Raw genomic sequence first — 144,179 nt, 5'->3', positions numbered from 1 at the left:
AGCTGAGAAATAATCATATTACACACAGTTGTTTTCCCGGATGCAGTACCTCCAGCAACACCTGAACAGATGCATTTTCAGCATCAGGAAATTGAAAATCTACAAACAAAAATACTACAGAGTTGTAGCAAGTAGTAGAATGCATAATAGTATATACGATGAAGAAGAAACGTAGACATACCAATTACAAATGGCTGCTGAGGAGGGTCTGGAGCTGATATCAAGCCATTTGACTGGACAGGCAAGTGATTTTTGATGTTGTTATTAAGTGTAGATAGGATTTCAGAATCCATGCTTCAGTTACAATCCTATTCCAGATGAAGATGTGATAAGAAAATAAATACAAATGATATTGCTCAACACTTTCAGACGCAATGATAATTAATAGATAGATCTTGAAAATGAAACTTGAGGTTGTTGCTCTGTTTCTGTTATGTTTCCCCCATCACTTTTTTGACAACGTGTTATGCGGAAAGAAACGAAATGCGCGGGAACACACGCACGTGTGGCGCCATTAAACGGACACCAAATCATCATTTCTCTGTAGCTCCACTTGGAATCTCTTCATGAAAACACGTAATCAAATAGCCACATTGTTAGTGTTCAAATAAATCTTTTTATATAAAATTACAATCATTAACTTATTAAAATAAAAAATACATTTAACATTACCATCTCTGGCATAAAGATTAAGTTTTTTTTTTAATTTATCTACATAGCTCTTACTTCAGACACTTACTTTCTTCTTTCCTTTTATTTTACCTCCACTCATTGATTGAATTCAATTTCGTTTCATTAGTGTTTGAATCTAACCTTCTTTTCTCACCATGCTTTTCATTGGAGTTTTCTCTCCCATCAACCTCACTTTTCTTTTTCAATTTGATTTGATTTGATCATCAGACACTTGTTTGGATTCTAGGTTTTACCATCTTTTATAATAGCATACATATTTCCAAACCTGTCAAACATTGCCTCCCTATCAAACTACCAAGGACAACCCAATAATTGTTAGTATATATATCTTGTAGCCAGTTGTTTGTTTACATGTGGCATTGACTTTGTTCATGTAAATATATATAATATTAATAAAGACTTATTTATCTTTAATTTTTATTAAATATTTGATTAATGAATCTAGGGTAAAGTTAAAGTTCTTAGGACAAAAATATTTTATAAAGAAAATTAAAGTTGTTATAATTATGAGATTCTTGTTGCATCAAATCATTGTTTTTAAATGCTCATCGTCTCTATTAAAACTAGATATTAAATAGAGTTATTGAGACTGGTACATATTATGTTTTTTTTTATTTATGAAAATAAGCAATTGTTCTCATAAGCTAGGGTATAAAGGATGCCTAAAGCTAATATGTAGATGTTTATCGGATGACATGTACACTGAACCGACCCGTATGAGAATTTCATATGAAAATATCACCTGTTTTTATGAAAAGGCTCACGTGACGATTGTGTAAGTGATCCTTAGACTTGAGATCACAAATATATCTTATATAGAGAGTGTTATGTTTTAATCATGTTACACGTTGTTCTAATCAATAGTAACAAATAGGTAGATATTGGGTATAATATGAACAATATGAAGGTATTTAAGTAATCAAAAGAGGATTACTTAAATAGTATTGATTGTCAATCTTTACGCAATGTGGGATAAAATTTAAAAAGAGTTTCAAATCTTATTTAAATAATCAATGACTATGGTGTTGAGAATAAACATTATTTGACAAAGTAAACATACTCTATATTATATCCAAATCAAAATATTATTGATGAATGGATAATAATTAAACAGAGAAACCAATCACTCAAAGGTTAAGTCAAACCACTTATGACTTTCATAATATTTGAAGGATCATGACAGATTACTCGACATTGTACTTGATCTTCAAATATAAATTAATCAATTGTTGAATTGATAATATATTAAATTATTTAATTAATTTCATCCTATTTAATTTAGGATTGTAATTTATATTTGGGCTAACTTATCAGGGAACTTAATGGGTTACACACATAAGAACCATTAACCAAAAATAAAACGGGATAATTAATCAAGTGTAAATTAATTTTAAATAAATTTTAGAAATTACGGACTAGAATGTAATTAATACAGGGGATTGCAGTTCTAGATCTAGAAACAATTAAGTAGGGACTTGAATGAATAAAATTCTAAAACTAGGCTAAAATAATATGTGATATTATTTAAGGGACAAATTGATATTTTGTCATTTATAAGGTTTTAAGATTTCCTTGTAAATAGAATGCTATAACTCTTATTTCCTATTAGTGGTGATGAAAAGTGTTAGTGAAGTACAATACAGTGAAGTACAATATACATAAACACATAAAATACAAAAGAAAAGAGTTAACACTCTAAGGTATAGAAATCCTTCTCTCCTAAAAGGTTTTAGAAGATTTCTCATTGGTGGTTCATGTGGATTACCGTTAAGGACCAATCATCTGGACGACTTGTGGTTTGTGGCAACCTAGTCTTGAAACAAATATTCAAAACCGAAAAGAAAAAATGATCTTCAGGTAATTTTTGTATAAACCCTAAACAACCTTATATTTGTCTAACGGGATCCTTGGGATTCTCGAAAAGATTTTAAATTTATCATTTTCGCTATGTCTATGTGTTTCAGGAAGCTCAACAATAATAAATGACTCACATGCATAGGAACCACATCACACAATACCTCAACTAAACATCTTTTATTTGAAAATGAAATCAAGACTTAGTCACCTTAACTTTGCCACATTCTTTCAACCATTATGATTTATAAGGTTTATGATGCTTAATAGAATTCAAGTTCAACTTGCTAACAAGAGTAGAACTAGTAACATTAGCACAACTACCTTCATTAATGATTTTATAGAATAACCACTTTTATTTTCAACTAATGCCTTAAACTTCTTAAAACAATTAAATGCATTAAAATTTTCTTTTAAGAAGTATACCCATGTTTTACTTATTGGGCATATACTCTAACAATAACTATCTTAAATAGTTCTGAATTTGGATTGATATGAAATAATATAAATCATATTTTGTTACTTCATTTAATAGATTAATTTTTTTTTAATAAAGATAGTTCTTTGAGAAATTTAATGATCAATAGTCACTAGTTTGAATTTCACCATCTAATATAAATGAAATGAATTAATATATTAATGAGGGATTTGTTATCAATTTTAATTAGATCTCATTTCATGGCATAATTGATATATCATACATAACAATTATATATTAACATACACCCTTAGCATGCCATTCTAATTGGATAATTATAGATATATCTAAACATTCCTTAAGCCATTGAAAGGAATTAAGTGGTCAAAACTTATGTAGCTGCTGAAAATCTTTATAAGTCCTTTGCGAACACCATGGTTGTATCATTTATCGCCATTCTTTCTTCATCTTGGATTACAAAATAATTTTCCTATCTAAATTCCTACATTTCTAAATTACATAACATTTATATAATTGAATAAGAAACCTTGAGTTATATTTGAGGAGAATTACATATAAAAAAAAAAAGAGAATTGAACAACTCATGAAGTAAAATAGAGAATAAGCAGGACACACAAATCTTATTTAATATTACAACCATTCATCTATAAAAAATACAATCACATTGGTCTTTAATGTCCATAATCATTTATCATGCATAAGAACATATTAATATGCATAATAAAATTATTGCATGCTTCAATTCTAATTATTTGCTTTAACTGTAATTTTTAAAATAAAATTTCTAACACTTAGAAATATTAAACCAAATCAAATTTGATAATTTTCCAAACTTAATAAATTGTATTTAATATAAAATTTTTCATTGAAAAACCATTTTTCAAAATTTAATAAGAAAATTAATAATATTAAAATTCATAGTAATAACCTAAACTATTTTAGGATCAATTAAATAAAATATTTCTGGCTTAAAAGCTTTCTTTACTTTAGAAAAATCATTTTTCTAAACACTATTTAATTAAACATTTTAACTAAATCCTAATCTAATTAGAATAATTAATTTTATAATTAATTTAACTTAGATTTTTAATTTTAAAATATAAAATCAATATTTTATACATGGAGGGGAAAAATTATGGTTCTGCCCCAAATTTACTTAGATATAATTAGATATAAGTTGTTGGGACAAAATTGTAATTCTACACCTAAATACCCTAATCTAAAGAGCAGGGACATAATCATAATTTTGCCCAAGTTATCTTTTTTTTTTTTGTTGTAGTAGTCTTACTACTGTAGCTATTATTGATGGCGTGGTCTACCCACATCGGTAGCAGCCCTTTTCAACGACAGTAGAGCTGTCGATGCACCTAGTGGCAACATAGGGTAGTAGCCATTTAAAACCAATTTGTTTTAATTTCAATGGTGGATTCCATCCAAATTTGGCATGAACAATAGTTAAAACCTTTTAAAAAGACATGAGAGAAAAATAATACATTTTTAGGAAAAATAAATTTGCACACAAATTTAATTCACAATTAGTATTAATAACAATTAAAACATGCAATCAACAATCCTAATTGTTTGATGAAGGCTCTATTACCATTGTTGGGTTTCTTGAAACACATATACACAATGGAAATAGTAAATTTAAATTTTTTTAGGAGATCCAATTGTCCTATTAGACAGATTTAGAGTTGTTTAGGGTTTATGTGAAGATTACTTAAAAATCAGATGTTTTTTCGACTTTGAATATTTGCTTCAAGGCTGGGTTGTTGCAAACCACAAGGCATCCAAGTGTCCGACCTCTGATGGTAATCTACACAAACTACCAAAGAGAAATATCCTAAACCCTTTTAGAAGAGAAAGATTGTTATACCTTAGAGTGCTAGCTCTTTTTTTTTATTTTAGGTGTTACTATATTGTACTTTCCCCATCTTCTTTTTTGTTTTAGATGTTTCTGTATTGTACTTTCCTCATTTTTTTTCTTAGAAAATAAGAAGTATAACATTCTATTTATAGAGAAACCTAAAACCCTATAAATAAATTAAAAAAAAATAGAACTTTGCCACTTAAATAATATCACATATTATTTTAGGATAATTTTAAAAATTTATTAAATCAAGTCCCTACTTGATTTTTCTAGATCTAGAATTGTAATCCCTTGTATTCATTATATTCTAATCTTTAATTTCTAAAATTTATTTACAATTAAGTCACACATGAGATTGTATCATCCCATTTTAATTTATAACCAATGGTTCTTATGTGTATGGCCCATTAAGTTCTATAATAAGTTGACCCAAATATAAATTATATTCCTAAATAAAATAAGATTAAATAAATTAAACAATTTAATTTGTGATTTATATTTGAAGATTAAGTACAATACCTAATAACTTATCACGATCTCTTAAATATTAGAAAAGTCATATGTGGTTTGACTTAACCTTTCAATAATTAATTTCTTGGTATAATTTTCCTTTCATCATGAATGTTCCAATTTAAACATTATAGCATGGACTAAATCTGTTTTGTTAAATAATTTTAGTTATCAACATTATAGTCATTAATTATTTGAATAAGATTTTGAAACTCTTTTCAAAATTCATTCCACATTGGCTAAGAATTTCACAATCAATACTATTTGAAATCAGATGGAACATTTTTTCTAATTCACCTAGGGTGATAAATCATCTCTTGATTACTTAAATACCTTCATTTAGTTTATTTTATACCCAATATATGCTCGTTTGTTACCCTTGTTTAGGATAACGTGTGGTCATGATCAAAGCATAACACTCCTTATATAAGATAATTTGGTGGTCTCAAATCTAAAGATTACTTATACAACTATCACGAGAGTCTTTCCATGGACATAGGTGATTTTTCCATATAGAATTCTCTTGTGGATCAGTTCAGTGTACATGTCATCTAACAAGCATCTACATTTTAGTTCTAAGTATCCATCATAACTCAGTTTATGAGAAAAACTTTTTCCTTTCATAAAGGAAGGAATATAATATGTATCGTTCTCAACAACTCTAATTAAGATCTAGTCTTAATAGAGCATTGACCAGGAATATTTAGGAACAATACTTTGATGCAATAGAAATCTCATAATTGTAACAACTTTATAATTTCATTTGCAAAGCATTTTTGTCCCATGAACTTTATCTTTACTCTAGATTAATTAATTAAACATAAAATTTATTAATCAAATATAAATGAATATTAAAGATAAAGAAAGCCTTTATTAATAATAAATATGTTCTACATGAATAAAACCAGTGCTACGTGAAACCAACTGATTGACTATAGGGCATATTCTTATCAAGAGTTTCCTATATGTTTTTTCTAGATTTATGCATTGGTTTTCCTTTCAAAATCTAGAACTTTGGTTCACTTTGTTGAGAGATAATTGAATCTTTTTTACTTTGGTTCAAAGACCTTGTTTAAAAATACATCTAAACTAAGGTAATGTTGTAGGAAACTTGGGAGGCTTATTATAAATATCATTTGTACCAAGAAAGGAGAAATAAAATCTTTAAGGACAAAACATCATTGACAATAACAAAAGTTTTATTATTCAAAGTGTTTTAACAAGTAAATATTTTTATTTCCTTTTATTTTATACTTAGATATATTATATGATTAGTATGTATATTAGGATTTTATTTTCATATCATTTGCAAGTTTGATCCATACTTAGTATGCAAGTTACAATTTTTATATTTTATATTTATATTGATAGCATGTTTGTCATGAGTTTTTTTTTTCACACTTATAATTTTAAACTCTAATTCTTTTTTGTAAACAACTTTTGATAATAAAACTAAACAATCTATGCTAATATTTTAACTAAACATTGTTTTTCCCATAAAGTTGAAGATAAAACTAGTATTGCAACTCTTTGTAACTAATAAGGCTATATTCTTCCTAGTGCCTTGGCACAATTGATTGATATCCTCTAACGAAGGCCAGAGCAAAGCTGTTGGTGATATCTTAATACACTATTGCAGGGCATTAACAATATTTAAATAGTGTGGGCGAATTACTGTTCCCGTACACCTAAATCACTGTGGATTACAACAGTAAACCACAGTTTTTTTTCTTTTGTTTTTTTTTTCCAAAATTGCTTTCCTTTTTTTTCCAACTTTGCTTTTTCTTTTTTCTTTTTTTTCTTTTTTTTAAAAAATTATCTTTGTTGATTTTAATTTTTAAATATTGAGCTGGTTAAAAATTTTGCTTTTTAATTTTTTTCCTTTAAAATACTGTGAATTGTTACGGTGTTTTTCCACATAGTTTTTCTATTTTATTTTTTTTATTTTTAAAAAATTATATTTGTTGATTTTTTTTTATATTGAGCTGATTGAGAATTTAGTTTTGTAATTTTTTTAAAAAAACATTGTTGATTGCTATAGTGTTTCTCCGCATAGTTTTTTTTTTGTTTTTGTTTTTTTATGATTTTCTCTGAAATTATCTTATTTTATTTTATTTTTTAATATTGAGCTAGTTAAAAATTACAATTACAATATGTGAGGAAAGCACTATAACTTTCCTCGCAAATTACTGTGGATTGCTATAGTGTTTTTTCTCATATGGTTTTTTTTCTGTTTTGTTAAGTATTTCCCTAAAATTATCTTTGTTAATTTTATTTTTTAAATATTAAGTTGGTTAAGTATTGCAATTACAAGTTTTTTCTCACAAAACACTATGGATTGATACAGTTTTTCCTCACATAGTTTTTTTTCCAATTTCTTTTGTGTTTTCTTTTTTTTGTAATATTTTTTTCCAAAATTATCTTCGTCGATTTTTTTTTAATATTGAGTTGGTTAGAATTTAACTTTGTAATAAAACTTAATCATGTGGGGAAAGCATTGTAGCTTTCCTCACAAAACATTGTTAAAAATTACAATTACAAGTCATTACAAATAAGGTTAAATCATGTGGGAAAGCACTGTACCTTTCATCACAAAACACTATCTATTGCTACAGTGTTTCCAACATGATTTTTTCCTCTTTTTTGTGTTTTTTTTAATATTTTTTTCCTAAAATTGTCTCTATCAATTTGATTTTTTTAATATTGAGCTGATTAAAAATTTAGCATTATAATTTTTTTTATTTAAAACATTGTGAATTATTGCAGTGTTTTCCCATATGATTTTATTATTATTTTTCCAAAATTATCTTTATCCATTTTTTTTTAATATTAAGTTGATTAAGAATTATAATTACAATAAAGCTAAATCATATGGGAAAAGCGTTGTAGTTTTTCTTACAAAACATTATGGATTGCTACAGTATTTCTCTAAATGGTTTTTTATTTTATTTTATTGGGGAAAACATTGTAGTTTTCCTCACAAAACATTGTCAATTGCTACAACGTTTTTCCTCATGGGTTTTTTTCCTTCCAAAATTATCTTTGTTGGTTTTTTTTAATATTAAGTTGGTAAAGAATTTAGCTTTGTAATTTTTTTTGCTTTTTATTAACAAAAAAGTTAAATCATGTGGCGAAAACACTGTATCTTTTCTCCCAAAACACTATGGATTGCTACAGATCATTTTGTTCAGTCTCTAAGTTTTGATCACCAACACAACTTTTTTTTTTCCATCATAAAATATTGGCTCCATCATACCTTTAGTTTCTATTACTTATTTAGCGTTGGTTCACAATTATAGCACTATTAAATATATATATTTTATAAGCCCGCGGCAACTCGCGGGCATGCATATCGGGAAGCTTATGAAATAAAGTGACCATCAAAATTCCAACCACTGAAATTGTTTGGAAACGTCATAAAAACTATATTTTTTAAAAAAATTAATTTTTTTATATTTTAAAAATTTTAATATAATGTTGTTAAAAATAATTTTTTTTTAAAAAATTATTTTAATTTTAAAATAATAAACTTTAAACTTGGAGAAATAGAAAACCAGTTTCGCTGGAAATAGAAAACCAGTTTCGCTGGAAATAGAAAACCAGTTTGGCTATTGGCATCAGTACTTAATTCGTTTAGTTTATTTATTTACTTTTTTGGTTTAAATAACTAGTTTTGAATGCAATTTTGTTGTACCACCATGATAAAAGAGAGAACAATTATTTGCGAAGCATCCACTCTTTCATGGGTTGGGCGGGGAAGAGTTCCCTTAAATCCCTCGACAATTAATTGTCCATCAAGTTCAGATTCCTCCCCTCCCCTCCCCTCCCTAAAGATAATGCTCTCCTGCGCTGCTTCCTTCCCTTCTCCGTGAAATCATCACACAGGCCAAGCGACTACAAGACAACTCTTCATTCCTCCAGCAACTTCAAAGAATGAGAAGAGCAAAGGAGGTTCCAATTGCATTCAAAGAGTTAGAGCAATAATTAAAAAAAATATATAAATTACAAAACAGCAACTCTCCAGGAGCGTAGCATGAAGCCAAGCCCAGCAACATTTCAATATTAAAGTCAATGAGGTTTCGAAACTGGACATTATAAAGGACATCCATCCCAGCGGCCACAAAGACCATACCGGAGTTGGAAAAATCTCTACTGTGTCCTCTTGATTGCTATGATTATTTACTCTTCTTCCATTGCATCACCTCCTTCAATCACTTCAACCCTCTCCCTCAGGGGAGTAATCTTTGTCATGAGAACCTCTGTAACAAGACAAATAGCAAAATTAACCAACAAATTACAAACTTCCAAAACAATCAAACAGTATTTGCTTGGGAAGACAAACAGGGGTAATTACAGGACTCAACTACACTTTTTTACTGACAAGACAACATTTGAAGTCTAGAACACTATTCTGAGGATTAGATAATTCACATTTTATTTTCTTTCAGTAGCAGCCAGAGTTTGATGCACTGTACTAAAGGCATGTCCAACCTCTAATACTTAGAAACATGCTAAGCTATGGTACTTTGTTTCAACTCTTTTGGAAAGTAAGAAATAGCAAGCACAGGGCAAGTCTTAAGTAACAGGGATTCTTCTTTTCCCTCTTTTTTGGGGATCTATAGTATTTTATTAGAAAAATAAAGCACTGACTGGTGGGTGAATCCTAGTACACCAGTTTGATAAAGGAGAAGCATCACAAAGGAAGCAAAAGAACATAAAAATGTAATCAACACGGTCAATATCTAAAAATTAAGGTATTGGCAATTGATGAACTGATGAACTCCAGAAAAGAAACATAGGACGAGAACATGAGACAATTGAAAAAAGCTACGGGTCTTGAATTTAACTTTCTTGATAGAGAGAAAGAGAGTAGATAAGATTTTGAGACAATGAAAATAAGTTATGGCTCTAGTGTTTACCATTTCAGAGAGAATGGTCAAAGCATTTAAAGGCTAGCTATTCCTCTATAAGCATAGGTTTTAGTGCAAGTATGATGGTAGTCTTGAATAGTACAATGCTGGTCTGGTTAAAAATGGAGACATATTTACAAAAGGCAAGAGAATGCATAATACTAACCGGTCTTCTTTGGAAAAGAGTACCCTCGTTCAGTGACATAGGTACGAGGATTTGGCAACATGTGGTTCCTCAAGTATTCCTTGTGCCCCTGTGACATCAAGAATTTCGATGGAGAACTTTCATCAATTTGAGCTCAAGACATCTTTCAACAAATAGCGATGGGGACTGATTGAAATAACATACCTTTGTTATAACACAAACATCAACATTGCTTCCACTTCCCAAGTCATTGAATATGCCAGAGCATACAGCCTCACTCACAAGCTTAATTCCTTCATCTCTCTACAAGGATACATTATTGTTTGGAATAAATGGGAAGCAATGATGTAAAAGAATATATGGGATAGACTACTTTTTCCTTGTTCTTTGATCCTTTCTACAGTATTTTTAGTCTTAACAATCTCATGTTGTCAATCATAAACATATTCTGTGGAATTCAAACATTAAACTAACACTATTTATGGATGATTATGAAGAGTAATACTGTATTAAAATTTTTAGTTCTTCACACCCAGGCATCTAAACCTTCCATAGAAAATCTAACTTACACTAAGGCCTTCTTTGTACTTTGATTCAAAAACAGCCATTGCAGCAAGAGAACCAGAACCCATTGTAGCAAATGGCAAAGTGTCAGTTGACCCATGGGGATATATCTGTAAAATAAGCCATTGCATTGGCAGGATATCAAAGAAAAGTCCAGGCCAAAAGAATAGTTCCAGCACAAATGCCTCTTAAGTAGTGGAACTCACAGTGTGTAAATGAGGCCCAGTGCAGTCAACCCCGCCAAGAACCAAAGCAGCCGAGACATGACCTTGGTAGCTAGAAAAAGCATTAAGCTGTCAGGAATATACACTCACTATAAAGAGATACATGGCAAATCACATAAGTTTGAAACAAGAGAACTCAACTTGAAAAGATGCTTCTTAAGAAGAGTCAGTGCTGTAACAACCCTCGACTCTCGACCAGTATGGTAACGATGTAATTGCAGCTGTGAGCTGACCATGTCTACACAAATGCAAGCACCATTGCATTGCATTAGCTTTAGTAACATTAGAAAAGGAGAAAAGATGTAACCAGTTATGCATCCAGCACTTCTAGTACAAAGTTCTACATAGAACCAGAACTACACCTAATTTTTTTCTGAAAGTACCTGTTACTGCTTCTGTATCAGCAGCAGTTCCTGCTCCACAGCAATATATGTTGGGTGCCATGTAGTGTATTTTTTCGCAATTCTTATCACAAACTATGGGTCCCTCTGTCGCTCTTGTATCTGCTCCAAGAATGACACCATCCTACGTAGAAATTGTTAAACAAAGAAAAAGATTATATACATAAATCAATTGTGCAACAAATTTAATTTTCTATCTTTTGCTGAGGTTTCAACATCCACCCAAAGATGTCAAGTCTTTTCCCAAAACATGGACCATCCAACAAAGCAGTCCCAAAACTCAAGCAAAGGAGACCACAAACGATCCTAAACTTTAAGAGAATAGAAAGCAGCATGCTTTTTTGAACAAGTTACAAATTACACAACAGCTAGCCACGAACACATTGATACAACAGAGAGCTCATTCAAGAATTTGAAAAAGATATGCTAATCAATATATAATCTATGTAAGAAAAATACGGGGGAATCTTCTTTAACAGCATTGTAACCCTTTTTTTTCGATCATTAGATAAAATTATTAGCAAAAAATCAATTAATAACCAAATCAAAAATCTCAACTGGCGAAACCAAACACAACATCACTACCCCTAAAACAAATTCCTTTAAAAAGAAAAAGGGGTCAGTCTCAAACTAACCTGAAAAAACCCCTAACTCCATAACTCAACCAATCAAGTTGACTGAAGATTTTTTTTAAAAAGGCGATAACCCAGAAAATAAAGTAGTAACTGGGTTGAGCTTCACAATTGTCTATAAAAAAATAATAAAAGGATGTTACCTGAAAAACTAAACCCACAATGGTAGTTCCAGTTTTTCTAAAAGGAGGAAGCTTGAGACCCTTGTCTGATAACATAGCGTTTCTTTTGCAAAGATCGAAACTGAATCCACCTTTAGCAGGTAAATCTACACAAGATTTCGCCATTTTTTTCGAGCTTGATCGGATCGGAGATTCTCACTGTCACGCTTAATTGGGTGTCGTCACTATTTATTGTATCCGAGAGAGAGAGAGAGAGAGAGAGGGGGGTGGGGTGGGGGGTGGGGTGGGGGGTGGGAGGGGGGTTTTGTTGGAGTGACCTTTTTTCAGTTGGGTTTGGGTTTTCAATGAGTCATCGATTTCTAACCTAGGCTTCAAGAAACGTCTGTCTTTTTCTTTTTCTATTTCTTTTTTCTTTTCTTTATCTGTATTTGTTTTTTATATATATATAAGATCGGATGGGGTCGTAAGTGGTTGTTAGGTAACGGGTTAGAGAGGGAAAAATGTTTTTTTAATTGAAAATGTTTTTAAAAAAAATTAGGTTTTTATTTTATTTTTTTATTTTAGCACAATAAAATTATAAATTAAAATATATAAAAGTATTAATTATATTTTTTTATAGATAAAAACAGTTTAAAAATCAATTTTAAAAACAATGTAAATAAAAAACAAACACTAAGCCTCTGTTTGTTTGTAGGAAAGTAGTTTCCTTTTGAAATGTGAATTCTGAGGAAAGTAAATTCCTAGAAAGTATTTTTTGATGTTAGTAGTGTAATGGAAAATGAACTGGAAAATACTTTTCAGTGTTTGGTTATATTATGAAAAATGAACTGGAAAATAATTTATTAATGAATTAAATTTTTTTTTCAAATTTATCTAATATATGAAAAATATTTAATCACTTACAACAAAAGAATAAAATCTAAAAAAGTGTAATGATGAATTTTTTTAATTATATCTTATATTCATATATAGTTTATTTTATAAAATATAACTATATATGTCATATAATATTATAGAGATATAACCATAAAAAAATTTTCATAAATAAAAACTATTAATTTTTTTTTTAATTTTAAAAGCTTAAAATATGTTTTTTTTTCATATGAAGAAAGCCAAATTAGTTTATAGTAAGAGTTAGTATTTGGGTTTTTTTTTTGTATGAAGATTTTTTTAAAAGATAAATAAATACAAAAATATTTTTATGGGTTTTTTGGATAAAGATCTTTTTTTTACGAGTATAGACAATTATCCCTTTAATATCCCTTTAATATATATCAAATAAACATCGAGAAATAAATATAAATATCTAATATCAAACATAGTCATGCATAAATATTAAGTTTTGATGTCATATACATACATATTGGTTCAAATTAACAAACATAAACATGTTAAACCGAATTAAACAAGTAAACATACTTGTTAAATAACAAATATATAGTTTCTTATCATAATCAAATCATCTTAGCAAGCAAGTCTGTAGTAATGTTGGTTCATAAAATTCTGAACCCAAATTTTCCTCAAATTAACATTTTTTGCCATAAATGCTTTTGCCAACATTTCATTTTGAACCAAGTGATCAAATGCCTCCCCAAGAGTGATCTCATCAAAGCCTTCAATTTTCATCACTTCCGTATACAGCGCATTAACATCAAGTTGATTTTTACTGAGGCTTTAAATTGTAAGTGCTACATCTCCAATCTGTTTAGACAACTTTTCAACACCATCATCTTCATACATGCGATTTCTCTTCCTATGTTGCCTCTTTTGTGTACTAGAGGAAGATATCTCTTTTCTCTTAGAAGTTTCTTCATATTCCCCTTCATTTTCAATTGAAAGTGATTGCTCTTCAGTGTTCTCTTCCAAGTTGACATCAGCATATGATTTGGCATAATTTCCGGTTGCCATGTCTTTTCCAACAACAATTGTCATTGCCTCGTATATATCAAGTTTTTTGTTGAGATATTTGTCATGATTGGGATGTGCCTGTTCATAAAGTTTAGAATATGCAATTTTTTAGTTCATTGTATAACATTTTAGAAACAAAAGTAAATATAAAAATTATAAAGAGTATAATATTTATCATACATTTTCTTCTTCATCATATACATCTTTCAAAGTTGTAATCATCTTCAAACAATCATCCCAACCAAAGCCACTTTTAAGTTTTTGTTTTTTTATTATTCCCCTTTTTTTTTCACAGTCTTGAGATGATTGTCCACATGCTTAGGCCTGCATTGCACGTTGAACTTTTGAATGATTTATGTAGCCACCTTAACGAAAGATTCTGCTTTAAAGGTGGAAGAAGGTTTGCTTCCTTTAAGTGCCTCCTCAGCTAATATGTCAAGTAACATGTGAGACATAGGGTTAGACCATGTGAAGTGCTTGCCCTTGCATTTTTTATTCTGTGTGGAACTCATTTTTATAAAAAAGAAATTACAAATTTATACACAATAAAATCATATAATATATAGATTTAATAAATTTCATATAAAAACTACAATTAAGCTTTAAAAGAGAATACATAAAATACATAAGAACTTATAATAAAGTCAACATCTACTCCAAATACATAACAAAGATAATACAAATTCAAGCAAGACACAATAAAAACAAACACATATAATTAACACTCGATTACTAGTTTCTTTGAGTGTTATAATCATTCCACATGGTTGATGCAATCATTTCTCTTTTTGTTATCCACTCCCTATTCTCTTCCCTTTCCTCCCATTGACTTAAGTTGATTGTTCGTCTAATTGGTTCACTTTCTGAACATATTTCTTCCATAAGAAAGTCATAAGAATCAACTCTCATTATGTGATTATGAATAATACAACATGCAAACACAACATCTACTTGTGTTTTATAAGACCAAAAAGATTTTCTATCAATTGATCTAAAACGACTTTTCAAAATACCAAACCCTCGCTCAATAGCGGTTCTCAATGATGAATGTCAAAGATTAAATAGCTCATTTTCATTTTCTAGTGAACGTTCTGTAAACTCATTCAAGTGATATTGAACTCCACGAAAAGGAGAAATGATTCCTTTTCGAATATCGTTACCAGCATCATTAAGATAATATTTCCCTACAAATTAAAAAAAAAACCTATTACTATCTTTACGTAATAAAACATTTTATATGTTTATTGCATATAATACATACTTTATTATATACCTTCTGGAATTTTTAGACCATTAGATCTTGATAATGCATCACCTAAAACCCGTGAATTATGGGGACTTCCTTCCCAGCCAGCTAAAACATATATAAACTTCAAATCAAAAGTTATAGCTGCTAAAATATTGTGTTGTTCTTTCTTTTTGACCTTGAAACTTTCCTTGAATCTCAATAGGAACATTTGCAGAAACATGGGTACCATCAATTGCTCCCACACAATCCTATATAAACATGAAAAAATAATTTATAACCTTTTCTTCTGGATGTAATTAATTAATGTATAAAAATATTGTTATTGTTTTCATACCTTAAAATAAGGATAGAATCTTCGATTATTCACTATCTCTGGTGGAACTGTATCCTCTGGATCTTTAATAAGGTGTTTGTATAACTTAAGAACTGCTTTTAAAACAATTCTAAAGTAACGATGGATAATTTCAATAGACCTATAGTATATACCACTAATAACACGAAATCTTTGGTTTTGGCCTACAATTTGTAAGAACACAATTACTTGCTCTCTAATAGACACATTTTGAGTTGATCGTAATAGGTCACGACTTGTGAGAACATCACACAATCTAGAAAAGACAACAGGTTTCATACGAATTTATTCAATGTAATGTCTATCTCCTCGATTCAAAATGATGTCAATATAGAATTCTCATTAAGCAATTGCATTGATACGTGGTTCTCTTGGTATATAAATTCTATTTCTTTCTTGTTCAATAATAGTTACCCCTGTAGCTATCACAGTTACAGCTGCTCCCATACATGCTGCATGAATTATCTTACTATCCATAACATGAAAGTGAAGTTTTCTGATAACAAAACCTAAAAATTTAGGGAAATAAATATTAAAAAAGCATATAAAATACTTACACAATCAATACAATAAATTATGTTCAAAAAAGCTGACCATATACAATTCATAAGTTCACAATGATCAATACGATCAATCATTTTAATTCTTAAAAATAATATGATTATCAAATAATTAAATAAAAATAAGTTTCAAAAATCACCCCGCATGCAGCAACACATCACACGATCGAGTTCATGGCTAGGTTCAATTCTATTATATTTTGATTTGTTAGTTATAACCATGGATATTGTTGAGTTTAGGCACTAATAGACAGGCAAGGCTGGTCCATAATATTTGGATGGTAAACAAACTAATCTACCCAATCATCAATTACAAATTAGAGAGATTTTATTATTAATCTCTATTTTTAAGGGAACAATACCTACTTAGAGTTGTATTACATTAGATTTCATTATGTTATTAAACACATATAAATATTAGCCTACTTATAAGTCCAACATTTATATTAGGATTTTGACCATTAATTTTCATGAATTAAAATTTTAGAGTTATTGAAATATTGGTCATATCCTTAAAGAATTTTACAAACTTAGTGTATATTCCAAAAAATACAAAGGAAAATTAACACATGTATTTTTCTAAAACCATGCTAATTTTTTTTCTCTTTTTATTATAAATAGAAATGCAATTTTTATAAGAATTGGACAGTATGCAACAAACAAAAATCAATTTGTTTAATTTTTTTAGGGTAATTTATGGCAAAACAATATTTTTGTTCAAAACAAAACTGTTAAAACAAGCCTAAAGACATGTTTTCCAAACACGCTTTTAAGCCAGAATTCATTTTATCAAAACAGTAACAATCCAAACAAAGCCTTAAGTATTTGACCTAGTTTTGACTTGATCGGGTCAACCCAAAACACTAGTCCAACCACGAACCGAACCAAAAAACAAGGTTTAACCAAAACTAAACCATAACAAAGATTTAAATCAAAACAAAATAAAAAATAAAAAAACATAAAAAAACATCATTAAAGACCAATGAACTTGAAAAAAGAGAAGCGCACTTTTTGTTTGGATCAATCTTTACTCTATTTGGAGGTTTGTAGCTCTACATTTATTTGTTTAAAGATGCAAACTTGATCAGCTTATAATAGGAAAATACAATGATGGCTAATTAGGGATATGATGTTGGAGATTTCTATAGAAGAATTGAGATATAAACGTTTAATTTTATGGAAATATAGTTGTAGAGGTGATATTTTCTTCCATTTGCAAAAACCCTCGTATCATTTGGAGATCCAAAACTCCATAACAAACTCTCGAATAGTGTTAACCCAATCATCCTAAACTGCAAAGGAAGGAGATAAACAGTGGGTGAACGATGTGTCGTCTAGGTTAAACCCCTAGAAATTAGGGTTTTTAATTTGGGATCTGATTATATTTCATTTTAGTCCTTATTCTTCCAATTACTTTTAATTGCACCCATAATTACCTCTCAAACTTTTAATTTCATCCCTGTCAAACTCAATAATCAATCCCGAAGTTTAGCGCTACTTGCATCATAGTCCTTGGTTTTCGATTTATGCACTTAGACTCTTGATTGACAATTAAACTTTTAATTTTCTTTAATTTAACCCATGATTTGATCAATTTCAGTCCTTGAAGTCTTGCATATTTTATGATTTGGTCCTTGGTTTTGAGTTTCTTCAATCAAGCCCCTAATTGGCTATTAAACTTTATTTTTTTTATAATTAAGCCCAAAATTTGACCAATTAAACTTTTCAAAGTTCAATTTCAATCCCTAAACTTTAATTTCTTCCAATTAACACTCAAATTGACTAAAAAAACTGATTTTGTTTGCAATTAAGTCCACAATAAATTAATTAGGCCTTCTAAAATTCTCATTAAGTCCTTACTCATCCAAATTTGTATTTCTTTAGCCTAAATAAAAATATTTTTACCGAATGGGTCTTTTGTCAATCAAAACTGGGTCACTAATTTTGCTAATCTTATACAATCTAGTCCTCTGACTTTTTCATTTGTTATTTTGGTCCTTTACTATAAACTTGGACAATCTTCTAGGCTTTCTTTATGTGTATCCTCTTATATTTTTGGATTTTCTTTTTCCATTTTTCCCTTTCCTTTTCTTAATTTTTTTTGTGGGTTAAAAATGGGTAACAATAAATGCTCTCTCTTTACAATATTTACGGAATAAAATCTCATCAAGGTTTTGCATAGTAAACTTGTAAAGAAAAAATGTTTGTTTGACTTACTAGGTGATCCACCCATCTAAAGACTTTGATTTTAAAATTAAAAAAACTGGTTTATTTTCATGGGTGACCTGTCTATTTTAAAATTAAAAAAAAATTGCAGCAAGCGTCAATACTTCTCTGAAATTGATCTATTTTCACGGGCGACCCGCCCGTTTTGAAATTCAAAAGTTGACCTATTTTCATGGGTGGCCTGTCACTTTCAAGTTCCAAAAAAAACTTCAGCAAGCATCCATGCTTCCCTAAAATTGGTTTATTTTTACAGGTGACTTGCCCATTTTGATATTCAAAAGTTGGTCTATTTTCACAGGTGATTTACCCTTTTCAAATTCCAAAAAAAAATTCAGCAAGCATCTATACTTTCTTGAAATTAGTTTATTTTCACGGGCGATCTACCCTTTTAAAAATTTAAAAAAGAACTTCAGCAAGTGTTCATGCTTCCTTGAAATTGATCTATTTTCACAAGCGACTTGCCAATTTTGAAATTCAAAAGTCGCCCTATTTTCACAGGCGACCCACCCTTTTCAAATTCTAAAAAGAATTTCAACAAGCATTCATGCTTCCTAAAATTAGTTTATTTTCACGGGCTACCTGTCCTTTTCAAATTCCAAAAAGAACTCTAGCAAGCATTCATGCTTCCTTGAAATGAGTTTATTTTTACAGACAGCTTGTCCATTTTGAAATTCAAAAGTTGACATATTTTCGTGGGTCACCTACCCTTTTTAAATTCTAAAAGGAACTTCAACAAGCATCCATGCTTTCTTGAAATTGATTTATTTTTACAGGCAACTTACCCATTTTAAAATTCAACCTAGGATCTTCATCAAAATTCTTCAAAACTTTACTAAAACAAAATTCAAAATAAAATACCCTTAAAGGGTAAACTCTTAAAATGAGTGCCTTATCTTATGACTTTAATTATCCACATCATATGGATGATATTTCTTTGCCATTTCTTGACTTTTATTCACCCATGCAGATTTCACTATCTTTCCTCTTAATTGATGAATCCTGCACCAACACTATTTTAAAGTTAAGGTTAAACCATATATAATGCATGCCTTTTGAAATATAGACCCCCTTATTTGTTCACAATCTCTTCTTTTGATTGTTGAAGGTTGTAATTCTAAGGTGGTTACTTTTGCTGTCTCATCTTCCCAGTTTACCCAAGCAAGTTTGTGCGAGTTACTTTCAAATCTTAAGCATTGAGATGCCTTTCTAGCCTTCTCTGTTTTATAAGTATATAGGCCATAATGAATACTATCCTAATTAGAAATGCATTAGAACTCATTGTCTTATGACAATTTTGTTTTTTGTGTGGTTTTCTCAAATACACGTGACACATATTTAGGTTTTATTTTAGGGTGTTTTCCCTAACAAGGATTTCACAAGATATACTTTGTCTTTTTGAAAGCCTGGGATTTTTCAATATCATGTCAAATAGCTATGTTCATGCAACTTTCATGATTTGTATTAGTTTTTGAAGAAAGGTATTTGATCATAGTGATTAGTTTAGAAGATGACCCATTTTGCATTAGGTTAAAAAAGGATCAAATACTTATTTGAAGTCTTGTGTTTGAATTTTCTCAATAAAGACGAATAGTTATTCACTTTATCATGACTCTCGTGAATGGTTCTTTACATTTTGAGAGTGTATATATCAGTCTTTCTTGCTTGTTTGATTAGAATGAACTTTTCAAGACACGTAATGAAGGCTGAGTTTTATGCCTATCAAAGAAAAGGAATTCACAAGGTCAAATAGTGTTTGAGGGTCTTCATAGGTCTAGGATCACTTTCACCCCCTTATGCCATTTCATCCTTTTTTGCTTTCCAATATGTGTTATGCTATCAGAGACTTGCACTTTTAAAAGTTGATACAATGGATCTTTCTAAGTTATTTTTACACTCTAAACCTTTGATCAAACACCTAATTGGCTTTTCTGAAATATCTTTATTTGTGAGTTCCTCAATGTGCTTACATATCAAACTTTTTATAAGAATCAAGATACCAATGTCCTTTTCTATTTCAAGCCCTTGATAAAAAAAAACCCAAACATGTTTCTTCTGTTTGCAAGTTCCTCAATGATTTTTTTTATTAAGAAACTCTTTTCAAATCTCATTCTACCTTATGTAAGGATTCACAATCAATACTATTTGAGAATAGATAAAATATTTTTACTAATTCACCTGGGTTGATGAATCCTCCCTTGATTATTAAAATACATTTATATAGTTCGTGTTATACCCAATATTTGCCCTTTTGTTACCCTTGATTAGGACAACGTGCAGCAAGATCAAAACATACTATTCTTTATATAAGATAACTTAGTGATCATAAGTTTAAAGATCACTTACACAACCATCATGTGAACATGTCCATATACACAGGTGATCTCTCCGTATAGAATTTTTATGCGAGTCAGTTCATTATACATATCATCAAACAAATACTTATATATTAGTTCTAGGTATCCCTCATGCCTCAGGTTATGAGAACATCTACTTCCTTTTATAAAAGAAAGAACATAATATATATTAGTCTTAACAATTCCAATTAATATCCAGTCTTAATAGAATATTGACCAAGAACATTTAGGAACAATGTTTTGATGTAATAGGAACCTTATAATTATAACAACTTTATAATTTTCTTTGCAAAATATTTTTGTCCCAAATGAATTTATCTTTTATCTAGATTTATTAATCAAATATTTAATGAATATTAAAGATAAATAAAGCCTTTATTAAAACTCAATATGTTTACATGAACAAAGTCAATGTCGCGTGTAACCAATCAATTACTACAGAGCATATACACTAACACCTTTTTTGATTTTCATCTAGTAGCACCTCTGATCTCCTAAAATAGGTCCCTCATAACTTGCACTATACATTGATAGCACAACATAACAATAACCTTTAATCTATCACAACCACTAAACAAGTTGTACACCCATTTCAACTAGCCTAAAAAAAATGAAACCTATTCTCGTTTTATTTTTATAGGTTTAACATCAACGTGAAAGACACGTGTCCACAACCCACCTTTATGCACAAGTGTGTGTAAACTATTCACCACTATTATCTGACCAATTTCCAGTAATATTGTAAGGGTAAATGATTTTTCTCTTTTATTTTTATTATTTAAATATATTTTTGCACAATTCTCAAGATATATTAAAGTGTTGGGTTTTGCGGCATTACATGGCAACCATAGTTATCAGACTCGGCCCCACCCGGCCAGGCGGGTCAGCCCAGGACCCGGGTAACCTGGGGCCTTGGTTGGGTTCGTTTTATTTAAAACCCAGGCCTGTAATTGGCCCAGAGAAAACCGGTCAACCCGCCGGGTCAACCCAGAACTCGAGTAACTTGGTGAAACCCGGTAGATACCTGTTTTTTTTTTCAAATGTGTTTTTTCTCCTAGCTAGAGACCCCTCTTTTTTATATTTTTCATGAGGTTACTAACCTATTTGAAAGTTCACTATATAAGTACTAGAAGAATGTTTTATTTTTTCAATGTAAGATTTGAAGCGCTTTAGTATATACACTCTATATTCATAAAAAAAAAGTTTTTTCAATATGGGATAAAAAACCTTTTTGGTTTAAATATTTCAACTTAAAAGAATAAGATAATATCTTTCTAATGTGGGATAAAAAAATTTTAAAATAATTTTTTAAACTTCATTATTTAAATATGTATAGCCTATATCTACACGGATTGGAAATATTAAAATTTCAAATATTTTTTTTAAAATTTTTTCAAACCTGGATCAACTCATGTAACCAAAAACTTGATTTCTTGATCAAACCAACCTCTACATACATCAAGTATGATAACTATAATGACAACTTTTGGAGTATAAAGCTATCTTAGATTTATTTTTTATGACGATAAGATCAGTGATCAATATTCTTTGGGATGGGCCAAGGCTCTATTACCCATTACTTCATCTTCTTATCATAATATCTTAATTCTCCCAGGAGTACATATCATTGTTTCATTTTCTTTATGGGTTGTCATTGTGGGTTTTCATCCAAATTTCATTGTCATCCATTTTTGTTGGTGCTGTGGTCTTCTGTGGGTTTCAATTCGCACATTCATGTTCTGGGAATCGGAGGATTTGGGGTTTCATTTTTCAATTCAGGTGAAGTCTTCCTCTTGTTGACCTAATTGCATGTTTCTATCAACTTACCTCACTGTAAGTTCTCCAAGTTCATTAATTGTCTTTGTTTTAACTTCTTTTCTGTCATTGTTTTTTTTCTGTTGATTTTGATTTCTTCTGTTTCTTTGAATGGACACCTGGTGTAATAATTTCTGGGAGCCTAGACGTCTCTTCATCAACTTCTTCGAAGACAGGCGGTAATTCACTGTTCATCTTTCCTGATTCATACTGTTCAACCCCTTTCTCACCTTTTCTTGAATAATTATTCAAAATGTTTCTGGAATACTATAATAAATAAATAAATAAATAGTTTAGAACTTGCTTTGTTTTTAAAAATTGATTTGCAAGAACTCACATGTCTGTCATAATAATATATATTCTTGGGTAACATCATATTATATTTCTGAATCTTCTTGTTATCTTACCATTTGATAAATGAGAATTCTTTGACTCGTTAAAGAGGAAAGGCAACATGGAAGTGCTCAAGTGATTGTAGGTGGTCAAAATGCTTCTTCGATCGTGCCATTTTTTATGTGCAGGACATGCCTTTGAACTATGAGCATTGCCATGCCATATTTCTATGTCCAAGTTTATAGTCTACAAGGCATGAATGAGAGGACAAAAAAACATCAAAATAGCTTTCTCAATCATTTTTATCTTTGCAAAATAAATATTATTATTATTATTATTATTATAAAATTTGTATTTGAAATCAAGTATTTTGATTTTGATTTGTAGTTAACGTGAATGTTCCAAAAAACATATCATATGTTTACATGTATGGGCATGTGAGAATATGATAAAAATAAATAAATAAATAAATTCAACTTCAAATACATGGGAGATACGACATCATAGAATGGGGATAACATGGTGATAAAAAAAAAGTGAGGAGTACAATTAAAGATAAGTTTTGATGATAAATTTGTGATTTATTAAAAAAATAAAACCAAATATAATCTTAAGTCTTATGAGTTAAGAGACAAAAAATAAAAATTAACTAAACATAACCCTACTTCAACATTTCAAACAATTATTTATCATTTATAAACTGCAATAAAAATAATGACAATAAATTCAATATCAGGATCAATGATATAATATTTAACTTTCCAAATAAATTTTTGTATAATATATAAAAAATTAAAATAAAATCAATTTGATCTATCTCTATATATGTATCATAAATGTTCTAGAATTGATACTAGTTATGGACCCGAGTTGTTTGGTAAGCTCAAATTTGTTTTTTTTTTTTTGTATAAAAATAATGTTTAGGTGTTTCAAACATGTTTCAAAAAAGAAAGAAAAATCCACAACTCAAGTCATAAACTTGATTAGCTCAATTAAGTTGGTTTTATTTTAATTAGACGATAAAAAACAATGATAACAAATGGACCAAACTAAAAAAAAAAAAACTAATCACCATAACCTATGAAAAAAGTCATTTTTTTCAAAAAGAAATAAACAATGTGACTAAATTCTCATCCCTTTAAATACAAATGAAAATAAAAATGAAGGATATTCGATTAAAAAAAGGACCTAAAAAAAATCCGAGTCAACCCGAGTTAGCACAATAAACTTATAACCTCGATAATCATGATCGAGCCAACTTGGGTTATCTTGCCAAACCCGCGATCTAAGTTATGAGATCAAGATAAACTGATGGAAAAGAAAATGATGAAAATCATAAAGCTCATTTGAAAAACAAACCAATTTCAATCCTTGTTAACTTTTGAAACACGTGACCTGAGTCATTAAACCAAAAATATCATTTTTGAAAAAATCATGAAACTCAAATCCCAATAAATAAAATGATGAAGGATGAAATTGAAAAAATAATTTTAATTGTATAAAATTCAAAATAAAAAAATTGCAATTAAAAAAATAAGGATTAAAATTGAAACACTAGATAAATTTAATCTTTAATTGAATGGTGAAATTAAAAAGAAAAATTAGTTGAACAGAAGGAGAAAAAAATCAAAAGAATAAGGATTAAAATTGAAAAAAGAAATACAAACAATTTTTTTTTATTTAAGGGTGAAATTGAAAAGAAAAATGAATTCGACAAAAGACCCAAGAAATCAAAAGAATAGGAACCAAATTGAAAAAAAATAACATATGACAAATTGAGATTGAATGATGAAATTGAAAACATATATATATATATATATATATATATATATATATATATATATATATATATTCTACAAAAGATTCAAAACAAAAAAAAAATTGAATTCGAAAGAATATAGATTAAAGTTAAAATACCAACAACAAAGAGGGATAAGCTGAGATATTTTTGGGAAAAGAGAAAAAAAAGAAAAAGAAAGGCCCACTAATAACAAACCTTTCCACCATCACCAACGTTCACTGCACCATCACGAAGATAATATGATGATACTTTTAATGACACGGTAAAAAGGCATTTTTAGTGGCTGAAAGGTGCCTCCTATATGCTAGTACTTTGGCCACATACGACTTCACTTTTTCTAATTTAAATATATTTAATTTATACAAAAATATCACATTGCCCTTTATGAAATTAGTAATAACAAAAACCAAATGGTGAAAAGACCCTTTAAAGCATTTTTTTTTGTTTAAGGGGTGAAGTTTTCACTTAACTGCATTTAAAACATGAAAAGACTTGGATACCTTTTCCTGTTAGTTTTAAAAATTTTGACATGAAGGGTAATTGAGTCATTTTACCATGCTTAAAAAGGAAAAAGACACATATACCCTTGTTAAATTCTTTAATGACAAATAGTTCATATAAAAAGATATAAATATCCCAAATGCCAAGGCTTTTGAATTTTTTTAAGAAGGGTGAAAATGATGATGTTAGAAAATCTAAAGTGCTTAAGAATAGATTCTTTAGTAGTTGGATTATGAGTTAATCATAGGTTCTAGCAAGATAGTTGATCCTTTATTATTTATGAAACATGTAGCTTGTTATAAAAGGTCTATCACCTGTAAAACAGTCATATTTGGTGGGATTTGGGGACCATTGAATGATAAACTTTATAACCTTTAAACAAATGGTTACAATAAATGAGTGAATGAATACAAAGTGTTTGTTTTTAGTTTTGATATGATAAATGATCTAAAATTAAGAAAGTATTTTTTTTTATATAGAGAATAGAGATTGTGAACCCTTTACTTGTGTGATTCTGAGTGTATTTATAACATATGAGTCTTGTTTTTTTGTGAAGAGGAGGTGATGAATTTTAATTTTGTCTTAATAGTATTAATGAAGGATAAATATCATTTACAATGCATTAATGAGGGATAAATATTCCTTGCATAAGCATTAATATGAGATGGGATATCCCTAACATTAATATTAACAGGACGAGAGAAAAATATTCATGACATTAACATTTTATGTTAAAGTCACAAGAATAAGCAAACAGAGCCTTTTGACCTAACATAGAGCCTATAAAGATATCCAGGACTTTAGCCCTTTGTACTTGGTGCACTACCAAGCCTATAGTTAAATGAGTATGGCAGCGAGCTAGACCCAAGCCTATTTGGGATTGGCACATAGTCAAGCTCACGGGTTTTGGGTTTGGCAACACGCTAGACCCACGTTCAATTAGGTTTAGCATTCAGCCAAGCCCAATAGCAATATTTATGACAGCTTGCTAGATTTTTATTCACTTGGACTTGACACATAACTGAGTCAAAGGACATTAAACATGATAGCTTGCTAGATCTATGTTCACTTAAGCTTTACTTGTAACTATAATCAATAATGATGAATTTATATATTCATTTGAGCTCGATGTAGCTTTGAACCTTCTTCTAAACAAGAGCATGGGCTCAAAATTCATTTTTTATGATGCCAAAAAAAACTGATCCATCAGTTAATAGCTATATATGGATATCCGAGGTTGAGATGCCGGAAAAGTAATCTCCAGTCCTCTGATTGGATCTGAACAAAAAGCATTCTAATAAATGAATCAACAGAGTATATTTAATTTGTGCTAGATTTGAAACCAGATTTATAGTTCAGCTCCTAAAGAAAGCAAAGAATAATATCCAACTCTTTCTATGTTCACTCTGTCTCCTTAAAAAAACACAGAATAAAATTCTCAGTCATTAGCAGTACCCCAAACAACTCGACAATTACGTTCCTCTTTTGAACATCTCTTCCATCAAAAGTGTTGGCAGCAAGCATCTAAATTGCTCTTTAATTAGAGTCTCAACACGGATTTAATCTTATCTTTATTAATTCTTTATGAGTTAATTTTATATAATTAGTCTTTGTATTCAATAATAATTTTTAATAATCTTTGATGTTATTAGTCTTAATTAAGAAGTAAAAATAAAGATAAATATAAAAAATAGAAAGAAGAAAAAGTCGCCTCATTTGATGTTATTCTCTTAACAATTCGGAAAACTTTTGAAGAAAATTCTTGAATAGATGCTCCCTCCCTCCCTCTTCAAATTAATAAAAGGACAACATTGAATGAAGCATCGTTAAATGTTTGTTGTTTCTATTTTTTTTTAATTTATAAAAAAAATTGAAGTGCTTTAAAATAATTTTGGTTTTTGACTCTCAGTCTTAATCATAGTTTTAAAATCCAGTCCAGCCCAACAAATCAATCTAGAATCCGGTTGACTTGGGGTTGGAGCCGGGCCGGGTTTTAAGAAAAATAAAAAAAATCAAAACCAGAGGTGACTTGACGACTCGATTGCAACCCGTTGATCTTTTTATTTATTTATTAAAACTACATCATTTTGATTTTTTAAAATAATCAGAATTGACCCGAGTAATCTGGTAACCCAATCAAAACCCGAAACTCGGGACTTGGGTAAGACCGGATTTAAAATTTCTGATCTTTACTGCTGGTCATAATTTATTCAATAAATAATAGATTGAAGAAACAATAATTCAAATTTGGAGTCCATGCTTTCCTTTGCCACAACCCGAACAATTTAGGGGGTTAAATATACATGCCATTAAATCCACCAAGAAAGCTCCAACCCTACTAGATTGTGTTGATTAATTATTCATGTGGAGGAAATTTAGAATCGAGGTCCCAAATTGCAAGAAAATACAGAAGAAAGAAAAGGTTTCATTGTAGCGTATTGCAGAATCAGATTTGTACGGTAAAATCCGTGTTCTATAAAGTAAGGAGGAAGTGGGGCAGACAGAGGGGCCACAAAAGCATAGCCTTCCTTCTCTTTAACGTTCACAAGATCTTGACTACCATGGAAGCAAGGAAGTTGATTCAAGGGAGCTTTATTCCATTTGCGATGGTATAAATGGGCTGCCAAATATGCAGCAAAGACACACAAGCCAATCTTCTCTACTTCTGAGCCTTTACCCTTAGCTTACTATCAGCTCAACATGGCATCAGGTCTCCCGTTCGGGCTCCCTGCCCCCTCAGCATCTACGATGAACCAGCAACTGATCAGGAGTGACCGCAGCATGATTACGATGTCTGATGACAATGTGATGATGAAACAAATTGTAGAAACTCATGCTCCTGATGGCCGAGAGGTTGATGTTAAGCCTCTTCTTCACCTTGTTGAAGACATCCTCAAACGAGCCACCCTGCAAACCGATACCTCTCTAACGGTATCCTCGGAAACCTGTTCATAAACTGTCAGTTTTAACAAAATATAAAGTCTGAATCATCTAACAAATTTAATTTGATGCAAACTCGAAATGCATATTAACTTAACTCTGTTTTTTTTTTTTTTTAATATGTCTATAATCACTGTGATATAATTAATGCAGACTTCCCAAGCCCATGCTGAATCGGAGGACAAGACCAATCATGCCAATTTCGCTGTCATGCTCGATTCGCTTTCGTATACTATTGACAGAATTTCCTGCGAGGTTGTTCAATATGCTTCAATTTTAATATGATATTATAGGCATTAATAGCCTAACGGATTTGTGGAAGTTTTAATTATTTTCCAACTCTTTGCAGATTGCCTATAAGGGTGGGGCAGACGGGCACGCAACAACTGTCCAACTTTTCAACATGCTAGCAAGCTATTCCTGGGATGCCAAACTGGTTCTGACCTTGGCAGCTTTTGCTTTGAATTATGGAGAGTTTTGGCTGCTTGCCCAGATTTACTCTTCAAATCAACTTGCCAAATCCATGGCAATTCTCAAGCAATTGCCTAACATCCTGGAACACTCAGGGCCCTTGAAACCTCGTTTCGATGCCCTTAACAATCTGATCAAGGTTATGATGGACGTGACTAGATGCGTGGTTGAGTTCAAGGATTTACCGCCAACTTACATTTCCCATGAAGTGTCAGCGTTGTCCGCAGCCATGGCCCATGTCCCTACTGCTGTCTACTGGACCGTAAGGAGTGTTCTGGCTTGTGCGGCTCAGATTACCAGCCTCACTACCATGGGATATGAGTATGCTTTTCTACTCGCTATCTTTATCAAGCCATGTTTTACTTCTTGTATTATTCCTTGTAATAATCTCTTTCACCTGTTTCAGGTTTTCAATATCAACCACTAAGGCATGGGAGCTATCCACCTTGGCTCACAAACTCAGCAACATACTTGAGCATCTGAGGAAGCAATTGGCTACTTGCTACCAATACATAGGTCTGAACCTTAGCAACCTTTGTATTAAACTGTGTTGGATTAGTAATAAGAAAACAGGAAATTGATGTTCAAATAATCGAGTACGTTTATAAATTTATTGGTGTTTGATGCAGATGAAAAGAGGAATGTCGAAGCCTATCAAATGCTTCTGAATCTCTTTGAAATGATTCACATTGACAACATGAAGGTCCTCAAGGCCCTGATTTACGCCAAGGATGATATCCAACCACTGATGGATGGCTCTAATAAGAGAAGGGTTTGCTCCTTTACCATCTCATCTAATTATATATGTAGTACTAAAATGTTATCAAGCTAATGCAAAATATTTCTGTACTTGAAATTTAACAGGTCCATCTTGATGTATTGAGAAGGAAGAACGTGCTATTGCTCATATCTGGCCTTGACATTTCGAATGATGAGCTTGCGATTCTTGAACAGATATACAATGAATCCAGTCACCACGGAACTAGGCTGGATAGTCAGTATGACCTGGTCTGGATCCCAATTACAGACCATTCAGTTCAATGGACTGATCCACTGAAAGAAAAATTTGAGAGCTTGCAGAATTCAATGCCATGGTACACAGTGTACCATCCTTCATTGATTGATAAGGCAGCCATTAGGTTCATTAAGGAGGTGTGGCACTTCAGGAACAAGCCTATTCTTGTGGTGCTTGACCCTCAAGGAAAGGTGGTTAGCCCAAATGCACTCCACATGATGTGGATTTGGGGAAGCAATGCCTTCCCTTTCACCAGCTTGAGAGAGGAATCTTTGTGGAGGGAAGAGACATGGAGGCTGGAGCTTCTGGTTGATGGCATTGACCCAGTGATTCTTAATTGGGTAAGTTCCTTATAAAAATCAATAAAACATACATACATTGTAGGTATTTATAATATGCTCTTTACAATTGCTGCAACATTTTTATGACAATCAGATTAAGGAAGAGAAGTACATTTTCATGTACGGAGGGGACGATGTTGAATGGGTGAGGAAGTTCACGAACACAGCACGTGCTGTTGCTCAGGCAGCCAGCATTCCCCTTGAGATGGTCTATGTGGGGAAGAGCAGAAAGAGGGAGCAAATCCGGCGAGTCATGGGGACAATTAATGTGGAGAAGCTCAGTTACGCCTGGCAAGACCTTACCATGATATGGTTCTTTTGGACCAGGCTAGAGAGCATGCTCTTCTCCAAGATTCAGCTAGGCAAGGTTGACGACCATGATCCTATGATGCAAGCAATCAAGAAGTTACTTAGCTACGACAGAGAAGGTGGATGGGCTGTGCTTAGCAAGGGCTCTAGTGTTGTCGTCAATGGCCATGGCACCACAGTTTTGCCAACATTGGTCGAGTATGACTTGTGGAAGGAGCAAGTGCCAGTTAAGGGTTTTGATTTGGCCTTCCAAGAGCACCATGAAAATCTTCATGATATTGTTCATCCTTGCTCCCGCTTTGAGTTCCCAATAACTGCTGGTAGGATCCCCGAGACCTTGAAATGCCCCGAGTGCAACCGCTCCATGGAGAAATTCACCACTTTCCTTTGCTGCCATGACGCGCTGCTCCAGTAGATGAGCAGCAGCTACGCCTCCTTGTCGCTCCTGTTGCCGCTGAATAATTTTGTGCGTGCTCTTCTTTCTTTTCCATTTTCATGTACTCTGAGACATGATGCCTAGCTTGGCGCTCAATACGTGGGTGTGGCATTTGAAATTCCATACCATGAAAATAAATTTGAGTGTGTTGTTGCAGACCCACCATGCTTAATTTGTTTTTATTAATATTTGTTCATTAATTTTGATATCTTTTATGTTTTTTAAATTATCATTTTAAATTTTGTATAGATGGCTTGCAATTTTATATAATCAAGATAATTTAGCAATAGAGATCAATGCATAATATTAAGTATATTATAGAAATCAAAAGAAAATCTTAGCATATATACAAAGCATATAATTAAATATTATATTTAAACTAAAATACTATAAGGTATTTACTTGTTGAGATATTTAAAATTTGACTGAGGTGAACACTTGTTATTGTTAAGGATTAATTATTTGTTTTTAAACTTTTATTACTTATTTCTTAGTGTAAAAAAAAAAAATTCAGTAAGTCTTTCAAGATTTCAAAAATATTATATTATTTAATTGCATTTTTAAACAAAATATATGAACTTTAGAAAATATAACTCAAGATATTTCAACTATAACAAAACCTAAACTCTAAAGTAATTGAAAAACAAATGATAAATAAATAACTTGAAATCGTAGAGAATAACCTGAAATATCCGAGGTTAAGAAGAGTATGAAAGTCTATGCCAAACATTTTTCCTTCAGCCCCATTTTATAGTAGATTTTAGAACTAAAATTGATATAGAATTAATTCTGATAACTTCTAAAATTACCATAATTAATTTCTACCATTTATCGGTCTTCATTACCTTCCATAAAAAAAAAAAATTAATTTGACAATTTTTAGCTTTGAAATCTGACTTTTTTTTGTTAAATAAAAAATTTTTTACATTGAAGAAGAAACCTATTGAAACTTTTTATTCATAAGTTGATAGAATAATTTTTTATATACAAAATAATTAGTTTATAATAAACCCAAATTAAAATCCAAGGTTTAGGGTATGACCTTCAACCAAGCGAGCACAAGTGTGGGTTAAGCATAAATCCATTTTGTTCAGGCTCATTTATGAATTCAACTTTTCACTATATAAACTATAAAAAAATATTGTATTTATTGAATATGATATAAAAGATTTTGAGTTTCACAAAAACATGTCAATCAAATATTTTTTTACATCAATTTCTTATTTATCTATAATTTTTTTATTATGTTAATGTTTTATGTCAAATAACTTTTGTTGGAGAATAATTTGCAATAAAGTTTTAACCTTAAAAGAGAGTAGAATCCACTTTTAATTTAATCTCAAATGTGTTCATTAACCATGAAAGTTGATTCAATAGTTTCAATAGCCATTGTAACTATTACAAATGATATCCTCCTTGTTAATACTCTATTGTTTTAGTTTCCAAACTCTTTAATAAAGATTTAAAATATTCATGTTGAACAAACTTTTAGAGAGACTTTTAGTTATTTGTGCGGGAATGCTTTTCAAATTATAATTTACAAATTAGGAGAATGCTCATTTTGTTTTGTCTTGAGATCTTCAATCAACTAAGTAGGATTATCATCATTACTTCTTTTTATCTTTAAATAATTTATGCCTATTTTTTTTAATAGTGTATACACAATTTTTCTCATTTACAATATTTTTCTTTGACTTTACATAGTTAATAGAAATAATCTCTTTGAAAAGCAAATATTTAATGATATTATATTAATGATATATATGTTTAAACTTACTATTATATATACTACTTTGTACTTTTCCATTACTAACTAATTGTTATCACATGTGGATGAGCGGTGTTGGGGGTTGTGGGAGTTGCCATCTAGTTGTTTGGTTTAGGGTCGCTAAGAAACCCGAGTGTATTGATTTTATCAGAGATTCTAAGGGTAAGGACTGGTTATGGCTAGGGAAGGTATTAGCACCCCTAGCGCACCTTATCTGAGGTAAGCTGCATTGTGTGGTTTGAATGTGGTTTATGAGTTTTGATAGAAGGTATTAAAATTAATGAATATTTAGAATAACTCTAAGAATTTTTGAATCAACTCTTTATATTTAAATATCAGCCTACTTGTAGATCCAACATTTATACTAGAATATTTACCATTAATTCTTATGAATTAAAATTTTATTTGTTATTGAAATATTAACTAAATTATAATAGATTTAATAAATTGGTTATTAAACCCAGAATACATGCTAAAAAAGAACATACCATTTATTGTTTTTTTTTAACGAGATGTGATTCTTTGTATTTTTGAGAGACTTGGTTGTGATGCAATTAAAACACTTTGTTAATTATATTTTATTATTATTTTATCTTTCCTTTTTTTATCATTTATTTAACACAAAGTAAGAAAAAAAGTAGTAAAAAGAAAATGAACACGTACACGCATTCTCTTTTTTACTATGTTTTACTCACACCTAAAAATTACATATGTCTACCTTATATGTTTCGTCATAACTCAATTTTGATTTTATTTTTCAAAATATTTTTCAAAAATTCAAAATAAATCCAAAAAATAATTTTTTTTATGTATTCGTGTCATTTTCATGGTTTTCAATGTCCTTTAAAAAAATCTCAACCAAATATACTTTCAATATATTAAGATATTAACATATCCGTTCTAAAATTCTCAATAAATATTTCTCATTAATTAATGTTGACATTGTCTTTTTTCAAACAAAATATTAAAATATAAAATATAAAATAGAAGAAAAGTAGTAAAATGGAAAAAGGGACCAAAAATGTAAATGAGAAAAATAAGGGACCAAAGTGAAAAGAAGTTGCTCGGGGACCAAGCAATTGGAGGGAAAAAGCAACAACCTTAGCCTATAAATACTAGAGGAATCTTTCAAGAAAAGAGCGGAGGCCACCATTTGATAAAGAAGATCGAGCCTCCATTTTATTCCATCCTTCTAAAAAAACATACACAAGAAAAGAAAACCCTAGATGCCCTTATATCCCATGGTTTTCTTAACCTAGCCGCCACTCTCACATAAAAACACCAAAGCCAATCAACCTGTCAGTTCCTCTCTCTCTCTCTCTTTCTCAATTACTTAGCTTTTCATCTTCCATCAGGAACCTTCTCTCCATTGACCACCAACCACCAATAAGATCACCTTGAACCTCTAACATATAAAAACAAAAAAAACACCTTTTCCTTTAAACCTAAGACTACGGTCTTCACTCGATTAAGGTTAAACCACACCAAACCACTATTGCTTAATGATTTCTCTTTTACTATAACCAAACTTGAATCTAGTCTATCAAAGCTCCACCAGCCTCAACCTTCATCTAGTTACTCCTTAGGCTAGACCTACTCCACACAAAAAAATCCTGTAAACCTAAGCTTTTCTTGGCCGATAACTTATCCTTCATTTAAGACTAAACCCACTACAAACAACCTATTTACCTTACCTCCTCAATACCGCTAGTGAGAAAACACCATCACAACCATCGATATAGCCTAGCATTGACAGAAAAACCTTTGTTCTATTGGTAACAATAGTGGTAAGGAAATATTTAAAAGAGAGGAAAAAGAAAAGGAAGAAGGCCAAAACTCCAAGAAGGTCAATCTATGACCATGAATAGTGATGAACGACACTACTAGTACTAAAAGAGAAAGAAATAGAAGGCACACCTCGCTAGTACCATCACTTACTAGTCAAACACCAGTGGCATGTCCATCGATCTACCACTATTGTTTTCGCCCACCCGCGCATACCATACATGCGCCAACATTACTTCTGTGGTTCCAACTGCCTTCACCTAATTCCAGCCACTTAGGTAGATTTCCACCACCTCGGAAGGTTAATTCTTAATTTTAAATGAATTTTTAGATTGTTTCATAACATGATTGCAAAGATTTGTGATATTTGGCAATGATTTTGGACATATATATGACTTTTCAATTGATTGCATGTAATTTATGGATTATTGTGAATGTGTTCATGCTTAGTTTTCGTAAAAATATTTTAGCATGATATTGATGTTATGGAATTGTAATGAGATGATTAAATCTGAATCATTACTGAGATTGATTATGAATATTGTAGTGAAATGGTTATGATTTGAGTTTGACTGTGAATTGTTAAGATTCATTATGAAAATTTAATTTGTTGAGTTTGTTGTATGATTTGAGGATGGATCTTTAGAATCGGTTTTGGGGGTAAAACCCATTTGTTTTTCATCCTTATAGGTCCAATGCCCATTTTAGAATTCAACCCAAAATTGTTCGAGGTAAATGGACTCATTGAGATCTATTACCTCAAATATTAAAAAAAAAGGATAATAATATAGTTCTTAATTTTTTTAATGAATAAAAAATTACGATTTAAAATATTCACTAATGCTAGAGTCATAAATATTAATTATGAATAATATTCACCAATTCCAAATTTGAGAATATTATCTTTAAATTTCATCGGCATCAGAAACAAGAATATTAATACTTACCAATGCAAGAATTATGAGTAATATTTTTAGCCTAATATTCATTGATGCTAGAGTCAATAATAACAGACCTGCATATAATACTTATTAACACCAAAGCTAAAAGTATTTTTAGTTAAATATTTAATGACACTAGAGTCTAGAATATTATAGGCAAATCATCGAGAGAATAGAGACTCTTAACAATTTAGGACAAAACTAGTAATGTAGCTTATCTCAGATAGGACACTTTAGTGTCTTTCATTTAGCACAACGAGTCTTGTAATATAGAATCTTTATTAACTAGTTAGGGTTTCTAGTGACCATAATACTAGGTGATGAACCTTAAACAAGACTTTTTCCCTTCTAAGAATAAAATGCTAGATATTTGTTCATGTTAGTGAATATACATTGTAGTCAATCGGTTGGTTACACGTATCACTGATTTTATTCATGTAAAAAATATTTATTATTAATAAAGGCTTTATTTATCCTTAACATTCAATTACATTTGATTAATAAATCTAGAGTAAAGATAAAGTTCATAGAACAAAAATGATTTATATAGAAAAATATTAAATTATTATAATTATAAGATTCCTATTGTATCAAAATATTGTTCATAAATGTTCACAGTCAATGTTCTATTAAGATCAAACATTAATTAGAGTTATTGAGATCGATGTATATTATTCCTTCTTTTATGAAGGGAAACAATTGTTTTCATAAACTAAGTATGAGGGATGTAAACCCCTGAGTAAATCCATAAGGATTGTGAAGTAAATAGTATAATAAAAAAGTAAATTGAATAATTACATTACGAGGATGATAATAGATTATGTAAATTTAAATAAAATACTTATAGGTCCAATAAAAATAATAATAACACTATGATAAATGGCAGAAAAATAAAAATTTCAAAAACACGAATAAAAACTAAATGAGGTACTATAATAGAAAATAAATGTTGTGGGATAAAGTTTAATGAATTTATATATTGCTTAGGTGAAATTTAGTGAAAAACAGGCGTGAGAATCTAGAAAATATTATCTGGGAAACAAGAAAAGGTATTTAGGTAAGGACATAGTGGGAATTAGCCATATTTTGTGTGTGTGTGTGTGTGTGTGTGTGTGTGTGTGTGTGTGTGTCTATATATATATATATATATAGTGGCTAGCCATTTGGGAGAAGAGAAGGAGAGAAAATTTTGAGAAAAGGAGAGGAATTTATAAGAAAAAAGAGAAATCTTGTAAGCTCATGCAAATTCCTACATCATCTACTAGGAAAAACATATTTTATGATTGATTAAGTGAGATTAAGGAAGAGGAAGTAAGGTTCTAGAGAGAGAAAGAATGAATAAGTGGAAGAAAAGAGAGGAAACCTTGGAAAGTTGCAATTGTCTATCTTTTGGAAAGCAAATTCTTGTTTGGTAAGATAATCTAAACTTAGATAAACTCATTTGAAAAAGTTAATAAGATGTTTCCTTGATTTTGATGAAATTAGTGAGAATTAGTGTTCATGATTAAGAATTCAAGGGTTTTGTAAATAAGTGATAGAAATGCTAAAACATGGTAGAAAAGAAGTGTTATAGATGGAAACTTGGTGTTAAAAGCATTAGAAATGAAAAGAAAAGAAGAAATATGGTTGAATTCCAGAACTAGAAATAATCTAGCTGATTGGAAAAACTTGGTGTCAGACTATCTCTCAAAACAAGTAGACCATTTTAGTTACCACCTAGTTTTGACTTGATTTCATGTTTTGGGTTTTTTCTTAGTTTTCTTTGTTTCTTTTGGGTTGTTTAAAGGATATGGAAAGTGTTTACTTGAATTTAACATAATATGTATGTTAAATTTCAGAATTAGACAATAAGTTTTAATGTCACAAAGATGGTAAAAGTATTAACTAATGGTAGCTTCTCTAAATTCAGGAGAGGCACTCGGAGTGGCATCTTCTATAGCAAAAGGAGCATGCTTAGTTTGAGAAGCAGGTAGGTGCATATGCTTCTTTCTTATTCAATTTTCTTTTGCAATTTTTTTTTATATTTGATAATTGTTATTGAGACCAAATAATGTCTAGTAAATTAAGTGGAATACAGGAAACCAGATGAAATAAGGTAGAAATAATAATGGTTGTGTTAAAAAATTGGTTATATGATGAAAACCAATGTTATAACACCCCTCACTTCTTTGAGAAAAAATCTAAATTTTTTGAGTTGATTATCCATGGTAATTTACTAATTCATGGTTTATTAATAAATTTTTATATGAATAAATTTTTAAAATTTTTTTAGCAGAGTCTCCCTTTCATCTTTGCCTTCTCAAGTTATTGATAATATCTCTTAAGTTCACAACTCAATCATCATTAAAAGTCCAGTCATGCAGGACTTTTATCAATCCACTACTTAAATTATTCTTTCTTGATAGTTAATATGACTTAAAATTCGCATCCAGTAATAGTTCATATAAAACAAAAGATTTATACATATTATGCAAAACATATGTATGTCTATCACACAATACTACTTTTATACATTGATTAAAAGTCATTAACATGCATTTTACATACAAAAGTGTGAATCACCCAACACAACAGAAGGGAAATTCACTTTTCTACATACTTAAGACTACGGTCTAGTGCCTATACACACCCATTTATATAGGGAAAAAAGATATAATTATGGAAGATTATTATTGTCGAGATTGTAAAATACCTGAAATAGTTAGGCAAAATAATAAGAATCAACCATAAGAATAAATATTTCAAAGAGTTTTCTCTTAAAAATTCTATCCATTTAATACTCTTACTTTTTACTTTTTCAACCTCTATATCTCTTAATTGAACCTCTAGAATTCGATCTCAAAACATAAGTTGTATCTTCAATTGTGCTAGTAATGACCATACAAGTTTAAGCTTATCAAAACATTCATTCTTCTAAACTCTATTATTTCCTTTTACTTCCAATACTGGAATATTTTATTTTTAGATTATTTTTCCTATTTGAGGCATCTGTTAGTACATTCTCTTTTCCAGAGTGGTAGTCTATTATATAATCATAGTCTTTGATTAACTCAACCTTTTTTTTGTCTCATGTGCAACTTTTTTTGTGACATAAGGTAACTTAAACTATTGTGATTTATGAAGACTTGGATTCGAGACCCATACAAGTAATGTCTCCACTCTCTTAAGGCAAACACCACAACTGCAAGTTCAAAGTCGTGAACTGGATAGTTAATTTCATATGGCTTCAATTGTTAGGATGCATATGTTATAACTCTTCCATGTTGCATCAAAACACACCCAAAGCCTTTTTTTGACATATCATACCACAAATCCTTTTGTCTCTAACAGAAGTGTTAGGATAGGGGTAGTGATAAGCCTTCTCCTTCAATTCCTAGAAGCCTTTCTCGCATTCCTCTAACCATTCAAATTTCACCTTTTTTTTTAGTTAATCGTGTTAGAGGAGTTGCAATAATGGAGAATCCCTCAATAAATCTCCTATAATATCTAGTTAGACCAAAAAAACTTTGAATCTTTGTTACATTTGTTGATTTCTCCCAGTTCAATACAACTTATATCTTTCTTAGATCCATAAAGATACCCTATGCTTCTATCTTACCTCATTCAACTAAAACTCACACTTGTTCAGTTTCACATACAACTAGTGATCTCTTAAGGTTTGCAACATAACCCTTAAGTGTTGTTTATGTTCTAAAAATGAGCTAGAATAAATCAGGATATCATCTATGAATACCACTACATGCTTGTCTAACAAAGGGTGAAAGATTTGATTCATCAAATCTATAAATACTGTCAAAGCATTGGTCAACCTAAACGACATTATTAAGAACTTGTAATGTCTTTACCAAGTTATAAAGGTAGTTTTTGGCGTATCTTGTTCCCTTATCCTTAGTTGGTAGTACCCTAATCTCAAATTTATCTATGAGAACACCCTATCTCCTTTCAATTAGTCAAATAATTCATCTATCCGACGTAACATATATTTGTTATTCACCGTCACTCTATTCAGTTGTCTATAGTTGACATATAATCGAAAGGTCCCAATTATTCACAAACAACACCAAAGCTCCCCATGGGAAGTTACTGGGTCATATAAATCCTTTGATGTAGTAATTCCTACAACTGTATCTTTAGTTCTATTAACTTAGTTGGTGCTATTCTATAGTGAGATTGTGCTACAGGAGCAGTTTCAGGTATCACATCTACTGGTACCTCTACTTCTCTTTCAGGTGGTAACCCGGGCAATTTTTTTAGAAATACATATGGAAAGTCTTTAACTATAAGAATATCTTTCAATTTTACTTCACCCTTCTCCAACTCTAATACGTAAGTTAGATAGGCTGGATATCCTTTCTTTAACAGTTTCTGGGTAGTCATAACTTAAATTAGACAATTCGATATGACATTCCTTTCTCCCCTAAATATTATATGTATTTTATCTACCCTTTGTAGTGTTACTATTTAAAAAAAAAACAATCTATTTGAGCTCGTTAAGTGCATAACTAGTCTATCCCTAACATTACATCAAAATCTTGTAATTTCAAAGGCATCAAGTCTATTCTGGTTTCATACCCCCCCCCCCAATATTAACTAGTATCCTTTGGAAAACAAAATCTATGTCTATTGTTTCACTTAAAGAAGTACTAATAATTACCAATCTTTTTCTAACTTATCAAGTTATATATTTAATTTCTTTTTAATTTTATCTAACACAAATGAGTGGGTTGCCCCATGATCAAATAAAGCATATACCATATGAGTGTTTAATTATGGTAGACTCCTGCTACTACTTCCAGAGTAGTCTAAATCTCATTCTAAATCATGTGGTAGACTTGACCTTGAGTCATTTCTCTTTTTTCCTCTCGATTAGCCTCTATTAACACTTTCCCCTGACTAGGCTGGCCAACCTGGCGTATCCACCGTAGCTCATTGCTACAAGTTATGTGTTGGTTGTCTCTGACTCTTACTCTGATATCCTCAAAGGGCATCCCTTCTTGCGATGCCTTATCTATCCGCAATGGAAGTATGGTACGTTCAAATATATACACTCTTTTCAGCGGTGCCCCTCTTATCGATTGATGTAACATCAACCCAGATAAGCTGAGCAATCCTTCGGGTGATTGTACTCAAAACTTACACAGCGGGGATAAGTAATTATCCTTTATGTTGTGGACCCTCCAACCATATTGGTCTTCAGGTATATGTGTCCTCTATTGGTATCCTGAAAGGATCTAACAAATGCTTGACTCTAAGTGGAGCTTCCCCCTCTCTTCTTAAACATTTGTCCACTTTTACTTCTTTTTGGTAGGGGTGGTCTACTAAATGAGAAATCAATAGCCTTCATCTCTCAAACGTTGACTAGCCTTGATTTTTTATAATGCATGTCTCTAAGGCCTGAGCTACTTTAATGAGTTCCTTCACAGTCTCAAACTGATAAGCAACCAATCCTTGGTTCTGATCATGTCTAAACCCATCTAGCAACCAATCAATCATACACTTCTCAATCAGAATATGATTTGGAGCAAACATGGAAAGGTCATGAAAATACCTCTCATACTCCATCACTATCATCCCCTCATGTATCCATGCTAAAAACTTTTGTTCATTCATATTCTAATGGTTACTTGTACAAAATTTATTTTCAAACTCTTTTTCTGAAATCATTCTAAGAAAGTATATATATGGCTCTCCTCATACGCACAGTTTCCCACCATGTATATACACTACCAGACAATAACTATACAACACATTTCACTCGTACTTCCACTAGTACCTCAATCTCTACAAATATTTGCTCCATTTTTTTAATCCATCTTCTTGTAACCTCAACATCTTGTTCACCATAATATTGTTCATACCTCATTTTTGTAATACTCTTTGCCCATCAAACAAAAGTAACTACACTGTCTCTTGGGGCTAGGGTTGGCGTGACTAGTGCCACTATGTTAGATATGTTGGACATCACTACCTTTATTATTTTTTCTTAGTATACTAGATCGATATAAGACTTAGAGGCTACTGTGTGGAGCTACAAGTGGAGACTCAATTATCTGTCTCTTTTGATTTAACTACTCCAACTGAAAAATCCTTACCTGTTTTGATGCAGAGTTGTCATGGGTCCAATTGACCTCCTTTGTTAGGACAGTGTAAGTCTTCCTAGTGTATGAGATGTTGTTTTTTCCAGTGGGTCCTCCTCCTAACCTAGCTTTGACTATGGATCTTGATTCCTCCCTCGTGCAAGGGATAGATCGGTCCTAGCTTCATATCGCGTCTAGACCATCCTATAACAATCAAATATATTTCAATATCAATTTAAATCCACTAAATAAGACCTGGCTTTGATACCAACTATAACACCCTCTACTTGTCGGGGAGAAGATCTAAATTTTTCAAGTTGATTATCCATGGTAATTTACTGGTTAATTGTTTATTAATTAAGATTTTTATGAATATATTTTTTTTTCTGAAATTGTCAATAGCCAACCCTGCATTTTTGCCTTTTTAAGTTATTGATAATATCTTTTAAGTTGACAACTTAATCATCATCAAAAGTCTAGTCATCCAGGATTTTTATCAATCCACTACTCATATTATTCTTTATTTGTAGTTAATATGGCTTAAAATTTGCAAACAATAAGAGTTTATATAACACACAAACATTTATACTTACTATATAAACATAAATATATCTTTTGTACATTGATTAAAAGTCCTTAACATGCATTACTACATTCGTACATTGAGTCCTTAACATGCATTTTACATACAAAAGTGTGAATCATCCAACACAACAAAAGAGAAATCCACTTTTCTACATACATAAGACTACAGCTTAGTGCATGTAAAACACCGACTTACATAGGTAGAAAGAAACATAGTTATGAAAGAATATTCTTGTCAAGATTGTGAAGTACTTGAAATAGTTAGGCAAAATAATAAGAATCAACCTCAAGACTATCCATTTAACACTCTTACTTTATCCTTATCCAGGATTAATTCCATGTCTTGTATTCTATCAAAGACAATATAATCTTTTTTTTAAATTTTTGGTTTTCTATCTTTCCTGGAATACCCCAAATCTAGTGTCCCAACAGGACGCTCATAATTAATTTTTTGTTATTCTTTCATCCTAAATAATCTTTAATCTGGTTGTCCCAACTAGACACTCAAAAATATATTTCTGATAATTCTTCCATCCTAAATAACCTTAATCTGGTTATCCCAACTAAACACCCATAACTTTTGCAAACTTACTTGTTAACCTCTCGATCAACAATCTTCTCAAATTCTATCTTACTTAGTAAATCCTTTAAATTTCCTCTAATCTAGCAATTCAAGCTTGTGTCTTATGGTTCTGGCTTTCTATTTGAAAACCACATCATTCTAACAATCACATTTAAAAATAATTATTTATTCGATATCTCATATAGATATCCAACACTCTAGCAATTTCATTCTAGTGCCAATCAATCCAATTATTTTTCTCAAGTTTTAACTATTAATATATGCATTTCAAATTTTGATTTTATAATGTAATAACTTGAATTTGTAAAAATAAAACATGGTAGGGGTGTTCACCACTTACCTAGAGTCTATTATCGTATGCCTATGCCCATATGCTGGACCATTTTAGCTCCCTCTAATGTACCATAATAAGATTCAATTCATAATTAATACTTTTAGCTCATATCAAAGCTCCATCCTATTCATTTATCCTAAGATTCCATATGCATAAACTTATGCATATTCATTCATTTATTAACATGCTTTTCATTTCCATCATCGAAATCCTTTTATTTAGTGTTCTACTTTAAGGTTAACTTCTTAAACAAGGTGATTGTCATTTATTGACAACATTCATGAAGGAACATAAATCAAAATTTATCAATATCAAATCTCGAACCTAATTAGAAGACGAACAACAATTCTGTCAAATAGTTTCTAGTCTGGTCACCATTTAGTATTTTATTCATATCTAGGGTTCCATAACTCTAAATAAAGGGAAACTTGTTCCAATTGAACTTTAACACATTTATTCACAATATACATGAAGGAATATATATCAGACTTTATCAATATCAAATATTAAACCTAGTTATAAGTTAGGCAATAATTCTATGCAGTAGTTTCTAGTTAGGTCACCTTTTAGTATTTTGTTTATATCTGGAGTTCCATAACTCCAAATAAAGGAAAAATTGTTCCAATTGACCTTTAACACATTTATTCACAATACATATGAAGGAACATATATCAAAATTTATCAATATCAAATCTTAAACCTAATTATAAGTTGGATAATAATTTTATCTAGTAGTTTCCAGTCTGGTGAACCTTTAGTATTTTGTTCATATCTGGGGTTCCATAACTCCAAATAAAGGGACACTTGTCCCAATTTAAAGTTAAAACTTTTATTCACAATACCTAAGAAGGAATATACATATATAATTAACAATATAAAATCTCAAACCTAACTAGAAGTCGGACTACAACTTTATCCAGTAGTTTCTAGTGTGGTTACCCTTTAGTATTTTATTCATATCTGGAGTATCATAAATCCAAATACAAAGGAAACTTGTTCTAATTGAGCATTAACACATTTATTCATAATATGCATGAAGGAACATATATCAAAATTTATCAATATCAAATGTCAAACCTAATTAGAACTCGAACGACAATTCTGCCAAGTAGTTCCCAATCTGTCACCTTTTAGTATTTTATTCATAACTGGAGTCCCATAATTCCAAATAACAGAAAAATTGTTCCAATTAAAATTTAACACAATTATTTATAATATTCATGAAGGAACATATATCAAAAGTTATCAATATCAAATCTCAAACCTAATTAGAATTTGAACACCAATTTTGTCTGGTAGTTTCCAGTCTGGTCACCTTTTAGTACTTTATTTATATTCGGGGTTTCATAAATCCAAATAAAAGAAAACTTGTTCCAATTAAACTTTAACACATTTATTCATAATACATATGAAGGAACATATATCAAAATGTATCAATACTAAATCGCAAACCTATTAGAAATCGAACAACAATTATGTCCGGTAGTTTCCAATCTAGTCACTCTTTCATATTTTGTTCATATCGGGAGTTCCATAACTCCAAATAAAGGAAAATTTGTTTTAGTTAAAAGGTAATACTTTTACCTACAATTGGTACTATAAATTTTTATTGGTTTCTTATCCTAATAGTAATTGGAATCAAGATGTTAAAATTGTCCATACTTGAATTCGTAAGTTTTGAAATTAAAGAAATATCTTCCATGCATTCTTCCAACCTTTAAATCATTTATTCCCATCTAATATATCTTCTACTTGTTTCATTAGGTTCTAATAATCAATACATAGGAAACCTTAGGGCTTCATGTTTGGGGTTTCATCCCTTCCAATAATATATTTATACAAGATAAGGATGAAAACAAGAAAATTCCTTACCACATGAATTTGAACACGATTTGAGAGTGTTCTTTAATAATTTCTTCTTCTTTTTCTTTTTAGCTTAGTTCTCTTTCAAATTGCTTCTTCCTTAACCAAATCTCTCTCTCTCTCTCTCTCTCTCTCTCTCTCTCTCTCTCTCTCTCTCTCTCTCGCTCTCCCTCCTTCTACACCTCTAAATGGTTGTTTTCACCCTCATACTCATTTATAACTCATTCAAACATCATTTTTTAGTGACATGTAAGAGTTTTAATGGAGAAAATTTCAAGAAAATGGAAGGTTTGATGTTGAGTTCTGGTCAGCCCTAACGGGAAGGGAAAGGGTCATGCTTTTTCGACTCAAGGTATTTATACCCCCTCCTAATTAACCCTATGACATGTTTGGTTGTATCCTAACTTGTACTTCAATGTTTTTGTGTGCTGTTATAGTGATAAATTCTTTATGATACTAACATTCAATACAATTCTTGGATATTTCTTTCTTTCTAGAACATAATATTTTCATTTACATTCTTTTTTTAAAAAAACTTAATTCATATTAATCTCTACTTATTTCTTAACATTACTTTTTTTCTTTTTTTTCTTTTCTTCCTTATTAACCCAAAGTTTACAACTGTTATATTGCTATCTATGATGAATGGTAGCCAATGATTTGTTGCTTTCATTGTTGAATTGAAGCCACTGTTTGTTATTTCCATCATGAAATAGAAACCACTGTTATGTTGATACCTATGATGGATGGTAACTAATGATTTGTTGCTTTTATTTTTGAAAGGAAGCAATTTTTTGTTGTTTCCATTGTTGAATGGAATCCCCTATCATTAATGAAACTTTGCATGAGTAAGTAATGATGAAGATGGAACTCTATAAATTGTTAGTATTATAATTGTTAATTCTAGAAACCCTGAACAATTGTAATATAAGAATTAATGATATTTTGAGTTGTTTGAATTGTTTATGTATGATGGAGTCACTTTATAACTTATACTACTAAATTATTTATCCTTGATGTATATCTGTGCAAGACCATCATACACAATAGGACAGGGTTGACATAACTATTAGGATTAGACTTTTATAATATGTATAATGTTGTAATATGTAATGAGATCTTTTACTTTCTGTAATTAATCTTTTGTAACCTTATGGATGTTAGCATTTTGCATCTTATGTACTTGAAATATGTATTATTTCTTTCTTTTTATACTTCTCGTATGCTTTATAAATTACTTCTTATACTTGTATGTCTTATTGTACTTGTATTATTTCTTTCTTGTATTAATGAATGTTGATGTGGGATAAAGTACGGATGGTTGGACAAATATTATGGAGGAATGGGATGTATTATGTTTGAAGTGGTCGATAACTTGGTATGGTACATATACAAAAGAAACTCTGCTGAAATTTTAGTAAAATAAATAACATAAATAGAAAAAAAAATTGACCCTAATTTCATTGTATATGTATGGTTAAATATTGCACTGAAAGTTAGGATGTTATAAGAAATACCTATAACTAATATACAAGTTCTTGTCAGATGACATGTACACTAAACTGAGTCGCAAGAGAATTCTATATAGAAAGATCACTTATTTCTATGGAAACGCTCACGTGATAGTTGTGTAAGCGATTCTTAGACTTGAGATCACTAAGTTATCCTATATAGGGAGTGTTATGCTTTTATCTTGACCACACATTGTTTTAACAAGGGTAAAAAATAAAAAGATATTGGGTATAACATAAACTATATGAAAGTAATCAAGAGAAGATTCATCTCCCTAGATTAATTAAGTAAAATGTTCTATTTGTCCTTAAATAGATTGTGAAATCTTTTAGCCGGTATGAAATGAGATTTGAAAAGAGTTTCAAATGATATTAAATAATTAATGACTATATTATTAAGAACTAAAATGATTTAACAAAGTAAACATATTTTATGTTATAATATCTAAATCAGAATATTCTTGATGAAGGAATAATAATTACACTGAGAAATTAGTCATTGAAAGATTAAGTTAAACCACCTATGACTTTCCTAATATTTAAGGGATCATGACAGGTTGCTAGATATTGTACTTGATCTTGAAATATAAATCAATTAATTATTGAAATGATAATAAATTAAATTGTTTAATTTATTTAATCCTATTTTATTGAGGATTATAATTTATTTTGGGTCAACTTATTAAGGAACCTAATAGATCACACACATAAGAGTCATTAGTTAGACATTAAAATGAGATGATTAATCAAGCATGACTTGATTGTAAATAAGTTTTAGAAATTAAGGACTAGAATGTAATTAATGTAGGGGATTACAATTCTAGACCCAGAAACAATCAAGTAAGGACTTCTTTGAATAAATTTTAAAACTAACAAATAATATGGTTGCATCAGTATTGATTGTTCTACAAAAAGAATGTTTATATGCTAATTTGAAAAGGTGTGACTTTTGCATGGAAAAATTGTATTTCTTGGATATGTAGTTAATGCAAAAGGTATTGAGATAGATGAAAGAAAAGGTTAGGGTTATCTAAGAATTGCCTACACCTAAGTCAAACACTTAGGTAGAAAGTTTTCATGGTTTGACTAGTTCATATAAGAGGTTTATTAAATATTTTAGTACTCTAGCTACACCTTTAACTAAGATAATTTGGCTCCGTGGGGTACCTAAGAGCATTGTGTCTGACCATAATGTTACATTTCTTAGTTATTGTTGAAAGGTTTTATGGGAGAAATTAGAAATAAAATTGTTATTTTCTACTACTTATCATTTACAAATAGATGGTCAAACTGGAGTAGATAATAGAACTTTAACTACATTGTTAAAAACTATCATTCAAAAGAGTTTGAAAAATCAAGAAGATTGTCTATCATTTATTGAATTTGCTTATAATAGGAATGTATATTTTTACCACTGATTATTTTTCTTTAGAAATTGCCTATCTTTAATCCTTTGACTCATTTGGATTTGTTTTCTTTATCTATTGATGAAATAGTTAGTCTTGATGGCAATAGAAATACATAAGTAGTAAAGGCTCTCCAAGAGAATGTGAGGGGTAAAATACAAAAAAGAAAAAGAAAAAGAAAAAGAATGAACAATATGCATTCAAAGCTAATAAAGAGCGAAAAAGGGTTATTTTTTAACCAAATAATTGGGATTATGTGCTTATGCGAAAAGAGAGATTTCCTAAACAAAATAATTGATCTTTGTGTAGAGAAAGAAAGTTATAGTTAAGAAGCTTGTGTCAATAGAGAGATTTCAATCATCAAAATAGTTTATCTTTGTGTCAACAATTTTATTTGATTAGGGAAGCACTAAGCATTTATATCATTAAAGATTGTAGATATAAGCTGGATAATATTTTTGGATTTGGATTGACTTTGGGTTTTTGAACCAATTTTAGGGTTATATGAGGTTATATATCGCTATTCGCAACTCGAGCACGAAGCTTTGAGGTGGTCTTTAAGGAAAAATATAAAATATCATATCGAAGTTGCTACCTAGTTCTTTATGAAGATTAAAAATCCTAAAATATACACTAGTTTTAAATATTCAATTAAGAGATTGACTATGCGTAAAGGAAGATAAAAATCACCCTTATCACATCTTTTAAAATAAAAGGTTACTTTAACTATATATTTTCTCTGAATTTATTTTTTACATATCATTAATTGTTCAATTTTTTTTAAGTTATTTATAAATCATTTATTATCGATCAATTTGTGTGAGTTAATATCGAATGATAAATTAAAACTTTTTTAAAAGATTTTTCTTATTATTATTTTTATATTTTAGTAAAAAATCATTATAATGGATCTACTCTAAATTTTTAAAACTCAATACTCATCAACCTAGTCGTTAAAACCAGGTTTAACCAAAATATTTTTATTTTTCATCTTATTTTCTTATTTTTGCCTCCTAACTATAAACGACACTCATTTTTCAAAGCTCAATACTCTTTTCTCTCTTTTTTTTTCTCTCTCAGCCACTTTCTCTCTCTAACTCCAAGGTCCCTCATTTTTTCTTCTTGCTCCTCTGTTTATACAAGTGGAAAAGCTTTTAGAACCTCCCCTGGGTGGTGGCTTGATAAGTCCTTTGGGATGAATCCCAATCATAAATATCAACTTTTTCTTGGAACTCGCACGATTGAGTTGTCTACTTTAGCCTTCTTTTGTCGTTGTTTCAAGGATATTTTTGACAAGAGGATGGGCGGTGGTAAGAGAGGGGATGTGAAGGAAATGAGAGGTGGTGTTTTGGAAGTGTTATAGAGTATAGGAGAGGAGATAGAGTGCCATGATTGTTGGCAATGAAATGGCGGTTCAGCTGAGAAAAAGGAAAGAAGAAGACACTATTCGCACTAAAATAACATCGTTTTTGTCACAGCCCATTTTTTACTCCTAATACTTTTTTCAAAAAAAGAAAAAAAAAATGTTGTGGGCAATTTGTTTGTTTTTTCTCTCTAATTTATATGGTTTTATGGCTGTGTAGTTGGCTTGCTTTGTCTGTATAACAACGATGGCATGAAATGAGAAAGGGTTAATTTGGTGTTATAGTGATTTTACTATAAATGGCCATAGCAATGTCTTTAATATTTCATTTCAAAGGTATACATGACGACAAATATGATTTTCCATGTTGGACTACAAGAATGAAAGATTGTCCAGTGTCATGCTCGTGCAACAACAGCAGTTTTCACCAGCGGGCTCGTCTGTAGAGAACTCGCGCTTGGAAAGAAAGATTTTTCATTTAGTGGGTTCGTTAGCAAGTTATCAATGGATGAAGCAAGGTCTATCTTGGTTTTCTGGAGCAAAATTAGAAAGCATATCTTATCTTGGGTGATATGAATCTCCTTTTCTTCCGTAAGGGTTGCAGAAAGAATTCTATTCACCTAGCTCCCTGCAAGAAAAGATAACCTCAATAGTCTGGACGGCTATCGTCCTGAAGGTATTGAATTCTGAAGGACTGTATTGGAACCATTCGTTTGCGCTGCTGCTGCTTCTTGATTTGAGACCCCAGATGAGGTTCAAGAGACACGATTCATTTCATTCATCATATTTTAGTTTGAACAAAAAGAATTTGAGTCATAAGCGAAAGACCTCCTTTATTGTACTTCAAACATTTGGATATATTATAGGTATCCACTAAACAAAACATGAAAACACTTTCAATGCTGGATTCATGGGTAAAAACGACTCTACTTGTATCATCAGCTTCTCGAAGAAGTGTTAATTTTAACAGCCTTCAACTTGAACACTGACACTTCATGCCATGCAGCAATTTAGCCCTGCAAAGCATCTTGTCGTGATAAAATGCAAATTTTGCATGAACTAGCAAACCAAACTTCAAATTCCACCTGGCCTTCTCGTACTGTGCATGATGCACAATTGAGTAAAGCACCTATAACTTTTACACCTGAAACAGTAAAATACATTAGTCTCGTGCTCAGAAAGAGTTAAAAGTATTGAGCAGAGCCTTCTACCAGGGAGCAGTTAGGCTTGTGCTCGTTATATTCTACTATAGCTGATGGTGGAAGACGTCCAGCGGAGATCTCATGTACTGTTGCAAAAAGTGGAAACAGCTCTAGCCATCCACGGTGCCTTAAAACTTCATAAACTTCTCTTGCAGTTGAGACACCCTTCACTCAAGAGAAGAAAATTTGTTAGATGTTTGGCAACGCAATCACAATCACCATAATACTGGGCTGTGATAACTTTGATTTTCAAAGTGTCAGAAAAACTACACAACTACACTTTTTTGCTTAGTACTAGGAATACATATGCCTTTCAAGCAATCAAATATGAGAGTAAGCCATTTCCATTTGATTTGTCGAATGTGCTCAAGAACTTAAAAGACTTCTCATATTTTGCAATTCAGTGCGTGTATAAAAAATGGGCCACTATGCAGTTGATTCTAATCACAAATTACAGGATTAAAAAGTGTTTATTTGATCTATTGTATTGGTGGCAGATCTGTGTGATAACAGATGGGGAAGGTTGAGACGGATCCTAAAGCCCCCGTCTCCATATAAATGAACCATTTCAGCTTATTTCCACATATTTACTAAGAAAATGATCTTGCAACCGTTTCTAATAACTATCTTTGTTATCTACCTGTAACTTTTGGCCCTGCAACATCTCTGCTTCAAGCTCATCAAAAGACCTGCAGATGAGAATCAGCATGAATAAGATTAAATACCTGAACATTCCACAAATTTTTATGCACCAAGTAGCAAACATTAACCTTTTTCCTCCATTCTTAGCAAAAGCCTCTGCAACTCTCCTGTTTCTTCCTCCCACTGCCACAGATGGTACAATTATTATCAGAGATAAATTATACTAGAAAATAATTGAATAAATCAATATGCTTGCTTACAGCATGTTGTGATGAGATCAGCTACACCGCAGCTTTCAAAGAATGTGCTGTCCTTAACAGAGGAAAACAGTAATTTGGAAAAGGCTCTCATCTCCCTTAGACCAATTCTCATTATCGCAGCCTAGTTTAGGTATGAACAGTCAAGGTGAACAGGAAGACAAAATTATGTAAGTTTAACCTTGAGAAAATTGTTTGGACGTACCTTCGTGTTATTTCCCATTTCCAGACCGTCCACAAAACCTGTTGTATCATTCATAAATAAAAAAATGAATAAATTAAACACAAATTAAACAGAAAAAGGAATATGTTCAACAAACCTGCTGCTAAAGCCACAACATTCTTCAAAGTCCCACACAGTTCAACTCCCTCCACATCTTGAACCTACACATTCATATAGCACCAAAAGATAAGAACAAAGTGATTTTCAATTCCAGTTTTATGTATCAAATAATCCCTACACGTACTAGGATAGTTTGGTGACTATGCTGATTAATAGTCCTAGCAGGATTTACTATAGCAATAACCTGCCTCTATAAAACTGGCAGAAATCACAAAATGAATTACTCACAGGTGTGACCACGAAATAAGGGGTACTAAATAACCGAACCCATTTTTCTGCAACTTCTCTGTTTTCTCTGTGTCCAACTGTTGCTTCACTGAACTTCTCGACAGCAATCTGTACCAAGCAGCCCCCAATTATTTAGAAAATAAACAGTGAAAGCACATCGAATCCTCTGAAAAGGTTCAAAAAATTGATAAATAACCTCATTTGCAATGTTCGCTCCCATCAGCACACAACAATTAACCCTGAGCTGCTCAGAGATGAGAGTGGAAATCATGTGTGGACCTTCCATCTTGACCTCCATGCCTTTGATGAGTGAAATAGCCACCACATCATCCTTTAGCTTTCCGACAAGTCTCTTGCATATACCCTCCATGAATTGATGTGGGGTCACAAATACCAACATGTTTGCATCCCGCACTGTATAATTCCTCCATTGATTAAATCTTAAAAAATGGTGAACAAATATCCAACAACAACTTGTAATATACAAACCTGAGGAAAGCAAGAAATTGATTACCTGCATTGTCAAGGTCAGGGTCCGCAACTACGTTTTTGCCAAGCTTTATGCCAGGGAGATATTTTACGTTTTCCTATTCAAGAAAACACAAGGATTACAATGGAGAATATGGTGCACAATTGCACATAGTCAAAATGCAGAGGAGGCGATCATCAGATTCTTACATTGGTTTGATTGATGACCTCGGTGAGCTTCTGACCAGTTGGCAATGTCTCCTCAAACACCCACATCCTCACTTCATCTGAGTTCCAATAAGAAAAAAATAATAATATTGAAATCATTTAAAATCATAACCTTCCAATCCTTTCTCCTAGCCTCTTAACAACCAAATACATTGTGTTATGTATAGCATAGATTTAATTACAAGAAAAATGAATGTCATGATCATTGACACAAATAAAGTAACTAAAAAAAATTAACGGCTAACTCATGGTGCATAACCTTCCACAAACAAACAAACAAAGAAAAAAAAAAGTATTTCTTTCCATCAAACAGACCAACCATGTATAAGAAACATATATATAAAAGTCTATGCCATACCATGAAAAGAAGCAAGCTTGAGGGTGTTAGAAGCAATGAGCTTAGCGGCAACACTACCCCAATTGCCACTGCCAACAACAGTGACTCTAGATATCTGTGAAGCAGCATTATTACCATCATTAATATTGGAGAGAAGGTTAAAAGTTGGTGCAGTTTCTTCCATGGCAGCAGGAGGAGCCATGAAGAAAGAAGAAGAAGAGACAAAAAGAGTAAAAGTGGGAGAGAAGTAGTGAAGCAGGAGAAGAGGTATTGATCGTGATCGTGATGGGTAGAGGAGAAAAGTAGGAGTGGAGGGGATGATATAGAGGAAACCGAAGGCACATCCGGGCGGAGAAGCCAGACACGTATCGGCACTCCCTATGTTTGCTTGGCGATCTACAAAATGTTCTCTTTTTATGCTTTTGTGTTTGTGTTTTTTGTTTCCCCTTTATGATGACTGGGGACCGCTACTTGTTGCCACTTGGCACCTACTAAAATTTAATTTAATCAATCTTCGGAATAATGATACTCATGACTCATATAAATGTGTTTATTATAACTTATCAAAACAAATTAATTAAATTTCTATTATATAAAAAAATAATAGTTTTTTCTTAGATTGGTATATTTTTAAGAAAAAATTCATCGTTTAATCATCAATATTTTCATATTATTTACTTTCAAATAGATTAAAAATGATTTATTTACTTTTTTATGTATTTAAAAAATAAATTAAAAACAATTATAAAATAAACAGAAAAAATTAATTCCTTGATTAATTTAAGAACACAAAGATTAAATTTATGATTTCTAAAATTATAAGGATTAATTTATTTATTTTAATACATTATAATATGTACTAAGTTATAATTGCAATTAAAAAACTAAAACAACAATCCTGTGGGGTGTAGCTCAACTGGTTAGATTTTAGGTTTATTCTCTAGAGGTTATTTGTTCGAGTCTCATAAATCTTAGGGCTATTGAAGGCTTATATGATCATTAACTTCTGAGTCCATAGAATCAGTCGAGATACGCGCAAACTGACCCGAACACCCAAATTAATGAAAAACAAAAACCTAAAACAACATGCTATTTCATTGCAGCTAATTGTAGTGCTACACACAAAACAACATACTATTTAAGGAACATTGTCATTGTTTGTTTTTATTAAAAAAATTTTAATTTCATCATATGAGGTAATTTAGCGTTGATTATGCGTTGGAATTTCCTTCTCTTTGCAATAACTGTGCACGCAACATATCTAAAAAAAAATTAAAGAATACTTTTGCAAAATAGAATATAAGGTGACAGCTCAAAGGATTGAAAGATTAATGACCGAAATAATAATAAAAAAAATAGAGCCCACTATTCAAAAGGCATGGAAAAAATCATTTTGATCCTTATAGTTTCAGTTTATGTATATATTTGGTTCCTAAAGTTTTTAAATTTTATATTTTAATTCTAAATTTTAAAACATTCTTTATATTCTTAATATTTTTTTATATTTTAAAAAAATATATATTAACTCGTTACAAAACATGGACCAATACACTAGTGTTTTCTATTTAACATTATTTCTAGCTCTGGCATGGAAGTTTGGAAAAAATGGAATGGTTTCTTAAATGGATATTATAGAAAACACTAAAAAGTATGATTTATTTGTTGTACACATGAGCACATTTCACTCTCTTATATATTTTATTGTGAACTTATTGTTTAAAAATTTATTTATTTTTCATTTTAGTTCTTAAACCCTTGTTTTTTTTTTTTTGGCATAATTGCATCTTTTTAGACAAATTATAGGACAATTGAATCAAAATTATTGATTAAGAACAAAATTAAAAGATGAAGGATCAAAATAGAGAAGGCGTCACAAATAGTTGTTTTCAATGTTCTTGCAAAAAAATCACTTTAGTCCTCAAACTTTACATGTTATACCTTTTTGGTCCCTCAATACTTTTTCAATTCAATTTTGGTATAAGAGTTCATTTTTTTTAAAAAATAGTCTTTAAATTGAGAGAGGAGAGAGAGATCTCCAGATTCTAAAAGTAGAGAGAAAAAATCTGCTTTGATACTGATTTTAGCCACTTAAATGATCAATTTTGGTGTTAATGAATTCCATTTGGTTAGAGGAATTTCACTTAGGTTTTTTTTTTCACCTTGAAATTGCCTAAAAAATTAGACCTAAGCTTAGAAAGTTTTTTGTTTTGTGTTGATTTCGGGTTTTTGTGTGATTTTTTAATGTCATTTATTAGTCTGTCAAGGTATTTAGACTCTTTTCTAAATGTTTGGGTTAAAAATAAATTTTTAAATAAAATAATATAAACGTTTTTTCAACCACCATAGTGACCATAATTCGAGGAAAACCAAATGATGCATTGTTTAAATTTTTTTAAAAAACAAATATTGAAGCAGATGACTTATCATCCATCTCAATTGAGTTTCTTCAAGAATAGGACTTGAGTTTTTTCAAGAATAGGACTTGTCCACGGGCCCTTTCTAAATAGATCAGGTGCTAGCCTAACTTGCCAGACCTAGGAGAGTCTGGCCTTATTTTTTTTCTTTTAAAAAGAATATTTTTTTATATGTTTTTTGAAATAATTTTTTTAATTTATATTTAAATTAATACTACTTCTCTATGATTTTTAATTTTTCATTTTTTTAAATAGTTGTTTATTTATTTTATTTTGTATGTATTTACTTTTGAAAGAGGTTATTTTAATTCATCTATATTTTTTTATGTTTTTTATAAATAAAATTTATTTTAAAAAATTAAAAATATTTATTTTTGGATAGCATTTCTAATAGGTGCAACTTGTGAGATGTTTTTTCTCTTTGATTTTATTCAATTAATTTACATGTGTGTGTATTTATATTATCATTTCATTAAATAAAAAATTAATTTTAATTAACAGAGTCTTTAAATACAATTGAGTATATGATTTGTGTTACGAGATCAAATATCTTTATCTACATCTGCATTTCAATTTTTCAAGATACCTATTTAGCTATCATTAATTATATTATAAAATTTAATGATGTAAATAATTCTCAATTTATTTAATTAAATATATGTATAAAATTTTTAATTTATACTTAATATTCTTTTAGATAAAAAAAAAAGTTGAAAAAATTTTCATGATTGACTTTTTTTATTGAAAAAATATATTCAGCTTGCTGCGGTATAATATTAAAAAAGAAAAAGAAAGCAACGGCAGTTGTTGGAGGCATGCTGTTTAGACAGCTGTGAAGCTGATTTGTTAATAAGCCCCCATGAGTTCCAGGTGGTGTTTCTGTTCCAGCCTGGATACTAGGGTTTCGCGCTCGGAGGAGATTGCAAGGAAGTCTATTAATATTTTAATATTTAATTCGAGAACCAGTGTTGTTGGATGTTTTCTAGAATTTGGGTTTCTTTTTGTTTCTGTTTGGCCAGACAGACAGTGAGGATGTTTGTCGTTAATTTGATTCTTTTCTAGGATGTTTGGCCAGACAGACAGTGAGGATGCACTCTAAAGCTCAAGGAAACTCTTGTGATTGTTATCATAAGTCTTCAAAACACAACTTAAAGAAGTCTTGTGCTGGCTGCTCCATTGCTACTGGATATGCTTGCATCATTTCAAACAAACTATCCGCAGGTCAGAAGGATCCAGATAACAGAACTCATATAGCAGCTTCTGGTCTGTGTGGGGGTGTATTTTTGAAATTTTAATCCAATATAGAATAATATATATATATGAAAATTCCTGGAAAATTTTTAATTCTATCCAATAATTAGATTGAGAGTTATATTTGTTACCGTAAACCTGCACGATAAACACAATAACAACAAAATACAAATTTGATTGTTTAACCACTCCCCGGATCGCATTATAATTGCAAGGCACGCTGTGTTTTGTTCGTTATTAATTGGTAATGACATTAGTGTAGAGTTTTTTGTCTTTCTTTAATGGTTCTGGTCCATTGGAATTTTGACTTCGCATTATACGTTATTAGAGTTTGCAGGCAAGTATGGAGTTTGGTGATCCAAGTCATTCAGGATTGCATCAAATTGCTGTTTTGAGGGAGAAAAGAAGAAAGGGCTTATCAATTATGATCTTCAGACATAACATGTCGCCATTTATGATCTTTCAGGGCTTGAGAGACACATGATGACTATATAGGTTGTGGAATGAGATGTTTGGTGGTTAAATATAGTTTCTTTGGTTTTTAAATGTTATTCATGGATCTGGTTGTCATACTCTGGCTTCGGGTTAGAGGAATGAAGGATGATAGTTGTGTTACAGACCTGCTAGCTAGTGGCTCAAATGGAGGGACTAGAATTGGTGAGTGGTGGCCTGGTGAATGAGCAACAGGGGCAGCAATCATAACAAGTAGATGCAGGGAAGGTGTTTGTCCAAGAGGTGGAATTGCCGATATGGTGGACTCAATTGAAATCTAACCTGAAGTTGTTGGAGATGACATAATAGTAGAGAGAGTGAAAGGAAAGATAGTTTCATCAAATATAACATGTTTTGAAAGATAAATGTAAGAATTCTCAATGGCCATGCATTTATATGCATTTTGAGTAATTGAGTAACCAAGAAAAACACATTGCCTAGATTATGGTTACATTTTTGTTACTATTGTATTGTAAGGCTTGAGGCACATAAACACTGACATCCAAAATGCCAAGTTTTTTATAATTTGGTTGATGACCAAATAAATATTTAAAAGGATTTTTATTTTGTAAAACAAGTGTTAGCATGTGATTGATGAGATAAATCGCGGTTTGAAAGGCATATGCCTAGTATGATAATGAAAAATATGTTTGATGTAACAAGGTGAGGCCTATCTCGACAATGTGATGATGATATCTACATTTACATGTTCTATTTTGTTGTGATGTGTAAAGAGTAATTGTTTTTCATCAACTTGAAGTATTGACATTTGCTTCCTAGCTGCCACTAGTTTCTGACATTTTTCGCATTTGTATTTGTTATTCAGAACATCTAAACTGATATCCATAATCTCATCAACTTTATTCGATTCATAATTACAACACAAGCACTTCACTAGACTTTGCAATGCACCTCCAAATATCTCCTTAACCACACTCACACCACCACCACCGTTCTCAATCCCTTTCCTTCTGAGTTTCTTCAAACGCAAACACGTATTATGGCACGCATCAATCACATACCGCAAAAATTCGTGAGCATCTTCCTGTCGTCCACAGCGAAAATGCTCAGCAAAAATCTTCAAACAGCTTTGAATCTTAGCTGGCGCGTCAAGCGTGAGATCCAAACTGAGTGAACGGACTATCCGTTTTTCGAGAATACAAAACGGACAGTCTCTCTTTCTATCTCCGTTAGCAACGGAATCACAGAGAGAGGAGTGCTGGACGCGCAGGCAGAAATTAGCAAGAGGAGGAGTGTAAGTGAGGCACTGAAGGACGCTATTAAGATAACAAGAGTTGCCGAGATTCTTTAACCCCATAGGAGGACCATTTTTTCGTTTTTGACTAAGCAAACTCGGTTGCCAACTCATTTTCAATTTTTGCAGCTGAAACCCGCCCATTCATTAAGAGCAAAACGAAATCGATGATGTTGTTTCTTCCTCTTCATTTGAAACGATGTCGATTCTTGTCGTCAACCACCACCAGAGCCGCCGTGAGAAGGCGAATCGCATCGAAACGAATCGAATCGAGTCGAGACGAATCGTAGTTATTTTGTTTTTCCTTTTCTTTTTTTATATTTTTAGGGTAGGCCAAAGAAAGAAAGAATTAGGGATTATTGACTAGGAGGGGAAGGGTTGGAATTAAAAATTGAGGCATTTTTTAAAGGGAGGAAGAAGCTACAGAGGCAGCAGGCCACGATCACCAAACCCGAAAAAAGGCTTCTCTCTCTCTCTCTGGTTTTCGAGGGTTTACCCCTCCTTTTGTTTTTAAAGGGATGTTTGGGTTTCACCTCTTATTTCACCTAGTGGTTTGTGGTTTTAAATTTTATGTCACATTTATTGATGATCTCAGTCGCTTCACATGGTTATATCCCATTGCAAACAAATTTGATGTCTTCAATTCTTTTGTTCAATTTCGGCTACTTGTGGAAAAACAATTCTCATCCCCTATTAAATGTTTACAAACCGATAACGGTGGAGAATATATTTCCTCACTTTTTACTCGGTATCTCATGGAAAATGGTATTTTCCATAAACGAACATGTCCACATACCTCTCAACAAAATGGTACTGCCGAACGTAAACATCGTCACATTGTTGATATGAGACTTACTCTACTTGCACAATCTGGCCTCAATAAGAAATTTTGGGTTGAATCATTTTTAACTGCTGTATATTTAATCAATAGGTTACCAACACCAGTTTTAAATAATGACACTCCCTTTTTCAAACTATACAAAGATGCACCCAATTACTCCTTTCTACGAAACTTTGGATGTCGATGCTATCCCTTGTTACGTCCATATGTTGAAAACAAATTGTCATATCGTAGTCTACCGTGCATTTTTATTGGTTATTGTTCCAGTCAAAAGGGTTATAGGTGCCTTGATCCCACAAGTGAACGTGTTTACATCTCTCGCAGTGTTGTATTTGATGAAAACTATTTTCCAGCTAAAATAAAGATCCCAAATCACTCTCCTGTTGGTGTCGTGATTCCTTCTGGTACGTCTTCTTCTCCCTTTCAAATTCCAGTTCCTACTAATTATTTATGTTCACCACCTATCAGATCCACTGGTATATCTTCCTCTCCCCTTCCAGTTCTAGTTTCACCTACCCATCAGACTTCACCCCAACCACATGAGCCTCTCAATTCATATGTGCCATCCATCTCACCCTCCACTCAAACTACAATTGTGCCAACTAATCATCCGCCCCATCCACCTCTCCTTGAATCGCGTGATCTTTTGGCTTCTGTTGAGCACTCCCCTGTTCACCATTTAATGGATTACTATGATTATATTAGAGGGATGACCAAGACATTTATACCAGAGATTAGTTGAAGTTTGTTCACCAACAAGTGCTATTACTGATAGTTTGTTAATTGGTGATAACTTTAGTATGTCAAATAACCATCTCAACTCAATAGCTTAAACTGTTAGGTAAGGTTTCAAGATATGATTTATATTATTTTCCAACACACCCCCTCAAGTGAAAGCTTTTTGGGCTTGAAACTTGCACAGACCCACATTGCTTTGTGTTTAATTTTTATCAAATAAATGAGGATGGTGAGATTTGAACTCGTGACCACTTGGTCATCAAGGCTCTGATACCATGTCAAATAGTCATCTCAACCCAATAGCTTAAACTGTTAGGTGAGGTTCCAAGATATGATTTATATTATTCTCCAATATGGTAATGGATAGACACCATCTTGGCATTCACTGTGAAGAAGTGTTGTCCCCATGTTATGATCCTTCACAAGAAAATAAAAGGGATGAAATTCAATGTAAACATTGTTGGAATGAGTAAAGTGATGGACAAAAACTAAGTTTTTATGAATGTCAGGGACACAAAGAGTATTATGTTGGAAAAATGATTTTGACAATGAATTCCAAGACATAAAGCCGACGTGTTACTCACAAAGCTGAGCCATCACCAATGACGACTTCATTAGTTCCATCATACTCGGAGTGGAGTGATAGGTTGACAAGATTAGAGGTAATGTGATGAGAGGCAGCAGAATCTATTAGCCACTTTTTGTCATTTGATCCACCCATAGCTGTACAATTTGTAGATTTTAGCCTAAAGACCTTGCAACAAGTCTTGTCTGAGTGCCCTTTTGTGTCACAGAGTTGACAAATTAATGGAGACTAACCTGATTTGTCTCTATGAACATTGTGTCTTTAGTTGGATATGGAATAACTTGCAGAAGAATTTGTAGGACGTGTTGATTTGAAGGAGTGGCTGTGTTGAGCAGCATTTACAATGGCAGTCAATCTTGAGTTGGAAGCATCGATGAGTTTTAAGTAATTTTCATGGCAAATTAATAAGGTATGAAGTTCTTCAAATGTAAGAGAAGTCTCACGGGCCCTTATTATAGTTGTTATGTCACAAAAATCAACTCCGATGCCATTGAGTATATGGAGATATGAGAATCAATGACGGCAAGTTCATCAACTAATTTTTTGATAATATTAAGATATTATGAAACTGATTGAGTCCTTTAGTGAATACGAGTTAATTCTTCCTTGAATTGCATGACATGAGTACGTGAACGATTGGCATATAATCGTTGTAATTTTAACCACGCATCACGAGTAGTAGAGGAAGTGGCAATAAGTGGTAGAATGGTTCAAAAACAAAGGCAAGAATTGCATGAAGAATCAAATTATCTTGCTGAAACCAACACCAAAATGCAGGATTTGAAGTACCTATGGAGGATAATCCAGTTATTGGATCACGCAGTGTTTGTGATGGGCAAACAATAGTTCCATCAAGATATCCTTAGAGGTTATAACCTATAAATAAGGACATCAATTAAGCACATTATGAAGAAAAATTTGAGGGTGTTAGTTTCAAAGGAAGTTGAGAACCGACATTGAAGGCAATAAGGATCATTGCCATGAAGATCAATGTTAACAATGATAGAATCAGGAGTTGAGGCCATAGTAAAAAGTCTCGTTGGAGAAAAAAAATCAGTTTTGATACCATAAAGAATATTACTGAACTTGTGTTTCTTTATTATTGAAACTCGTTTTTATAAGGAATGTACAACGATGTAGTTGATACAATTACAAAGATTGGATAAGTTAATTTAACAAGGGATAAGTTTAGAGTAAATCTACAAGAGATAAGATCAACATAGTTATTATCTTTTGAACTATAGATAATCCTTAATAGGTAAAGGCAACGCTTGGTACCAAAAGACTAGGCTTTTGTCTTTAAAAAAAAATCACGCAAATACATCTTTCGAGATTTTTTTATTCTATTTAATCTCTATGTTTGTTTTTTGGAAACTAGTTTTTGAGAAATTATTTTCCAAACTTTTCTATGTTTGTTTGCTATTAGAAAAGTTGGTTAACAGAAAACACTTTCCGGTCAACAGAAAACACTTTCCGGTCAAAGAAAAATTTGGCTTGGTTTCCAGGAAAGTGTTTTCCTTTTATTTTGGGCGGAAAACACTTTCAGAAGTTGTGAAAAATTTAGAAGTGTCATAGTATTTGCTGATTTTATCAAATTTGGTCCTTAAACTTTTGATTCCTATATATATTTTGTTTTGAATATTTATTTTTCAATTTCATCCCTTAGAATTTAATTTTTATATTAATTTTGATCCTTATTTTTATAATTGTTATTTGCTTTTCCCTTATCATTTTTAATTGAAATTTTTTATCTATCAAATTGGTCCTCATTCTTTTGATTATTACTTATTTTATTTGAAACGATTTATGAAATGTTAATTATTATTATTTTAATTTCTTCATCTTTTAATTTTTTAATTTTTTAGATTTGATCTTTATTATTTTGATAATTATTTATTTTATTTGAGATAATTTATGAAATTATATATTTTTTTTCAATTTCATTTTCATTCAACTTTTTAATTTGTAAGATTTGTTTCTCATTATTTTAATAAACTTGAAAAAAAATAAAACATTAATAAGTTATTTTCCAGCTCATTTTCTATGATATAACCAAACACTGGAAAATGTTTTCCAACTTATTTTCCATTACACTACCAAACATAAAAAAATAATTCACTTTCCAAAAAAAAAATTACTTTCCAGTAAACAAACGGGGCCAATAAATAAGAGAAATCCATGACTATATAGAAATGTCGAGGGATTCTCTCATTTGTTTACACGAAAAATAAATATTCATATATTAAATTATATGAGAGCAATAAATTGAACTTAATTGAGTATACTAGAATCAATTGGAAGAGTCATGAATGACTAAAAATATTTAAAGAAATAGTTGACTAATAACTAAGAGAATCAAGAGCCATGAAGAAAAGTTTGAAAGCTTAATTTTATTCAAAATAGTAGTTTTCAATAAAATAACTAACTGAAATCAAAAAATTAACTTAAAATTCAATTGGCATCAGTAGAGAAAGAGTTTAGTTGTATTACTATTCAATGAAGTCTCCATGATATCAATATTTATATAGGATTAGAATTTACATGTTTAAATAAGATTTACATTTTGTATCATTATATAAAGGGTCACTCTGAAAAATGGTGATTTGAACTTAAAAGATAAAAACTCTAGGCCCCACAATCAAGATTGAATACAACTCAGAAAAGCTAAAACAAGTTGAAAAGAACATGACCTAGTGATTGTTTCAACCAAAGAATTGTAGTAATTGGATGAAAACTCAACCCGTTGATTATAAAAAATCAAGAACTAGAAGTACAAGGATGAATGCTAAAAAAAATAATCTTTGATAAGTTCTAAGGAGATCAATAAAGAACCAACAATATAATTAACTTTGCATACACAATATTATTTATGAAATAAAAAATACAAAATAAATAAATAAATATAAGTTAAATAACCCTATTTATACTAAGTAAAACATCATAAACAAGGCTATAAAAATAACAAAAAAGTTCTTAATAAAATAGAAAAAAAATCTTAAATCAACTACAAAAATATTGCAAATCCTGAACAATAACTTCTTGGCTTTGTTGCAAAGTCTTCCCGATATTTGATTGCTATAAAATTTTAACCTTATAGAAAAAATGACCTTTAAAATATTTTGACAAACTTTATGTCTGATTCAATGGTCGGATAAAAAATTATATCTATTAATATAAAATTGCATATTAGAAAATAAGCTCAATTTGCATGCTTTAAACTCAAGAACTGACTCATTCCTTTGCATGGATTACATAAATTAAAGTCTGGTCATTCCTTGTTGTAATCTTTGATGCTTGACTTGGCCTAAATACTTGAAATAGCTCATTATCTTTTTAATTTTATTGGCTTTTGACCTTGTAAATAACACAATTGATACTTTTAATGGATCATTTAGGGATGCTTTTTGATTCTCATCATCCTCTCCTCTCCTTAAAAGGATTCAATCTTGAATCATCACTTACTTCATCACTTACTTTAAATATAGAAAAATTAGAAACATTAAAAGTATAACTATTGTTATACTCACATGTAATATCCTCTTTATATGCATTGTCATTGATTCATTCAAGAATTTGGAATGGACCATCTCTTTTAGGATGCAACTTAGATTTATATGAGTTAGGAATTTTTCTTTTCTCATTGTCATAACCTAATTTTTGACCCCTTGTTTTTCTAGATATTTTCAACATACCAAAAAAAAAAATCAAAAAAATATGTTCTTGATGTATTTGCATCATTTTCAGCATTTTCAACCTCGTCTCAAAAGGTTTCAAATTTTAAATTGATTTTTTTAATTTCATTATTCAACATTTAGTTGTTTGAGAATTAAACTTTATATTTTTTTTCAATTTACTTTTTATTAAAATTATCATAATCACATGATTAGAGTTGTAGATTTAATAAGTTAGCTCGGATCGATCTAATATATTTATTTCTCAATATGTTTTTTAAAAGATATTGTATTAAATTTTTTTAATCAAACTATATTTTTATTAGTTGTTTGATTTATTTTAAAACTTGTCAAATTAACTAAATCATACAAGATCATTCTGCACTTAATTTTTTTATTAAAAAAACTTTAGCAGCATATAAATATATTTTTTATATATATAAAAAAATATCTTACCATCAACGTATTATGGGTCAAGGGGAATATAATCCGTGTAGTTTTGATTTTTCCATGCAAATAACATTAAAACATTGCCTATTTTGATTTACACCATCTAAAAAAAAAAAATTGATAATTGAATTATTGTACTTCTTGACTAATTAAGTTACTTTTTAAATCTTTAGTTTTTTCATTGTCTCGTTTTATATTATCTCTGATATTTTAGCTGACCGCCCATTAGTTACTACAATTGAATGGCTGTGAGGACATCACAGAGAAGCAGTAACCTCAAATCCTGAGCTAACCTCAGGCTCACAGTTCTACTCCCAAATAAAAAACAACGACAGGAAGCAATTCGGGTATGTTTTAATCCCTTGCTGTTCATAAAATTGTGTAAATTCTAAACCAAGAGTCAACAGCTATAGTTCTCCGATTATTCTCTTGTAGGTAGCATGAAAACCATAGGAGAAAGTCTCTCGTGATAAGTGGATATCATGTTTTCTTGTTTTTTAACTGGATTTTGCTTTCTGGGTTTTTCTGTTTATTGCTGAATTATCTCTCAAAATGCAAACTTTGAGTGTTTGGCCGTTGAGTGGTGGCTCTTGTGCGGTGCCCCATTTGGAGTTTGAGGAGGATTCTTCTTGTTTTTTAAGTACTAGAAGAGTGATAAAGAGATGGGGTCTTGTTGACAATGTTTTTCAAGGTGCAAGCTCTGGTTTTCCTATGGTTTCTGGCGATTTGAGGTATGATAGAAGTGGGACTTATTGTGGGAGCTTAAAATTTGGTGTGGAAAGTAGGTTTCTCTCCAATCATTCAAAGATTAAATATATGTGTTTTCGTGAAACGAAGAAAGGCTCATTTGGTTCATCATTGGCTTTGGCATCGGCTTTGGAGCAACAAAAAATTGGTAATGAATTTCATAGAGTAGAATCAAGTTTGGATGATCGGTCATTCGTGAAACATGAGAGAGATAAAGTTGATTATGATTTCGATAGAAATGATGATAATTGTTATGAAGAACAAAAATGTGAAGTAGATGTTGGAAGTGAGGGAGAAGCTGGGGAAGAACGGGATGAAAAGATTGATGTCCCTGCGCTTGCTCAGAGCTTATATTTTGCAAAAACAGTGGATGATATAGAAGAGGTTCTTAAGGACAAGGGTGAATTGCCAGTTCAAGTTTACTTATCCATGATTAAGGGTTTTGGATGGGACAAGAAAATGGAGCCTGCAATGGCTCTTGTTGAATGGCTCAAGATAAAGAAAGAAACAGATGGTACTATTGTTCCAAATCTTTTCATATATAATAGTCTATTAAGTGCAGTGAAACAGTCTGAACAATATGAAGAAACGGAAAAAATCTTGGAAAGAATGACTCAGGAGGGGGTTGCTCCCAATGTGGTGACTTACAACATTTTGATGGTTATTTATGTCAAGCAAGGACAGGCTAAAAAGGCCCTTGATGTTCTTGAAGAGATGCGTAGGAATGGTTTTACCCCATCTGCTGCATCCTATTCTTCGGCTCTGTTGGCTTATAGAAAAATGGAAGACGGGGATGGAGCTCTCAAGTTCTTTGTAGAAATAAAAGACAAGTATCTGAAAGGGGAAATAGGAAAGGATGCTGATGAAGATTGGGAAAGGGAATATGTTAAGCTCGAAAATTTCACAATTCGTGTTTGCTACCAGGTTATGAGGCGGTGGCTTGTGAGGCTTGAAAACTTGAACACCAATGTGTTAAAGCTTCTGACAGATATGGATAAGGCCGAACTTCAACCTGGTCGGTCAGATTATGAGCGCCTTGTGTGGGCTTGTACCCGTGAAGAACATTATGTTGTTGCAAAAGAATTGTACATTAGGATTAGAGAAAGGTGCTCTGATATAAGCTTATCAGTCTGCAACCATGTGATTTGGCTGATGGGAAAGGCTAAGAAGTGGTGGGCTGCCTTGGAGGTGTACGAGGATTTGTTAGACAAGGGTCCAAAGCCAAATAACCTTTCATACGAATTGATTGTTTCATACTTTAATGTCCTACTTACTGCAGCTAAGAAGAGAGGAATTTGGAGATGGGGTGTCAGGTTGCTAAACAAGATGGAAGAGAAAGGCCTGAAGCCAGGAAGCAAGGAATGGAATGCAGTTCTAGTCGCTTGTTCCAAGGCTTCCGAAACAGCTGCTGCTGTTCAGATATTTAGAAGAATGGTTGAACAAGGTGAAAAGCCTACAGTTATCTCCTATGGAGCACTGCTTAGTGCCCTTGAAAAGGGTAGACTGTATGATGAGGCTGTCCGTGTATGGGAGCATATGCTTAAGGTGGGTGTCAAGCCCAACGTGTATGCATACACTATTATGGCTTCAGTTTTCACTAGACAAGGGAATTTTAGACTGGTTGATGCAATAATCAATGAAATGGTTTCAACTGGTATTGGGCCAACTGTTGTTACATATAATGCAATAATCAGTGGATGTGCTCGTAATAATTTGAGCAGTGCAGCATATGAATGGTTTCACCGCATGAAAGTCCAGAACATCTCACCAAACGAAATTACATATGACATGCTGATTGAGGCTCTTGCAAAGAGTGGCAAACCGAGACTTGCATATGAGTTGTATTTGAGGGCTCAAAATGAAGACCTTCAACTCTCTCCGAAGGCTTATGATGCAGTTATGCATTCCTCTGAAGCTTATGGGGCTACTATTGACACAAGTGTTTTAGGACCTCGGCCACCAGATAAAAAGAAGAAAGTTCAAATCAGGAAAACTTTGACCGAATTCTGTAATTTGGCTGATGTTCCACGGAGAAGCAAACCATTTAACAAGAAGGAAATTTATGCCTCACAAGCAGAAGGAAAACAATGAGTGCAACTCCAAATGTTATTATGTTGATACTGTATTCTTTCCATACCTTTGTAGACGTGGCTTCATAGGCGACTATGATACTCCAATGTTTTAGGTTCAGTTCTTAATAAACTAGATGAAGTGGTATTTCTAGTATGTAAAATTATGCTAAACTGCTGATTGAATGATGAGCTTGATGAGAGAAAAATCTCATCGAAGTCCAATGAGCCTTCTATAGATAAAAAGAAGAATCTCGTCTGGTTGCAGGTTTGAGATTCTGACTGATCATGTGGGATTTAATGAACTAGATGGTAAAATGTTGGATTATACGCACCAGTTCTCCGTTGTCTGCGATTGGAGCATGAGAAGAATTACTCTTCTAAGCTGCCTGTGTAGGTGTAAAACAAGGATAACAACTGTTGACAAGAACATGCTAACTCAAGTGTTCTTAATTTGAAAGTTTTCCGGGGAAAACTCCGAAGCTGATATAAAAGTGGAAGCTCCAATACTGCGTATTAACCTCCACCTCCCTGGAAACTAGTGGTAGAATACAGTGCACTGCAAGAATAGGGAACTCATAACCGTGCAAAGTGGGCATTATTTAAATTATTAATACACCTTTATATATTTCATATGGAACGATATTTTAAGGGAAACCCATTTCGTTATATAACACTTCATGTTACATGACATCTTTATTTAAAACTGCGTCCGCATAACAGTAGTCAATGCATGAAAAATCCAACCCACTTGAACTGGGATATGTCAAAATGGGTGGGTTTAACTCAACTTTAATCCCCTGTCACGACACGATTTGGTTTATTACTGTGTCGTTGACCCGTGGTACTTGGCTGGGAAGTTTAATTTTTATAATATAAAAAAATATTCATTTAATGTTTTTTCCAATAAAAAATTTAAATCACTTAGAAATTGATCCGATATGATTTAGTTTATTTGACGTGTTCAAAAATAATTTAGATAACCGATAAAAATATAGTTCGATTAAAAAAAACTCAAGATATCTTTTTTTTATAAAAACAATTGAGATGAAAACATATTGAATCGATCAGGGTTAGCCCGAGTTAACTTGTCAAATCCATAACCCTAATCATGAGACCATGATAACAAAAAAAATAAAAGTAAATTGAAACAAATTATAAAATCTAATTCCTAACCAATACGATGGTAAATGATGAAATTAAAAAAAAAATTAATTAATTGTTCGTCCATATAATCGAATATCAATCCAAATTATACTCAGATAAAATTTCCAAATATGTATATCAACACCTCTCTTAGTTCTGCTCTTCCGATTATCTCATGTTTGACATATACCCCCACACCTATGGCTGGTATCTTAATTGAATGATCAAGTTCTGATTTCTTATAGCTAAGCCGTAGTATCCATTTAAAGCCCTACATATGTGTTTGACTTCTAATTTCTCTCTCTCTCTCTCTCTCTCTCACACACACACACACACATAGATGACAGGCTTCCTAGCTCAAATACATCTTTAACGGGTCCTTTAAAGACCAATAAAGCTAGCCCCTGGCAAGCTTTCATGAACGCATTTCATTCATACCCATTTCCAACACAAGTTCACTAGCTAAGTTTCCCACCATGAGGTTGGTTTTCACACAATAAAACAGTCATATGATAATTTTTATAGTTCATCATTCCAAGTCCTACTTATGTGGTCGGTTTCCATACACATATATAAATTTAAAGTATAACTTCACTAGTCTATTAATTAGACACTTTAGATTTGCTAAGACTTTAAATTTTTTTCATGAGTACTTTTATTGGCTTAAGATGAAAAAAAGATATGCAAAGATTTTGCAATAGGTGCATAACATATAGACAAGCTAAACATAAAATTTTACCTCATGGTTTGTATACTTCTTTACTAGTACCTAAGGAATCTTATGTTGATATATCTATGGATTTTGTATTAGGGTTGCCTAAGTCAAAAAGGGGGTATGAATTCTATTTTTATGGTTGTAGATAAGTTTTCTAAGATGACACATTTTATATCTTGTCATAAAATCAATTATACAACGAACATAGCAGACCTATTCTTTAAAAAGATAGTTTTTAACTACTTTTGAAAGGTTTTGTAGGGGTAAGTTAGGAACAAAATTGTTATGTTTTAGTACTTGTCATCCACAGACAGATGACCAAACTGAAGTAGTTAATATGACTTTAACTACATTGTTAATAACTATCATTTAAAAAAAGTTAAAGATTTGGGAAGATTGCCTATTGTTTTTTGAATTTGCATATAACAGAAGTGTGCATTCTATTATCGATTATTCACCTTTTAAGATTATTTGTGATTTTAATCCTTTAACTCCTTTGGATGTGATTTTTTACCTGTAGATGAAGGAATTAGTCCAAACACAAATAGTGAAGACTCTTCATGATAATGTACGATGACAAATATAGAAAAAGAATAAGCAATATGCATTCAAAGCTAATAAAGGGACAAAAAAGGTTATCTTTGAACCAAATGATTAGGTTTGATGCATATACGCAAATAGAGGTTTTCTGAACGTAAGAGATCCAAGTTGATGCCGAGAATAGATATTTCATTTCAAATTCTTGAAATAATTAATGACAATGCCTACAAAGTGGATCTACCTGGTGAATATGGTGATATTGTTGTTTTTAATATTTCTATCTCTCTTTGTTTGATGTAGGTGATGATTTAAGGTCGAATATTTTTTAGGATAGAGAGGATGATGTGATCCAAACTACATCAAAAAATCCATTAGAAGTTCCAGATATGTCAATTATAAAATCAATAGCAAAAAAATCTCAAAGACACATTCAGTGTGTCTGACATTCAGAGTATTTAGGGCAAGGTGAATTTCAAAGAGATCATAACTTCAACAAGTGATGATTAAACCTTAGTCAACTTAATCTATGTATAAAAGGAGTCTGATCCATCTACTTTTTAGGTTTAATTAATTTCAGCATCTTGGGTTATGTAATATTCTTGAATTTTACCATCCAAATATAGCTTATTATATAAGACCCGCAAATTCACAAGGATTTTTTTTTATTTACATTAGTTTATCACATAATGATGATAGTTATTTTATAAAAAATTTGACAAAGTTTCTCCTGCATGTCAATGTACCAAGTTATCAACATTTTAACTTCCATCCATCTTTCAAATTATCCAATCTCAATTTTGATTCAACCATCTTAGATCATGTCCCATATAAACTCAACCATAATTTTTCATTTTCTTAATAATTCAATCATTCATTTAAACATGAATTTAAAATACAACTAAATATTGAAACCTAAACAATAACACGTATATTACATACAAAATGTATACTCTACACAATATATTATTATCTCTAATAATAAATATGATTTCATAATTAATTAACTTTTAAAATTAATTTCAATCCTTAAAATGATAATAAAAGCATTACATGTCTCAAAATGCTATCCTAGTAATATTTAGATATACATTCAAAAGATTTTGAACATGTCATTCATTTATAATAACTATACTATAGTATGCTATACAAATTACTACTACTCCGGTCAAAAATGTGAATGACTTGTAATTAAACATTTAATTCATAATATTAAATTACAATATTCAATATAAAAAAAGTTAATATCCATAATTGTTTCTATTCCTCTCAAATATATCCATAGTACCAGCATTATTAATTTAAATCTCCCTATAATTTCACACTTTTTAATAACCAGTTTTTATAACCATAATTTGATTACCAACATTCCAGCCATTTTCTCATGGAGGCCATTGCTTTAGCAATCCAACTGATGCCACTATTCTGGCAACCCCTTTCGGTTACCAATAAATCCAACAATCCATTTGATTTTTAATAATCCAGCAACCCCTCATGGTTACTAATAAATATAGCAATATCCATATCCTTTTGGTTTCTCTTCTTCTTCTTTTTCATATCCATTAACATAATAATAATAAAAAATACAATTATAGAATAAATTCTAAAATTCAAATGAGGTGAAAACACTTACTTCCTGCTCGCGATAGTCTCACTTCTCCTAACTAAGATCCTCCCCCAACAACCTCCCCTGTAATAATAGGATTTCCATTCATTATAAACTTATTCATAAGCTTAATGTTCCTAATTTAAAGGCACAATACATTCTTTAATAAAATCATTACATCAAATAATTCAATTAGTTGCAAATCATATCTCTCAAAATATCAAAAATTCAATTTCATTATAAATCAATATATACTAATTCACTCAAAATTCTAGTTAATGTCAAGACACCATCAACATGTTTACACTTATGAAATAAATATGATTTCACCATATTCTTGTAAATTTGTCATAGTTACTTTATCATTCATCATCTCATAACCAAACAACAAGATATTCAATTATAAATACATTAAATACATACACTTACCTATGCAAGTTTTCATTTCTTTTTCCTTTGGTTAACCTACATTTTCATTAGCAACAATAAGGTTCTTTTCTCTTAATCACATATATAAACTATTTCATTTACTCACAATTTTCTCGCATACAAATTTATATAAATGTTTCCTATTTTCACCTACCATGGTTGGCTCATCCTCTCTTCCAATCACCATAATTCCTTTATATTTTCCTTGATTTACATATATGCACATTCAAAAACATAATTAACCCCTAAATTTCTTCTTCCATGGTCAGTGATACACCATAACACACAACCATAAATTTTGTCAAATTTTTCTATAACTTTACTAGTATCACAATTAAATACAAACAAATAATACTAATTCAAACTAATTTTTCAAAAAACCCCAGTTCATTCATATCAAACCCTAAATATAACTTGAAAATTTCAACTCAAATCATCTAATTCTCTTATTTTTTTAAGTTGTACATTATTGTCACATATTGTGTGTTGGGAGAAAATTATCTTATTTTTGATTTTTTATTGAACTACTCTGACTTATTGAAAAATTACTCAAGCTTCTTGGCATCTTTTATACTACTTATTTGTGTCTTTTCATAGGCGTTGGATGGTGGTTTGTTTTCTATAATCTTGGTGCATTGGTACATGCTATCGTTATGTCACACTCAATCACAAGTCTAAATTTAGTTTTTTTTTTAAAAAGTCGATTTGACTAAGTTTCTAGATTTTTATAACCACAAGGTTCACATTAGTATGACATTATGATATAATTATCAATGGAATACTCAATTTCATGGTGTTTTCATCGAAAATGTTAGGTCAAGTTTCATCAAAAAGTTAAAAAAGGTTTTGGAATTTCAAACATAATCATTGATGACATATTTTGTCAAAACATCTTGATGGAGTTTTTGTTGAAAATGGTCATTCACTTTCTAATAGAATAGGCGATGAAATATTCCAACAACAATTAAGGTGCATTTATGATGGAATATGCAATGAAATATTCTGTCAACAATTAATGTTGTTGATGGAGTTCCCAACATAAAATGGATAAAAGAATCAATTAGGGATGGATTGGTGATGATGCTTATGGGGATGATCTGCTCACCAACACCGTATAAAAATATATTTCCAAATTACAGAGGAGGACAATGTTGGGATTTGCCATTAATAGGCAATGATTTGTGCAACCTACCCTAAGAAGAGAAGGTTGTCATTGTCAATGGTAGTTGCACCAACCATTGACAAAATGGTGCACCTATGTGCAACCACCTTTGTTGAAGAAGAGTTGGAGTTGTGGCACCATTGTTGCCTATAAAAGGGCACCAAGAGAGAGCAAAGAGAGAGAAAGAGTGCAGTAGAGAAACCAAGAGAGAAAGTGAAGGGCTACAAGGGCAGCAACCTTGCTACCATTGCAGCAGCTGCAAGTGCAGCAAGAGAGCTGAGAGTTGAGTTTGAGTGAAATGATTCTCCTCCTCCATGTATTGTGTTGTAATCCTTTCTCTATCTCTAATAATATTGATCTCTCTCGTGGATGTAGGTGGTTTTACCGAACCACTTTAAATATTGTGTCCCAGTGTGCTTAGCCTCCTATGAGCAACTATCATAACACCACTGGTCCATGCTAGGGGAGTCAGAATCCCCAACAATTGGTATCAGAGCACATGGTTTAAAGTGGTGTTTGATTTTTGCTCAAAAATAAAAGTTGTCAAAATTATGTTTTGACCATACCACTGTGTAGAGGAGGAAGAGATGAAGCCACTGGCGAAAACGGCGTCATCACACACTAGCGAGGTTGCTGGCCACGCGCACAGACGTGCGCCACGCGTCACACGCGTCTTCTCCGCCCGGATGGGCTGACCCGACCTGAATACCAGTTGATCCGACCCGTGTGACTGACTCGGATATTGATGATGTCGTCATGATGTAATTGTGACATCAGCATGCACAGTAGGCATGGCAGGGATGACGTCTGCCTAATATAAGCATGACGTCATCATGCACAGTCAGCATGCCATATCAGCGCACAGTCATCTGACATGTCAACACAGAGGGACCCACCTGCCAAGTCATTAGCCGCAAGCTGAGCTGAGTGGAGCTGCGCCTAGTGGAGCCGAGCCGAGCTGCGAGCCGAGGGATAGGATTGAGTGTAGTTGATCCTACGTGCAACCGGATCTGATATTGAATCTGGGCCGTTAATTAGGCCAGAATTGTTTTGATCAAATCTTAGCCGTCTGAAATGTGATTTGGATGATTTCAGACTTGTTTCCAGCTAATTTGATCATTCCGGATGCAATGGTATGGTCTGATTATTGAGATTTGAGATCAAAAATGGTAGTAGTGAATTATCAAAAAGAGATTGCCCGATTATGAGGCATCTGAAGGTCATCATAGTGGTCGATGGAGATGAAGAAGAAGAAGTCACACACATTTGCCCAATTATGTGTGTTGAATTGCTAAGTGGGGAGAATTTTTTTAGTTTCCTTGAGAGAAGGCAAAATTGGGATACTCTGGACACCCGATAATGTGGACAATTAGAGGTGTAGAGTGAAAATTGACAAAGACCAATCTTGACGAATCTAAGCACTGGTAGTCTTATTACATGTTGAGAAATCATGTATTAAACCAGTATATTCCAGATCACTTGTAAAGGAAAGCCGCAACAAAGCTAGCAAATGGTTGTATATACGGAAAGACAGTACGATGGATAGATATGGCCTAAGAAGTTCTGTCTAGGAGATTGGGTTTTAAGCGGGACCAGTGTGACCTCTCCAATCTTTCCTGGGAACTTGCTTAGTGGAAAGATTATCCATACGATACTATTTTCATATATTTGCAGTTTGAAATGAAATGGTTGAAGACTAGCAAGATGACGGCACAAGGGAACAGTTGGGTTCCGTATGTTCAAGGATCTGATGGAGTGGTAATTTCTCGAAAGAAGTTAGATTCGGTGACTGTGATTTCTCGAGGATAGAATTGATGAAGACCCTGATAATGGAAGAGAAATACAGCAAGGAGATAAAGATTGACGTCCTATTTTGACTTGGACAAGTGTTGTGACAAGATGAGCTGTTGTCAAACATAAGCAAGGAATAGGAAGAATCTAGAGAACAAAAATTGCACGAGGGCACACGAAGATTATGCAGGAGTACTTGTGATTCAACGAGGTACTATAATGAGACAACAAGTGCAAGGAGAAGAAGTTTTCCCAGATGGAGCTTAGAGCAGAGACTGTGTAAAAGTTGTGTACAATAGGAAGTCTCTTGTGCTCTTAATGAAGACAACAAGCGAAGACCTTTCCAATGCATGCAAGGTTGGAAAGAGAGCTATTGTAGAGGCACCTGATTGAGGGGATGCAAACGCCTGTGATAAAAGGCGACCGCCTATAATGAAGGGCGAAGACACCAAAGAGAGTTAGTGTAGGTGGAGTTGTCAAGCAGAAAGGCGCATAAGCTCCAAAAATAGAAATCGAGGTAGAGGATTGCGAGGAGTATACCGTAACTTTCTCTTTCTATGTAATCAGTGGCAGTTATCTCTCCCATAGTCCATATGGTGGTAGAGAATTGTGGAGCCACTTTGAAGCATCTCAGTTGAAGGAGGATGCAACCGCTTATGAAAGGTGAAGACACCTTAGAGGAGGTGTGAGGGCCATGATAGGAGCCCCAGTTCAGACCGCCTTATGACAGTAGGCGAAGACACCTTAGAGAGAAGGTGTGAGGGCCATGATAGGAGCCCTAGTTCAGACCGCCTTATGACAACAGGCGAAGACACCTTAGAGAAGGTGTAAGGGCCATAATAGGAGTCACAGTTCAGACTGCCCCATGACAACGGGCGAAGACACCTTAGAGAAGATGTATGGGCTATGATATGAGCCTAGTTTAGAACGCCCCAGAGCCAATGTGATAGCTAGATATGAGTGGACATGTGTATAGCTAATGAAGTGGCTATGATGAGTATGAAGACAAATGCAGGATTGACTTTTATGGATATTGTCCCATGCTAAAGATCAATGAGCTAGAAGACATTTGCCTTAGACAATAAGTGGGTGACTTGTGGAGCATTAAGACGCGACTGCTAGGAATGAGGAGTGGGCATGCGCAGGTTCCGGGAACAAGTTGACTCTTATCAAGGTGGTGAGCTCGGTGAAGGCATTGTAATACTCACAGTATCAAGACATATATGGATCAACCTTTAATGGGATGCCTCCATAGGTAAAGGTGGAGAGCTACCTGGACTCTTAGGACTAAGAGCAAGAGACTCACAGAGAAGTAAGGCGTGATTCCTAGGATGGAACAGAGGGCAGACGCAACTCCTGGATGAGTAGACTCTTAGAAGAGTGGTGAGCTCGTGATCATATTGAGATACTCAGATAATGACTGTCGCACTTGGAAATAGAAATTTCCGTTTGAGGAGGTGTTGTAAGCCTTGGTGTAAGGCTTGATGAATCATTCCGGACCGAGCATGGTTGATACGCTCGAAGGGGAATGTTTTCCCAGAGACAAGCGTTAACTCTCTTCAGATGTGATATGGGAGACCATCTAGTTGTAGTGATCTTTTTGTGTGAGAAAAGGTGTGCTTTGGTGACTCTAGTGATTGAAAGGTTTGGTAAGTACCTGTAAACTTGGTCACAGATGCTCTCAGAATGGTAAGCTTGGAAGAGCTGCAAGATGCAAGCTTGTGCTGAAGAAGCAAGAGGACAATTGCCCATATAAATGTCAAAGGGGGTGATTGTTGGGATTTGCTATTAATGGGCAATGACTTGTGCAACCTATCCTAAGAAGAGAGGGTTGCCATTGTCAATGGTTGGTGCACCAACCATTGACAAAATGGTGCAACCCATGTGCAGCCACCTTTGTTGAAGAAGAGCTGGAGCTGTGACACCATTGTTGCCTATAAAAGGGCACCGAGAGAGAGAGCAAATAGAGAGAAAGTGTAGAGAGGGTAACAACCTTGCTGCCATTGCAGCAAGCTGCAAGTGCAGCAAGCTGCAAGTGCAGCAAGAGAGTTGGGAGTTGAGTTTGAGTGAAGTGATCCTCCTCCTCCATGTATTGTGTTGTAATCCTTTCTCTATCTCTAATAATATTGATCTCTCCCGTGGATGTAAGCGGTTTTGCCGAACCACGTTAAATAGTATGTCCCAGTGTGCTTAGCCTCTTATGAGCAACTATCAGAACACCACCGGTCCGCGCTAGGGGAGTCGGAATCCCCAACAGACAGTACGTGCTTTAATGCTACAAGTACGTTTTCTTTTGCACGTATTGTACATTGCAGGCCCCTAACTTACCTTCTGGTGTTGTCATTCAAGATATATCGCCATGCAACTGCAAGTGTAGCCACGAACAAGACATTAAGTATTAATTTAGAATTCATCAATGGTGATGAATCTGAAGGTGATTTGGGAGGTTTTTGTGATCTTCCTCTTATCTTGGCAGACATTCTGGAAACCATTTCAGAAAGGCTACCAGCTTTTGCAGAAGCTGCAAATGGGGGAATGAAAAAGTAAAGATCAGGAGCCAAGCCAAAACAATTGAAAACTGTTTAAGAATGAAGGACATTGTCATTTTCTAGGATCGAAAATGACCAGCTCAGAACAAATGTCTCGGATACCACGCACATATTTTGATTTGTGGATATCATCATATAACTAGCATCCAATCCAGCAACTTAAGAGTTTTGTTGATTCACCATCACCGATATTTAGATTGTAAATATTGAATTAATCCATGAGAGAGGGCCATTCATAGACCATATTCTAGTTACAACAAACACAATCCAAGAGACACAAGTTACCTTTGCTTTCAAGGAATCTTTCCTCCTCTTCAACCCTTTGTCGAAGTACATTGATAAGTGACAGAAAATACAGTGCAAGTGATTGTGATGACATTGTACGGCATGCTAAAATCAGGAGTTGTCGTACAAGTAATACTTCAGTATAAGAGAGAACAAGACTCTTTTCCTGCATCACAGATCCATAATCAATCAAATAAACTTGAATTGTCGTCCAGCACTTTGAGAGTCTAGATGATCATATCACCTGAAATTTAGACAGCATGGTATCGGGCAGATTAACAAAGGATGTCCACGTAAAGCATTGACAACATTTCAAGTTAATTATGCAAAAGCTGAGGCTATAAAAAATTTCTAGCAGATAGGAAATTATAATCTATTTGCCGTTTGCCACTGTGTCCACAGACTGGTTTCTCACGATATTAAATATTTTACCACACCTGAATTCATTCATCAATTCACTCTACTTTTCCGAGTCAAACTAGAAAACAATGAAGTGCTAAAGCCTATCTTATCAAACTCTAATATCAAAGCAGCTGATTTCACACCACAAGGAAGCTTCAGAACCATCTCCATCATACCAGGTGATATCTTGTCTTTGGAAGGAAAAACATGCATCTTTTCCACAAAAGCTCCCACTGCCTTTGGTTGATATCATCCACAAACAACTGGACAATTGGAAAATATACCCTAATATACCAAGGGACAACTTGGAAAATATTAACATTCAACTCACATCCATCACTAGCACTTTTAGCACCCAGGGGACTGTCATTCAGTTCATCAGTAGATTTCAACAAGATAGCAATTGCACCTCTTTCATTCCCACTTCCCATAAAAAACCTACTAGCATGTAATGGTGTTTGTCGTGATGACCACATTATAGGAAATTTCCATGTTAGGCCTTAGATCAAATGGTTTAGAGTTGTTGTACTTCTCAACTGAAAATTCATAAAGAAAAGAGGAGTCTATTCTGTGCCTACTATTTTCTTCTTTAAGTACCCTATCAGGATTAACTGACAAGTCAAGCTGGATTCAGCATCAAACCCTCCAGAGGCAATATAGTCAGGCCCCATAATAACATTTTTTTTCAATTCAAAAACTTGGCCTCTCTCAAGCTGAAGATATACTTTACTACACTTAGCAAGAACACATCTTCCACTAACTTTCCTTCCAAAAATTGAACTCAAAGACCAGCTTGGTTGAAGATATGATTCACTAGCATGAGTCGAGCTAGCTCTTTGACTACTAGGGCGAAGAACGACAGTAAGTGTCTGTTCTAAAACAATGCCTGAATTCATCCCCTCGGGATCATATGCATTTGAATTGTTTCGGATTTCTTTTTATCGTTTCTCTAGGGTTTTAGAATTGTTTCAGAATTGAATGACATGCCAATTTTAAATGGGATTATTATCAAAAACAATTATTAAAATAACAAGAATCAAGATTTACAAAAAGTAACAACTTGTTATCGGTGTGTAATTTTCAAGAGGTGCATAAATCTACACTTTAATCCTTTAATTTTTAATTTATTTTCAATTTGGTCCTTTCTAGTTTTCTTTTTTCATTTTGATCCTAAACTTCATTTCAGTCATTGGTTCTTAAGAGAGGAGAGAGAAAATCACTAAAATTTTAAAGAGAAAGAAAGCTCATGATTGGCCAAATTCCAACCACCATGACCTTGATTTTTTTGTTTATAGATTCGTATTTGAGTAAAGAACATAGGGGATGTAGTTTTCACTTCTAATGATGCCTAAAAAAGTAGATTGAATCTCATAAAGACTTTTTAATGTGATTGAATTTGAGTTTTTGATTCAATTATAATGTGTTTTGTTATTAGAAATAGGGGTTATAAGGGGTTCATAAAATATATTTTTTGATATTTTTGAGCAAAAAAAGGAGTTGAGATTTGGGTTTTTGGGATCCAAAATATTAGACCCTAATTTTTTAGTGAATGGAACCAGTTCAGATCACTAAAAATTACTGTAGGCGGATGAAACGTTATCCACATAATTTACTAAAAACAATTGACAAACAAACCACCTTTAGAGGATAAGATTAAAAAAAAAAAAACACAAGCATTGACCTATGTTTCCAACCCATGTGCTCCTAACCCTTTAATTTTTCTTACCTTATTTTTATTTTCTTTTTGTATTTTATAATTAAATAAAACAATTAATATTTTTATTTTAATGATGTTTAAATAGTTATCTAATTATGCTATTATTTTCAATTTTTATATTGATATTAAAAATTTCTTTCTAAATAATTATATAACAAAATTAATATGCATGATTTTCTAAATGTAGAAGAAATCTCGAACTCTTTTCTTTTATTGTAATTTTTCTATATGATTTTTCTCAATCTTATACATTTACATTAAAATAATTTATTTATTTTATTTAAACTTGCTTTTAAAATTATGATAATGTTTTTATAAAACAAATTCTGATAAAAAATATTAAAGATAATGCATTTATAAGAAAAAAAAAGTTTTTAACCAAACAAATATCTTTTTATCCTTATTTTAAGTCATTTAATTATTTTTGAATATTCATTTTTATCGCTTTCAGTTTCTATACAATAAATATAGCTGAATAAAGATATATTAAAAAAAACATGTGTTAATAATAAAAAAAAATTATACTAATAATTTTGTTTTCTCTATTGAATTTAAATTCTTAATTTTCTTATGAAATATATTTTTATTCCCATATAATTACATATAAAAGAAAGATTCTCCTCACATCATAAAATCAAGCTTGTGCATTTATTTTTTAGCTTTACATTTTAGTTAATATTTACAACTCTTCTTATTATTTATAACAACTTTTCAATATTTAATTTAAAATTTTCATTAAGCCAAAAAATACATTCAAAATACTTAAGCTTTTCTCATGTTAAAAAATAAATTAGAGTCCTATCTGTCAAAAACTACATTCAAAATACTAGTATATTTTTTTTAATATTAAAAATTAACTTGAAATCTAAGTAAAAACAAAGCGCGGACACATGGCTAATGACCGCTAATCTTAGGGCAGATTGTGCAGCCGACGGCAGGATTAACAGGACTAAGAGCGTGTTTGAGATTGTAATTGTGATTGTTTTATAAAGTGTTTTTCACTCGGAAATGTATCAAAAGAATTTTTTTATTTTTTTAAAATTATTTTTGACATCAACACATCAAAATGATATAAAAAAACCAAAAAAATATTAATTTGAAGCAAAGAAAAAAAAATATTTTTTTAAAAAACGCTTTTAAAACACAAAAATAAATAGGACCTAAAAAAATTAAAATAGTACAAGACTGTTAATCAGTTATATTTATGATACATATGTGTGTATTCTTGAAAAATATTTATCATGTCAAAATAATATTTAGCAGTACATCTTTTATTTTATAGTTTTGTTCCATCTCAGTTATGATGCTCTTTTCTCTCCCTTTTTTTCTTTTTTTTCCCTGTCAATATAATATAATTATGATACTAAAACAAAACAAAAAATTGGAGTAACCATGGTGGACAACATCAAAAAAAAAACAAGAAGAAAAAAGTTGCATTGATTGCCATAAAAAGGATAACATGAAATATATTGGTAGAGATCATAACATTGTACTAGATTCTTAAAAATCATAGATGAGATTGAAAGGAAACATATCTCTAATCTTAAGAATAATAAATAAGATTAAAAAAAAATAAAAAAATAAATTGGAGATGGATCAACAAGTGATTGATAATCTCATCATCAATTATTATTATTATTATTATTATTATTATTATTATTGAAGATATTTTGTGTGGCCTTATTAGTTGAAGAAAAATGATCCTTCTCAATTTGATGGTTATTCATCAGCCGCATACCTGAAGAAGACAGAGAGGACTTAAAATTAAGTTTTGGAAAACAAATAGCATGCATGCGTCCAAGCAGTTGCTTAGGGTCAATTCAACATCCTGACCATAGATGCAAACCATACCTTGTGCCAACGAACAATTAGGCAAGTAATGCTCTCTTCCTCATAGCATGGATACTTGGGATCCAACTGGTCATTGCCACCTCCATAAATGCTAAACATTTGAAAATTGAGTAATGTGAGAGATAAGTAGCTAAAATGGAAAATCCAGACTTTTTACACCTGAAATCTTCTCACATTTCACCACCGCAGAGTTCATCCAATGTCCTGTATGCACCATAAGTTCCATGCACAAAAGCAGTTCCTGTAACAAGCCTCTCCTGCATGTTTAAATTATAAGGTCAATCATTTTGAAGGAAGTAAATTACTTCTTATAGCTCATGAATGATTTAGTTGCGTGCAATTACTTGATAAATTCAGAGAGCCAATTTATGACCCCAAGATTCATCAAGTAGGTAAAACATGAGCCTAAGTGCATTAACGCAAGCAGACCCACTTGCATGACCAGACCCACAAAATCTTGCAGGCCAATTCAAGCAAATTTTTATATAACCGTCGTAAACTATTACTTACTCAGAACTTCAATTATAATCAGATATATAGTAGGTGCAATGCAGCTCGAGACAAAAAAAAAAAGTATTAGGTAGAGCAAGTGCACAGAAACATTCACACAAGCATAAAACATTGAGAGAGAACCTTGTCACTTTCCTGCTCAATTTTAGAAAGCTTGGAAAATAAGTCTTCAGGAATAGACCAGTAAAAAATGACGATGTTTTCTATGATTCTTGCCTTGTTTATGCTTTTAGGTAGCACACTGTGGCCCATTTGTAGTCCCCACCGAAGAGCCGCTTGTGCCAGGACTTGCCTAATTTCTCAGCAATCATTTTAAGAATTGGATTCTTGAGAACCTCAATCTTGATCTTCTGTGAACCTGCGGAACCTTCATAGCCAACAGAATCCTTCTTCATGCTTGCTGGCCAGTGGATCTTCAAGATGATGAAAAACAATTCAAGAAAGTTTGACCAAGAAAGAAATGCTATGACTCGGGATTTTACTTTAAAATTGTTGAAAGGCAGACCCAGAAAATTTAATGCATAATGCTAATAACAAGTATAACTCAATGTGTATACATACTAGATATAGAGATCTACATAAACAAGCTGCAACTCATGCAAAGTTCTATCTAATGCCCCTGACACATTTTCTGGTGCTTGTTCATTGCACCTGCAAATCATTATGTATTCTGAAACAACCTACACAAATTTAACTGATAATGCAATCTTGATATCTTGTTACTGAAAGTTTCAACTTGATGAAGTCTAACATATTCTTACAATAAATCACTCTTGCATACCAGAGTTTGGAGGTGATCCACTATTCTTCACGCTTCACTACACCATCATCGAATAGCTTCTTCAATGCACAACCAACTTGAAAAACCAGCAACTAATTCTCAAGATGGATTAATCTTTTGTTTTGTTGTTTTATTTCTTATCACCGCTAGACTGGAACACAAGGATGATTTAATTCACATATCAGCAAGTTTATATCGCTGCATTAATGGAGGCTTGGACCTTGCCTGCTCAAGCCAAATGTTTCGGTGACGGAAGGCCAAACATCAAGTAGGGAATTAACAAGTGGATAAAACATAAAGAATTACATGAATATGCTTGATGCAGAGAGCAATAAAACCAATGAAATGGCCGACCATTTCATCTTCCAAGACTTAAAAAGGTATTTCAACATTTATGCAATACCATTGTCAAGCGCAGTGAGTTGAAACAATCCAATTTGCGATTTGTACCTTGTAAGCATTAGACGATCAATTATCTAATCCCATAAGTTATATAGCATCAGAGTAATGACCTCTTCCATTGCTCAAATGAAGGAGGAATAAACAATTAAGGGAAAGATCACAATTATTTCACACGCAGACCACTATAAGCTAATTTTTGGGTGGAAAAGAGAAGCAAATTTAAGATAGTACTTAGATCCAATAAGAAAAGAAAAACAAAATTAGTTGTTGTCTATTCAACACAAAAACCTCAAGAAAATCACTTTAAGGATATTATTTATAGGTAAAGGTAGGGGAGCATTAAAAAAAAAACCTAGCCAACCTTAACAGCAGTAGTGACAGCATCATCAACCACACTAGGGGCAGCCCTCCATGTTCCTAACCCAACTGAAGGAATTCTAGCTCCATTCTTCAGCTCAAAACTGTGAATTGATTTCCCCATATTTATTTATTTTTTGTTATGGCAATTAGCAAAGAAATGGAATCCTGAAACGCTGTGATCTTGCTTGCAAACCTCAAGTCTCAAGGTTAAAAATTTGCGATCTACCATATGTGCTCGAGAACAATGCTGTTTTTTTTCATTTTAGTCTTTGAACTTCTCATTGTTTTAATACATCACTTCATTAGAAAATCATTGGAATTTTTTTAGGAGAGAGAAAGTGATCATTTAATCACATTTCAGTTAAAAAAAAAACTGATATTTATATCAATAAACTTATCTTCTCAAGAGAGGGGTTTCATAAAGTTGTTTTTTTTCCCTCTATGAACATGCTAGAAAAAATAGATTTGGTTCATTTGATTTATTTTTTCTTTTACAAAATGACATGGGGTTGGTAATTGGTTTATCAAGATTTTTATAGGTTTTTTTCATGTGTTTTCAAGTGAAAACAAGTTTTTGAAGATTGAAAGTTTTGTCTTAATTTTCCAGTCATTAAAGGTGATCGAAAAATTGACCAGTAGGCAACTTGTCACATGATTATTTAAAAAAAGTCCTAGAGAAAATAGGGGGGAAAAAAGGCCTGGCGTGATTAGGTTTTTTCTTTTAAGGTCGAACGTATTAGATGGCTTGTTAAGCCCATTAATATATGCCTCTTTAATTCATTTATTTCTATTTTTTCTGGTTTTTTTTCTTTGCATCTTTTTTCCTATTTTAATATTGATTAATGCACTATCTCTTTTTTTTAAAAAAAGTTGTTTTATTTAGATTTTTTTTAAATAGTGATTAATCTATTTTTTTTTATAATGCTCTCAAGAGATTAGTTTAATTTATCTTTATATATATATATATATATATATATATATCAATTAATTGCATTTGAATTATGTTTTTATAGAAATAAGTCTTTCATTATTAGCGATGACAATTATTCTCCAAGAAAAAACAAACAAAAACACATAAAAGAAAAGAAAAATTAATGTAAAATATTTGTATTTGCATCTATCTTGTACTTTAATTTCAAATATTAGCTTCTCGTTATAGTATTTATTTAGTGTTAACATAAACATCTTTTTATTTCTCAATTGAAAAAATTATAATACATGAAAACGCATCTATAATGTAGTCATCTTCTTCTCTTGCGTTAACTTAAAAACTTACTCGTGCTACCCGCAACATAGCTTAGGTATAAGGCCACTACATCTTGAAAATAAAATTAAATCCACTCCAAGTTAAATGGATCTTGATATTAAATTTTATTTCTAAAATTTAGGTATTTGAGGTTCAAACTTCAAACATTGAATTTTAATTTTTACTCTCTTCTCTTTTTGTCATCTTTACCTTCCTTTTTTCCTTTTTCATAATTTTTACATTGATACTCTTTCTTCTTCTTGTTTTTTTTTTTTTTATCATAAGTAATGAAATAAAAGACACATCAACACCCATACATAAAGTAAGAATAGGCATGCAAATAGAAAACAATAAAAAAGTTGATATCTCATATAAAATAAAATAAAATTGGGTACTAAATATATAATTTTCTCCTCTCAAACTAATACATTTAATTATTATCATTTTAAAAACTTTTAAAGCATTCAACTCATTCCTACAAAAAAATTAAAGAAATATAAAGGACTAATTTTTTTTATGTATTTGAAATAGAATATTCTAAATCAAACAAGTGAATTTTACGAATGAAATAAAGAGTCCCATATTTTTCCCAAAAATGAAAAAGGAAACCCTAGATGGAACTAATTAGTCTTAATTTTTTTTATAAAGGTAAGTTGTATAAAAAGAAAAAAAATATACAAAATACGAGAAGCATGTCCCAATAAGTATATAATTTTGTTACTTGGATCAAAGACCTTAAGGTAACATAAAAACAAATCAAAAGCTAAAGAAGAAGCTTAAAAATTAGAAAAACAAAAGGCTAAAAAACTCACGAACCGGTTGACTGGTTCTGCAAGCAAAAACTAATCAGCAGTTGGAGTAGAAAGATAGTCTTGGGAGCCTCCAGATGGCCCTAAGTTGAGTTGGAACCTAAATTCTAGGATACAAGTCTATAAGTTAGGATCTAACTAAATAAAAAATCTATGAACAAACATCTCAATGAGTCTAGAAAATATGAGAATATACTTTATTCTTCCTCCCGTACCAGACTAAGTAGTATACTATGGTGAGAGGAGGACTAATCGAGCTAGAATATGTGTGAACTTCTTCCTCTTTTGGAGGTGTAAGGATGCTTACTAAAGCAGAGGTTTTCATGTCATAGATGGCTATAAAATGAGATTCACGCCCAATATATCTCCCCGAATCAAGATCGAGAAGAGACACTCAAAGAATAGATGATCATGAGTCTCTACATGCAAACCACATATGATACATACTGAGAAGGGAATGATGTGAAGCACATGCAATCTGTCTATAATATAAAGCCAACCCAGGGAAGAAATCTAGAAGATGAAAAAATGTTGTTGGGCATGGCTCGAGAACTAGAGTAAATGATGCATAATGTCCTCAGGTATAATGAGCTAGAGAGTTGATCCAGGGATGGATGTGAATGGAGTCCCATATTGGCTAGAGGGTGGTTACCAAGAGGAAAGGCCCAAGAACCCTAAAAAATATTTGACACCTTTGTATCTTAGATCATCCTGGAAAAGTGTAGCACCTTTGAAAAGCAATAGGTCACATAATTGTTGCCCATCTAACAACTAGTAGTCTAATCACAGAGAGGTAATAGCCCCATCATCAATACATTAAACAAACATCTCTTTACACTGATCTCTACTGAGAAAAATCTTCCTCCAGGACCAAGAAGATACTGAAAGAGGTCTACTATACCAGAAAGAACAACCCTTGAGCAAAATATTATGCACTCCATTTGACCAAACTAATAACATGTCTGAAAGTAGTCTCCAAACATGCTTGAGAATAATTGATGTATTCCAAGTCCTAATCCTTTTAAAGCCAAGGATCACCCTCCTTAAAACAATAACATGCAGAAATCCAAGCTACCTTAGCTCCAGAATAAAAAAGAAAAAAAAAAGAATAACCCTTCTAGAGAAAGACAACTAAAATGGCCTCAATTCTCATGCTAATAGAACAACGTAAAATAAACATAAAATACCAGTATACCTGGATCGAAAAGAGAACAGATTTGATCAGTTGAAGATGTCCAACATAAGAGAAGTTGAAGTCCACAACTTAATCCTTTAGAGAACTCACTCAACCAAAGATATGCAATCATTATGTTTTAGTCCAGTAGAGATCGAAGAGACTCTCATATACATGATCGACAAATAACCCAACTTAAAAACCAAAAGAATCTGCAAAGAAGCTCCAAGCTTATCATCAATACCTAATAAGAAAGCTTGGCTTTTTGCCAGATTTGTGACCAGCCTAGACAACCTAACAAATCCATATAAGACCTTCCTCACAATCCCTACCAAATCCATATATGCCCAACATAAAATCATAATATCATCGGCAAAACATAAATAAATAATGACATTTTGCTGACACCGATAAGGTTGTCCAAAATGTTTTTCCCTGTATTTTAAAAAATATAAAAATATTATATATTTTCGATAAAATCTAGTCAATTTCCTTCATTTAACAACTTTCTACACTATTATTTTATTTTCAATGGCAAGATTGAAAAATAAAATAAAATAATAATAGATAATAATGAAAATTAAATTTAGGAAATGAAATTAGAGGCAATAAAGAAAAAAGACTAAAATGATTGTGAACTAAAAAATCAAGAAAAAATAAATAAATAAAAAATTGTAGAGAGTTCCTAGTTCAAGAAGGAAATAATATAAAGCTTTAATATCATTTTTTGAGTTTGCGCTTTTTTTTTGTTTTGAGAGAAGCAAGACAATATAAATAAAGACAAAAAAAAACACATAGAAACTAAACCCTAGAAAAAGAAAAAAGCAAAAGCAAAAGCAAAGAAACAAAGACACAACCTTACCACCCAACAAAAAATAGAAACAACATGTTAGTAGCATTGCCAGATTCCGACCAAAAACCAACCACCATGTCAGTAGCAACAATCCTTACCACTTCCAATCAGATGCATCTCTGGCAATGCCACCAAATCAGCCCCACAAACTCAAACCAACATCTTTCTTTTTCCTCTTATCCACCATAGTGTCACAACCATAAATCCAATAGACCAAACCTAATAAACCTACCCAAATCATTTGCCTTATCCTTTGAATCTAATTGAATCTTCCTAAAAAATCTTGCCTTTCAACCTGGATCAAACAATACACCTATAAAAAGCCCCAAATACACCCAACAATAGCCACGATTTGAAACCCCTCTTTATTCAAGGATCTCATAGTTGTTTTCATCGTTTTTGTTGTTGTTTTGTATAAATCTAAACACAACGAGTGACCACCACGTGTCGTCATCTCACAACTCCATTCTTGCTTCTGCGAGTGACCACTATGAGCTACCATTGCCTCCCTTCGTTCCAACATCTTTTGTCAATACATTAATTCACTTGTTTAGATGAGTTTGTGATATGTGATTGTTTTATAAATGTATATGTTGTATTTGTCCTAATTAATTTATTTGTGTTGAATAATTTGTAATATGTGATTGATTTTATATGTATGGATATATTCGCTTGTATATTATGAGAATTGTGCTTCAATTTTCCTAAAATGATTTTATAATTTTTTTTCTCTTAGGTGATTTTTGTTGGTTGTCGTCACTCAAAGATGGTAAAATCCTTAAAATGATTCTATCCTTGAGAAATTTAAGTGTTCTGCCCCAAGCTAGCACTCATAAAATATTAGACTCTCACTGAAATTTTACAAGGTATTAGTAATCGATGTAGATTCTCCTGATCTATACTTCTTGCACCTTGCAGGACTTGAGATGAACTTTTAAGGTTCATTTTCCTAAACGATGAAGGATATTTTTAAAACCAATAGATTAATCATCCTACTTAAACATAATAGCTAGAACCATCTTTAGGATATCCCCGTATAATGTCACTAGGCAAGCATGATGAACATGAACCTAACATTGAAATTTGGTCATAACATAACAGGTGACAAGACAATTAGAACCATGAAATATAATTAGGAGCAATTACATCTAGAGGATGAATCCTTACATCCATAAGAGAGGGATTGTTTAAACTATGATTGGTTTAAGCTCAATAAAGTGAAATTATGATTTGATATAAGGAAAGCTTAAAACTTTGAGAAGATTACGAAAATAATGAAATCTTTTAGATAAACGAATTTGTAAGCATCAAGTGTTGTAAGATGTAAGGTGATTCAAATGGAGTGAATAAGTGGTATTTATAAATAAAAAAATCTTCACTTAGTTGCTTTTGAACTTTTAGAGTGTTCTTTCATCTATTCGGAATGGTTATAACACCATTTTTTAAAAGAATACAGGAGCTTGAATGTAAAATAAATTAATCACTTATGAAAAGTTAACTCTTAAGTGTAAAATAACTAAAGCATAATTTTTTAAAAAATTAAATGTTTATCACTTGGTTAAAAAAATAGATAAGAAACTTTTTAGAGATAAAAAAATGCAACAGCTCATTTGATAAACTTTATGTTATCCATTGAAAAAGAATTTGAGTGATAATACCAAAATATTTGATAAAAGAATTTCTCATAAGGCATTACTTTTCATTATGTACAAGTTTTGGCAATAAAACTATTTTTTAACAAAAAATAAATTTAATGTCAAATTAAATTCTATAAAGACTTAGATTACATAAAATTAAGTATAAACATTTTCAAATTATTATTGCATCCAAAAAGTCCATATTACTTTAATTTGATATGAAAAAATTCCTATAACATTAAACTTAGGAATGATTCATTTTGCCCAGACAATCAACTGGAATCTATTTTTTTGTAAATTTCCTAAAATGTGTTGTTTAACTATAAGCTTTTGATATTTCTATCCACTATCACAGAGAGAGAATGTGGTCATATGGTCATTTGATGAAAATCTGATCATTTCAAGGCTTTTGATTTCAATATGGTCTTCATCTACATTACGACGTGTACTCCTCTATCAACCCAAGATGGCCACCCTACTGTTTCGATGATTTAAAGTGGAGATCTAGTGAAAATCCCAAGGATAAACTGACTGAACATTCCTTTGGAGTCCTTGATTTTTTTTCTCATGTTACATTATTGTAAACTCTGAAAGAAATTTGTAAATCAACTAGTATGGGTTTTCAGTTAAGCACAATCTATATCTAAGCAGAAGATTCCAAACAATCTGAGACGAGAGCTTTTGCATTGCTAATAATAATAAATCAAAATCTAGTTGAAAAAGATTGTAGCTTTTGAGTGTTTGTGTGATAAATAATCTTAAAAATCATGAAAAAATCAACCCTTGGGAATCTATAGGTATTTACTTTTTATTAAGTATATTATAATATTTTTTTTTTAATGAAAAACCCTTAGGGAACCTGATTGGTCAAGAAGGAAGCTAGCTAGGCTAGTCATTTTTGTGCGGGTGGAAATTTAAAACAACCAGTAAATAAAACACCAAATAGCTTGTGGAACCTAATTCGCTTTCGAGGTATTGTATTAGTCGTGTTTTGCCATGTACAAGATTTTTTATATATATACAAAAAGGATGTTTAGGTGTTGAAATAAAGTTAAAAGATTAATGCTAATTAGAGTTAAGATAACAATGTTTATTTTTGGACAACACGCGCTACTCATAATAGAAAAGAAGATAATAACGAATAAAATTATACGATGAAAACCTATTATTTTTTACCATTAAATGCCGCCACACACACCATCTAAAGCGTGTGGTGGCCCCAAGATGCAACCAGTTTTTTTAAATTTTAAAATACTAAAAGACCCTAATAGCCCTGACCTCAATTACTACCATTTCGTGAATTTAAGGGCACATGTGTAATTTGGTTGTTTATAAAAAATAAAAATACTAAGATACCCTGGCTGTGTTGATTCTTTTATCATCGGGAGTATTTTTGTCTAATAAACCATGTGAAAATACAAAAACACCCCTAGCTCCAAGGCAAGTGTTTTTTTTTTAAAGGCGACAGACTTAAATTGACTATTGTAATGAATATCGGATTGTCCATATAGCTACAAGGAAACCCCTTTTCTTTTTAATTGTTTTTTTAATTAGTTTCATTAGATTATTATTATTATTATTATTATTATCACTACTACTACTACCACCACCACCACACGACTATCATCATTATAACCACCACCACCACCACACGACTATCATCATTATAACCACCACCACCACCACCACTATTATTATTATTATTGAAATAATAAAAAATATAAACTTGATTTGAAGACTATTATTATTATTATTATTATAATCACCCCCACTACCATCATAAATATCACTGTCTTCTCATTGGCAAAATTTGTTTTTACCATTCAACTATATTCGTATTTTTTTTCTTGATATTGACACAAATCACCTAAATCCTATTTGTAAATAACTACGTTGTGTATTCTTTTCCGGATCATTCCTATTATATTCTTATTATCTATTTAATATATTCCTATTATATTTTAATTAATAGACTACATTTAATACATTTAGATTTATATAATACATTTAATTTATAATATATATATATATATGATTTTTTATTCCATTTTATTTGAATAGAATTCAAATTTATATTCATGTAGAATTTATTAAAAAAATGTAATTTATGATTTCTTAGAATTTATTATTCTAAATTAGAATTTAAAATGATTTACTATTATTATTATTATTATTGCAATAACAAAAAACATAAACTAGATTTGAAGGATAAAATTAAAGGCCATATAAACTTTGACAAAAAGACAAATTAAAAAAAAATCAAAAGAATAAAGACCAAATTAAAATTAGTATTATTCTTATTGAAGAAAAAAATTTAAAAAACCTAATATGAGTGATAAAATTGAAAACCATAAAAACTTTGATAAAAAAGCAAAAGAAAAAAAAATAAAGAATTAAAAGTAGCAGGATCGAATTAAAAAACTTACGTTTACAAATTCAAATTAAAGGATTAAATTGAAAAAAGATAAAACTTTAACAAAAAATAAAAGGAGAAAAATAAAAAAATCAAAACTAAAAAGACTGAATCTGAAACACCAACAACCATAAGGACTGTAGTTGATTTTTTAGGGTAGAAGAGAGAAATGAAGGGATAAATTACGTTACAACTCTCAACCAAACCAATAATTACAAAAAATATTGTGATAAAAGGAAACCAAAACCCTTGTGTCAATGACAATTGTTTTGTCCTTAAAGTCATATATGTAATCTTACTATATTCTAAAAAAGAAAAAGACAACACCTTTGCCTTACAATGCTAGTTTTTTTTTATCCCAGAGATATTTTGGTTCTTTTACTATTGATAAATATATTGAATAGACAGAAATACCCCCAAATAAATCAATAATGACTAATTATTGTATGAAAGGATAAAAATACCCTTGGCTTAAAGGCAATCAATTTTTCTTGAGAACTATATATATATATATATACACACTTCAAATATATGTATTCCTATTTTTTTGTTGAATATTAAATAATAGTTGAATAATAGATACTCAAAACCTGATGAATTAGGTATGGATATCTAAACTCCTTACCCGATGAATAATAAATAAGATATGGATATAGAGAAACTTGATCCGTGAATATCTATTATCATCCCTAATTTCAAGCTTAAATTACACACCTTTCCAATTGAGCTTAATCTTAATTTCCTAATCACATGTGTGAGAAAGGGCCTAATAAATACTTTACAATATTAGGATATAAGCATGGATACTAATCAGACTAAGATAATGAATTCTCATAAGCTAGAAAATAAACGGTAGCCTCTTTGAGGGTATATTATGGTCTTTCACCCTCTTAGCCAAAACTCCAGGCACTTATTTCATGATTGCACAATGAGTCAAGTGTGATAACATGATGACTCTACTAAAGAATTAAGGTTAAATCCAATGTTTTTCTTGTTTTTTTAGAAATTCATTATGGATCTCTTGATATCCTGTTATGAATATATATATTATGTCCTTTTCTACACCATTTCTTAGTCTTGACCATGTATTTGAAGTGTGCCCCCTTTGCACACGCCTACAATCCACGTTTTTTTTTTAGTTGAACACACCTTGGACCCTTATCCTAAGATTAAAAAGAGGAAGGTAACAATAAAGAGACTAGGATCTTAAAGCTCGCACAACCAATTCTCAACTAAATGGGAAATTTGCTCTCATCTATGACTACAAAGTGAAACCTGGTAGCCTAAGTAGAGTTTCAAGTAACTTATTATGGTTGAACTTGAGTCCACAATAAGAACCTATTATTGATAAAGAAGTTAGATTAGCTAGATTACTCATTCACATATAGATGAAACTAGAACCTGTCCTTAGGTTACCTTTAGGACACAGGGGCATGCAACCATGTTTTTGTTTTCTTCTTTTATGCAGTGTTAAAGATGACATACCATTCTTGATGTTTTCAAACATGATAGTGCTAGCTTCTAACAAGGCTACCATCACAAAAATGCCCATCGTGGATTACCTAGTTGAATATGAGACACTACAACATCGTGAGGAGAATTGTTTAAACTTGGAAAATGCATTAACTTCAACACTTAATGTTACTAGGAAGACTAATGAAGTCACCAAGCTAAGGGCTGTTTTGAGAGGTTAAGCATTAAAGACCAAAATTTATTTAGTGAATGTTATAGGAGGTTAGCTAATCTATTAAGGGTCCTTGTACAAGGTGATGCTATCAAAACCATGGTTTTGTATTGGAAAATGAATTTGTGGTACTCTACATAGACCTAACTCCTATAATGGAGAAATATCAAGCCTTGCTCGAATTTCCAAAGTAACTATAGTGAAACTATACATATATCCAAGTGATGAAACACCATTATCTCCTAGAAGTTCAATTAGGCTTCCAAGCTACTAAGTTGAAGGCTAACATTAGAGACAAAGCTAAGGGATGGCTTTGGTCACGATGGAAACCAAGATTTTATACACCCACACACAAACACAAACACACTAAAACTTGAGGTGCATGAGGATACTTTACTTTAAACATTTTTTGTTTGGACTTATTCTCAGCTTTGAAACAAACAACGCTTTTTTTTTTTTTTTGAAACTCAACCATTCAAAGCTTTAAACTACATCATAACAAATGAGACTGGTATGCTCAGATGTTATACTTAGCTCTTACATATCTTGATCGTAAGTCATTTAAGGCCCATAATGCTAGCATTTTCCCTATATGGTATATACGAGAGGAATAACATCAATGACTTTCATTGTCATCAATGGACTGACATGACCTTTAAGAAATAGAAGAGCATGTATCATGCGTTCTAAATATTAGGTTACAATTTCAGGTCAATCATAGAGTTCGAGAAGATCTCGCCATACAGGCCAGAAGATGCAATATAGATTTTGTTATTTGTTGTCTTTTATCTTGTAGACTTTTTATTTGAAGAAGATTCTTTTCCTAATAATGTAAGGATATTTAACAACTAATTTTGAAAGATTTTTTAATTATATAAGGACTCTTAATGGCAGAATTAAAGGTTTCATTGTGTGGTAGGGATTGTTTAATAAAATCCTAGCTACAAAAGAAAACCTTAAAGGCGGCAATAAAGAGTAATCAACCTCATTATTATTTGTCCATTTTTTTCAAGGATTTCCTAACATACAACAAGGTTTATTATGGGCAGCTACTTAAAGGACAAATCAGTAATTAAATTCAAAAGTTTTCATGCTTGGAGAGGACATTATTTGTTATTTATTGTCTTTTATCTTGTAGACTTTCTATTTGAAGAAGATTCTTGTTATAATAGGAATCCAAAGTGTTTTGTAGTTTATTGGGATTTAGAGTTAATAATTTATTTTAATTTGTCTTTTATTTAGTTATCTTAGTATCAAAAAATACCACAACATCAAGTTGGTACTTGATTTTGTAAGATATTGTTCAAATTCTTTATTTTTCTAAAGATCGAGAGTCAAGTAAAAGGATCCCACACACACACACACCTGTATGATGACAAAGTGATGATATACATATTAAGTGGTCATACTTCTAATAAATGACAAACTCATGGAACTATCATACTTTCTAGACATGAATCTCGGTGAAGTAGATTAAAAGATGGACAATTTCTTCTAGAAGGCACGGGAATTCTACATTTTGTGGAAAGAAGTTTCTGATCAATTACATTTCTCTAGTAGTTGCAATATAACAGTAAAGACTCATTTGGAAATCTATGCTAGAGACGCTGTATAGAAATGCCCTGATCTAGGTAGTTTTTTAGAGGGAAAGTTAAAGGGACCCTAGAACAAAAGCTCATTAAGTGCATTGTTTGCTTGGATAGCAATAAATCAAAAAGGAAATAATCCTTCAGTACAGAAATTTAAAATATCCATCACTCAATATATTATATAACAGGCAAACAACAAATGGATAAGATTATATATATATAAAAAATTAATAAATCACAATGAAAAACAAACTTACCAACACAATTAATTTTCGAACTGAAAGGGGCTCGGTGTATGGGGTTGCGCTATCCATGTTTTGGATAAGAAAATCCTTACACACCAAACACACTCTCTTAGCAGTCCTGCACAATACACATTTCAAGCACATAATAGCCATGCCCCTCCCACTTTTCCCTAATGAATGCATCAATTCAACAACTTGACCTACAAAACATAAGATATTAATGATAATGTTTCCTTGTCGAGAAAAGAACACATAAGATAATTAAGAAACCCTCTTCTTTGAAGAAATCCAACTGCCATTAGCCTAATCCAAGTGAACCCTCAAACTTGGAATATGGTACACAAATAAAAAAAATATTACCAATGGGATACCCTATAAATGATATTCCTAAAAGTAGGACACCACCAGAAAAAATACAACAGATTAAACCAAACCACAATGTTGAGCAACAAAAAAAAAACCCAGAAATGCTCTTAAACTAAATTCAGATTCTTCAATTCTTGTGCAGATAAAATAAAAGATTATTATCCATAATGGATAACAAAAATCCATAAAGTAATGGCAAAACTATACCTTTTCTAACTAGCAGCATAGATCATGATTATTAAAGGCCTCTTGACAAGATTTATGAAGATCATGCTTTAATGTAGTGACTCTTGCAAGTAAAGATGTGAGCTCCTCCTAAATCAAGTTGAAAAGATTAGAAATGTATTGTCAAAACATGTTGTGCCTTGAGGAAATCATTCCACAAATTGCAACGGCAACAATAAAATCTAACAAATTGCAGGAATTTTACAAACATGAACAATTTAAAACCAAATCACCGAACTGATACCTCTAAAGATGAGAAATCACCATTTTAAAAGTGCTCTTTGGGCCTGCTATCCTTTGTAATGAATATATATGTCATTCTAGATAGATTTATATAGACCACATTCCTACAACTCTCAACATTAAGTTATAGAGTAGCATTTCAGTATGTATGACAAACATTTCTAGCTGTGGTCTTTTAGTGGCCTTTGCACCCAAAGTATAATGGGTCTAGGCAACAAATTTAGTTCCTTACAATCAATTTCAAAACTTTATCAATGCAATAAGCAACAATGAATTCCAAAACCAAACTTGCCACCTAAAGATCCATGGGAACAATGATAAATGGCCCTCCAAACCAAATTCAATTCAAGCATAACAAAAAATAATATTCATAACTATTTTCATGATATCATTTACAAGTCACTGCAATCTCTTATCATGGTTATGATAATAAACATTAAATGAATTGTAAGTGTTATTAAATACAAGGATAGGTTTGTTTCGAGGAAAAAAATATATGAGTATACTTAGATCAGTCTATTTAATAAAACATAAGAAAGTCATTGCAAAATAAGGTTTCGAACTAAAATGTAATCAAAGAAACTCACTAAAACCATATTTTATTTTACCAAAAAAGCATGAGCTTGTTACTAAAGCTCACCTTTTGTTTTTCTCTCACAACCAACAACCAACTACAGTCATAAGCAACTAACACAGTTCGACAACCTAGAAGTTAAACAAAGAAAATTTTGCATTACAATAAAATTTCTTATCTATTTTTTTCCTCATTAAATGATGTCCATTTCCTTTCTGGTTAAAAATGGTTGATGATATCCAAAATAATTGATTAATATGATGTGATTGAGATGGAAAAAGAGCAATTAAGGCATCATGTTACATAATATGTCCTTTTTTATTTCTATCTCCTCATTTCTGTAAAAAAATAAACACATATAACTGAGCAACAACATATTCATACCTTCATTTTCACAATAACGTATTTCCCTCTAGATTTGCTTTATGACGTCCATCATCGTCATAATTATCATCTTCGTGATCAACATCTTGTCAAGATACCACAAAATTTATAGAAATGTTTCAATGGCTATCTAGAATGACCACAAATGTATGACATGAACCATTAAAATGCACTTATATGGTTATCTCAAAATTTCAACATAAAAGACCAAAAAATATACTGATTAAACTTGGAAAACAATAAAAAGATAAAGGAAGAATGTAAAGGCATTGCATAAGACTAGCAAGGGAAAAATGAACGATTGGAGTAAATAAAAAGACCAAATGAAACTAAGACATAAAAGGCTCCTTTAACTAACCTTTTTCTTCATCATAACCAAATGACCATGACCACCCTGCACAAGTTCAGAGAATACTTCGTTGAAGTGCTGAGCAACTTCTTTGAAAGTACGATCTATCGATTCATTGTTTTGCTGATCTAAAATAGATATAAGTTACATGATTTTCTGCACACAAGCATTGAAGTAAAAACATAATCTGGTTGAAGTGAAGATACATAAATCATAATCTCACGTTAAAAACAATAAATACAACAGAAGACATTTAAGTAATAAAATCCAGTACCATAGTCCTTCGTCACTTGCCTCAAGCCTTTTCTAGAGTTCCTCCTATTTCTCAGTGATATTTACATGTTGATCTAGTGCCTCTTGTTTACATGGCTGAACTGTTGAAGTTGCTCATTGCACCTATGAAGCATTTTATGCAACTCTTTCACACTCCACTTATACCTATATGTTCCAATAAAAGAGAGCATGCCACTTCTCAAAAGATGAATGCTCAAGTGGAAGCATGCAAACATGACCTATCTCAGTAAGTACCAAGTACATGTAGAGGCAAGACCAAAACATCATCTTCTAGGATTTCAGCATAGATATCGGCTGGCAAATCCGGCAAGATAAATAGTTTTAAAACATTGATTACAAGATATAATAGTTTAACAATACATTAAAAGCCAAGAACAAAAATTAAAGCTCGGACTAAAGCAAATTCACAGTTAGTCATTTATTACATAAAGACAATAAAGCAAATTCACATTTCAGAGTTCCTATGAACTTGAACAAATAATATGCTAGAGAGGTTAATCATTTCTTTAGATATAGCTCCCGTTAAGTCCAATTCACTAAAGATACCTATACAATTCAAAAAAAAATAAAAAAATAAAAGACCTTAACATTGTGTTTTGATCATAGAATTATCTGAAAAGAGGGTCTGGTCCTTTCCTAATTAAATGATGAGCATGAGATAAGAAAGTGCCACCTATAGGAAGATTCTGACAACACCATCATACATCCGCATTGATGTTAAAGTATCAGAATAGACTAATCTTAACTCTTGCCTGTGCCAAATTTGAAGAAAAATCGTTTTTCTTTTACAGCCTTTTGTCACGAGTAGCTTTGCTGGAAAAGGGGTTGCCCGACCTTGTTTTTTGATAAAAGATGCTCAGCTGCTTTTCACGCTCCATTATACTGCAAGTTGCCAAAACCATTTATGAAAGAAAGACACTGCACAAAGCAAAAGTCCTTCTACCAAATAAAAGTGTTATTTTGGCATAGACGTAACCATCAAGATAAGGAAAGAAAATGCAGCTCTTTACCTCTGAGAAAAGTCACCAATGGAAACTCCCAAGCAGTATAATTTTTGCCAATGAATCTGACACAAACATTATCTGATTTCTCCATAAGAACTAAGACTACGATTGAGAGAGAAAAAAATGGCTGGGAGTTCTTAGAAAACTATGACTGAGGGCTCTGATACCATGACAAAATGGTTAGAATTTAGAATGAATTAAATTTCAGCCGGTCACCATTACATATTAGGCCAACTACTGGTTTATACAAGGAAACTAACTATACAGGGAAACCAGGCTGGCTGCTAGTTATAGAAGGAAACCAGAAAACTAGAGTGATCTTGGGAAGTTATTACTAAATCTCCTTTTCTATTTATGAGAGTATATACAGCCTGTATGGTAAGCTAATTATCGATTCAATTGACAGCTAAGGCATCATGAACATGTATAAGGATCATCATGTAAAATAACATATAGGATTTTTATCGTAACCATCCACAGTTATGCAGACCAAACCATCAATTTGTGGACACATCCAAATCTTAACAGATCATGGTTTAGGTAAATATTTCGGAGAATAAAATCAACGATATAAGCATGCAGACCATTGCAGGAGTCACATCAACATCACTAACAATTTAGGTCAAGTAAATTTTTTAAAAGTACACACATTTATAGACTTGCCCTCAAGCATAAACAAAGCTCCACCAGTATCTAAGAACATGCCGGTCAAATAATTAAGTTACTTACAAATATCACATCAAGGAAAAGGCGTATATGTAGGTACTTTATAGCCTTGCTTACTTTTATAGTTGGGACTAATCGACCACAATTATCAAATTAAAACTTTTTCTCACAACTATCCATCCATGGATTTCAAAAGAAATCACTAAAGGGAGTCACACCAAAAACTTTCAACCCAAATTTGCAGAAAACATCAACAATCAATTAACAAAATATGTAGAGATATAACCTTCTAGAACCAAATAGCACAAGTAATCACTGAGTTTTCAATTGTGTGTAGACCAATATATAAATTATTAACAACAAAACTCAAATCAAAGTTTTTGCTGGATCAATACTATTTCAGTTAGAACAAGCATGTTGGATAACTAACCTGTACAAATCCTAGGGAAAAATTAGAAGAAAACTTCAACTTCTTTATTAAAGGTAACACATCAAAACCATGTGGATAAGTTACACAAGGATACTTTATCCTTACCTGTTCAGTGAGATAAAAGTGGCTTGTCCTCTTTTCAAAGCATTAAGGTGCCTAATTATCTGAGTTGATATGTTATTATCCCCAACCACCACATGAAATAAGTTGCTCGAAATACATATTGATATGATGTACATCATTCAAACGATAAAGTGACCATGGCAGAAGGTCAAGAGACTGCTAGTGATTATGCCAGACCGTCTAGCAATTTGGGAGCACAACTCTAGGAGAGAATATTTAACATGATAGAATAGAGTAGGTAAATTACCTACATGATGTCACGAGTTGTTATAAGAATGATGCAAGAAGCCGAGCAGACAAAGAACCTAGTAAAAATGGGAAAAGAAAAATCAATTATTTTTAGGCCAAATTGTGCAACCATATGGAGAAGTTTTCTATTAAGATGTCTTAACAATTGAAAAGGCCAGAGCACAAAACATTCAGAGCAAGGAAACACGTAAAATTGCAAAAAAATCACCCAATAATGAAGGAAAGCAAAAACCTAGAAATCCACAAGAAGCTTCCATGAATCTACAATGAAAGTAGAATGTTGATATCCACAAGAGCTCACAAGCAAAATTGCAAAAAATCAAATTTCACTTGACAAGTATCTAGCATTAAGACTCAAAAATATGTGTGCCTATACAGGTCCCCCAAACCCTACACTAGGTCAAATCCCTAACAGATTAATTTAAGTAACAAAATACCCAAATAATTCTTAAATAATGATGTCGTAAGTAATATGTGGAAAATTTTAATTGAGGAGATACCTTACATTTTAGCATAGCACACGCATCATCCTGAAAGGAAAGCACAGGTTAAATAAAAGCATTCAACATTCTTTATCATCAAAAAATAATTAGCATTTTTCTCTTTGTTAGAGTTTGATACCTTGGCTTGGATATGTCCTGAAATTCTCTTTAGCAGGTCTTTCACATCAAGCTGAAGCTCAGTCTGCTTTTTTATCGCTCATGCTCATAATTGAAGTAAAGATACATAAATCATAATCTCACATTAAAAACAATAAGTACAACAGAAGACATTTAAGCATTAAAATCCAGTACCATAGTACCTATAGTATTCAATAAGTGTGTTGGCATTGTCCCTTTCGAACCTAAATATACTAAGGAGTAACCTCTTGAAATTTGCATACCTATGAAGAAAAGAAAAGGCGAAAAAACACAAGTTGCCTGCAATCCATGGAATGGAAACAAAATGAAGAAATTGAACAAATAATATGCTAGAAAGGTATTACATTTCCTTAGATATAGCTCCTTTTAAGTCCAATTTACTAAAACTACCTAAACAATTCAAAAAAGAAAATAAAAAAGAAAAACCATTAACATTGTGTTTTGATTAGGGAATTATCTGATAAGCAGCCTGGTCCTTTCCTAATTAAATGATGAGCATGAGATAAGAAAGTGCCACCTATAGGAAGATTCTAACAACACCAGCATACATCTACATTGATGTTAAAGTATCAGAATAGACTAATCTGAACTCTTGCCTGAGCCAAATTTGAAGAAAAAAGACGTTGTAAATCATCATTTTCCTTTTGCAGCCTTTGTTCACGAGTAGCTTTGCTGGAAAATGGGTTGCCCAACCTTGTTTTTTGATAAAGGATGCTAAGCTGCTTTTCACGCTCCATTACACAGCAAGTTGCCAAAATTGTTTATGAAAGAAAGATACTGCACAAAGCAAAAGTCATTCTACCATATCAATTGCTATTTTGGCATAGACAGAACCATCAAGATAAGGAAAGAAAACACACTCTAGGGACTCTTGCAGGTCTTTCACATCAAGCTCAAGCTCTGTCTGCTTTTTTATCGCTTCCTATTTCTCGTTTCTCTACTGTCTCTTTCTCTATGTTCAATGCTTGAACTTCTTTTGTAAGATCTTTGAGCACCTTCTCCAAGTCCTTGGATTCCTCATGGGCATTCAACACCTCATCATGCATCTTAGCTAATTTTTCAGAAACCTTGCTTCGAGCCTCCTTCACCTGGAAGGAGACAAATAAAGATATAAGGGCACTACCTTGCCTCAAGAGAAAAAAATGAAACAATACAATTTATATCTTGGATAGAGGCTTGAAATTGAATGTCAAGACAATCTAACACACCACTTGATATAACTATGGCCAAGGATTTCCATTTTGTAACATTATTTTTAAAGAAGAAAAGCATATGTCATGCCAATGTTAAACAGTCTAGAGAAATCTTGAAGGAAAAGAAAAAACACAGCATCAAAAAAATCACAGCACAAGCACAAGTCTTCCTACTAGTTGATGCTAAAACACTGCCACTTCCAAGAAAGCCATGAGGGGCTAAAGTAAAAGTCTCCAACACTGAATAAGAATGAGAAATACTATACCTAAATCTTTATACAACACTCATTGTATGGCAACTAGCCATTCACACTTCACGACATTCTACCCTTAACATTGTCAATTTAATGTTTAATTCCTGGATTGCGGTGCTGATTATAAATCCAACAGTTTCCAAAACTAGTCTAGAAACAAGAACCTGATAAAGAATAACATAACTGTCAAACAAATTATTTTTAACATAAGAATTAAGCTCACCCTTCAGTTCGTTGTTTAAAACTCCAATTATCTTGTAATAAATACACACATAAAGGACAAGAAACAACAACTAGTGGAAGAAACCTTATTTTCACCAGCATGCCTATCCTTCGATGCTTCAACTAACAATTTGGTGCACATTTTGCGAGATTCATAAAATCACTACATGAAGAAACCTTATGCATGTCCAAACATCTAACAGCTACTGACCTCCAATAATTTTTGTTGAGCTCATTGGAGTTCCTTATCATAAATAGTATATTCTAGAGATTTTCGCTGCTTGTCAAGCTGCTGATATTTTCTCAGCTCCCTTTTCTCTTCATACCGGTCCTTCAGCCTCTCATCCAAGTACTGAACTACTTGAATTATTTGTTTTCTATTGATCCCTGTTTAACAGAGAATAAAATTATACACACTAAAAAACCATCAACAGAAGAATACCCGCCTCAACTATCCCTTCCTGAATGTTTCCGGAATAATTTTCAAACTTTCACGGCATCCCACACTCGAGACACTCAGAGTCTGTCAACAATGTCAATGATGCTATCTATTAAGTGTCACAAGAAACACAAAGAAAATTTAAACATCAATAGGAAAAGAATATACATAAATTTTAGCAAAATTAAGCACTAACAAAAGGTTCAAGGAATCAAATATTCTTTCATGGCGTCTCTCTTCATGCACTTGAGTGCCACTAATTTCTTTCAATAAATCAAGACACTCAAAGTCTTTCATCAATGTTAATGATGCTATCATTGTCACGAGAAACAAAGGAAATTTTAAAATCAGTAGGAAAATAATATACATAATTTTTTGGAAAATTAAGCAATAACAAAAGGTTCAAAGAATTAAACCTTTCCTTACTGCTCTACATAGTATAGATTGGAGCAAGAGAACCCATCACTTTCCAATAAATTCATAACTTCCATTTTCCTAAAAATTATTACTTTCAATCATTGATCTTCCAGAAACAAAGGAAAAGGCAGTGAGAAATAGAGTGCATAAAAAACATAGATGAACGTGATGTGCTTTCCATCCAAAAAATACTCATCCTTTTTCAGACCAATTGTTCTATGGAGATGCAATTCCTCCTAATCAACCAATTGTGAAAGCATATGCCTAACAAGTGAGAGGGCAAGAAAAAAACACCAAATGAATGCACGCCATATGTAACAATTTCTCTTATAAGGAAAGGTAACATGGATCCAAGGGACATTGTATAAAGCAATTTGCAGTCATATTAAAATAAAATAGCAACAAAGAAGCACCAATCAATTTCTTCCTCTCACAGAATTCTCTCATGACTTGCACACATAACAATATATAAATTTCAATACCAAGCAAACCCAAAAAAGTGTAGCGAACATTTACTATAACAAAGATAGTCAAGCCGGCAACTGAAGACAACATTTCAGGTTCCTTGGTTAATCTATATGATAAAAGACTTCACAAAGAACTACACAAAGAATGAGCACTTTTGAATAAGAAAAGAGTAACCAGGTTCCTTTCATCTTTTAAAGGTCGAGAGGGATGACAAAAATAAAATAAAATTGTATGGCTGCAAATATAAAGCATTACAAGTTTGCCAATTTTATGCATTGATGCAAGGATACAGGCAGAATCCTAGCATTTCTCTATTTTCCCCCTAGTTCTTCCGTAAAGCATTACAAGTTTGTCAATTTTATGCATGGATGCAAGGATAGGGGCAGAATCCTAGATTGTTATCTCAATCGATGGCGGCCATAATTTGACTTATTGAACTTCTCAAATAAAATTAAGCCTCATCAGAGAACAAATAATTCAAAAGAAGTTCTGGAGCGTTGTGGGAGAAGATTTGTAATGATAAATATAAGCTCATATGTTGGAAGAAGAAAAAATGTGAACATAAAAATCAGGATCCTTCTCCTTTTGTAATAAGATCTGGACCATTATTGATCCTCTACACATCAAAAAGAAAAAGGAAGTAGGTTATGAAGTATTACCGGGATGCGATTGTCGGAATTATCAAACATAGTCTCTACCAAAGCATATAAAACTTGATGCCCTGCACCGACCTGTTAAATAACAGCAATCATTAGAATACAACCTTAAAAGGGTGACATCTATCCACACATCAGAAAGAAAAAGGAAGTAGGTTACGAAGTATTACGGAGATGCGATTGTCGGAATTATTAAACGCAATCTCTATGAAAGCAGATAAAACTTGATGCCCTGCACCTACCTGTTAAATAACAACAAACATCATAATACAAACTTAAGAGGGTGACATTGAGAAAATACCTCAATATCATTAATTGTAAATGAGATAGTGCATGATGAAACGTACATGGAGTAGTTGATGTTTATCATTAATTGCGTAGGTTTTGGAAGAGATCACTAAATACAAAACAAATAGCTACTAAAGAAACATACTACAAGCTCATAACAGAATTTTTGTATCAATTAACTCAAATAAAAGTTTATTGAAAAGGACACCAACAAAAAAAAAAAATTAAGGACACGATCACTCACAATGAAAAAAAAAATTCTTGTCAAATCCTTTACCACCAACTGCAGAAAGCACAAGATAGCTCATTTTAAATGGATCAAGCCAAAGTCATTTTCATATTGCAGCCATTTGTCACGGGCAGGTTTGCTGGAAAATTGGGTTGCGCGAACTTGTTTTTGATAGAGGATGCTAAGATGCTTTTCATGCTCCATTATACTACAAGTTGCCAAAAACCGTTTATGAAAGAAAAATATTGCACATAGCAAAAGCCCATCTACCATACCAAAGACAATTTCATATTGCAGCCATTTGTCACGGGCAGCTTTATTGGAAAATTGGGTTGCCTGATAAAGGACGCTAAGATGCTTTTCATGCTCCATTATACTGCAAGTTGCCAAAAACCGTTTATGAAAGAAAGATACTGCACATAGCAAAAGCCCATCTACCACATAAAAGTGCCTTTTCTTGGCATAGACCATCAAGATAAAGAAAGAAAATACACTTCATGGGTGGGTATAAAGGAAAACAAGAAATTTGGAAAAGAAAAGAAACGGAAACGGAAACGGAAACAGAAACTGAAACTTTTTAATGAATAAATCTATCAGCAAACAATTTTTACTGACTTGACATCATGACTGATCCAAGGCCTTATTTATATGTCAGAGGTAATGGCTTTGCAGCTTACCCTAGATAGAATCTGAATGCAATCTAATCTTTGGCATGTTCACTTTAAGTACTGGTCAAGACTAAAACCAATATACTAACACCAAGCAATCTGACAATTCTAAGGGCAGACAGAACAATAGCACCTGGTCCATGTGCAGCAAACAAAAGCATGAACAAACTTTTAAATTATCGGGCTTACATCTTTGTGATACCATTTTCCATTGTAACTTGTTATTCGTATAAGGGAATAATACTGTCAAGATCCTTCAAAGAATCATGTATTTCTCGCAGTAGAATATCAAGATGTTTCATAGCATCATCCTAAAAGCATACCACACTTTAAATAAAAGCATTTAGCATTCTTTATCCCCAAAAAATAATTAGCATTTTTCTCTGTTAGAGTTTGATACCTTAGCTTGGATATATCTAGAAATTCTCTCTTGCAGGTCTTTCACATCAAGCTCAAGCTCTGTCTACTTTTTTATTGCTTCTGTTTTTCGTCTCTCTGCTTCCTCTTTCTCTCTGCTGAATTCTTGAACTTCTTTTGTAAGATCTTTGAGCACCTTCTCCAAGTCTTTGGACTCCTCATAGGCATCCTGTATTTCTCTCTGTAGAATATCGAGTTGCTTCGTAGCATCATCCTCAAAAGCATAACACACTTTAAATAAAAGCATTCATTTAATATTCTCTAACCCTAAAAAATAATTAGCATTTTTCTCCTTGTTAGAATTTGATTCCTTGGCTTGGATATATCCTGAAATTCTCTCTGTCAAGTTTTTTATCGCTTTTGTTTATCGTTTCTCTGCTTCCTCTTTCTCTCTGCTGCCCTTGGACTCCTCCTGAGCATTCAATTTAACACCTCGTTATACATCTTAGCTGATTTGAAGAAATCTTGCTCCGAGCCTCCTCCACATGAGAAGAGGACAAATAAATATACAAGGGCACTACCTTGCCTTGGGAAAAAAAAATGAAACAATACAGTTTTGATCATAGATAAAGTCTTCAAATTGAATATCAAGACAGCCTAACACTCCTTAAACACCTCCTCAAATAACTATGGCCAAAGGATTTCCATTTTGTAACATTATTTTGAAGGCAGAAAAGCATATTTCATGCCAATGATAAACAGCCCAGAGAACCCTTTAAGGAAAAGAAAAACACAGGCAAAAGCAACAATCTTCCAAATAATCGATGCTAAAATACATTGCCATTACCAAGCAAGCCATGAGGAGCTAAAGTAAGTCTCCAACAATCAGTAAGAATGAGAAATACTAGACCTTAAATCTTTCTGCAGAACTCATTGTATGGCAACTAGCCATTCACATCACAGCATTTTGCCGTCAACATTATCAATTTCATGTTTAATTCCTGGATTGCAGTGCTAATCACTCATCCTATAGTTTTCAAAAGTAGTTTAGAAACAAGAGCCTGATAAAGGATACCATAACTGTCGAACATTTTATTTTCCACATAAGAATTAAGATCACCTTGCAGTTCATTGTTCAAAACTCCAAAATTATTTTGTAATAAACACACAAATAAAGGATAAGGAACATCTATAATGACTGGTTTAATTTATTTTCCTCTGTCAGCTACTAGCATGCCTGTCCTTGTAAGTCAACTACTAATCTTGGGCAACATTCTACGAGATTCATAAAAGCACTACATGAATAAACTTTTATGCATGTCCAAGCATCTTACAGGTACTGACCTCAATAATTTTTGTCGAGCATCATGGAGTTCCTTATCATAAATAGTATATTCTAGACATTTTCGCTGCTTGTCAAGCTGCTGATATTTTCTCAACTCTTCTGTCTTCATCCATTTCCTTCAGCCTCTCATCAAAGTACTGAACAACTAGAATTATTTGCTTTATTTCATTCCCTGGTTACCACAAAAAATAAAATTATACACGCTGAAAACATTCTCGAAAGAAAACCCAACTCAATTATCCCTTCCTTACCTGTTGCCTGCATAATTTTTAAACTGTCGCGGGGTCTATGCCACCAATTTATTTGAATACATCAACACACTCAGAGTCTTTCATCAATGTCAATGATGGTATCTATTAAGAATCATGAGAAACAGAAAGGAAATTTAAAAATTAGTAGGAAAAGAATATACATAGTTTTTAGGAAAATTAAGCAATAACAAAAGGTTCAAAGAATCAAACCATTCCTTGCTGCACTACATAGTATGGATTGGAGCGAGAGAACCCACCACTTTCCACTAAATTCATAACTTCAGTTTTCCTAAAAATGATTAGACTTTATATCATTGATCTTCTAGAAACAAAGCAAAAGGCAATGAGAAATAGAGTGCATAAAGAACATAGATTCTTTTCTATGGAGAAGCAATTGTTCTACAGAGATGCAATTCCTCCTTATCAACCTATTGATAGGTGAAAACATGCTTAACAAATGAGAGGACAAGAAGAAAACGACAGTTGAACGCACACTATATGCAACAATATCTTTATGAGGAAAAAGTAAAATGGATCTAGGGGACATTACATAAAGCATTTTGCAGTCATGTTAAAATAACATAGCATCATGGAACCACCAATCAAATTTTTACTCTTAATGAATTCTCTCATGACTCTCACACGCAACAATATAGCCATCCATTTACTATAAAAAAATAGCCATGCTAGCAACTTGCTATTTGAGGTGGCCATCAACAGTGAAGATGGTCCTGCTTGGTTGATATGGACATTGAACAACTGAAATAGAGACTTCCAACCCAACCCAACCCATTTAGGAAGCCAGAAGATTGAGGACTAGGCATGATAGCAGTTAAGTTGAAGCGACCCGCCGAGATCGATAAAGTTGAAGATTCCAAGAGGTAGTAATTGAAGACAACAACCTAATACAAAAATTAACCAAATTGGTTGATCTCTGTGATAAAAATATTCACAAAGAACAACACATAGATTGAGCACTTTAGAATAAGAAAAGAGTAATCAGGTTTCCTTTCATCTTCTAAGGTCGGGAGGGATGAAGAAAATATAGAAAATAATTGTATGGCTGCAAATATAAAGCACTTCTCTGTTTCCCCCTCTAGTTCTTCCGTAAAGCATTACAACGTTTCCAATTTCATGCATGGATTAAAGGATAGTGGCAGAATCCTAGATTGTTATACCAATGAATTCGTGGCCAAAGTTTGACTTTCTGAACTACTCAAATAAAATTATGCCTCGTGACAGAACAACTAATTCAAAAGAAATTCTGGAGCATTGTGGGAGAAGATTTGTAAAGATAAAGATAAGCTTATATGTTAGAAGAAGAAAAAAACGATTATAAAAATCAGGATCCTTCTCTTTTCATAATAAGATGTGGACCATTATTTACACTTCATACCTCAGAAAAAGAAAAGGAAGTGGGTTATGAAGTATTACCGGGATGTGATTGTTGGAATTATCAACACAATCTCAACGAAAGCAAATAAAACTTGATGTCCTGCACCTCCCTGTTAAATAATAGCAATCATTAGAATACAAACTTACAAGGGTGACATTGAGAAAATACCTCAATCTCATAGATTGGAAATGAGATAGTGTATGATGAAACATACATCGAGTAGTTGATGCCTGTCATAATTGCATAGGTTGTGGAAGAGATCACTCAATACAAAACGAATGGCTACTAAAGAAACGTACTGTATGCCCATAACAGAATTTTGATATCAATTAACTCCAATAAAAGTTTATTGAAAACGACCACCAAAAACAAATCAAGGACGTGATCACTCACAATGAAAAAAAAATATATTCTTGTCAGGTCCGTTATCTCCAACTGCAGAACACACTTGTAAGAGAAAGCACAAGGTAGCCCACTTTAAATTGATCAAGCCAAAGTCAAATAAATTGACGAAACAAAGAAAGCACAAAAGAAAATTAATAAATAACCAAGATCCAATCAGTTCCTGAAAACTAGGAACTGCAACAAAGAAATGCATCCCCCATCCCCGTCTTGATCCTCGCTCCCCCACTTTTAACTCCCATAAGGTGCTCTTTTCAACCTCCCAACATCTTTAACATATAACTATCTATACAGTGTTAACATTTCCAGACTTTCATGATTTCAAAAGGATTCCACACAAACACATGCATGATGACAAAGTGATGATATAATATTAAATGACCATACTTTTAATAAATGACAGATTTATGGAACTACCATGCTTTCTCAGCATGAATCTCGGTGCACTAGATTACTAGATGGACAATTTCTTGCAGAAGATGCAGGAATTATACATTTCATGGGATTTAGTTTCTGATCTAGTTACATTTCTCCAATAGTTTCTGATGACTGTGTACACTCTTCACTTCTTTAAATATGTAAGATATGGATCTTGAGCAATGGTCCAAACATTTGGTCTCTCTGCTTGGTTATAGGTCAGACATTGACGAATCAAATCATGTAATCCATCAGATGCACGTACAAAAATCATCATCCACTGTTGCTGTGAGAATAAGACCTAAGAAAATATGCTGTGAAAACTACCAAACTCAAATCAAACTCACCTTCGCCTCATTTAAGATAGTAGGCTTTGTAAGGAATTTAACCCTGCAAGCTTTTATAATTGTGTCTTCGCATAGTATTCGTTCTTGAGTTTGGTCATGCCCAAAAGGGTGTCTGCCGAAGAGCATTTGGTAAAACAGAACTCTAGCTGACTAGACATCAACCTGCATCCCAAGAAAAGGCATTTTAAAGAAGGTTAAATAGATGAAGCTTAAGCAGTCAATTATATACGGTGATAACCAACTCTTTGGAATTCTCATGGAGGTCTAAATAAACTCAATCACGAACAGCAGGTGAGCAACGAGTCAAAGGACCATGAATCCTAAAAAAATAGGGACATTCTCATTTTAGTAAATGCATTTTATTCTCTTGGCTATGGCTATGACTAAATGTCCTTGATGGGGAGAAATATACCTTCGATGATATTAAAGGGGTCTTGCTGAGCTCAAAGCATTCTGGTGGCAAATACCTAAAATTACAAAAGAAGAAAACGGAATCAGAATTTTGCCCATATAGCTAAACTAGAGATGATTTAGTACGAAATAATTGTCTAGGAAATTACTGCAAGTGCATTTAGATCAAACATTTACAACATCCAAAATCACAGATGACAAACTTCAGTGTTACTTGCCAATAAGTTCCAGCTCCCTGAGACGTAAGTTCCATTCCCTGGGATCTAACATCTTCCTCCACTATCTTGCTAAGACCAAAATCAGTAACTTTTGCGATACTGAATTCATCAAAAAGAACAGTCCCAGGCTTCAGATCATAAAGAATAATCTTTTCTGCTCTCTTATTCAAGCATACAAGGCCTTGAAATATCTGGACAATAATGATCCTTGCTTCTCTTTCAAGTAATACAGGAGTAGCTATAAGAACAGCATCAAGATCTTTAACTGAGAGTAGAAAATGGGTACATGAAAAGAAAAACAACCTGAGTGTTAGAGGTTTCCATGATCCAAATGTTTAGATGTCGTAATAGATTAGGTCTTCACTCTACTATCTATAAGCAAACTGATAGTTGTCGAGTTTAATGTCATACCACTACAGTACTCTAAGATAGTGCAGAATGTATTCTGGTCAACTTCAAAAATGTCCCAGAGCCGAACAATGTGATTATACACCAAGGTCTTGTGAATATTGTACTCTCGCGTGCGTGCTGGATGTAACTTTGTTTCTTATCCTCACTCCATTAACATTCAGACCATGTAACTTACATGCAACATACCTATGCTCCACCAAATCATAAGCCTCCCGGAAATTTCTCATTTCAAATCACTGCAAAAGTACATGCTTTGGCAACAGAATCATGTATACTCTTGACATGGTAAATATGAATTTTCATCAAACAAGCAAAGGTTAATGTTTCTATTATCAAATGAATACTTGCCGAAGTTCTGACTTTGTAAACCTCACTAAATCCTCCTTTCCCAAGAAGGGTTAAAAGGGCATATCGGTGATTTAAAATCTGAAAATTATTTTTCTGGAGTTTGAGGCCACGACACATCAGTGCAACATCAGTCTATCACCTCTAGTGCAACAGGTGGCAATAATAAATGATAATAAACTATTTTCTTCCAAAAAGTCACGCACCTGAGTTAGCAACGAATATACATAAACTTTTGGGGCAATATATTACCATACACCCATCAGCATACAGGCATGCATGACAGCAAGCAAGAGGCCTGTCAGAAAGCATATCAGAAATATGGCAGTAACTTGGAATGCCACAAAAGATTCAGATAGTTACTCATAGCCAAAGACATATGCCAAATAATTCTTAAATAATGATGTTTTAATTACTTATTTGCAGATTGTCCATGTACTAGACTATGTTGTATTATTATCTACCATGTTAGGTGTATGCATTAGTTTATTGCAATAGACGACAAAAACCTAATGTGAGGCACTTTCAACTAAAATTATAGCTTAGGTAGTAATATGTGGAAAATTTTAGTTGATGAGATACCCTTACATTTTAGCATAGCACATGTTAAATCATAGCAGCGTCCTGAAAGCAAAGCACATGCTAAATAAAAGCATTCAACATTCATCCCCAAAAAATAATTAGCATTTTTCTCTTTGTTAGAGTTTGATACCTTTGCTTGGCTATGTCCTGAAATTCTCTCTAGCAGGTCTTTCACATCAAGCTCAAGCTCTGTCTGCTTTTTTATCGCTTATGTTTGTCATTTCTTTGCTTCCTCTTTCTCTCTGCTCAATGCTTGAACTTCTTTCATAAGATCTTTGAGCACCTTCTCCAAGTCCTTGGACTCCTCATAGGCATTCAATTCAACACCTCATTATACATCTTTACTGATTTTAAGAAATCTTACTCCGAGCCTCCTCCACATGAGAAAAGGACAGAAATATATAAGGGCTACCTTGCTTCGGGAAATAAAATGAAACAATACAGTTTAGATCCTGGATAAAGAGTCTTCAAATTGAATGTCAAGATAATCTAACACTGCTTAAACACCTCCTCGGATATCTATGGCCAAGGAATTCCATTTTGTAACATTATGTTTAAGGCAGAAAAGCATATTTCACGTCAATGATAAATAGTTCAGAGAAATCTTAAAGGAAAAGAAAAACATAGCATTAAAAAAAAATTCACAGGCACAAGTAGCAATCTTCCTATTAGTCGATGTTAAAATACACTGCCATGCATTTCCAAGCAAGCCATGAGGGGCTAAAGTAATAGTCAAAGAACAATGCTAAAATACTACTTCTGCATTGCCAACCACTCTATCTTCTATTGTTATTCCTACTGGTTATTCACAGGCAGTCAAAGAACAATTCTGGCAGCAGGCCATACAAGAGGAACTGTGCTCTTGAGACTAACAAGACTTGGGACGTGGTGGATTGTCCTGCAGGTGTGTCTCCACTTGGATGTAAGTGGGTCTATTCGATTAAGGTTAAGTCTGATGGTAGTTTGGATATGTAGCTTTTTAGAGGGAAAGTTAAGGGGACCCTAGAACAAAAGCTCTTAAGTGCATTGTTTGCATGGATAGCAATACAAGAGATAAATTTGACTATTGACACTCATCAAAAAGGGAATAATCCTTCAGTCCAGATATTTAAAATACTCATCACACAACAAATGAATAAGATTATATTTAAAACAAATTAATAAATCACAATGAAAAACAACCTGAAACGGGTTGCGGTGTATGGGATTGCGCTATCCAAGTTTTGGATAAGGAAATCCTTACACACCAAACATACACGCTCTGACAATTTTAGAATTGGAGCAACAAGAAGCAACCCAAGCCATGGAACACCAGGTGGCTGCGACAGAAAAAAGTCACAAAAGGTACCGAAAACCTGAGAAAGGAAGCTACAAAAAAGAGTTGAGCTTTATAAAACTACAAAAATCAAACTCACAACAACAAATAAGAGCAAATGACAAGCGCTCTTAATGGGATAAGAAAGAATAATAGGAACCTGGAAGTTAACAATAAACAAATGACAGCAATTGGAATCCAAGTAGAGCTAACCACTAAGAAAAAGAGAGAGTATGAATGCAAAACAATGGAAAAAAGAGATAGGATAACATAAGAACTTCTCTGCAAGTCTCCTAATCAGACTCAAATAGACACAACCCAAAAAATCCAAAAAGTCAAACCCCATCTGCCCATTATGGGAAAGATTACCATTAGGGCAGAATGCATGATTGCCTTAGCTAACGTGCTGCTCAACCTGAATTCAATTAACTTAACATGGCAAGGATGTACTGAATAGCAATAAATAAAAAAGCAAATCAAACCAAACCAAGCTGAGAATCAGTCATCACCAAACCTAACTAAATAAAAACCATACCTATAACCCCCAAACAGAGATGATGGATTGGGTAACCCAAAACAAATCCAGCCTCAAGTAGGATCAACACCTTCCCAACACAAAAACACCTTGTATAACCTGCAAACATCCTGCACAACTTGCCAACTTGGAGCACCTTTCATGGGCAACAATTCCAATGCATCAATAAAGCGAAAAGGACCGACGAATCAGAGCCAAAAGCCTTCGAGATCAGCACCAAATCCCCCAAAAACAGCAAGCCAAAACCCAGACAAAAAAGAAGAAAAAGAAGGCTGATAAGTCACGCCATCATTGCGAGGCAAATAGAGACACAAAAGCAATCCCACCTTACCCTAACAGCTCAGTTCTTGGTGGCTTCGATGGAGAAAGAGAAGAGTGCACGAAAACCAGGAGAGAGAGACACAAAAAATTCACATAAACAAAGGAGAAGATGAGCTTAACCCAATAGCTAGCAGCCCCAATCCTAGCCCCAGCAAATGAAACCCAAACCAAAAAACATAATGCCCTATGCTGAATGAAGGGAAATTAACACAAGAAAAAAAAAAGCATGCTCCTAGCCCAAGCCCACCAACATAAGCTGAATAGAAGGGCGGAAAGCCAGCCAAAAAGAAATGAGCAAGAGGTAAAAAAGCCAGCCAAGAAGCACTTTGCACTGTTCCATTGAATAGGAAGTTGTCTCTTGATATACAGTGGATTCACCAATCCTTTTAGTTTTTTTGTTATTTCCTCAACGCATCATGCATGTTATACAATCCAAAACTTGCAGACTGGATTATCTAATTTGGTGGTCTTTTTTATCAATATCTTTTATCTCTACTTTTATCACTCACAAAGAACACCAAGAGAGATCATTCAAGCACATTCAGGACAAGCTTAAAAAGATGTGAGTATACCCGATAACACCCACACTACTAAGTCTTAAGGAATCTTGGTGAACTTTAATCCTGGCTTGTCTCTATTCTTTTGAAACAGATATCAGCAGATCCGATATGATTTTGGTTCTCTGCATCAAGAAGAAAACGAGCATTAGATATGGTCACAAATCTGCTAATGAAAAACTTGTTACACTGCTGAATGAGTGGATACCCTGCCTATTGTTGGTTGCACAATGAAGAGAACTAAGCAAGCAGGTTAAATGCCTGAAAAAAAAAATGCCAGTATCAAGATTCCACCTAAAGCCATATGCAAATGCTATTAACTGACAAGTTTAAATCAAGTAAATCAACAGGCCCAGAACTCTTCACCGATGACATGCAAGAATGCATGCCTTAAATGTCATTGCCTTCAAGCTAAAACATTGTTAAATGTTTTGTTCTTTCCAAGTTTCATCAACTCTATAAGCTTCCTGCACCATTTATACATTTCTTTATTGGGAGGCCATATTTAATCTCCTCCTCAACATTACATTTCTCACTTTAGAATATCCAATTATTAGTAAGGGTGCAAAATAAGAGACACCAACAACTGAACCCATTTGCTAAGTATTCTCCTCCTCAACATTACATTTCCCACTTTAGAATATCCAATTCTTAGTAAGGGTGCAAAATAAGAGACACCAACAACACTATATTTCCCACTTCCGGCACGACATTACCTGCTTTACATACATCCTGAAATTACAGAATCATCCACCTTCTATAAAAGAGATTAAAGAACAGCACACCATTAGCGGAGTTTTCTTACGGTTAGAGACAGAAAAAAATTAATTTAAATTAAAAAAATTAAAAAATTAGTTTTCTTACTTTTTTAAACAGGAAATTAAAAAAAAAAAACAGTTTCCAGGATTAAAAAATAAATGCTTAAAAAAACTAACTACTAACTAGGGTTTCAACTTCCAGAAATTTACGGAACATACAAAAATCGAAGTCTCAAACCCCAAGTTCTAAGTAACAAATACAGGCACTAAAACCACGGCGTAGCGGAGCAAGATTAGCAAGAAAACTTACGAAATTGTCACTCCATCGACTAGAAAGGGGCTTGGCTTGAAGAAGATGAGGAGTAGTGGAGGACTGGGTTTGAGCGGGCGAGTTAATGGTTTAGGGGTTGGGTGGGTGCGCAGGTTAAGGCCGTTGAGTATAGTGCTCCAGCGGTGTGTTTTAGCGCTGGGCTTGCGGTGTGTCTCTATCAGATGCTTTGACATGTTTTCCTCTTCCACTAGGTTCTCGTACTGCACTACTTAAGAGTTGGCCTCAAGTTTCTTGACCGCTGTGCGCTGCATAATATGATCCAAGAAATCCTGCCTCTTCGCTCCATACTTGTACTTTGTCTTTGTCTCCACCGTGGAACTCCATTGTTGATACAGAATTTAACAGGCAAAGAAAAGAGGAACTTGAAAGATCAAGGAATTCTTTTTTCGTGTACTGTAAATCAAAATCAATGAAGTGGAAGCGTAACAGACGGGGGTTGTTTTTTAACGTAAGGATTGTGATGTCGATTTGATATTTCTAGGCTGTTAACGGATAGTTTTTTTTCTTTTTTCTCAAGTACTAATGGGATCCCCATGGATCTATCAGGAATACCCATATTATTATAATATGTGATAAAAATATTTTCATTTTAATACAAATAGGTCCTCTTTTTATGTCACTCTTTTATGTCATTCTGAATAAAAACGTTTTTCTCATAGTTATTAAATTTAATTCAAGATTCATATCACAGTTGACGGATAAACTCATAAATTATAATAAACAATCTAAATTTATCCTAAAATAATATTATTTAAAAAAATAATTGAAAATAAAAATTTTTAAAATTTATAATATTAGGTTTCATCTTAGTTTGACTAGTCAATGTCCATTCAAATTTAAAAGAAAGCCCACGTATATTAGGTTTTGAGCTATTCTTCTAACCATGTCAAGTTCAATAATTATAATTTTGAGTGAGGGTTACTTGGGTAATGTCTAAAAAATAGAGAATCCACATAAAGTCAAATAAATTGATGAAACAAAGAAGGCTCAAAAGAAAAATTAATAAATAACCAAGATCCAATTAGTTCCTTCAAACAGAACTCCAACTGACCAGACATCAATCTGCATCCCAAGAAAGGGCATTTTAAATAAGGTTAAATAGATGAAGCTTAAGCAATCAATTTTATTATGTGATAACCAACTCTTTGAAATTCTCATGGAGGTCTAAATAGACTCAATCACTGAATAGCAGATGAGCAACGAGTAAAAGCACCATGAATCCTAAAAAAATAGGGACATTCTCGTTTCAGTAAATGCATTTTATTCTCTTGGCTATGGCTATGGCTATGACTAAATGTCCTTGATGGGGAGAAATATACCTTCAATGATATTAAAGGGGTCTTGCTAGCTCAAAGCATTCTGGTGGCAAATACCTAAAATTACAAAAGAAGAAAACGGAATCAGAATTTTGCCCATATAGCTAAACTAGAGAAGATTTATCAAGAGAGTGGGAAATAATTGTCTAGGAACTTACTGTAAGTGCATTTATTTCTTGAAGCAAAAGATCAAACATTTACAACATCCAAAATCACAGATGACAAACTTCAGTGTTACTTGCCAATAAGTTCCAGCTCCCTGAGATGTAAGTTTCATTCCCTGGGATCCAACATCTCCCTACACTATCTTGCTAAGACCAAAGTCAGTAACTTTTACAATACCGAATGCATAAAAAAAAAAAAAAACATTCACGGGCTTTAGATCATAATGGATAATCTTTTGTGCTCTCTTATTCAAGTATACAAGGCCTTGAAATATCTGGACAATAATGATCCTAGCTTCTCTTTCAGGTAATACAAGAGTAGCTTTAAGAACAACATCAAGATCTTTACCTGAGAGTAAAAAATGGGTAGATGAAAAGAAAAAAACCTGAGTGTTAGAGGCATATTCCATAATCCAAATGTTTGGATGCCCTAATAGATTGGGTCTTCACTCTACTGCACATCTATAAACAGACTAAAAGTTATCAACATACTACTGTGTTCTGGTAAATTTCAAAAATGTCCCAAAACCCAACAATGTGATTATGCACCAAGCTTCCTTGAATCGACAAGGAAAGTAAAAGTGTTGATATCCACAAGAGCAAGGAAACACGTGAAATTGCAAAAAAATAACCCAACAACATGAGACAGAAACCAAATTAATACTTTCCCACCAACAACAAACAAAGAAATCAAACTATTTGCATTGAAAATATTAATCATCGAAAACCAATTACACATCAAAGTTTTATTTTATTCTATTTTATTTTTTGAAAAAAGATTGGACTTTTTCAAAGTATCAATGACATTGCCCACACAATATTCATGAAAAAAATCTTCAAGCATTCAGACAATCCACAACGAGAACACTAATTATCTAAAACAATAAAAAATCAAATAAAAATAAAGAAAGAATCAAATTATACATTCAAAACCCAAAAAACATATAAAAAATAATGTTAAGATATCAAGATTTGACACGAAATTGAATTCATGAAAACAAACTAAAAACCACAAAAATCTATCTCGGCATATTAAAAAAATCTCATCAAATGAAAAAATCAAAGTTTAAAAAAGATAATAAGAATCAAGATTAACATAAAAATAACCCGTAAGCTATCCTTGTCCTTATCATCAATGCCATGTTAAGAATTCTCTTAAATCACCACTATCATCTCTGCCACCTCCACAAGAAAGACCAGTAAGCCGCGATCACAAATATCGCAGTCGTCACCGTCACCTAGATCTCCCGGCACTAAAAACTCCAACATCGCCGTTTCAAACATTTCGCCTAGCAGTTTCACCTCTCTCTCTCTCTCTCTCTCTAATTTTAGTCGATAACTAAATCAAACAATGATAAATTAGAGTTTTAAATAATAATGAGAGAGCATGAGAGGGCGTTTTGAAGAGTAAAACAGAAAGACTATTTCTAGAGAGAAAGTGGAAATTTCATTTATTTTTTCAAAGTTTTTTTATTTTTTTAGAGATAGAGAGAGAAAGTAGACTGTTGTTGATGGTTGAATCCTGGATATTAATAGCAACGGAGAAGGTAGAGCTCGGGAAATTTTTTCAAAAACATTAACGTTGGTTTTTTACTATGACAGCCTTTGATATTGTTTGGTCATTACAGGATTGTGGAAGCTTTGAAGAGTATGGTTTGGTTGTTTTGGAGGGTAGTTATGGGAGAATGAGCTCATCGGGCTAAATGCTAATGCTCATTATTTTGTTATCGTTCTTCTTCTTCTTATTATTATTAATTTGGAAAATTAAGCATTTTGTAATTTGGTTGGAATTATAATTAATAGCTCGAAAAATTACATGACTAAATTAACCTTGCGTATGTATTATTTTATTTGCCTTTTTGGGTTCAACTAATTTTGGTTTAATGGTCAATTTTAAAATCTTATAACCTATTTGTCTAACTCTAGTTTTTAACTAAATTACGTTGGAGCTAGCCCAAACTAAAATGATTGATTTCATGGGTTCAAATACAAACTTGATGACTTAGCTTGTAAAAAAACTTCAATATGATAATTATTTTAAAAAAAAATTATTGAGACGAGGATATATTGAATCTGAGTCCCCCAACGACCCATGTCATGGACCCTATAGAGTTTAATAACTTTTTTATGCACATTTTTTTAAATTGTATGATAAAAATATATGGTCACAAAATTGAGCGCCACCCTATAGAAATAATCATTATAGAAAGCAAACAAAAATAAATCAAATGGTTTATTTCCAAACCAATCTAATATTGAAGGGTAAAATTAAGAAAAAAAATTAAAGAACCAAAAACAAAACAAAAAAGTGTGTTGGTCTAATAGGTGAACTCGTCAAACCTATAAACCGAGCAACTCAGACTAGCCTGTAAACCGGGTTATGGACTCCAATAGAATTATAATTTTTTTTTCAAAACTATTTTTTATTTAACTATATGATAACAAAAACAGACAATCGCAAAATCAAACTCCAACTCAGTATGATTGCGTGCAGGCCTAGCTACTAGTTCAGGCCTGCGCACATGGGCCTGTAATGTTTTTTTAAGTTAAAGGGGCAGATGACATCTCATGTGCCCTAATGCTTTTTTTATTTATATATATAAAAAATACAGTGCTGTTTGAAATCCCAGAATCATGCCACTGTAGTAGCCAGAAAAAGAGGGTCCATTGTTTTTTTCCTTTCAAAAACTCATTTTCAACTCGTTTTTTACTAACACCCAAGGAACCTTGTTAAACCTAACCATGGCCTACAAAAACGCAAAAAAACCTAGCCCGAAACCTAAAATCAACTAGAAACCAAAAATCTTCTCGAGCTCAGATTTGTTTTTTATATGTTTTCAAGGTAAGAAAAAATACATAATCTTAACTTTTTATATTATATGGAACCTTTTGACACAAACACTATATGTTTTGGTGGCCTAAAGCTTCCCCAACAATAATTTTCTCTCTCTAAACCGGGATTTGGCAACCTCCTCTCTCTCCTCTATAATAAAAAGACTAAGAAAAGAGAAAAATGAAGTTTGGTTTCAAAATATATTTTTTGAAAATTATAGAGACCGGATACCTAATTGCTTAAAAAAATGGTGGGAGAAAATGAAATTCTCAAACAAATTGTATAGCTGCTATCAATTTTATCTGCTTTTATCACTTCAGTCTCCTAGATTTCAATTCAACCCCCACTCCTAGAAAACATGCTATTGAGTTCTAATTTTGGCTCAAAATGGTTCAATTGTGCAAAAAAAAAAACTTAGGGATCAAATTAAATTTTTAAAAAAATTTCACTACTATAATCCACAATGAAATGTGTTAAGATAAACAGTAATTAAATTGTAGTAAAAATACCACACCATTTAATTTTTCTTATAATATATATCATAAAAATCAATTACACAAAGTTTCTCTCTTTAAACACTAATATTCTCTTCTCTTGATGATCTAAACCAAGTTCGTCCATCTTTTAGGTTTGTGTTGTTGAAAAATATGAAATTGGAGTTAATTTTGTATTGCGCACGCGAAATACCAAGTTATAGTTCCTTTATATTTTTTGGCAGAGTTTAATATTAATTTGATGGGAAAGTTGTCATCTTAATATTGCAAGGGCTCTTTAATCAATAAATAAAAAATAATGACAATTTTGTAAATATTCATATATTTTTTGTTGTTTTTTTTTTGCAATGATATAATGTGCTAGTGCGAGTGTACAAGTACAAGATGTAAAGTGTAATTTTTCAAAATACAGCGGGTAATCGCAATTCGTTAAAAACTTGCCAAGGGTGATTTTTTCTTATTGTTATGGTTAATTGGTTATCAGAAGATTTAGGCAAACCTTGGAATGAGTCCTTTAATTATCAACTTTTTTTAACATGGTCTATAGACTAAAATCTTTCTCATGTGAGTCCTCTAACTATTATGCATTTTTCATCAACCAAACTTTTTTGTAAGAAAAACATTAATTTTACATTTATATTGGAGGATTACTTTAACTGTTAATATTAGCATTTCCAAGAAGAGAACTCCAATGATGTGAACAACCAATCGATGGAGCAACCACTTGTAATTTTAAGGCGCCATTCTGTCACTTTAAGTTTTCCATCTATTAGTACTTTTGTTTATAGTTTCTTGGACACACTCAATTTCTCCTTTCATACCTGCTGTTATGTAGGCTTTCTGTTTTATTCTACTTTTCTTCTGAGTACAAGCGTTCCTTAAAGTGAGTGTGTTGGTTTGCATATTAGCGTTTGTATTTATTCATATATGCATCTAAGATATTGTTAATAATGTTGCATTAGGTGATATGAACTGCATACAAATTAGAGGTTTTGTATGTTATATGAACATTTGGATGTGTGTATGATGCTAGTTGTTTTATGCTAGTTTTGCAATCTTGGAGTGTTTATTCTTGGACATCACTAGTAAAAATGTTAATTTAAGTGATTCCAATGTATTTTTGTATTTCAATGTTAATTTAAAAACTTACATCACTCATATAATTTTTGTATTTTCAATGTCTTCCGGGAGAGCTTGTGAAGCTCTTTGCAAATGAGTAGAAAAGGATAAGTATGAGCAGTTCTGTAAACCCTTTAAAAACTTGAAAATAAAATAAATAACAAGTAAAAAAAGTTAGCAAAAACAAAAAGAAGGGGTGAAAAAATATTGACTAGTTAACATTCGAAGCTCATTTAATTGTCCGGTAAGGAGTTCTGAACTCAATTGTGCAAGTTAAAGTAGAGAGAAATGAATTTTTATGTAAAATTCTTAAATTTCAATTAGGATTTTTGGATGAAAATTGAGTGAATTATGAAATTATAGTGGAATGATGTAATTGGAGAAGATTAGAATATGAATGACTCAAATAATGAGTAACTAAAGAAGAAATTTTGGTATTTTGGTTAAATTAAAACCGACCAAATAGGTAAAAAGTGAGGAAGTTATGGAGCTAAAGTGAATGTTTAATTATTGTATGTATTTAGCATATGAAGATGTGTTGATGATGATTATAATTGGATTAAATTAATTGTCAAATTGTAATTGATTTTCTTGTTAGTATATTGTGAATTAAGGTATATATACAAAGATTGAAAATTGTATTAATGGTTTACAATTGATAAATTGAGTTAGATTAATATGTTTAATAAAAATTCATAAACAATTGAAGATCAGATTATGAAAATAAATGAACTTTAGGGTCGGCCTTATATTGTTTTGCATAAGAATTGGATAATTGTGATAATTTTCTCTTTGTGTTACTAGGATGGTGATATTAGAGAAAGAATGGTTAGTTATAAACATTGAAATTGATGTGAAGTATGTTTACGTATTAGGAATTTTTTATAAAGATTGACGTATAAGAAATTTATCTTAGAATTTATAAATGGGTATAAAATTTAAGTTATGAAAAATATACGAGGAGATTGGAATTCTCAATCAAGTTCAGGTTTGATTTAACCCAAATATGAATATAGAACAACATGGATAGTCTATCAAGACTCGCGTAGGTAAGTATTTTGCCTTTGATTTTTAAGAGTAGTAGATCTCATTTTGGGAAGGCTCGAGTGGGTAAGTATTTTACATTGGTGCCTGTAGAAAAAAAACAACCCAAAAGACAGTGGAGCCACACCGGGAAACAAAATAAAACAACCACCACGCCATCGTCTTCGGCGCCATCCTCCGCTACACAGGTAAGTTTCCATTCTCTGCATTCAATAAAACTTTCAAATGCAGTGTGAAGGTAATTTAATTACCTTCACACTATTCATGCACGCGTGAATTTACAACCTAGAATAAGTGGGGGAGTAACGGTACTCCTATGGTTTTATCTTGGGTAAGACTCGTGAAACCATCCAACTCTCGCTTGATTGTTTACTTGGAAGTGGTTGATATGCCAAACTGATATTATTCAGGGCCTCTATCTTCACACTACTTGTAAGCCTCATATCGACCTTTCAAAGGACAATCACTGAGCATGCGAGAGACCTTGTGAAACTAGATAATGACGAACCCCTTGATGCACTCAACACTTAAGATCTTCTTATTAGGTTGTCATCCCGTGAAAGGCAAGTTTGCATTTCATACGTATTTTTTTAATTGAATCAACATTTTTGTATAATTGCATGATTTACATTTAGCAGGTTGAAATATAAGTTCCCTATTGAAACCCGCCTATAACACTCGTTCAAGAAAAAGACAAATGGAAAACGAAGAAAGAGCCTAGTTGGAAGCCCAATATCAAAAAGAGATGGATAATCTTAAAGAAGAAGTCGCAAAGCTTACTAGTCTACTCGAGCAGGCCTTGAGAGATAAATATGGAAAAGCAATACTTGTAGCTAAGCCTGAAGATATGCATATAACTCATTTCAATCTACAGAATTTGGGGGTAAATAGGGTCTTCACGCGTGCTTCTTCTTCTTTTGCCCAGTCGGGCCACTAGCTTGGGCCAGTGGCCGGGCCGGGCCGGCTGGGTCCAGCCCAGCCCCCAACCCCCTGCCCACAGCCCAAAAAAACAAAAAAAAAAACAATAGAAAAATAAAAAGTAGAAAAAATAAAAAATGTGTATGCATTAATAAAAATAATATACATTTATTGGTTTATTCACTGACGCCAGAGTCAGAAATAAACATTGAAATTGAAATGTTTGAAGTTTGAACCTCAAATACCTATATTTTAGAAATAAAGTTTAATATCAAGATCCATTCAACTTGGAGTGGATTTAATTTTATTTTCAAGATGTAGTAGCTATGTTACTTATAGCACGAGTAAGTTTTTAAGTTAATGTAAGAGAAAAGGATGACTGCATTATAGATGCGTTTTCATGTATCATAATTTTTTTAATTGAGAAATGAAAAGATGTTTATGTTAACACTAATTAAATACTTTAACGAGAAGCTAATATTCGAAATTGAAGTACAAGATAGATGCAAATGCAAATATTTTACAATGATTTTTCTTTTCTTATATGTGTTTTTGTTTGTTTCTTCTTAGAGACTAATTGTCATTGCTAATAATGAAAGACTTATTTCTATAAAAACATAATTCAAATGCAATTAATTGATATAAGATATATGTAAAAATAAAGATAAATTAAACTAATCTCTTGAAAGCATTATAAAACAAAAAAATAATAAATAGATTAATCACTATTTAAAAAAAAAGATAAATAAAACAACTTAAAAAAAAGGAGATAGGGCATTAATCAATATTAAAATAGGAAAAAAAAATGCAAAGAAAAAAAACCAGAAAAAATAAAAATAAATGAATTAAAGAGGCATATATTGATGGGCTTAACAAGCGAGCCAATACGTCCGACCTTAAAAGAAAAACCCTAGTCACGCCAGGCCTTTTTTTTTCCTATTTTCTCTAGGATTTTTTTTTAAATAATCATGTGACAAGTTGCTTATTGGTCAATTTTCGATCACCTTTAGTGACTGAAAAATTTGGGCAAAACTTTTAGACTCTAAAAACTTTTAGACTCTATTTTTTCTAGCATGTTCATAGAGGAAAAAAAAACAACTTTATTAAACCCCTCTCTTGAGAAGACAAGCTTATTGATATAAATATTAGTTTTTTTTTTAACTGAAATGTGATTAAATGATTACTTTCTCTCTCCTAAAAAAATTCCAATGATTTTCATCAACTAAGGATTAAAAGTGAAGAAAATGAAGTTATTGACACGATCAAAAGATTTATGTCTTCTCCCAAGTGTAGGAGTGTCGAAGTAATAAATAACCCGACAAGACCGGGGTCGAACCACAGGGAGGTAAACTATATAAATTACAAATAATATATATATTTAATAAAACAAAGAGTTTATGAGAATTTTATGGGATATTGATGTAAGAATTAAACAAGGATAAAACAATTGTCAAGGTTAGAGGATCCACTAATTGTATTTCAAATAAATATAATATAAACTCTTTTTATTATTCAACTAGAAAGCACACACAATTGAGGTTCCAATTGGATTATAAATTGTTAACATGATTACATAAGTTATCTTATTCGAATAATGCATCTTGTAAATGTTGTCAGGTATTCATGATGTTAATTTATGTTAACAACAAATCAAGTTCCTTTCATAGCACATGTGTCGGTTATACCATACAGTTGGGCTATGAAAGTGCCAAGTATTTATTGTACCAAGTGTTATACAACATAAATCTAGATTAACCATTTAACAAGCAAAGTATTAAGAGTGAGTAAGATAACAAATACAAAACATCTTAGTATCAAACATTAAAGTCCATGTTGAGTTTATATTATACTTATTCTTACACCGTTAGTGTACCCTTTTCACCTTTACATGATAAACTTAGCTAAACATGATTAAGAAGAGAAACATAAACAAACTACATAAGAATATAGTTATGATGAAAAACATAAACAAGAGATTAATGAGAGCAAAACTTAAACATTACAAAAAAAAATAAAGAAAGAGAGCAAGAACATGATCTTAATCTGAAAACCATCTGCCTAAATGCCTCCTTTTATAGGCCAAAATTTGAAAGTATTGATTTGATGACTAATTGTTGAGTTGGTGGGCACCTCTTGATTTGGTAACCATCATTATCTTCTTGTCTGTAGAAAACACCATTGCTAACACTAGAATTGGAACAGATACTCTGCATGAAAGTTCTGGGAAATTGTCTCAGCTTTCCAACAAAACAAGAATGAGGTCAGTTGGATTTCTAGAACTCGAGATATGGGCTGAACACTGAATAGTGTCTGGGTTGCAGGATAAATTCTGACTTCTCTGTTGTTGCTACAATTTGAACTTGAAAACGATCCTTTTGAATCTTGGCCTCTGCATGAAAGTTTTAGGCATATGTCTTAGCTTTCTATCTATATAAACCATACCTAAATCCAAGTTCTACAACTCCAGTTATAATCCAATAATCGAATGGTGTTCCAATTTGAATTCAACCAGCATCTCTTTTCTAAGCTTAGCCCTCTCTTTGTCTTCTCAATTTCAGTGGTTAAACTCATCAATCAATCATTTGATTTATGATATAGGCCTGCATTTAAAATGAATATTTACCATAAATTAAAGGCATCTTATATTATCAGACTTGTTATTATAAAACATGCTCTAATTAAAGAGTTATTGATAGTTCAAGTGCAAAATGATAATATAAAACCTTGATAAAAAATACACTTTTAAGTACTAATCACACCCCCCAACCAGCTTATTTCTAGTCCCTAGTAATCAAAGTGTTAAAATATAAAAATAATTTTCAAATTCCACAAAGCAAGTCATTTATCATTCAACTTCCATTAATCTATCCACATAAACAAACTCTCATTAAATTTATATATTTGCTGCATACTGTTGAAACAAGATATTAATAAACCTTCTTTTTATGTGCTCAATATATGAAAACATAGATGATGGGGAAACAATATTATGTTATAATGTTTTTCTAAGGTTAACTTCCTTGGGTTGAGATTATTATCTTTTTTTAAAAAAAATTATACACACACACACACAAATAACTTAAAACACAATGCATTTTTAACCCATGTAACGAGCTTTCGGTTAATGACTCCCAGGCTAGTTGGTCTTAGATCATTAGGTGTTGAGACACCCCTACGAGCTTAGTAACTCGGGCTGCAGATACTGATACATAGATAATGCAATGTTTGATTCCCTTAAGCTTTTCTTCTTAACCCATGTAACAAGCACTGGGTCAATAGCTCCCAAGTCAGTTGACTTTAGGGTATTAGGTGTGAAAACACCCCTCCGGGCTTAATTGCTTAGGTTAAGGAGGCTACGAAACCAAACTTATCTATGTTTTTATTATCATAAATATTATCAATTTGTTTTTTTTTTTTTGCAAATTATATATTATCCATTTTTCTTAGTTGTTACCTTTAACAGAAGATCATAAATAATGTAATAATCCAATGTGCAACCCACAATCATAAATTAAAGTGTGTGTGAAAATGAAGGTTTAAGAATACTTGTTAAATGAGTATATGAGCATATTTAAGTGATAACAATGCGAGAGTTTGTAAACCTGAATATTTCAAGAAGTATTCTAATAAACTTTGTTATGAATATTGCAAATAACCATTGGTAAATGTTTACTAAGATGCGTCTCAAGAGTCAATAAAATTCTCCCTTACTCTGCCATCCTAGTAATAACAATTTTTATCAAATGGTTTTATTAAAAACCAAAGCAGTTAGTTAGTTTTTTTTTTAATGTCAACTACTACCCTCTCTCCCAACCAAAATGAGACATTGTCCTCAATGTTCTAAGGTAGAAAAGTAGAGTATAGAAGACATCACCTGAAGTAGTGACTACTGACAAGCTTGAAACACACATACACAAATATAAGAAATAACAAAACATAAAATATTATGCTAAAAGACATAAATTTTTACAAACTAAGACTCAAATTGTAATTGTAATTGTTGCTCATATTTTCCCTTGGTTTTACGTCCAAAAACGGCTTAAACGCCCTCTATGGGTCGGAGATAGGCTTCCCATCAAGTTTTCTGAAAAACTAGCAAACATGGTCTTTTTTAGTCAGATTCTCAAGACTAGGTCGATCATGTTCTTTATGAAAATAAAGTCATAAATCATGAATTGCACGATGCACATCTCCACTAGGGTGCGTCTCAAGAGTCAATAGAAGATTATCTAAAGACCCCTTACTCCGACCATCCTTAATGAATTGTATTTTATCTTCACGGTTTACAGATATCATTCCTAAAGAACGACATGTTGCATTACAAGTCTATCTGTCACAGATACTTTCAGTTATTTTGCACGACGTTTTTTTTGTAAAAGTGCTTTTACCTGTTCCAAGCATGTATGAAATGAAAGAATTGGAAGACTCACCTGATAATCAGACCTTTGCTTCAATTAGCCAGCGAATATCTTCAGGAATTTCATGGTTCATAAACAACCTCAATCTTTCACACCTAACACGGTAAATTTTTGCAATCGCATTTGGAGGCAAAACGGGAAAATATTTTTCAATTTTTCAAGAGTGGTGTCTATTTTTTTAGATGAGAAGTGGAAAAGAGATGCAAAGAAAAGAGAAGGAACAAGGAATTGAACAAATATATACACAGATATCAGTTATCATTGGAAACTGAAAGAACCGACCTAAGAGTCACGGAGTACCGTTATCCACCATTTGACCGGGGTTGGAGAAAGACTAGCAAAACAAGAGTCACACCAAAAAGAAACATATAAAAATGTGAAAAATAATAAATAAAAAAAATAATCAATCTTTATATACAGGATCACCTAATTCAATGGAGTCATTTTCAACTGAAAAATTATCAAAGTAAACTTTCAAACGATGTCCATTTACCTTAAAAACATTATCATTCTTTGGATTCTCGATATCACAGGCCCCATATGGATGCACATGTTTCACAATAAAAGGACCGCTCCATCTTGATCTTAGTTTTCCAAGAAATAAATGGAGTGGAGAATTATAAAGCAAAACTTTTTAACCAATATCAACTTTTTAACAATTTTCACAAGTTTTGCAGAATGCATGCGTGTCCTTGAACATGGTGGGCTAATAAAATCCACATTGTAAGATTTTCGCAGCTGTCTTTTTTGATGAGAAATGACCCCCACATGCCTCAAAATGATAAAATTTAATGACATTGCTTAGCTCATTATCGGGAATGCATCTTCAAAATATTTATGAGGACAATATTTGAATAAGTAAGGGTCATCCCAATAAAAGTTCACTTCATTTAAAAACTTTCCTTTGTCTTCAGTACTCTAGTGAGTTGGCAAAAATCCTGAAGTAAGAAAATTGATATTTTTAGCAAACCAAGGCATTGAACTAAGAGAAAGTAAAGATTCATCAGAAAAGTAATCATCGATTGGTGTGATGTCAAATGTCGAATCTATTATCAATCTTGACAAAAGATCCGTATCAACATTTTCGGTGCCTTTCTTATCCTCAATTTCTTCTTGAGAATAAATCATTTGTAAATCTGCATATTCGTCAAATTATGTTTTACTCATGGTAGATTCAAATTGATCATAAACTAATTCTTCAATAAGATCTACTTCATGTGAATCATTATCATCTCTAAGTTGCTTGCAAATGTTGAAAATATTCATCTCCAATGTCATGTTTTCAAATGATAGCTTCATTAGTCCATTCCTACAATTAATCAATGCATTAGAAGTTGCAAGAAACAGACGTCCTACAATAACAGGAAATGAATTACATGCTTCAACAGGTTGTGTGGGACAATAAAATCCACATGATAAATGGATTTATCAACTTGTACTAACACATCTTCAATTATTCCTCTATGCACTTTTACAGATCTATCAGCACGTAAAAGATTTATAGAAGTTGGTTTTAACTCACCTAGATTGAGACTTTGAAAAACTGAATATGGAAGTAAATTCACACTAGCTTCATGATCAAGTAAAGCTTTTTCAATTTTATATTCTCCAATAAAGCATGAAATTGTAGGACAACCAAGGTCTTTATATTCAAAGCATTATTGTTTTGAAGAATGACACTTACTTGTTTGGCTAAAAAGGTTTTCTTTTTCACGTTCAGTTTTCTCTTCACGGTGCACAAGTCTTTCAAAAATTTAGCATAAGAAGGTACCTGTTTAATAGCATCCAACAAAGGTATATTGATCCTTACCTGTTTGAAAGTTTCAAAGATTTCAGAGTTGTGATTGACTTTTCTTTGTTTGGTCATGACATGAGAAAATGGAAGTATTGGTGGGGAATCAGTCTTTTCTTTGCAATATTCAGATTCAACCTTACCACTACGAAGAGTGATGACTGATTTGACTTGATCCATGTGTTGGCTTCCGGGACTACTTGCATTTGCATTGTGCTGCCCTTTGGGATTTTGCTGTGGTTGAGATGGAAACTTACCTTTCTCCTGAAAACTAAGAGCAGATGTGAGTTTTGCAATAGCATCTTTTAGATCTGCCATAGTTTGAGCATTTTGAGTGTTGATTGTCTCCTGCTTTTCAATGAATGCATGACATGTGTCCTCAAGATTTCTTCTAGGAGGGGAAGCATAAGGAGGTGCATATCCATGAGAATTTTGAAAATTATGGTGTGCTTGAAACGATGGATGTGAAGTTTTTGCATTATTGTTATCACTCTTCCAACTGAAATTTGGGTGATTTCTCCAACCAGGGCTGTATGTTTGCGAGTATGGGTTATGATTGGGCCTTTGAAAACTGTTTAAAGCATGGGCTTGTTCATGGAGGCATTCCTTGAAAAAAGGCAAAGTTGGACAGTCATTGGTTGAGTGTTCATTGGTTTCACATATTTGACACACAATGTCTTGAACAGATTTTAATTGACCACTCTTTTTTAATTCTAGTGCCTCGACTTTTCTAGCTAAAGATGCAAACTTGGCTTGGAGGTCATGATCTTCCCTAAGGTTGTACATTCTTCCACTAGATGTATGAGGTTGAGTTTTACTTGGTACCTCATAAGTGCCTGTAGTGTCCTAATTTTGAGCATTTTTAGCTAGCAAGTCTAGGAACTCTAGTGCTTCATTAGGATCTTTATTTTCAAAAGTTCCATTGTACATCAATTCCATCATTTGTCTATCTTTAGGTGTTAACCCTTCATAAAAATATGAAATCAATCTTCATGTTTCAAAACCATGATGAGGGCAAGTATTAAGCAAGTCTCGATACCTATCCCAACATTGGTAAAATATTTCTCTTGGTTTTTGAGTGAAAATGGTGATTTGTCTTTTGAAAGAGTTTGTTCTATGAGAAGGGAAAAACTTCTTTAAAAATTGTTGTTGCATTTCATCCCAAGCATGAATGGATCCTGACCTAAGATTTTGTAGCCATGTTTTATATTTATCTTTTAATGAAAAAGGAAAAAATTTTAATCTGATGGTGTTTATGCAACAATTTAAGTCATTATAGGTGTTACAAACCTCCTCAAATTCTCTCAAATGCTAGTATGGATTTTCTAGATCTAAGCCATGAAAAGAAGGTAAAAGTTGAATAATGTCTAGCTTAAAATTGAAGTGAGATGCATCAGGAGAAAAAACTATACATGAGGGTGCAATTGTTCTTGTAGGATTCATGTGTTCTCTAAGTGTTCTAACTCGATTATTCTCATTATGAAGCGATTGGTTATCTTCTTCGGCCATATTTTCTGAAAATGATGAGGATACCCAACAAAGTCTACCACTTAATGTATGTGACCAAACTCTCATGCATGTGTAGGAAGAGAATAAAATGGAAGAAAAAAAAAAGAAACAAAACAAAACAAAAGTTAGATAAAAGAAAAGAAAAGACAAAAAATAAAATAAAATATATAATTTATACAATAATTTACCTCCCCGGCAACGACGCCAAAAACTTGACACGATCAAAAGATTGATGTCTTCTCCCAATTGTAGGAGTGTCGAAGTAATAAATAACTCGGCAAGACCGAGGTTGACCTATATAAATTACAAATAATATATATATATATATATATATATATATATATATATATATAATAAAACAAAGAGTTTATGAGAATTTTATGGGATATTGATATAAGAATTAAACAAGGATAAAACAATTGTCAATGTTAGAGGATCCACTAATTGTATTTCAAATAAGTATAGTATAAACTCTTTTTATTACTCAACTATAAACCACGCACAAACGAGGTTCCAATTGGATTATAAATTGTTAACATGATTACATTAGTTATCTTATTTGAATAATGCTAATACTTGTAAATGTTGTCAGGTATTCATGATGTTAATTTATGTTAACAACAAATCAAGTTCCTTTCATAGCACATGTGTCGGTTATACCATACAGTTGGGCTATGAAAGTGCCAAGTATTTATTGTACCAAGTGTTATACAACATAAATCTAGATTAACCATTTAACAAGCAAAGTATTAAGAGTGAATAAGATAACAAATACAAAACATGTTAGTATCAAACATTAAAGTCCATATTGAGTTTATATTATATTTATTCTTACACGATTAATGTACCCTTTTCACATTGACATGATAAACTTAGGTAAACATGATTAAGAAGAGAAACATAAACAAACTAGATAAGAACATAGTTATGATGAAGAACATAAACAAAAGATTAATGAGAGCAAAACTTAAACATTATAAAAAAAATAAAGAAAGAGAGCAAGAACATGATCTTGATCTGAAAACTAAGATGCCTAAATGCATGGCAAATGCCTCCTTTCATAGGCCAAAATTTGGGACTATTGATTTGATGACTAATTGTTGAGTGGGTGGTCACCTCTTGACTTGGTAACCATCCTTATCTTCTTGTTTGCAGAAAACGTCATTGCTAACATTAGAATTGGAACAGATAGTCTATATGAAAGTTCTGGGGAATTGTCTCAGATTTCCAACAAAACAAGAATGAGGTCATTTGGACTTCTAGAACTCGAGATACGGGCTAAACACTGAACAATATTTAGATTGTAGGACAGATTCCAACTTCTCTGTTATTGCTACAATTTGAACTTAAAAACGGTCCTTTTGAATCTTGATCTCTTCATGAAAGTTTTAGGCCTATGTCTTAGCTTCTGTTTTTTGTGCTGTCCAAATGATGGTGTTTATTGTTTAAGGTTTTCTTATCTTCTCTATAGAGTATAGTAATGTATTTTTCTGTTGTAATATATGGTTACCTCTCTGTGTTTATTGATCATTGATGTGGATTGCCTACCACATTGTTGATAATTTGCTTTTGTCCTTCACTGCAAGTGCCTTCATCCTTTCTGGATGCCCGTGAACAATTCCTTCAGTTATGTTTGTTTGGTGGATGCATTTCCTGTTTGAATCTTAGGTAGTGTGGTCTTATCTTTTGGAATATCTTGTCAAGAGCTACTGACTTTGCAATATTGATCTCTCTCCTAGTTTGTTTATAAATCTTTCTTTTTTAATGCAATAAATCTATTCATTTTAAGGGAAAAAAGTCAATATATTAATTACTGTGATGGTGATTTGTCTTCCTTTGTTTCTTTTCTTCTGCTCTTTTTAGGGGTATGCACCATTAGGTTCTACAGGTTCACAGAAGATCAAGACTAAGGTTCTCAAGAATCCAATTCTTAAAATGATTGCAGAGAAATTAGTTAAATCCCCGGCACAAGTGGCTCTCCGGTAAGGACTACAAATCAATAATTCACTTCATTTTCAATTAGGCTTTGCTCTAGCTTCTTTAGGGGTTATTACTTCTTTAGTAGCTCAACACATGTACTCGTTACCTGCTTATGCGTTTATAGCACAAGACTTTACTACTCAAGCTACATTATATACTCATCACCAATACATCACAGGATTCATTATGACAGGAGCTTTTGCTCATGGAGCTATATTTTTTTATTAGAGATTGCAATCCGGAACAGAATGAGGATAATGTATTGGCAAGAATGCTAGATCATAAAGAAGCTATCATATCCCATTTAAGTTGGGCCAGCCTCTTTCTGGGATTCCATACTTTGGGACTTTATGTTCATAATGATGTCATGCTTGCATTTGATACTCCGGAGAAACAAATCTTGATCGAACCCATATTTTCCCAATGGATACAATCCGCTCATGGTAAAACTTCATATGGGTTCGATGTACTTTTATATTTAACGAATAGTCCAGCCTTCATTGCAGGTCGAAGCATATGGTTGCCCGGCTGGTTAAATGCTATTAATGAAAATAGTAATTCATTATTCTTAACAATAAGGCCTGGTGTGCTACCTAAAAGCATAAACGAGGCAAGAATCATAGAAAACATCGACATTTTTTACTAGTCTATTCCCAAAGACTTATTTTCCAAGCTTTCTGAAATTGAGAAGGCAAGTGACAGAGTTCTCTCTCAATTTTTTATGCTTATGGATGTTTATGTGCACTTGCTCTACCCAATACATTTTTTATCTTGAGCTGCACTGCACCTACTATATATCTGATAATTGTAGTTCAAAGTAAGTAATAGTTTACTACGGTTATATAAAAATTTGCTTGAATTGGCCTGCAAGATTTTATGGGTCTGGTCATGCAAGTGGCCTATTTGCGTTAATGCACTTAGGCTCATGTTTTATCTACTTGGTGAATCTTGGGGTCATAGATTGGCTCTCTGAATTTATGAGCTATAATAAGTAATTTACTTCCTTCAAAATGATTGACCTTATAATTTAAACATGCAGGAGAGGCTTGTTACAAGAACTACTTTTGTGCATGGGAGTTGCTTGTCTCTCACATTACTCAATTTTCAAATGTTTAGTCAGTTCTTAATTTTTAGATCAGCAGCAATATGTTGAATAAAAAAAGAGGTGGACAATATGTTGCTATATATTTAGCAGCGGCAAAGCCACTTGATTACATTTCAGTCATGTAAGTTCACCAAAATCATATCAAGAAATGTATTTATTATAAATAGATGAAAACATATTCACAAGACATTCTGCCTCAAAATCAAGTGTGTTCATAGCAGCGCAGCAGTCATCTCAGCGTTTATAAAGGTGGCAATGAATAGTTGGATCCCAAGTATCCATGCTTTGAGGAAGAGAGCATTAGTTGCCTAATTGTCCGTTGGCACAAGGTATGCTTTGCGTCTATGGTCAGGATGTTGAATTGACCCTAAGCAACTACATAGACGTATGCATGCAATTTATAGTCCAAAACTTAATTTCATGTCCTCTCTGTCTTCTTCAAGTATCCTGGTGATGAATAACCATCAAATGGGGATGGATCATTTTTCTTCAACTAATAAGGCCACACAAAATATCTTCAATAATAACAATAATAATAATCTCAATGATATTGATGATGAGATTATCAATCACTTACTGATCCATCTCCCTTTTTTTTCATTTGTTTTTAATCTTATTTGTTATTCTTAAGATTAGAGATATCTTTCCTTTCAATCTTATTTATGATTTTTAAGAATCTAGTACAATTATATGATCTCTACCAATTTTCATGTTATCCTTTTTGTGGCAATCAATGCAACTTTTTTTTTAAAAAAAATGCTTTTCAGGCTACTCCATTTTTATTTTTGTTTAAGTAATGAAATTTTATTATATTGACAGGAAAAAAAGAAGAGAAGAACACCGTAGCTGAAATGGAACAAAACTATAAAATAAAAGGTGTATCGCTAAATATTATTTTGACATGATAATTTTTTTTCAAGAATAGACATATATATCATAAACTGAACTGATTAACAATCTTGTTTTGTTAGGAGTGGTCCCATTCAACTCTATTTCTAGTACTTTGTGGGTCTACTGCGTTGCCAATTTGGTTGGTTCAATGATGATGCATTAAATGCACCCAACTTGTCAGGTTAGTTGTTCTCTGTTGTACCTTTAGGAGAGTTGTGATTGAATTAGTGGATCCTGAAGTTTCATTTTACATTTGCTTTCACGAAAACACCACTCAAATTTATGTTAATGCACAATGAAAAGTATTGTCGACAATTGAGCGCAGGGAACATAGCTAGTATAATGTATATGATGTTGTGGGAAGAATTTGGTTGTTTCCTTGATTAAAGGGTGCCGGCTCACTTTATGATCCAAGCCCAATGACGGTACGATGCATTAAAATTGACGTGGAAATTGTTCCTTAATTCATGTTTCTTAAGATGACAGAATTACAAGTATATATATAATGTTATTTTCTTTGGTTTTTATGTTCTGGCAACTGCTTGTTTTGTTTTCACTTCGTTATATATTCAAACGTTATATATTCTTATTGAGATCTTTTATTGGGAATTTGTTTTGAATATTAGTGAACTGAAAAAAAATGTAAACTGAAGAGGAATTCCAAAGAATGCTGACCTCACTTGTTTCTTTGCTCTCGTGGAGAGCTGAAACTCTCAAATATGAGTCTTGTTTCATTGATGATCTTATTAGTATGTTTCACAAATGTGTATCTCATTTATACACTAGTTTCTTTATGTTACATTTATTTTGTTTGGCACTTCTTGTTTGAATACCGGCATTGAAAAGCATTACTTTTATATGTCCCTTGTCCATTTTATGGATAGATTTCTCACCCCTGTATTCTATAGACATGAAGGATTGGCAGACAAGGTACAAATACTATTTCTTTTCAATATTCTTTTATTATAAGAATGATAACAAAGGTATTAATATGTTAAGAATCATGTTGCTTAAATGATGATAGGGTGTATAAAAAAATCACCATTAAAGGTGTTATAATTACGCGAGGCTTATAGGCTATATAAATATACAGAACCCGCTTGTTCTCGCTGTTTTTTTTTCCTTCTCTCTTCCTTGTACCCAAGCTTTCTCGGGTTCTTTGCTTTATTTTTGCTCTGGTTTTGCCTCTGTTTTTGCTATGGTTTTCCTCTGTTTTTCTGGGTTTTTCTTCCTTGTTTTTTGCTTGCGTTCCTCTCTTCCTGCTTCTGTTTTCTTCCCCGGTTCTTGGCCTATACGTCCCTCTCTGTTTTCTGGGTTTTTCCTCTGGGTTTTACTTGAGTTTTTCCCCTGTTTTTTTTCTCGTCCAAAATCCCACTATTTCCCCCCCTTTCAGTCCCCGGTTTTTCTTCCTTTTTCCTCTTTTTTTATAAGGCCAGAACCGGTGGTAACGACCGCCTCCTAAATGCCCTGTAACAGGTCGCCTTTAATGAGTAAGCGTTGCTGCCAACGGATGAAATGTCTTTGCCTTTAATGGCAGAGTCGTTGCAGAGGAAGAAGACGGTGAGCAGTCATTGCAAAACGACCCCCTTTTCTAGTTCTAAAGGTTGCTTTCAATTTGGTCCTTGGAATTCTTATAATTTTGCAATCAAGCCCCTTGGTTAAAACGTAATTGGATCCTTGCATTTCCGCGCCATTTTCAAACTGGTCCTTGGATTTTAATGTTTGCAATTTGGACCTCAATTAAACCCCAAACTGACCACTCGCGAAACCCTTTTCGCGTTTTATTCTTCATCGGGCAGGTCACCTGGAACAATTAGACCACTCGCGAAACCCTTTTCGTGTTTTATTCTTCCTCGGGCAGGTCGCCTGGAACAATTAGACCACTCGCGAAACCCTTTTTGCATTTTATTCTTCCTATCGGGCAGGTCGCCTGGAACAATTAGACACTCGCGAAACCCTTTTTGCGTTTTATTCTTCATCGGGCAGGTTGCCTAGAACAATTAGACCACTCGCGAAATTTTTCGCGTTCTTTTATCATCGGGCAGGTTGCCCAAAACAATCTGATCCATTAAAAAAAAAACAAAACAAAATAAAAAAACAAAAAGAAAATGGGTCGTCTTCCAAATGACTTGTTTCTTGATTTCTACATCTCTCTGTAAAGGTCGTGTGTCAATCTATTGTTTTTGAAGTTTTCAAGACTAGAAAAAAAAAGAAGCAAAGGTTCTTTCTGTATCTACTTTTCTTTATAAATTTACTACACAAAGCTAAAAGAAAATGAAATTTTCCAATATCTTTATATAGTAAATATTATAAAGAGGGGCAACTGTCATAACCCAATTTTTGACCATTTTATTTTAATTATTATTATTATTTTATTTACTGAAAAGGATATAAAAAAAATGATGATACAAAAATAATAATGATGAAAAGCAAGTAAAATGAAATAAATGAAGAATGAATTAAAATTTTGGTTAAGGGCAACATAATTGAAAGTTTTGAGGTTTAATTAAATTTTGAGATTAATCTAATTATTTCAATCAAGGGTTTAATTGGAGAATTGATAAGTTTTGAGACTTAATTGAGCTTGGAATTAATTTAATTAATCCAATTAAGGGTTTAATTATAGAATTAATAAGTTTTGAGATTTAATTAAGCTTGGAATTAAATTATGAAATTTTACAAGGTATTAGTAACCGATGTAGATTCTCTTGGTCTATACTTTTTTCACCTTGCAAGCCTTGAGATGAACTTTTAAGGTTCATTTTCCTAAGCGATGAAGGATATTTTTCAAACCAATAGATTAATCATCATACTTAAACATAATAGCTAGAACCATCTTTAGGATATCCTCGTACAATCTCACTAGGCAAGCATGATGAACATGAACCTAACATTGAAATTTGGTCATGACATAACGGGTAACAAGACAACTAGAACCATAAAATATAATTAGGAGCAATTCCATCTAGAGGGATTGTTTAAGCTATGATTAGTTTAAGCTCAAGAAAGTGAAATTATGATTTGATACAAGGAAAGCTTAAAACTTTGAGAAGATTACAAAAATAATGAAATCTTTTAGATAAGCGAATTTGTAAGCATCAAGTGTAGTAAGATGTAAGGTGGTTCACATGGAGTGAATAAGTGGTATTTATAAATAAAAAAATCTTCACTTAGTTGTTTTTGAACTTTTAAAGTGTTCTTTCATCTATTAGGAATGGTTATAACACCATTTTTTGAAAGAATACACGAGCTTGAATGTAAAATAAATTAATCACTTCAGAAAAGTTAGCTCCTGAGTGTAAAATAACTAAAGTACAATTTTTTTAAAACTCTTTAGTGATAAAAACTGCAAGAGCTCATTTGATAAACTTTATGTTATCCATTGAAAAAGAATTTGAGTGATAATACCAAAATATTTGATAAAAGAATTTCTCATAAGGCATTACTTTATTTTGTAAGATATTGTTTAATTTGCTTTTATTTAGTTATCTTAGTATAAAAAAATATCACAACATCAAGTTGGTACTCGATATTGTAAGACATTGTTCGAATTCTTTATTTTTCTAAAGATCGAGAGTCAAGTAAAAGGATCCCACACACACACCTGTATGATGACCAAGTGATGATATAGATAACAAACTCATGGAACTACCGTACTTTCTAGACATGAATCTCTGTGAAGTAGATTAAAAGATGGACAATTTCTTCCAAAAGGCGTGGGAATTCTACATTTTGTGGGAATAAGTTTCTGTTCAATTACATTTCTCTAGTAGTTAGTAGTTGCAATATAACAGTAAAGACTCATTTGGAAATCCATGCCAGAGACAGTGCATAGAAATGCCCTAATCTAGGTAGTTTTTTAGAGGGAAAGTTAAGGGACCCTAGAACAAAAGCTCGTTAAGTGCATTGTTTGCTTGGATATCAATAAATAAGAAAGGAAATAATCCTTCAGTACATAAATTTAAAATACCCATCACTCAATATATTATATATATATATATAAAATTAATAAATCACAATGAAAAACAAACTTACCAACATAATTAATTTTCAAACTGAAAAGGGCTCGGTGTATGCAGTTGCGTTATCCATGTTTTGGATAAGAAAATCCTTACACACCAAACACTCTCTTAGCAGTCCTGCACAATACACTTTTCAAGCACATAATAACCAAGCCCCTCCCACTTTTCCCTAATGAATGCAACAATTCAACAACTTGACCTACAAAACATAAGATATTAATGATAATGTTTCCTTGTCGAGAAAAGAATACATAAGATAATCAAGAAACCCAACTGCCATTAGCCTAATCCAAGTGAACCCTCAAACTTGGAACATGGTACGCAAATAAAAAAAATATTACCAATGGGATACCCGACACATGATATTCTTGAAAGTAGGACACCACCAGAAAAAAAAACAATAGATTAAACCAAACCACAAAATTGAGCAAAAAAAAAACCCAGAAATGCTCTTAAACTAAATTCAGATCCTTCAATTCCTGTGCAGATAAAATAAAAGATTATTAGGCATAGTGGATAACAAAAATCCATAAAGTAATGGCAAAACTATATCGTTTCTAACTAGCAGTATAGTTCATGATTATTAAAGGCCTCTTGACAAGATTTATGAAGATCATGCTCTTTTGCAGTGACTCTTGCAAATAAAGATGTGAGCTCATCCGAAATCGAGTTGAAAAGAAGAAGGATTAGAAATGTATTGTCAAAACATGTTGTGCCTCGAGAAAATCATTCCACAAATTGCAACGGCAACAATAAAATCTAACAAATTGCAGGAATTTTACAAACATGAACAATTTAAAACCAAATCACCATTTTAGAAGTGCTCTTTGGACCTGCTATTCTTTGTAATGAATATATATGTCAGATAGATTTATATAGACCACATTCCTACAACTCTCAACATTAAGTTGTAGAGTAGCAGTTCAGTATAAATGACAAACATTTCCAGCTGTGGTCTTTTAGTGGCCTTTGCACCCAAAGTATAACGGGTCTAGGCAACAAATTTAGTTCCTTACAATCAATTACAAAAATTTATCAATGCAATAAGCAACAATGAATTCAAAAACGAAACTTGCCACCTAAAGATCCATGGGAACAATGATAAATTGCCTCCAAACCAAATTCAATTCAAGCATAACAAAAGATAATATCCATAACTATTTTCATGATATCATTTAGAAGTCACTGTAATCTCTTGTCATGGTTATGATAATAAACATTAAATGAATAGTAAGTGTTATTAAATACAAGGATAGGTTTGTTTTGAGGAAAAAAAAATGAGTATACTTAGATCGATCTATTTAATAAAACATAAGAAAGTCATTGCAAAATAAGGTTTCGAACTAAAATGTAATTGGAGAAACTCACTAAAACCATATTTTATTTTACCAAAAAAACATGAGCTTGTTACTGAAGCTCACCTTTTGTTTTTCTCTCACAACCATCAACCAACTACAGTCATAAGCAACTAGCATAGTTCGGCAACCCAGAAGTTAAACAAAGAAAATTTTGCATTACAATAAAATTTCTTATCTACTTTTTTCCTCATTAAATGATGTCCATTTCCTTTCAAGTTAAAAATGGTTGATGATATCCAAAATAATTGATCAATAAGTTGTGATTGAGTTGGAAAAAGAGCAATTAAGGCATCATGTTACATAATGTCCTTTTTTATTTCTATCTCCTCATTTCTGTAAAAAAATAAACACGTATAACTGAGCGCCAACATATTCATACCTTCATTTTCACAGTAACATATTTCCCTCCAGATTTGCTTCATGACATCCATCATCATCACAATTATCATCTTCGTGATCAACATCTTGTCAAGATACCACAAAATTTATAGAAATGTTTCAATGGCTATCTAGATTGACCACAAATGTATGACATGACCATTAAAATGCACTCATATGGTTATCTCAAAATTTCAACATAAAAGACCAAAACATATACTAACGTCAAGGCATTGCATAAGACTAGCAAGGAAAAAATGAACGATTGGAGTAAATAAAGAGAACAAATGAAACTAAGACATAAAAGGCTCCTTTAACTTTTTCTTCATCATAACCAAATGACCATGACCACCCTGCACAAGTTTAGAGAATACTTCATTGAAGTGCTAAGCAACTCCTTTGAAAGTACAACCTATCGATTCATCGTTTTGCTGATCTTATATAAGTTATATGATTTTCTACACAGAAGCATTGAAGTAAAAACATAATCTGGTTGAAGTGAAGATACATAAATCATAATCTCACGTTAAAAACAATAAATACAACAGAAGACAGTTAAGCAATAAAATCCAATACCATAGTCCTTTGTCACTTGCCTCAAGCCTTTTCTAGAGTTCCTCCTGTTTCTCAGTGATATTTACATTTTGATCTAGTGTCTTCTTGTTTACATGGCTGAACTACTGAAGTTGCTCATTGCACCTATGAAGCATTTTATGCAACTCTTTCACACTCCACTTATACATATATGTTCCAATAAAAGAGAGCATGTCACTTCTCAAAAAATGAATGCTTAAGTGGAAGCATGCAAACATGACCTATCTCAGTAAGTACCAAGTACATGTAGAGGCAAGACCAAAACATCATCTTTTAGGATTTCAGCATAGATATCGCCTGGCAAATCAGGCAAGATAAATAGATTTAAAACATTAATTACAAGACATAATAGTTTAACATTACATTAAAAGCCAAGAACAAAAAATTGAAGCTCAGACTAAAGAAAATTCCCAGTTAGTCAATTATTACATAAAAGACACAATAAAGCAAATTCACAGTTCGGAGTTCCTGTGAACTTGAATAAATAATATGCTAGAGAGGTTAATCATTTCTTTAGTTATAGCTCCTGTTAAGTCCAATTTACTAAAGATACCTAAACAATTCAAAAAAGAAAAGACCTTAACATTGTGTTTTGATCATGGAATTATATGATAAGAGGGCCTGGTCCTTTCCTAATTAAATGATGAGCATGAGATAAGAAAGTGCCACCTATAGGAAGATTCTGATAACACCATCATACATCCACATTGATGTTAAAGTATCAGAATAGACTAATATGAACTCTTGCTTGTGCCAAATTTGAAGAAAAAAGACGTTGTAAATCATCATTTTCCTTTTGCAGCCTTTTTTCACGAGTAGCTTTGCTGGAAAAGGGGTTGTCCGACCTTGTTTTTTGATAAAGGATGCTCAGCTGCTTTTCACGCTCCATTGTACTGCAAGTTGCCAAAACCGTTTATGAAAGAAAGACACTGCAGGGAAACCAGGGTGGCTGCTAGTTATAGAAGGAAACCAGAAAACTAGAGTGATCTTAGGAAGTTATTCATGGTAAGCTAAATCTCTTTTCCTAATTATAAGAGTATATACAGCCTGTATGGTAAGCTAATTATGGATTTTATTGACAGTTAAGGCATCGTAAACATGTATAAGGATCGACATGTAAAATAACATATAGGATTTTTATTGTAACCATTCACAGTTATGCAGACCAAACCATCAGTTTGTGGACACATCCAAATCTCGACAGATCACGGTTTAGGTAAATACTTAGGAGAATAAGAAGAATAATCAACGATATAAGAATGCAGACCATTGCAGGAGTCATATCAACATCACCAACAATTTAGCCCGTGTAAATTTTTAAGAAGTATACACATTTATAGACTTGCCCTCAAGCATAAACAAAGCTCCACTAGTATCGAAGAACATGCCGGTCAAATAATTATATTACTTACAAATATCACATCAAGGAAAAAGCGTATAAGTAGGCACTTTATAGCCTTGCACTTTTATAGTTGGGACTAATCAACCACAATTATCAAATTAAGACTTTTTCTCACAACTATCCATCCATGGATTTCAAAAGATATCACTAAAGAGAGTCACACCAAAAACTTTCAACCCAAATTTGCAGAAAACATCAATAATCAATTAACAAAACATGTAGAGATATAACCTTCTAGAACCAAATAGCACAAGTAATCACTGAGTTTTCAGTTGTGTGTAGACCAACATATAAATTATTAACAACAAAACTTGAATCAAAGTGTTTGTTGGATCAATACTATTTCAGTTAGAACAAGCACGATGGAGAACTAACCTGCACAAATCCTAGGAAAAATTAGAAGAAAACTTCAACTTCTTTATTAAAGGTACCATATCAAAACCATGTGGATAAGTTACACGAGGATACTTTATCCTTGCCTGTTTAGTAGGGTAAAAGTGGCTTGTCCTCTTTTCAAAGCATTAAGGTGCCTAATTATGTGAGTTGATATGTTATTATACCAAACCACCACATGAGATAAGTTGCTCGAAATACATATTGATATGAAGTACATCATTCAAACGATAAAGTGACCATGGCAGAAGGTCAAGAGATTGCAAGTGATTATGCCAGACCGTCTAGCGAATTGGGAACACAACTCTAAGATAGAAAATATTTAACATAATATAATAGAGTAGGTAAATTACCTGCATGATGTCACGGGTTGTTATAAGAATGATGCAAGAAGCCAAGTGAGGAATACCTGAACTAATCTAAGAAGCCAAGCAGACAAAGAACCTGGTAAAAATGGGAAAAGAA

The 144,179-nt window shown here is 32.2% G+C and overlaps 5 protein-coding genes, 2 long non-coding RNA genes and 2 pseudogenes across 20 annotated transcripts in view; 2 read left to right on the top strand and 7 right to left on the bottom strand.

Annotated features, from left to right (window-relative positions):
• Positions 1-405, bottom strand: part of LOC133670428 (uridine kinase-like protein 5) — a 4,044-nt gene extending 3,639 nt beyond the window's left edge. The window contains 2 exon segments of the mRNA XM_062090924.1: positions 1-61; positions 182-405. The exon segment at positions 1-61 is cut by the window's left edge and continues 31 nt beyond it. Coding sequence (XP_061946908.1) covers positions 1-61; positions 182-293 — 173 coding nt within the window. The 5' untranslated portion in view covers positions 294-405.
• Positions 406-8,977: 8,572 nt separating this feature from the next.
• LOC133670587 (proteasome subunit beta type-7-B) lies at positions 8,978-12,672 on the bottom strand. Of its 2 annotated transcripts, XM_062091109.1 has the most exons (9): positions 12,386-12,672; positions 11,593-11,734; positions 11,351-11,447; positions 11,192-11,261; positions 10,991-11,095; positions 10,626-10,724; positions 10,443-10,530; positions 9,499-9,625; positions 8,978-9,290 (listed from the first exon to the last, which is right to left on the bottom strand). In XM_062091109.1, exons 1-8 carry the CDS (start codon positions 12,527-12,529, stop codon positions 9,546-9,548), a joined length of 825 nt encoding a protein of 274 aa, XP_061947093.1. In that variant the 5' UTR covers positions 12,530-12,672; the 3' UTR covers positions 8,978-9,290; positions 9,499-9,545. The 2 variants fall into 2 exon arrangements, with proteins under 2 accessions (XP_061947093.1, XP_061947092.1); XM_062091108.1 differs by lacking the exon at positions 8,978-9,290 and having other exon boundaries at positions 9,325-9,625.
• A 15,426-nt stretch (positions 12,673-28,098) lies between these two features.
• LOC133670685 (protein SIEVE ELEMENT OCCLUSION B-like) lies at positions 28,099-31,175 on the top strand. The gene is made up of 7 exons (XM_062091253.1): positions 28,099-28,394; positions 28,557-28,658; positions 28,753-29,195; positions 29,281-29,390; positions 29,504-29,646; positions 29,739-30,230; positions 30,325-31,175. Exons 1-7 carry the CDS (start codon positions 28,164-28,166, stop codon positions 30,952-30,954), a joined length of 2,151 nt encoding a protein of 716 aa, XP_061947237.1. The 5' UTR covers positions 28,099-28,163; the 3' UTR covers positions 30,955-31,175.
• An 18,832-nt stretch (positions 31,176-50,007) lies between these two features.
• LOC133671630 (glycerol-3-phosphate dehydrogenase [NAD(+)]) lies at positions 50,008-53,240 on the bottom strand. Of its 2 annotated transcripts, none has more exons than XM_062092440.1 (12): positions 53,184-53,240; positions 52,918-53,143; positions 52,542-52,618; positions 52,378-52,450; positions 52,060-52,277; positions 51,864-51,971; positions 51,613-51,676; positions 51,498-51,535; positions 51,296-51,416; positions 51,164-51,218; positions 51,034-51,082; positions 50,008-50,558 (listed from the first exon to the last, which is right to left on the bottom strand). In XM_062092440.1, the coding sequence occupies exons 1-12, from the start codon at positions 53,238-53,240 to the stop codon at positions 50,376-50,378; spliced, it is 1,269 nt and encodes a 422-aa protein (XP_061948424.1). In that variant the 3' UTR covers positions 50,008-50,375. The 2 variants fall into 2 exon arrangements, with proteins under 2 accessions (XP_061948424.1, XP_061948423.1); XM_062092439.1 differs by having other exon boundaries at positions 50,008-50,335; positions 50,403-50,558; positions 52,918-53,232.
• An 11,575-nt stretch (positions 53,241-64,815) lies between these two features.
• LOC133671464 (protein LOW PHOTOSYNTHETIC EFFICIENCY 1, chloroplastic) lies at positions 64,816-67,635 on the top strand. The gene is made up of 2 exons (XM_062092233.1): positions 64,816-64,941; positions 65,030-67,635. The coding sequence occupies exon 2, from the start codon at positions 65,147-65,149 to the stop codon at positions 67,430-67,432; it is 2,286 nt and encodes a 761-aa protein (XP_061948217.1). The 5' UTR covers positions 64,816-64,941; positions 65,030-65,146; the 3' UTR covers positions 67,433-67,635.
• A 7,424-nt stretch (positions 67,636-75,059) lies between these two features.
• On the bottom strand, positions 75,060-79,730 carry LOC133670786 (uncharacterized; annotated as a pseudogene).
• Positions 79,731-80,900: 1,170 nt separating this feature from the next.
• LOC133671553 (uncharacterized) lies at positions 80,901-81,859 on the bottom strand. The gene is made up of 3 exons (XR_009834320.1): positions 81,775-81,859; positions 81,601-81,691; positions 80,901-81,487 (listed from the first exon to the last, which is right to left on the bottom strand). It is a non-coding gene; the product is annotated as an uncharacterized LOC133671553 (long non-coding RNA).
• Positions 81,860-82,331: 472 nt separating this feature from the next.
• On the bottom strand, positions 82,332-101,130 carry LOC133671552 (uncharacterized). Of its 12 annotated transcripts, XR_009834317.1 has the most exons (13): positions 101,013-101,130; positions 100,832-100,914; positions 100,716-100,740; positions 100,209-100,266; positions 98,749-98,820; positions 98,412-98,620; positions 97,719-97,882; positions 97,454-97,600; positions 97,096-97,180; positions 95,877-95,984; positions 95,316-95,503; positions 82,892-83,042; positions 82,332-82,523 (listed from the first exon to the last, which is right to left on the bottom strand). It is a non-coding gene; the product is annotated as an uncharacterized LOC133671552 (long non-coding RNA). The 12 variants fall into 12 exon arrangements; XR_009834312.1 differs by having other exon boundaries at positions 100,711-100,740; positions 100,832-101,130; XR_009834319.1 differs by having other exon boundaries at positions 98,749-98,804; positions 100,711-100,740; positions 100,832-101,130.
• A 357-nt stretch (positions 101,131-101,487) lies between these two features.
• On the bottom strand, positions 101,488-116,529 carry LOC133671551 (serine/threonine-protein kinase TOUSLED-like; annotated as a pseudogene).
• Between the last annotated feature and the right edge of the window lie 27,650 nt (positions 116,530-144,179).

Source organism: Populus nigra, chromosome 13, assembly GCF_951802175.1.
Source record: "Populus nigra chromosome 13, ddPopNigr1.1, whole genome shotgun sequence".
Taxonomy (NCBI): domain Eukaryota; kingdom Viridiplantae; phylum Streptophyta; class Magnoliopsida; order Malpighiales; family Salicaceae; genus Populus; species Populus nigra.
The sequence above is the reverse complement of the archived record's forward strand: the minus strand, read 5'-3'. Positions and strand labels throughout refer to the sequence as shown.

Excerpts from the sequence above, each read along its gene's own strand:
- LOC133670587 (XM_062091109.1), bottom strand. The coding sequence starts at position 12,529 with ATGGCGAAATCTTGTGTAGATTTACCTGCTAAAGGTGGATTCAGTTTC. Across the intron at positions 11,096-11,191 it reads CTGGGCCTCATTTACACACT|ATATATCCCCATGGGTCAAC; the intron begins GTGAGTTCCACT and ends CTTATTTTACAG. Across the intron at positions 10,531-10,625 it reads ATGTTTGTGTTATAACAAAG|GGGCACAAGGAATACTTGAG; the intron begins GTATGTTATTTC and ends TTGATGTCACAG.
- LOC133670685 (XM_062091253.1), top strand. The coding sequence starts at position 28,164 with ATGGCATCAGGTCTCCCGTTCGGGCTCCCTGCCCCCTCAGCATCTACG. Across the intron at positions 28,659-28,752 it reads TTGACAGAATTTCCTGCGAG|ATTGCCTATAAGGGTGGGGC; the intron begins GTTGTTCAATAT and ends AACTCTTTGCAG. Across the intron at positions 29,647-29,738 it reads ATGGCTCTAATAAGAGAAGG|GTCCATCTTGATGTATTGAG; the intron begins GTTTGCTCCTTT and ends GAAATTTAACAG.
- LOC133671630 (XM_062092440.1), bottom strand. The coding sequence starts at position 53,240 with ATGTGCCTTCGGTTTCCTCTATATCATCCCCTCCACTCCTACTTTTCT. Across the intron at positions 51,536-51,612 it reads TGTTGTGGCTTTAGCAGCAG|GTTTTGTGGACGGTCTGGAA; the intron begins GTTTGTTGAACA and ends ATGATACAACAG. Across the intron at positions 50,559-51,033 it reads TGCAGGGCCAAAAGTTACAG|GGTGTCTCAACTGCAAGAGA; the intron begins GTAGATAACAAA and ends TCTTGAGTGAAG.
- LOC133671464 (XM_062092233.1), top strand. The coding sequence starts at position 65,147 with ATGCAAACTTTGAGTGTTTGGCCGTTGAGTGGTGGCTCTTGTGCGGTG.